This window comes from Enoplosus armatus, chromosome 3 (assembly GCF_043641665.1).
Source record: "Enoplosus armatus isolate fEnoArm2 chromosome 3, fEnoArm2.hap1, whole genome shotgun sequence".
Lineage (NCBI taxonomy): Eukaryota > Metazoa > Chordata > Actinopteri > Centrarchiformes > Enoplosidae > Enoplosus > Enoplosus armatus.
This window is the reverse complement of record NC_092182.1, coordinates 3,721,935-3,863,605: the sequence shown is the minus strand read 5'-3', so window position 1 is coordinate 3,863,605 and position 141,671 is coordinate 3,721,935. Positions and strand designations below refer to the sequence as shown.

Genomic DNA, 141,671 nt, shown 5'->3' with positions numbered 1-141,671 from the left:
TCACCTCTGACTCAGGGCCTGCCTCTGACGCTTCAGCAAAGTAACACCAACCTGAGAGGGGAACAAGAGCACAGCAAATATTTTCAAAGAGTGTCTTCAACTGAGTAGAGCCTCCCCTTGAAAATGCCACGGCAAAAGCATTAACGCACGCTTTCTTTCAGAATGAAAAGAGCCGAGATGACAGCAGCAGCTGCAGCTGGGGACTGTGAATTCCGAAGACGAATGCCCCCCCCAAAAGCAATAACGGCACTAGCGCCAGGACCACACCTTCATTGTGAATTCAGAAAGCTGCAGCTTTTTGATACAACACAATTTCCACAGACATAATTCACCTTGCCGTCAAGGACGTTTTACTTTAATTATAAAGTCCCTCACTGAGCCAGATAATGATCTTCTATTTAAGCAAGACAGGCTCCAGCACTAAGATGACGCTCACCAAAAAGAAATTAATTAGTGGATAAGGCCACGAGTGCCGCCATCGGTACTCACGGCTGTCAACAGTGCGTTCCTTCAGTCACAGAGGTGTTAAACCGCAAAGCTGATAAGAATACTATCACTCGACCATGAGTGGGTATGAATGCTTGCAACGCCCCACTCTGTAGCTATGTATCTGCCTAAAATGTACATCAGGTACAGTAGTATGGAGAATCACGTCATAGTGTTGTCTTTGATTTGTCTAATATATATAAATACATGTTCATTGTGCGGCCCTGTGTTGCAGAATGACAAATATATGTACCTTGAACCTTGATGGACTTTGTTTCATTACGTAGTTTTGTTATGATCAGTTGGAAGATGATGAGTTGGAATTTGATGTCTTCCGCTGCAGGTTGCAGGTGTGGGCGGACTGAACAACAACAACAACAGCTGAAGTGAGAGCGGAGCGCAGCCAGTTCTGTCGGTTTACAGGGGTGTGTACTGTAAGCAGAGACACAGCGCGCTGGAGCAATCGTTTTTCGACATACTGTATCTATACTGTACAGCCAGGAGACGGTTAGCTTAGCTTAAGTTCACTCGTCAACACATTATGTCTTGTTTGTTGACTCCAAACAAAACAGCAAAGTTGTAAAAGTGACAAGTTGAGGTTTTATGGGCTTAATGTGCCAAATTATTTCTAGGCCATGTGCAATAACTTAATAATAACTCTACTATATTATACTATAATATAATAACTCTGCTCATTGTCTGACAGCCTCACCGTGACAACAAGACTTTTGACTTGGATCAAACGAACAACATATAACGTGTTAATAAGTAATTCCTTCGCTTTAGAGGAGCTGGTAGACGGTTTTTGTTTCCTTTGCTTCCCCCTGCTTGCAGTATTTATGCTATAAGCGAAGCTAACCGGCCGCCGGTTGCAGCTTCATATTTAATGGACAGATATGAGAGTAGCATCGACCTTCTCACCGAACCCTGGGCAAGAAATCGTACAACAGTATTTCCTAAAATGTCACCTCCTTTGACCAAACAGACAACAATGTAATAGTAACAATATGTGAGACACATTTGGCACGGAGCAAAGCTTAAATTACAAGCATACTTTGTTTGGCCTCTACATTAAAAAACAACTACAATGTAGAGGCTTTTCTCAAGACCTCTCAGGGCACTATTTGTTTTCCAGGAGCATTCATTAGTCATAGAAACAGGTAGGTTTTCATTTTCACTGTGTCTTCGATGATGATTTAAGGACTGTACTCTTCAATAAAATGGTGCAGATGTATTCTGTTTGCATGGTAAACGAAAGACTTAGGAAGGGAACCTTTTTTGTGTCCGATTGTGTTTGTAGAGCTTGGAAAAGCCGGCATAGTAGATGCAGAGTTTTGAGTAATAATTTATATTCTTTTCTGACAAGCCTCGTTTCACCACTGCAACTGTATATTTGATGCCTTATAAGCCCACGTGGGCTGGGTGCTTTCATGTGCATGATGCAAAAATAAAAAAAATAATAAGAAATCACACTGTGTGCATTACATTGTCATCTATTGAGGAGAAATAGGCTTTTCTGCCTCCCCCGCCGTGGATCTCTCCCTTCACAATGAATGATAAATGATGATGAAGGAAAGTGGTGAACAAAAAAAACGAAGCCTTTGCTTTGCTCTGATTCTGGAGACACAAAAACCTGACGTTCACTGTGAATGACGCAGATGGCTGAAAATGTCCTGCTGTTAAACTCCGTTGTGGAGATGATTTTGTACGTTTCTGGCCCCTTGTTAAAGAAAAAGAAGCGGCCCATCGACCCCCAAAAATACAAGGTACTGGCTCTGTGGATTGGTACTTTTGTGGTCCAGCGTGGATTCTTTTTTACAACCTCTCAGCGGATTCCTCACCAGATGAAAAAGATGCCTCTGACCCTGGAACATGTTCTCCTGTGACCTTTAATAAAAGGAAGGCAAGGCGCATAATGTGTGAACATATCCTCAGTGGGATCTGCTCAACACAGCATATAGGAATAATGCCTGTGTATTAAAGAGCTCCCCAGACAATAATCCAGGACCTTGTATATAATGCAGTCTCTATATGACCCTGGAGGTCTCTCCGGCCCGGCAGCAAATCACATCAACATAATGCACCTGGGGGATGAAGGCGATCATGGATGACGACTGAGGCAGGAACACAACCGGTTCACACCAGTACAGAGAAGAGCCAACCGCCCCTCCCAACCAGGGAAGGTCTTGACATATTGCATGTGGTTAAAGGAGTGTGAAACCCTCCCCCCTCACTCCTCCTCCTCTGCTCTGCTATCACAAACGTCCCATTGCTTACAATCACAGTGATTTGACAGAAACGAAGTCCCCTCCCTGGGGACGAAGTGAAGCGTGGAGTGGTAGGTCCGCCCGGGGGCCTCATTTGGCCCTCGCTGTCTGATCCAGCTGTGCGCTGAGCTATAAGTCGCTACGTCACTTTTCCCTCAGATGTGACTGCCAAGTAAACTCCCTGAGTGGAGTTGACAAACTCCGCTGGGTGTCGTGTTCTGACGGCGAGGGGAGCAAACACTCAGCGTCGCCGCGTCTTTCTGTTTCCAAGTTCGCTTCCAAGCGTCTCCCCTGTGTGCGTTGCAGGTGCGCACTTCTCTTGGCACTTCACTTCTCATTCTGTTCAAGTCAAACAGAAGCTGATGCCCCCCTGCACTTTGCCCTCCGGCCTTTCTGCCAGAAAGCCTATCAAGAAAGTAGTCTTGGTGCCTAAGTAGAAACTACATTCTGCTACCAAAACTGCTTGGTTGGGTTTAGATAAAGATCATGGTTTGCTTTAAAATGATAACACTGACTTTTGATTTCACATGGAACACAAACAGCAGTCTCCTGGGTGCAAGATACTACGTCACCCGACTTCCTAAAGCCTTTCTGGCAGAAAGCCCTAAAGGCAAACTTCTCTCATGAGCATACCCCCCCACCCCCCCCTCACTTAACCATCCATCTGGGCTGCATGACACAATGTATTCATCTACAGTCGTCTGTGTGAATATACCTGTCTCAACAACAAATAATCTGAAAGCAGCTCCGGTCTAACCGTCTCTGTTCCCCCACTGTGGACATTTTTCACTTCTGTTCTGAACACAACCCAAATCGATAATTACTGTTTCTTTGAAGCGGCCGTAAAAGATTTGTGCGATACATGTCAGCCAATAATGAAGAAGCCCTTCAAGGATACACGCACACACGTACACAAAATGGAGAACACAAATCACATAATCCAAAGTTGGATTGCGGTAAATGGGGTCTCTTATTGAGACATCTTCTCATGAAATCAGACTAATTGCCAAATGAATGGAGATTGATGTTATAGAGCGAGGCAGCAGAGCGAATGCATTCATTTCCTGTAACAGGCCATTACCCACAATCGCCTCTGTCAACCCAGTGACCCTCTGCAGAATGCACCTTACAGCGCAGGAATACACTGCATGTTTCCTTTGTTGTTCACCGTGTGCAGTTCCCCGACAACGTCTGCCTTTGATTACTGCCATCAGTAATAATGATTCATCACAAGGAAAAGCACGTTGTCTCCTTGGAGGGTTATGAAACGCCACACTTCTCCAACAAACGTAGCCTTTTCCCTTGTTCCTCTTGCCTCTCTCCCTTTCTCTTCATCCTCATCAGAGCTAGGCTTTAATCTAAGTAAGGCGAGTGGAGGGAGAATGAGACCTGGAGCACGCATGTCTGTGGAAGAGTACTGGCTCTGCTCCTAGATGCAGTTGCCATGGTAACAGCATAGAGTACTCTTTTTTTTTTTTTTTTTTTTTTTCTTTTTCACACCCGATGGTCTCTCTCCTCAGAGGAGTGACACGGGAAACAGAAAGACGAAGCGAACAAGGAGGGAAGATGAGAGGCCGAAAGACGAGGCTCGGCAGAAAGACGAGAGGGATCGAGGATAAACTGGAAAGATAAGAAATGACAAGAGGGAGGAAGTAAGCTGATGTGGCATCGCGGACTCACAGGAAATATCATACAGCCGTCCCCACCCCCCCTCGGTTAGAGTTTTGGAGGAGATGCAGGCCACCACTGCCAACCTCCTTCTACCATCCACCAGTGAACACAACCTGCTCCTCATCTGAGCCCTGACAGCGCACAGTCATCACTACTTGGGGACAATACACACAACTCTAGTATGTTGTACAATCCATGGCTCTGCTCTGTGGTCTCTGTGGACAGTCAGCCAGTCAATCAAACTTTATTTGCTTAGCACCTTTCATACAGGTTAGTGCAGTTCAAAGTGCTTCGCAAGCCAATAATAAGACAGGACGAGTGCAAACCGTAAATAACAACAAATAAGAGGGATAAAAAAATATATATAATAATATTAATAATAATAGGCAGATTTAAAGATTTCAACAGTTCCAGCTAAGATCTGTTCGGAGCATAAAAGCTAAAAGATGCCTCACCAAAGGTTTCAGTCCTGCACTCTGGAACAACTAGCAGACTCGTGGCAGAGCACATGAGGGGCCGGTGCAAGACCATGAAGTGGTCACACAGGTGTAATGTGGTCTCTCCTTCCTGGTCCTGGTCAGCACTCAGGAACCATTAGCACGCACTGAGCCCACAGTGCAGTCGAGTAACGGCAAAGAGAGGGAGACAGAGCACAACAGCAACTACAACGCATCATTAACCTCATGAGCTTGTGAATTATGTTCATACGGGTTCAGTTATTGCTGCAGTACAGTCATGTGATGGAACACACAGGTCTGCAGCTCCAGCCATCATTCACGACGGAGCTGCTTCGTCTTACACACACTCACAAGTGCACCTCATGACTGCTTTTAATACACATCCAAGTGTTGATCTTCTAGGTCAGACGTCAGCGGGGTCGGGTGGAGCCGACGCACCCCGGACAACTGGTTTCAAACGAGGGAAGAGGAATGCGGTCAGAGCGAGACGACATCATCGATGAGTAAAAGTAGGGAGAGTTCACAGCGTTGCCGTTGGAATGGCGAAGATACTGTCGAGTCCGTAGATAAAAGTGATACACAGCACAAGTGACTGATAGTTGGAGCACCTCCAGGGCTTGGATGGATGTGAAACCTCTGGTCCAGTCATCGGTCAAAAGATGAGCAGCTGCAGTAAAAGAATGCCTGCTTGTTTTTCATAATGTGGCGCCTGTGTACATAAAAACACTGGGAGAAAAGTCAAGAGTATTTTGGTGCGAAACATCTGCCCACTAAGCTCAAAATCCTGTTGCGTGCCTAAGCTAACGGTTACTGTTTGTAGAAACCTTACACTCATTCAGTTTGTATCAGCTCAGTTAGAGATTCTGGGTCAATTTTGGAGGAATTCAGAAGCTGTGGTGCCGTGTTTTGTTCCCGATTCCAAGAAACAAATCTGGATTTGCTACTTTTTTTAATTTGCTACAGCTTCAATGTGCGACTGAGATACACGCGACTGGTGACATTTCACTCAAAACCACGGAGCGCAAACTTTGTGGTGGCGCTAGAGGAAAAGTGACAAAGTCAGTCACAAGTCTTCAGATGGAACACCTCGTCGCGTCGCCCTCCGCCCCTAGAAAGCGGCAGCGCTCCGGTCTGGCGTGCCTCGGCCCCAATGATCCGCGGCACACTGCAGTATGTCGGTGGCAGCTCATCCAGTCGCAGTAGTTAAGAGAGGAGGATGGAAAGGCTCAAGGACGCTGCTTTCATTCACCGGCATCACACATACGGCCTGTCATACACGCTGACAAGGCCACTCAGGCATTGCCCAGAGCGCTTTTCTTTCACATAGCACTGTGCCTTAAGAGATGCCGTATTCTTTTCCAAAGACGACCATGCAGCCCGAACACCTCCCCTCGCTGGAAGCGGCCCCCCCACTGCTCTGCTAAGCTTCCTGGGTGAGCATCTGCCAATGGATGATGACAGATGAGGCCCGGGTGGAAAGACTGAGGCTGAAGTGAAGTACAGCCACAACCACAACAACTGCGTGACTCTTCAAGCATTCACATTCCTGCAATACTATGCAGCTGCACAGTAACAATGCTGTGCTCGCCTTCCTCTCAGCAGACTAGATATCTATAGGCATAACGCTGCAAAAAGTCTGGCACTTGACTGTATTAATAGGCACCCGCTCTCGGATGAATATCAACACACACGGTCGCAGATAGAGAGCAGAATTACCAAGAGCCAGCGGCGGGCTCGGTCTAAATTACTGCGGAGGCATCATTCTGTCACAGTGTATCTAATGGAAGCTGACCTTTCTCGTGCTGCGCTGAGGACCACTGGTGCATGCACGAGGAGGGACATCTCACCCGCTGACGGATCTGTCCCCAAAGCGGCCAGACTACAAATGCAAAAGTTTTTGCCCCCCACCCCCCACCCCACCCCCACGCTTCTTCCACCGTCCGCCATCCCGCAGCTGATAAATGGGGAAGCATGGCAGTTTGAGAGCCTGCTAAAGGGAGTTTGAAATGAGGACATGGGTGTGGGAGCACATGGGCGGTCGTGCAGGCATCATCATGAACCTCGGGGGCAGGGAGACACATGGTGGCAAGACAAAGCTTGTCGGCTTGTGAGCACGTTGTCAAAGCAGTGCTGGATCCTTAGGGCCATAAACATGATGCGTCTTAAAGGCATTACCCTTCAAATGCTTGTTTTTTTTTTTGAGATATTACCTTTTGTCTCTTGTGAGCGTTCAGGCTACAATTGTCTCTTCCAAAAACAAGTCTTCCAGCAGTTTTTTGTGTCTTCACACCGCCTACTTCATGTCTGAGTAATTATCATTTCATGGCGAGGGCTCAAATCCTCTCCACCACACTGAAATCATTGGAGGACATGTTTGTACTAATTATGAAAAACACACAGTTTGTTCCACTTGTATCCCTTCAGATGCATGCAGCATGTTGCATGTATATTCAATCTTGAGTTGGACACTTTCAGACGTGTGCCTCCTGTTTTATCATTTCACGGCAAAAAAACAAACAAAAAAAAGGCCCGTCACATTCTCAAAGGCCAGCGTGTAATTGTCTCGGCCTGAAGCCTCCAGCCGTGCGAGACTGTCACAGTGGTTGCACATCCCGAACCAGATTCTCCACCACTATAATCTATGAGAGGGAAAATTATTTCCTGTGTCTTAGAACCACAATTACAGCTGGGGGTGGAGGTTTTTTGGCTTTAGTAAAGTGCTGATGACAAAAAACAACAAACAGGTCAGTGCGGTTTCAATGACGTTGCACCACCTGGAGGAAACTGTACTCGGAAGCACTTCTGCATTTCTACTGTTTAGTGTAGCAGGGTTAAAGGTGGTTTGATCACAAAAAAAAAGGCATTGTTAAACTACAGCAGGCAATACAAAAATAAAATTGAAAAAAATAATTTTGACCATTGCATGTCACCAACAATATTTAATTGAAAGGTTCCTTTAAAAAAATGTCTCTGAATGCCCGCCCCTTTGTATTCACTTCTTTTTTTTTTAAACTGGACCCGATCTAAATCAAACAACCAATCACGGTTAGCTAGCAGTTAACTAGCCAATCACAGCAACTCTGTACAAATAAGGGGGTTTTACGTGTTTTGATTACCCCCTTCCTCACTGCTAGGCTCGGTGGCGCTAACAGCGCTCAGACATAACTAGCCGAGTAGAACAGACAACCTGTGATTGGCTAGTTACGTGCTAGCTAGCCCTGATTGGTTGTTTGATTCACCAGTCTAAATACAAAGGGGTGGGGTGGGAACCCCTTCAATTAAATATTCTTAGTGACATGCAATGGTCAAAATTAGTTATTGCAACCAAAATTATAGTGAAATAATATTGCCTACTGCAGCTTTAAGATGCTGACAATATTAACGCATCGCCTGTACATATTTGTTAGCTTAGCGACTGTCAGCAGGCAGACTGGCAAAGTGTGTTATTTATGAATACATATGTCAGTTAAAGTCCCTTCAATTTCCACCTTAAAGCATTCCTTCTTCTCGGCTCACACGTTCAAACCTATAATACAAAATTCTCCAGAGGCCTAAGACTCCCAGACAAGATGCTGTTTGTTCTCCATCAGATGAGGCGAGCTCGAAGGGGCGGCAGTTCCAAATCAAGCTGCCGATAAATCCACATCTCTCAACAATTTCAAACAGGACTCGTCTGACGACCCAAGCTGCTTGAAGTTTTGCATAAGCACGGCACACACAGTTAGTCTCACCCTCATTTTCCCTATCCCTTTGAAGAAATACACACACACACACACACACACACACACACATCCTCCCACACAGCACACTCTCACTTTCCCTTTGATTTCACTTTCTGCGTTAGGTCTACACTAATTTCTTTTTCTTTTTGTGTATGTATATGTTTCATATTTGTTATAACACTTTCTCACAGTTCATTTGTTGTTTTCTTCAACTGTGATGTGTTTACAAGGCCTCCAGCTTTTCCTCCCACTCCTGCAGTGTTTCGCACTGTTTACTGTACTTTGTCTTTATGTTCATTTTTATGCAGAAACAAATCAACTGCCTTGCAATCAATTTGAAAGCAGACAGTGATTGCAGGAGCATTTGCTGACAACAAAGGCCACCATTTTAGCCCCATGCACCTTGATGTGATGACAAGTTGACATGTTGGCCTCATGTCTGAATAATGTCTGATTCACTTTTCCGTAAAAGTCATGACAGCAATCTTCGTACGACAAAGTAACATTTTCAACACTCACAACACTGCATGAATAATGCTAACTGACACACTGATTATATTGAATAAGCCGGAAAAAACATGCCAGGGTTTACTCTTTACGCGTGTGCTTAACTTAGCCTACGTTAAACTCAAATTAATTGTAATTATTTGTTGGGCAACTTGAGGGAAATGCAACAAGCTGTTAACAAGCTGGAGTTGTGTTTCGGGCCACCCAACAAATCCAAATTCAACATTGACTCTTACTTTTAGTCATTTGATTTGGTCTCCACCAACACCTGAAGGGAGCTATCTGGCTCTTTAGCAGCTAAATTCTGTGCTACGTTCACCAGCTAACTTTGTCTGTCTGTTTTTGGTGCTGGTTCATCTTTAAAAAACAAAAATTCACTGACAAACAGCTGCTTGTTGCTTCCAGATGCTGATTAGAGCTGTAAGAGCGAACCAAACCAGTAAAGCCGTGGGCCACGAAACCAAAACAACGAGCTGAGGGACACTGAAAAGCGCCATAGGCCTGACAGGAACTGCAGAGTTTCTGATGATTCTCTGTGGGTTCGTCACTACAGGCGACCCCTTTCACATTACACATACTGTAATTGTACAGCTTTAATGTGACAGCATTCAATTATTCTCCTTTTTCCTTGCTATCGTTGTTTTCCAGCAGTGAAAGCCAAATATGGAGCAAGCAGTGGCTCTTTCTCTAGGAGTCGTGTTATGTCTGAATAAAGCCATAACAGACATTAACATAAGTCTGCTGAATGACAAAAAAGCCATAACTGTAACAGACTAGATGAAGCTAGTGCAGTTCCATATTCCATGTATGAACAGGAAAAATGTCTCTACCTCCCTTTATTTAAGTTTTGGCAAATATTACCGAGTTGTGAAATACATCCCTGCCGACGGCCTCATGACCCTGTTGTAAGCACTGACACAATACCTGCTTTGTTTCCCACATTGTTTGCCTGGCTGGTGCAAGATTAGCTTTCCTTTTTAGTGGAAAGTGTGCACAGTGCACACAGGGCTTCTTTAAAATGTTCTTTGCTTCAAACCAGAGCCTCATTTCGGTCAATTTCCAGTGAAAAGGTGCGTGTGTGTTTCAGCACAATGTGTTTCTAGGTCTTTTGTGATGTTTTCTTCATGCACTCGTACCGATTGTATTCAAGGTCAATCTATGTTCTGACTTCTTCCACTCAACTCACAAATATTGCTTTTGTTTAGTGATGATTTCGGTGCTGTGTGTGTCCCGCGTCACGATGATGCCTCGTGTCAACCTGCGTATGCATAATGTTGTCCTCATGGTCTTGCTCAACTGTGTGTTTTGCGTGCCCTTGCAACAGAGATCTTCAGAAAAGAGCTGTCCTCTGTGGGAATGAATCCGGAGAAGCCTCGGATATCTACCGTAGGAAGGACACAACTAACTGCCTCTTAACACTGAGCGGCCATTTATGCGCGGCGGTCACCTCGAAGGTGAATTTTTCCAATTTCCTTTCACCCTCAGAAGTCGTAGAGAACGCCATAAATCAACAGGAAAATGGTGGGTGTCAGGGAGCCCTCACAGCTCGGCTCATCTCTTCACGGGCCGACTTGAGTTATAGTCACACTCCTTTACTGTATTTATTTCAGGGTATCAAGATGGATCAACTTGCGACACACAGGAGGAATTGTTGGGATTCTCGTGAGCAAGCCTGGAGCGTTCATAATAAAAAAATAATTAAAATCCCATTGAATCAGCGCTGAATATCTTGGAATTTGTCAAAACTACGCCGTCCCACAGAAGATAAACAAAGACTTTTCACAGAGAAATTGACTTCTTCTGATTGGAACCTTTGGAAACCTCTGAGGAAAATGAATTACGCAGAGAGGTGGTGATTCATAGTGCAGGAAGCAAATGATCTCACCTTTGTTGCATTAAATGGAAAGACAAAAGCTGCTGTCTCACCTTTGGAACATCCAGCATTTCTTTAAACGTTAATGGAAGCAGACGTTAATAGTTCCCAATGGGAACTATTCAGAAAACTTAAGAAGGTTGCTGGACGCATGCTATTTTGGCACAAATGGGCCTCCTGCTAGCTCCCAGAGGCAGCACTCTCTGCCAGCTGAACACTTCCTGCTGCTGCCCGGCTAGCTAGAGCGGCACTCAGCGGCGCTGTTGGCTAATGGACTGCTTAAAGTGAGAGGAGGCCCAGCCACTGTGGGCCTGTGCATCAGCGCGGCTGGCATGCTGCAGGTGCAGGCCGTCGCCGCACAAAGAGGCAGCGTCTGGAGTGCATGAGTCAGTGTGTGAGTGTTTGTTCGCTTGCCTACGTTCCACCGCACCTTTTCTCTACACACACACACACACACACACACACACCCCAGGCCTAAGCTTTTCCTTCCACCATCCAAGGAGAGCGGCGCACACTCCAAAATATTTTGGCCACGGGCCAGTTCACATTCTCCATGCCAGGATGCAGAGAGTGACGCTGTGGCATGGCTATCTAGGGCTCTTCCACATGCGAGCAAAATACTGCAGTGCCACGACAGCGTGAGGGGAGGACACACACAGGAAAGACGGGAGGGGAGGCGACGACCTGTGCGGTGTCTCTGTGACAAATTTGCCCGGACTGATCCACAACCAAGAGAATACTTCACACAAAACACTATGGTAACAGAGCCTGCAGCATTTACCCACTGTGCCTGTCATGGCCCATTTGAAGCTCGCTCCCCAGTGCCCACGGGAGAAGGTGGCACAAGGCCACGCCATATGGCATTCTGTGTGGCGGGCTGCAGCACTCTGCAGGAGAGCCGAGCTGTGAGAGGAAGGATCCTGTCCATTGGACTAATTAAGGTCTCTGTGATCAAGGAGGTTTTTCTTCATATCCCGGGCCGGAGACCCCTCCGCCCGACAGCACCTTTGCCGTGCCGCTCAAACGAGCAAAAAAAAAAGGCATCCCGCTTTACGCTTAAAGCAGACGGCGGCTTGTGATCTTGACTGCAGATGAACCCACAAGGTCTAGAAAGAGGCGTGTTTGAGGCAGTTGCATTTGATCCCTCGCTCTCTCTCTTTCTGTTTCTCCCCCGATGCCCTTCGTGATCTGATAGGCCCGGAATAATAAGCAGTTAGCGTGTTATCTGCTAATAGCTCCATTACAGCGCGCAGATAAAGCTGCATAGATCTCAGCAGGTGCAACCCAGCAGCAGTGCTCCGTAACAACAGTGGAAGCCGCCACGGTGACATGTAATTATCATGTGCTGAATTTGAAGCTGGCTTTGAAAAACCATCAGAGCGCCAGGCCCTAATATTAGCTTCAGCGTGCTCTGCATGCAATGGTAAGGTCGCACTGATGAGGAGGTAGGCGCTCTGTTGTCAGCTGGATGTAGTTTTCTCTCTCACACACACACACACACACACACACACACACACACAGACATGGTAAAGGACATGAACTCAGATCTCAGAACAGTGTGTTTTCTATGTCTCACATTATGTAATAAAACCAACCAGGAATGAAGCTGCTAGGCGTTTCTGTGTTTACTTCGCAAAGAGCAAAGATCACTTTTTGAGGGTTTACAGTGTAGCACCAGGCTACAGGGCTCCTTACATACAGTTACTTTTCAATTAAAAACAAACAGACAAATAAATGAGCATGCAAACGTATCTGTGTTCATTTTGATAATTATGAAATGCGTGAAAGGCACAGATGTGACGCATTTGATATTCTTGTTGCCCCCCCCCCCTCCACAGAAATCTAAATGTCAGCGGACAAAGAGTGAGCGCACCGCAGATGTGACTACGGAGCCGCACGGCAGTCAGCGGGCAATGGCAGCAAATGACACAACACAATACCTGAATACTTCATAAAAGCAAAGAAACAAAAGGGTGCAGGGAGTTGTGGTTTGCATTCATTAACATCAAACCCGAACGCGATGTTCAGTGAACAGTGGAATCACTACCGGCTGTGACTGCAATCTAGAGATAAGACGTTTACAGTTTGGGCTGGGCCGCACTTAACACTGGTGAGGCATCAGCCGTATCAACAACATCTCCACCCTCCACCTGCTCTGAGCGCTCAGCCGTGGTTGCCGTCCCTATCTTGGTTTGTTTATTTAAAGTTATCATGTGGTTGATAATCATCTTATGGACCATTATAATGGTGGCATCATAAATAATGCCCAAAAGACAAAAAAAACTTGCTATAGTTAAATAATATATATATTTTCTTTTTTTTATAATGTATTAAATATTATTTAATATTCAGGCCTATAGCCTAGACCCTGGGTTCCCATCTCCAGACCTCCAGGCACCCCTGCCTGCCCATTTTCCAGTTCTCTACGCTCTAGCACACCTGAACCAGCTGGTGCTCAGGCCCCGATCCAACAGTAGGGGCTGCTAACTACTGTTACCATTATTGATTCATCTTCCACTGCTCAGGTGCCAATAAGCTGATGACGCTGACAGAGGTGTAACTGTACGACAGATGGGCTACCACAGAAAAACAAACACTTGCATGTTATGGATTCACAGTGTATAGAGAATTAGCATTTATAACACAGGCACGGTGCTTGAGCGACAGTCTTCTTGCACTTGTTCGCTAACTACTTTGCTAATTGGCACTCGGTCAGTGTGATGAACATGGTTTCATCAGTGCTCATCACCTCACATGAGTGAACGACCAGCTCCGCCCTGTCATTTTAACATCAGAATGACGTCTGGGCTCGTATATCATCGGCGGTTCCTGTCGAAGAGAGCTTCTGTGGACCAACCACCGTAAAATGTTTTGTTTTCCCACCATTGTATAAATTGCAGGATCCTCATTCTCAAATTTAGCACAGATTGGTAAAATGCTAAGCCGCGTCAAACTGATGCACGTTACATTATAACAATCTCCAGCCGCCTGCTGACAACATTGCAAAACCCACTGAAACAACATTATCTACAAGAGAAACTCAGGCCGAGTCAAAAAGAGAGGCTGAATCTAGACTCTAATCCAATATTATCCAGTACCATGTGGTTCTACAGCAATCTATACATCTCAGCTCTATCCATAGGTACCACCAGATGAAATGATGCACAAATAAACAATGTGCGTCACAAATAGTGAGTACCTGGCTCCCTGTGATGTGACATTTGCCAGAGCACACTCTTTGCTGCCATCGATCTGTCCTCCTCAGAGTGTCCTCTGCCGCCTGTCCTTAAAAAGCAACACGAGAGAGTGGGTTCTGGGTAGCCTGCGGCACTGTTCAACATCTGTGGCACAGTCTGCCGGTGGGGGCTGAGCATTTACGCCACAAGGTTACACAGAAAGACGCTGGAGTCAGAGAATAGGAAGGACCTCCTTCCTTTGGACTTGAACGTGACATGTTGCGCGTTTCAAAGGAAGCAATAGGGCTTGTTAAAGGATGCGGCTATTGGCTGCTAATCCTACTTGAAGGGTGCAAGTGTTATTTCCGAAGACGACTCATAATCTATTTAGTTTTCTGAAGTCAAGACGAGCTGTAAAATCCTCATGTTTGTCAAACAGTCAAGCAGCAAATGTTTGGTCTTTTGCTCGATGAATAACTTAAACACGTAATCGATGAGCAAAAATTTGCCGTTCAATTAATGTTCTGTTGCCACAGGGACGGTGCAGACGCCGCTCTGTTGTGTTTCACGGCTGACTAAAACCTCCGCAATTTTGGGGGGGATTTTCCGAACACGGCCCTCGGAGGTGCGCGGTTCGGCGTCTCATTAAAAGGCTTCCTCGCATCTCTTTTTGCTTCACCACTGAAAAACCAAAACTGAAGATGAGACTGACTCTAAAAACCCATTTATTTTCGTCTGCAAGCGCGCAGCCTGGTTAGAGGAGGACTGAGGCGGTTTTTGTTTCCAGCCTTCTCAAGTCAAAGTAAGGCCACTAGTGCTGCTTCTACTGACTAGATGTATCAGTATCAGAAAGCTGAAGTCTCACTTAAGTTGTAGTTGCCTGAATAAACAGGAAACCTTATTGTGACTAACTTATTTACATCGAGACAAACAGATCATTTGAGGTCTTTTTAAAACTTAATCAAAGGAACATACAGAGGCCTCATATATCAAGACAGTCTGCTTCCACACACCCCTTACAGTTTTCAGCTTGCACATTACAGAGGTATTCATCAGGGCGGTGTAAAATGTGTACGGTACAAGAGACGTGTGGCATATTGGGGGTGGGGGCAAGAAGGCACAACAGTGCCCTTGTTATGACAGTGTTTTTACTCCTTCGCGTCAAACACAAGCGCCCGCAGTTTCTAGATTTGAGATTTTCACATCTCAGCTTGAGATTTGCAACCGCGCTGACCTCGGAGCAGGTTCAGCCTCCCTGCAGCGATCTCCCACTCTGGACACACACACACACACACACACACACACACACACACACACACACTCAGATATTGCAATCAAAACCGTGAATGACTCCAACAGACTTTTTGAGAGATATTTAAAAAAGGTTCAGGCACCAATTTAACCCCTGCAAATGAACCCCAACCCAAATTCAATCGCAGAATCAATGGGACTCAGCGTCTCGGCCGGCACTTGAATTATGACTTATTTTGTTCCGCTTGCAGCCCGGGGCTCCCTTGATTCTGCAAATAAAATAAAAAGTGAGCAAGCGCGAGAGTCATCCTTGGGCGAGCTGCGGGACATTTACTAAGATGAGTGATTCTGCTTTTATTGACTCTCATGGCCTGCCGTGTGAGACTTTCACACAGCGAACTCTACAGCCAGACAAGTTGAGACAGAACAGGCAGAATTCCCCCTAACTCGGATCCCAATCCCTTTACGCGGGATTTCAGAGCCGCCTTAAGTCCCCTTCCCGCATTCGCCGGCGAGTCAGGCACAGCGCGTGTACTTCTGACCGAGCGCCACACAGCTTCTTCCCATAACAATCTATTCAGGCCACATTTCACCCTGCCGTCGCCTTGTGTTATCGCACACATGAAGTGGTGATCTGTCGTCTCACAGTATCAGTAACAAGTGTAAGCCCCGAGAAGTAGTCCATGGGCTGAGGCAGCATGTGAAGAGTTACTCCAGGATTTGAGTTCACACTGGGACACCCAGCGAACTCCTCACTGCCTCTGTGAACATGCATTCCTACTGGGAAATTACACATGGGGGTTTTTCAAGCTCAAGCACAAACACACACACACACACACACACACACACACACACACACACACACACACAAACAGTAAAATATAAACACAGCATTGCCAGTTTCTGAAGCTAAAACAACTTCATTCTGACTTTGTTCACTTGGGAAACACACACACACACACACACACACACACACACACACACACATCAATGAGGACCCACACACTTGGACTGACATGACCTTGTTGCTGCAGATTACACACACACACACACACACACACCTGCTACTGCATTGTGTTTCTATGAAGGCACGAATGCTCATCCAATCTCTGCTATCCTCCCACTAAGTGCATGCCAAGAGCCACTGCGGCACAGGAAACTTACTGCATCAATTTGTGCGTGTGTGTGTGTGTGTTGAACGGGTGGGGTCGGGGGGGGGCGTCTTCCTTCCTGATGTGCTTCATAATGAATGACAAGTCCAGCATGAAAGCCAATAATAAACTACACGCAGACAAAAAACACAGAATATAAAAGGTACATAACACAACATAAAACATGTCCTCGCTGCAGGCTAGGTGTCTGTCACTAGCACACATGGTGCACATCAACCAGACAACTGACGTGGCTTCATTTTGCTGCTTAGCTCACAGAAGCCATGCTAATCGGCTACAGCTGACTGCATTTGCTGGCCACAGTTGTGATAAACATTTCTTGTTAAGACATCGTTAATAATGTAAGGTCTAATTAAATTGAGGCTCTTGCCTCAAATGCAATTTGAATTAAAAAAAATAATAATTAAACGTTCAACCTTACTAATAACATTGACAGTGACAATAGATATTTGTATTCATTTTTTCATGTCTAATGACAATGTGAAAACAACGTGACAACGTGAAAGGGGGTCACTCGTAGTGACGAATCGACAGAGAGTTATCACCTGGATCGGCGGCTCCCCTCGGCTTTCAGGAGCTTTATGGTGAGTTTGGGCTCATTGTTCAGCTGCCCGGCCTGGTTCACTCCCAAAAAAAGCCAGAAACACGACTCCAAATGAATGTTAATGTCGCTCCGTAACTGCTGGACGTGTAAATAAGGAACTACTTGCTAACAACTTAAAAGGTGACGATATGTCAATGATGTGTTCACAGCTTGTTTCTGCTGCCAAAGGCGGCCACAAAAAAATCAATGAACGCAGGTTTAAGGTCCTCAAGCACGGCAACACCTCTAAGCGCCAACGAGTGAAAGACTAGTCGCTGTTGGTCGAATATTGGCTATGGTTTGCACTGTTGCGAGCTCTCATACTGGTAGAAGACGCTGCAACGTGACCAACATCACACACGAAAATCTAATGTTTTTCTTGAGAGAGGGTGAAACGTCTGAGGAAACTTTTCTTTTATCACGCAGCTCGAGGTTTACGTAAAAACAAAGATCTCTCAGCTCTTATGCAACGTTTTTAAACACACACACACACACACACAGAGACACGGCTCTGTTGCAGCTCTGTGAAAAAAAAAGCCAGAGAGACAGAGACACACACACACACACACACACACACACACACACACACATACATTCGGGGCTGGTGCCTACTGAAGCCAAAATCACACTCTGTTCAATTAGGCTAACCTGAAGGTGGGCGCTCTGTGTCTAATTCACCACGAACCTGAGCCTGACATCAGTGTGTGTGTGTGTGTGTGTGTGTGTGTGTGTGTGTGTGTGTGTGTGTGTGTGTTCTTTCCCTGCACTGTTTGCCACCTGAGAGACCCTCTCGGATCGATGGCAGAAAGCATTACACGTAATCTCCTGTTTAATATGCTTGTCCTTAGCCCGGGGTATAATTGGAACCTTTAGTAAAAACCTGCCAGTTATAAAATCTATCAATCTGTGCCAAACAAGGGCTGACCTGGAACCTGAGCGGATGAATAATTGAGGCGGAGAGGAGGGTCTAGCTACGCTACTCATAATCCCTCTCAATCGCCGAACCTTCGAAATTATCTACGAGAACACTCGGCGGCACGAGCAGCTACTTGCCATGTGATGCGACTTGGTCGATGCTCAGGTCCCTCATGTGTGCAGTGATGTTTTATATTCATGCTGATGTTTGCTTCAGTTTATTAGGCGCTATCAGAGGATATTCAGATCAGCAGCTTCTTTGCTGGTTATGATTCCCCTCCTTATTCCCGCACGCGCCTTCTTGAATAATGCATTCCTCTGCTAAAAGGCAACTTCTGTGTCCTCCTTAAGATGTGAACAGCCACCCTGTGACACCTCTGAGGAACGCTGGAAGGGAAGCAAATGCTACTAATGCGAGAGGAAGGGCCACTTTTTGCCCTCTTCTTTAGCTTTTACCAAAACTACGAGAGTGCCTTCGGACAAAGCCATGCTTGAGTCTTTGCTAATTATTTGGGAGGCTGCTGATTTTTATCGTAGGATGCAACCCATTCAGATACATGAACAGATGCACCGATTATACTGACGCATCTTGCACTCACGGAAAGGGTTCCAATATGGGGCTTTGCGGTGGGACGCCCTCATGAGTCACCCATTATAAGGAATTTATAAATGGTTCATAAATCATTTACTCATGCTTCATAGATCATTCATAAGGCATTCGTGATAACAACTTTGGGCTTGCTAGGTTGTGAAAAATCTCTTGCTGTCATTAATAACTGCTCATGTGTGTCATTAATAGTGGGTAATGAACCCAGTAATAAATACTTAATAAATGGGTTGCTGTCCAAATGCTGCTGCAGCACTTTTCCTGAAGGTCATAGGTCAAACAGAGGGGTCTCAGTACATGTACAAACGGGTCCCTATCAACACATTTCGAATGAATCATTATCTTTTAGCGGTGGAGCTCCGCTTTCTGGTGACTGAGAGAGCAGCCGTCAGGTCAGCTGTGATTCACGGTGCATCACTTCCTCGTAAAAACAGCATGTTAAAAGACCACGAGAGCCACAGAAACTATCACATCAAATATCATAATCTGATAGCTGATAAATAACACTACAGGCCGCTGAGCCATCAACCCCATGTGCAGTGCCGGTAGAGGCTAGATTGCTGAATGTTGCGGCCGCACGAATGGTGATGCGTTCACTTACTGACAAACGTGCTCGAGGGCATTTGAGCGGCAATGCCACCACTTAGGAAATAAAGTGAACGAACCGCACTGGAAGTGATCACAAATCTTTAAGCGGAACTGAATGAATCAGCAAAGTGATCTGTGATTATCACCTCCACTGATGAACTAAAGAGATACAGAGCCAAAGCGTCCTGCTGGAACCCAAAACTTGTTCTCAATAATGGCTTAGAACTGATGCGAAAAGGCTTAGTAAATTATTTGTTAGCCATTTATAAAGCCACGTTTTATAAAGGGCAACTTATCAGAAACTGGTATCAGCTCTTGGGCAAGCCAGCAATGACTTCATCACTAAATGGCAGTATGTGCAAGAAACAGAAAGATGGTGAGGACGACAATATTATTGAACTTACTGACGTTAGCACTGCCTGGCATGTCTTTCATCTGAGACATATGGCTCTTGAACTGAGGGGCTTACTGCCATGCGTGCCAAAACCGTCAGCTGTCCATGTTCAGACCTCGCATGTTCACATGCGGGGAATAAACCGAATTTAGAGAATGTGTCAAAGCCAGCTCACAAATTTCACTTTCACATATTGTGGTTCCGTCATCAGGTGATGTTTTTTTTTTGGTTGAAAAACTTACACCTGCAAGGCATTCAGATTACCTGGTAGCCTTGCTAATTTGGAGTTGAGCGTGAAAAGTTTCATTAATATTGCACGACTAGGCGCAAAGTGGTGCATCAAAGTCTGCACGGCTGCACATTCAATATTTAAGACATTTATGTCACATGATGAAAATGTGTCCAACAAGCAGAATAGGAGCAAACTTGTGTGCTACCTGGTGGAGCGCACTTGCTGGCTCAGTTCATGACCTTGCATCGGCGTTCGTCGCCCGTCGGCCACTTTAACACAGTAGCAGGACGCCGGCGGACAAAAGCCGACTGTAAGTCAGCGGGACAGAGTGGAACTCGCAGCGCACCAAAACAAAAACACCTTTCAATGCTCTCCATCCTCCTTTCATGGGGGAGCTGGCAGCCCTGCCGCCTTGAAATAAGAGAGGCCGAATGTGCTGACCCAGCACTCTGTAGGTAAACGGCTTTCTGTCCCATCAGCCTTGTCGGCGGAGGGGATCGAGTGCTAGTGGACGCTCTCGCTCTCTCTTACGCATACACAAAAACACACGCTCCTTCGCAGACAAAACAATGCTCAATACTGGGTCCTTGAGCGTTTGCCATGGATTATTGAGGCTGGCTGAGAGAAATGCAAATGTAATCACCTAAGCGGACATTTTCCCCCAAACCATGTTTTTTGCCAGACCTTTCTGCCGGCACTGTCTGCCACAGTGATGCAAAAGAGTCTAAGCTGCATGACTAGTATATAAATTAGGGTTAGGCCAATACAACAGTGTGCCATTACGACTGGTCTTTTAATTCAAAATGAGATATCAGTTTGTCATGTCGTCTACTAGCAATAAAACCCTCCCTTCCAAATCAATCTTCAGCCTAATCCTCACGCTAATGAACCATTAGCTCATAATTATACCCAAATATGTTGTTATCACAACGGCTTGTATTGCAGATGGCTGACCAGAGGCGTTATTAAAATGTGATGTGAAGGGATTTTAAACCTGGTGAAAGGTCGGCAGTCTGTAAAACATGCAAAGACTCCACAGCTCTGTCTGTCTGCTAGGAGATACCTCAGAAATCAACATGCTCCTTTCCCCAAAGGCGGCATTCACACCAAATCCGGCGCTGCGGCCAAAACGGCAGGCCTCCCGTTCATCTTGAATGAGGGCAGCGCGATCAGGACAAACAAACAAACGGACGAAGGAAACAAAGAATGTCACGCCTCAGCTAGTCTGACGCGCCGGATGTAGGCTGTTGGGATAAGTCTGCGATTGGCCGACTACTTCAGTCGACATTCTCCTCCTCTTCCACTGTCTGTCTGTTAACTGTGAATCATGCAAAGCTGCTCTGGTGGCGTCCCAGAATAAAAATATAGAGCTGGACGTGAGCATTACATTGGACCTTTAAGTCTCGCTTCAAAGTCACGTCCCAAGGCCTCCAGGTGAGTACGTGCAGACTGGAGTAAGTAACCAAGATGTCAGTCAGGCTCTGGACAGAGGACTGCAATACTGTGTGCAAAAATCCAAAGGAGGCAAGGAGCTGAAAACATGAAATCAATAACTGTCCAGCATATCTTCAACTAAATTATAGTCGCTCAAAGCTGGTTGACTGAGGCGAAGTATAGAGTCCCTTACAGAGCCGACAAAGACGGACAATCAACTGGAATATCAAAGGAAAGGTTAGTTGAATCGGTCAAGGAAACTGTTGATCTCCTACTCAACCTATTTATATGGCAGTTTATTCACTCACTTGTTAGCGCAAATGTCAACAACCATGAGCAATGTTATGGTCATAACAGTCAGGACACGGAAAATGCTACAAAAGCACCTTGACTGCACTGAGATGAGTTGATAAACCCTCAACTCCTGTCTAGAAATACCGTCAACACACTTTCCACAAGAATGGAAGTCCTCAGTGGACACTTTTACAGCTTCTGATGCACATCTTGTCAATACTTTTTCCATCAAGAAGACATTAAAGCTCAGACGTGACATTTTATTATTGTGTTTAAAGCAGTACTAATAAGTTCTGATTTGGTTTTCTTTTGCCACTTGGGCAAAATATTGTTATAATATTAAATATTGACTTTTCCACAGGCTGATGGTGGAAAATGCAACAACTCCCGCGATCCCGCCCTAATTCATGACGTCACATAACGCCGTCTTTTGTTATTGTAGTTGATTGAGAGACGCCCTGGCGGCAGAAAATTACATATTGTGCCTCTAACAGATTACAGCCTCATCAAGTTGGCAAATAATCAGCAACACTGAATAATTAATAATCATTATTATAACAATGCCAAGCATCATAGTCATCATCATCATTTTCAATGCCTCGGACGAGACTGGCCTACGTTCGATTCATATTGTAGTAGCCTTTGTTATATTACTTGCATGTACGCGCCACAAACGCACCTCAACAGCAACTCAAAGCCTCTTCCCACGGCTCTGCTAAAGCGTTGGAATATGCAGTACAGTAGTGTAGCAGTTGCCTTTTTTGTAAGCAAACAGTTGCGTCACCTGAAACAGTGAGCTAAAAGACTCCACAGAGCTAAGCTAAGTCACTCCAAGCGACCCCTTTCACATTACACATGGTCATTTGAGCCATTGTTGATATAAGAATATTGATCGATGCTGCTTTAGTAAGTCTGGCGATCACATTACAGCGCGGTGGTTGCCGTTTGCTCGCTCTACGCCAGCTCCGCAGAGCCTCACTGACCTAATTCTGGCTTTCTGGCTCCAACATTTCCCATCAGAAACTTATGTGGGAGATGATGCACGGGATGTCCAAGTACTTCTTGCATCCACGTTGGCCCCTCTATAACCTTTGGAGTCATGGTGGTGCCTGCAGCAATGTCAAATCTGTAATGCGGTCTTTCCTTGTGGAATCACAGAAAAACAGGTTTTTAGACCTTCGGAGTTCCCGCTGTTCAGCTTCAAAATGATGGTATTACTCTCTCATTGCGTCATTCTTGTCATCTTTGTGGCGTGGAAATTGTCAAACTCAGAGACAACGAGAATAAATGTATTAACTTGGCAGCATGTGGGCGTAGTGGTTAGCTTGTTTGAAGGCCCTGGGTTAAAATCGCAGCGCTGCTGTTGTCTGGAGCTGGCATGATTTAGCTGTGTCTGTGTGGGTTTTCCTCTGGCTGCCCTGGTTTCCTCCCACACCAGAAGTCATACATTGTTTGGTATTAAAAATACTCCTCCTGACATTGCTATTGGCTGAATTGCACTCCATCCTCTGGCGCTGGAGAATGGCTGAGCTCCGCTCCTAAGAAGTTAGGGTGGGTCAAATGCAGAGGATGAACACACCCACAGGGGTCAAAAAAGTGTAAGTTAACTTTTTTCTAACTGGCAAATTACATCAGCTACCAGCCTTCAGCTCAGTCTGCCCTTAATAAACAGCTCTGACACAAAAAAGATGGCACCACTGACAATTTGATGCAGTTTTAGATTTTGTCTAGAGGCTTGCACCCCCCCCCCCCCGGCTGTTGAAGAGGCACTGTAATAACCTTGAGAAAATGGTTAAATTGAGATTCCATCAAATAAGTATGAAGCATGACTCAGCGGCAGACACCTGTGATTGATGCGGCGTGATGAAAAAGCCTTGCCCTGAATCTGACATTGATCTCGACTCCTGCCTCCTGCTCTCGACTTCTGTCGAAGTCTGTTCGGCTGGGTAAACAAAAGACATGGCTAATAACCTGTCGCCCTGTTTAATCAATGAATCTGGCAAAGATACCCACGTCACGTCAGTACAAGAGTCAGGGAAGGTTGGAGGGGTGACCGAAGTGCAACACTTGCCCAGAGAGGGAAAGACAGGAGGGAGGGAGGGACGAGCACTGACGAGAGAGACGAAAAGTGGCGAGATGATGAAGCATTCTCCAGACAAATGGAGTGCAACTTGCCTGGCCCCCTTCGAACAGTGTAAGTGTCCTTTGGGTGGTAGCTGAACCCACAGCCTCCACATGACATTTGGCACAAATGTACACATTGGTATTAGTATGTGTACATTTTGTTCGCAGACATGCAGAGAGGCACACAGCAAAGATCGATCTCAGGATTTTAAGCATCCATTTTTTCATCATTCATCTGGGAATCCCAATGAATCGATGAACACTTGGTAATTTAAGGATAATGCAACGTCTTCATGTTTAGACGCTTTCGCCTGACTGTGAGTCTCCCCTCATGCTTTGCACTCCAACGGGCCTAATGCTGTAACAGTGAGTGTGGACAGACAATGTACATACTGTACAGTGTGTTCGGGAGACTCGCAGTCTGTCAGGGTCTGTCAAGTTCAATTTCAGTCAAGTTCCAATTTTTACTTCGTTCTCAAGACCTGGCAGAGATTACATATTGTCAGACAGAATTACTGGTATGAGGTGTTGAAGTGATAAAGAGAAGGGGGAGAAAAAAAGAAGAATTTTGAGGATTTAAGGTCCTGCGAGATAGAAAAATATTATATAAACAGTCACTGCAGCTCTAAAGCACTGCTGCCTTACGAAAACCTCATAACTCAAACTCATTTTCACATTTTCTCACGCTTTTATTTACAGAACTGAAAAGCTCACACAGTCCATTTACTTGCACTTAGGTTTCGGGAAATTAATCTCAAATCAAAGTATATTCTTTAATTTGCCTGTTTATGAATCCGAAATGAAAGTGAGGCTGTTTTACTTCTCCAAAAATTGAAAGAAAAACAATTTTGGGGAACAATTCTCTTTCACAGCACGTACTTGCAGCCACGCACACACACAGTGCGAGTTTATGCAAAACATCTGAAGCAAGCAATTCACAGATATAATTATATGAATTAGCTGAATGGCTCGTCCCTAGTTCTGCACTGAACACCACTAAAAGGCAAAAAAAAACTGAACGAAACAGCGCTAATAGAGTTCTGCGATGTCCCTCGTCCACCAATCATATGAAAGACAGCATTTAACGTGCCGAAGCCATGTACTTTCCATCTCCAGACATTAAACATTCATAAGAACACAACAAACCAAATGAAATATGAAAGACACGACAGCATAATGAGCAGGAATCACGTGAGTGTGGGCACGACGAGCAATGCTGAAGGAATGAATGATGTGCAGGAGCCCACGCAGAGAGAGGTGGACGCCCTGCTGCGCTCATCCATCGTCCTGTGGCCACGGCGAGGCTGCACTGAGGCAAGCGAAACGTCACACGGGGCTGTTCGCCAATCGAGAAACCCAAATGGCAGCTTGTTGCCGTCTCGGCTTCGGCCAGGACTATGTGACAGGTACAGTTAGCTGGCAAATTGTTTTCTACTTACCACAGACAGCAAAAATCAAACACAGATAAGCAATACTTTGTTCCATTTAGGCGAAGACGACGCATTTACTTGAATGTTGTTTGGATAATACACTGTACTACCGAATAAGAAGGTATGATGAGTTGTTCCCAATAAAAAAAAGAAAAGAAAAGTTTAAATTTCCTCCTTTCTTCGTCATTTTATTCATTTCGATGTGGCTATATATTTGGCTAACGTTAGCAGAAGTGGCACACTGAGTTTTTCTTCAAGACAACAATATGGCACAGAGAAAGCAGATATGGGGGGGGGGCGTGATTTAGTATTTTGCATGCATAGACAGCACTAGGGCGGGGCTACATGGGGCTTTTTTCCCCCACCAAGAACTACAAAAGCTCCACCGCAGCCCCTCCAAGAAATCACCAGTCGTTTGACACACAACATCCCATCTGATTTCCTTCATTCGGCTGCTGCCTCTCCAGTTGATCAACTTTATCAGTTCATGCAGGTTTAAGTAAACTGCGGATCAGTTTAGCGGAGTGATAAACGCACTGTTTCCTTACCAGACGACCTCGTCAAGGAGAACCGGGAGAACTGGTGAAAACGAGACCTGCTTGCTGCTCATTCTCTGGAGCAGTGTGTCTATTTCCAGTCTACAGTCCAGTCCGACGACACGATGCGAATACAAAACTGCGGTTACATAAACATTGATCCTTGAAAAGTGGGACTTCCTGATGAAATCCGTCCGTCTAGAATAGAGAATGTAGAATGCAATAACATAACAAAATGTGGATTTCAGGCAGAGTGTTACAGCCATGTGTACGTTGTTATTGTGCTCACGGGCCTGTAGCGGCAGCGAGGGCGTATCGATCCCAGTGAAATGTCAAACGTGTCATTGAAACGGCATTGGAGCTATCTCATTTGCTTTGTTTGTTTATCTATTTGGAAATTCTAATGGCAGCACGCAGCTCATCTTGGCTGAGACGGCGCAGAGGCGGATGGCAGAGCAACTGTATAAAGTCTGCCGATTACTGACTGGATGCCCGTTCTGCAAGAATAAACATTTGCCCATTTAAAGCTTCAAGAGGCAATCAATAAACAAATCTGTCAAAAGAAAGTCTTCATTTCAGTGAAGTGTTTCCAGGTTTCCTGGTTTCCTTTTTATGGGAAAATTGAAAATGCGGATCAGTGGAAGCACACATATCGTCTGAAGGAAAGTGAATATTTCCCAAAATGTCAAACTATTTCTCTAACCTCCAGTGCTCCAGTGAAACACCCACGGTGCCCTTCAGTTTTGAGTCTTAATCCAGACTTATGGCTGGCTGTGTGTACACTACCGGTCAGGCAGGCCTTGAAAATGATCAGTGAAACTCGCAGATGTCCAGAGGCTAAAATACGGGGTGGCGTCAAAAACACACAGTTTGTAAGCGAGATAAAAATCTTGTTGACTAATGGTGAGCAGCGATGACTAAGGCGTAGAGGCAAGAGCCAAGTTTGCTCTCAGGCAAAAAACAGTAAGTGACCAGAGGCACTTACCACGGACTTATCCATCCTTAAACGCAGTCCAGCTCTATCAACAAACAAAGATGCTGTGAACAGGAAGCAGCCAAAGACAGTTAAACACTTGCTTTAGGTCTATCGCTGTTGCATCCCAACCCAGCTCCAATACTTCTGAGTAAACCCGGCCCTGTGGGAGACTTATTCCACATTTTTGGGGGTAAAAAATTCACACACGACTTATTCTATTTACGTACAATTAAAGCTCCGAGTGTGCCGTAAAAAACAAAGAGCCTCTGCCTGCTACCGAGGAACAACAGAAGCATACATAATCCCAGCGATGTTGTGACAGTGCACCATTTCACTCCCACATTTTCCTGTCTGTTACGCAACATGTGCAAACGCAAACCACTTCAATGCGAGAGCTTCCCACTCTCTGCTGAGAGAAATAAACAGGGGGGGGGGGGGGGGCAATAACTTTAGGAACTCCAAGGCTTTTATGGTTCACGGCTTTTCACATTCCTCCAAATTATTTCCTCTCATCTCGTCGTATATTGCCAAGCAAGTACAGAATAAAACACCTGCAAACCTCTACGAACAGCTGAAAAGGAGCTGCTGCTCTCGCCACGCGCAGCTCGTCCCGACACTACTGAGCACAAAGGAGCAGGAAAACGTTTCAAATATGAACAAAGCCATTTTTAGCGTCCGGTGTTGTGATTGTATTTTGTCTCTCTCTCCCTTTCCTGAATGCAACAAAGAGCTGAAAGGGTGGCGTCATTTCCACAAAAGCAACAAATCTGTATCATTACTAAATGACACAGATGCTTTTAGACTTTTGGGCAATCCTTAATGGAGCTTCAATCCATTTCTAAAATGATAGCCGTTCTTAATAGAGCCCTGAAATGTACTTGAGAGGAGTAGATACTTACTGTGGGTGTAAAAGCACTCTGCTGATTATTTCCCAGTGTTAAAAAAAGTATATATATATATATATTCCTTTCTTACAGTCTTGCCTTCCTCCGAGTGTGACAGTCATTGCTCCTAATAGCACTGTTAAAGCTCCAATCCACCATTGGCCCCCGCACGCCAAACCCACATTCTCTGTATTCCACTTGTGGCACACATAGAAGAGCGCCCCTGTCCAATAAACTGTCCGCATTCACTACAATTCTTTTAGAGGATATTTAGACCAGCCGCTGGTGCAGAGAGAGAGCACTGCACACCATAAAAAAAAAAATGTTTTTCAGGTTCTTCTCATGCATCTCCATGTTGTTGGCCTCTTGGTATTAAAAAGGAAATAATGAAAGAAAAGAAAGCATTTTTTATTTACTCACATCCCTCTCTTTTCTCTTTACATCCAACGCTGAGATATGTTTGATGACTCATCCTTGCACTCAGAGACGTGTCTACATACATCTGCCCAATTAAGTAGGATGTGTGTGCGCGTCAGTTGGGGGAAAGCTTTGCGTATATTTCCGAAAGAACATGGTGGTGGTCTAATTTATTCATTGCGCCCTCGTCCTCCGCTGACTTAGGCTGACTCTTAAGCTACAAAAACTACACTGCATATTCCGTTTCATGTGGAAATTTGCGCGGTTTCCATGGAGACGCAGCCGTCGAAGCTTTCGCCGTGCGGACGTGGGCGTGGTTTCGTCTCAAGCTGGTTGGAAAAACAATAGACGGGGGCCGGGCAATGATTACATTCATGCACACTTTCAAATATAACCCCTTTGGACAAATATATATGTATGGAAAACAATCAGAAAATGGTATTTGAGACTTAAATACTTTTTTTTATTTTATAATTACTATTTATATTATAATACTTTTACTTTAAGGGCCTTAATTGTTGCTAAATTGAATGATCAACTTTTACTTTTTAAGACCCCGCAGACACCCTGTCTTCACATACATCATTAAAGAGCTTAAGTTAGACAGGGAAATTGTCAATGTAGAGTGTTACTCCTGTTTTTAACAAGCCTGTTACAACATCAGAAACTATGCTGTTTGACTGCCCCTCATGTCAATTCATTTGGGGGTGAAGATGAGGACTGTATTGTAGTCACTGACGGTCACTGACATATACCTCCTCCCTCTAGCTTATTCACCTGCAGTGATGATGTAAAGGTCACCTTTAGCATACATACCAAGCTTGTGCACTTGTGTGTGTGTGTCTTTTTGGCTTTCATTTTAAGCAAACTATTAGCTTTGCCCAGTCCTGGACCTGTAGGAGTTGCCCCCCCCCCCCCCCCCTTCCGTCCACACCTGAAATGCCCACTGACCAGGTCAACAGAGGAACGGAAGCAGATCAGAGGCGACTGAAACAAGCATTTTCACCCTCAGCACACACAGAAAGAGAAAGAAAGAGAGAGGCAGCGGGCACACATCCAGTCCCCAGCTTCACTCGGCTGTTTGTATAGAGCCATTCATCTCCTTATTAGGATCAGTGCTGGGGCTGAAAGGAAGCTACAGGAGCTCTCTGTGTTCGTGGTGTCAGTGTCAGAGATTATGAAAAGATGCTGAACAAGGAGCTCAATGCTATTTGTTTAAGTATAGACAGGGACAGGCACAGAGAGACTGAGGCTGAAAAGGCACATCGATAGCGCTCAAGAACATTTTAGAGTTGTGTTGTAAACTTCTTCTTGGCAGAATCAGCCATTTGCCAAGCACTACTACTATGTGGACAGCCCGAGTGTGGTTTGCTAAATGGCAGCTGAAAGCCGACACCGAGCATCTTAATCTGCGGACCGGAGTGTTTGGCAGCGCGGCGTGCTGTTGGCGTAAAAGTGTCTGGTGAGATTGCAGCATGAAAACTGCTACCAGAGGGGCATCAATCACGGCATGAATTATAAAGGAGGCTCTCACAATCGCTGCCAACATAAAAACAAAAGAGGACAAAAAAAAAAATCCATGAATGATCAGTGCGTGCAGGGTGAAACGTTTCATGCCGCCCCAGCAAAAACAAAAAAAAGAAAATTAAATAAGAAACTCTAAAAACCGTGGAACAATTAGAGAAAAGCATGCGATTGAAAAAAATAAAAAAAACACGTCGCAGAGGGAGATGCTGATGCCAAAACAAGGAGCGGGCTTCCGTCACTGAGGAGTGGCCTTAAAACTCATTTAGTGAAGGTGGGTGAGGAGAAGTGAGAGTGTTGTGCGGGATGCGGGGACAGATCTGTAATGTCAGAACTTCCCCGCCGCGCATGAACCCACCTTTCTAATCAACCCATCATTCCACCTGCACAACCGCATGATATCTAACCAGGGCTCAAATGATTAGTCAGCTAATCGACCAGAAATGAATCGCCAACAATTATGTTTTCAGCTTTTCAAGTGTGAGGGCTCAGGGTTTTGGATTGCTGGTCAAACTAAATAATTATCAGAAGACATTACCGCGGGCTCTGGGATCCTGTCGTGGGCATTTTTCACTGGTTTTATACACTAAATGGTGACTTCATTGATCGGGAAAATGATCCGCAAATGAATCGAGAATGATAATAACCTTTAGTTGCGGCCCTATACTGCGCCTGTACAAGTTGAATGGAAGCCTAGGGCGGCCTGTGAGATACAGTAGGACATATCCAATAGCCTGAAGCATAGAAGGGGCTGCGTGAGGTGGAAGCGACAGGTACATGCCGGTTCTCTAAAAACAACAGGAAGTTAGTTATTGGAGTTTAGTGTGCTGACTTGGCCGCTTGTCAACACGGCCGGCAGTTGGAGCTGCATCAGCGGCTGCGGCACGCAGCTCATGGAGGCATTTAAGGTGGTTTAAAACCCTTAGCCCCCCCATTTGCGTCAAAAATCGAACTCCTCCTCTGAGAAATCGTCCCGAGGATATCATTCTACAATGTCCATCGTGAATAAAACGTCCATAAATCCACTTGGAAAATCATAGGAAAAAAGATGCTCCTTATCAACTCCAGAACTGAGAATCATCGTGTTTTTCAGTTCTCTTCAGTATCAAGGTGATCCAGTGATAGCTGTCTGTACATCCATGGGTGCAGTGAAAACAGGAACAGCTAATAGCTCATTTGGCATACTTTCAATGGTGCCAGCTTGCTAAAATGGGGGCGTCGTCTCAATTCTGTCTGAGAGCGGTCCCACAGAGACAAATAACATTATGACCTCTGACAAAATACACCACGTACCGAAGATCTGCAGATATCTTTCACAGATGATCGAATAATATGAAGTGTTAATGAGGATTTGAAGGAAGAATGAGTGTGTACACAACGTATGTTTTTGCCACGTATTCCAGATTGGCTGTGTGTATGTGTGTGTGTGTATGTGTGTGTGTGTGTGTGTGTGTGTGTGTGTGTACAGTACAGTTGATCCATCACTAGGCTCCAAACACAGAAACAAGCAAGTTGGTGCAACAAACCGAAATGCATGAACCGCACAGAAAACACACAAGATGTGCGTCACGTGCGTCCACAGATTATGACAGAGAAGTGTAAACACACACACACACACACACCAAGTGTGAGTGTACAAAGAGTGAGGAGTGGAGTAATGACTGCAGCTGTGCCTGGATCTGCCTCCCAACCTGTCTGACCAGTTTAGAAGCCACGCGACAGGCCCAAAGGGACTGGGAGTAGTCTGCGTATCTAGTCCTCCACAGACCATCGCCACAAACCCGGCCAGCACGACCCTCAGCGAATATGTTTCTCCTCCCTGAGAAATATCCAACAAGCAGACAGCCAGCCACCGTCTGCATGCGGACTGCACTCACCTCGTTCGCTGGGCATTTGGTGCGTAATCATCTTTTAGTCTAATTACCGCTGAGCTATAATGCAGAGGTCAGAGTGTACCCATCTTCCTCAGTGGAGCTGCATATCTCGTTAACCAGCGGCTATTTTTTAATCACAATACAGCTGCCGTGGGACCATCATCCTCAGAAGGCAAATTCGGCCTGAGCAACTTCATTATGCTTTACCTGCAACATGCGACTCCATCGAGTTGTAAAAATACATTTGTGCAAATCAACTCTGGGTTTTCCTCAGCAGCAGTAAGCACGGTTGTTGTTGTTGTGAATTTTTACTTTCTTTCTTTTTGCGACTCTAATCTTCCCTAATCCTCTTTGGAGGGTCTTGTTGTATGTATTTATAAAAATAGTTTGCACTAAGATCGACCTCAGTACAGGCTATTTTTCCTCAATTCACCAGCTGCCCACAATGTGCAAACACACAGTCTAATCATCGGGGAGGGGGGGTGTGGACGCAGATCAACAATGGAATTAGCCTTCTGCCACAACTGTTGAATGCAAAGGCTCTAATTAATGATTGCCAAGTGTGAAGTGGCCAAAAGAAAACAATGGCTGCTGCCTTGGTTTGTTGGGAGAGGCCAAAATAGCCGGAGAAAAGTGTTTCCAGGGGGCAGACCACAATAAAGGCAGAATAAACAGCCCCCCCCCAACATGAACCAACTTTGCCTGGAATATGAATTCTGCTTTACTGTGGGGAGGCCAAAAAAAAAGAGCAGCATTATGGGTATTGTTGCACCAGATCAAAGCCAGACAACAACATGATGAGTCTCATCCTTGGGAGGCAGGGGATTTGTTCAAAGAAGGCGGCAGTCGAGAGGGAGCAGGGGAGACGAGTGTAGGTATGCAAAGGAGGGGGTGGGGGGTGGGGGGGAACCTGCTGACTCACTGTAATCGTCAGACTGCTGCTGCTGCTGCTGCTGCTCAGGGTACAGCTCCCCACCTCCCCTTCAGAAGGACAAAGTGATGCTTCCCATCAACTGCGAGGAATCTATGACTGACGGCGGGGAAACAGAATGGCGAAATAAAACTGTCTCATGGCATGAAATAGCTTCTCCTTCTCTCTTCTCTTCCATCTGAGAGCAAACAGGATGATGCAATCTGAGGAAGGCAATAAATCACCCATAGCCCGGTGTGAGCCAAAAACCAAAAGCTAAAAATAAAGTCCTGATCAGACAGACAGCAACAGGATTGGAAGTGGTTTGGCGAGAGACCCTTGACAGGAGGGAGAAAAAAGGGGATTTGCTGCAAATAACTGTGGACATTGTTGCTGGAAACCCGGGACATACCATTAAGAGATCACGCAGTGCAACAATATGATGTGCAAGTCTGCACCATAACGAGATTTTGACAGGACTGCAGTGGATGCAGCATCCTGATGAGGCTTAATTCAATTCCCACAATCAGCATCAGAATCAGAAAGACATTATTGATCCCCGGGAGGGGGGGGGGGGGGGATGATACAAAACTAAAGCGCACAGCCGCTGCGACTACTGTTGCTGGATTCAGCTGCTGGTAGTGCTGCGTTATCCTCTTTTGGTTATTCCAGACAAAGCTGATAAAAGAGCATGGAAAACGGAGATTTGGGTCTTTGTGCACGTTGGGCAAACAAACACAAAGCTAACCCCGGCAGCACTGCAATTACAGCTGTGTCAGATGATGATCAATAGCGCAGTGCTGCTCATCAGTTATCAGGTATTAGTTACAAGGTGTGTAAACAACGTTTGCTTTGCATATCGAGATGTGTAAACATTCATTTGAACACAGAATTCTACATTTAAACGGCCAAGGTAATGTGTAAAGACTCCACGTTCTTCTTCAACGCGTTGTCCCAGACAAAAACCTCTGGCCTCACCTCCGCCCTATCTTGCATTATAAACTGGGGGCATGGAGTTTGAAAGACGAGGGCATTTAGGCAGGCAGGGAAGGTTTGGAAGTCTATTGCATTGTGGGAAATGTAGGATCCAGGGTTTTCGAAGCTTGACTATGGACCAAGTCGAGCTATTAAGCCTTTGCTGCACCAGTTTTGTCCCAAACATTATGGTTTTGTAACAGTAAACCACGAGCTTAGCTTTGGCTGCCCTGTGTTTGCTGGTGGTGACAGCAGGGTGTGTTCAGCACACAAACAGGTATGTTTGTTGACACTGGTTCACTGTGTTGCAATTTCTTTTAAATAATCATGCCGTCCATTATGGTAAATCTGAACTCATGATCGACTTTTGTCTTCTAAAACACGCACGTGCGCCGGCTTTTATCTTCCATATCACGTCTAGTACATGCATACATTGTTTCCTGTGAATCCCTGGTGTCTGGTCCGCAATTTGAATACTGCACGGGAAAGGCAGACTCCGCCATTGCCAGTAGAAACAACGATATAGGGAGGCAATGACAGGATGCCAACACAATGAATGGTTATTGCCATAAATATAAATAATATTAAAACAGGGGCTGATATACTGACAGTCCTAAGGATTGTAACCTGAGGGTTACATCTGGATTGTAGGTTAAGGGTTGGGGTTAGTACACGTACTTATGATGGGGTCGGTTAGGGTTAGGAACTAGGGAATGCATTCATGTGTCCCTGTGTGTGCTTGGATGATTGGTCACTGGTGTTCAGCAGGCAGGAAGAGACGTGACCACACTCACCAAGAACATTCAGCTGTGCTCAGCAATGACAAGTCAAGCGCAGGACACACTAACACACACACACACACACACACACACAGACGCAGACATGCACGCACATACTACCTGTTGCATGCCCTGGCATCATCATTGGTACCATCAAGGTGACCCCACACAAATATGCAGCACTCCATGCCTGTGCCGACAGCGACAGCATATACAAAATAAACTGTGACTCAAGTAAGATGGCCACCTGAAAATCTCCGTTGCTTTGTGATACTGTTTCACACAGAGAAGCCACTGACTGCTCTCTTTTTCTGAGGGAGAAGTCAATGAGAAATGGTCGAGTTAACTCGCAAGTGCAAGGAATGATTGCCTCCAATGAGACACAGAGGAGAGGAGGGCTGCTTCAGCCTCACTGGCTGCCTCATACATGCTCATTTGAATTGCAAATGTCGGCAGGCAGCATGCTGGGCTGCGAAATCCCAGTAGCACCCTCGGGCATCTGAACTCACGCACAAACACCGACACACTAGTGGCTTTGTGCCACTTTGAGCACATGTACTCTACAGTAAAAAAAAAAAAAAAAAAGAAAAGAAAAAAGGTCTACAGAGTCTTTGAGTTTCATTCTGTTCGATGTGTCTGAACTCTGTATGATTACTAATTCATGTGGAAGCACTGGTGAGCAAACAGTGGAGAAACTGGTGCTGTAGCAATATAGCCATAGCTCACTGGCAGTAGGAGGGGGGGGGGGGTGTCAGGTGAGGCTGGCTGGCAGGCTGACTAGGCAAGGCTGACAAAGCAGGAACAGGAGTGTGTCCGATGTTGACGACATGGACGCCGTGTGACAGCAGTGTGTGTGTGGTGTGTGTGTGTGCGGCCTGGAGGAAGAGTGTGACGAAGTATTATAGGCCCACCTGTGTACGGCAACAGGGAGCAGGGCGGAACACTGCAGAGCAACTGAGCCAAAGATGGTCTGACTTGCACAAATGCAAGGACAGGACAAGCCAGTACAAGGAATATAAGGAATATGATAGAATCACTTGTCTTAACAGTCAGTCAAAAGAGCTCTTATGGAGAACACTTCATAGAACTTTCCTGGAAATGTCATTTTGCAATGCTAGTTTATTACAATAGAATTCAAACTGTAAATGACAAGAATACACCAGACAACGGGGACACTAAAGGTAGAAATACAGCACTAGCCGGAGGAGCGCAACCACAGAGAGAAGTCCGAGCATCCTGGAGCCGAAAGCCAACACGTGCAGTGCTGAAATATTCCTCTTCACTACTGTATGTAATTCCACAAAACCGGTAAAAGCCAGGGGGCCAAAGGGGAGGCCATTTCCACACACACGGACCTGCCTGAGCATGCAGGAGCGCTGCTTCCACCACGGCGTTCAGCTGAAGTCTGTGTCTCCCACCATTTACACATCACCGGCAAGTTATTACACCATTACAATTCATTTAAAGTTTCAAAAAGCAAACTCAACCACTTGGTGTGGGATGACGACGACAACAACAACAACAACAACAACAACAACAACAACAACAACAACAACACTGGGTAAGTCCCCAGTCAGTGTGTATGTGCATCTGTCAGTGTGGCGGTTGCATAATTAGTGATGGGTGTGTTGAGGAGAGCACACTGACTAAGCCAACTGCAGATCCAGTTTGTGCCCTGACAAACTGAAACAGCTGATCTCCGAGGCAGCCCAGCACAACTCTGAAGGACGGGGGGGGGGATCCAGAATGAAAAGCAAAGGCCGACTGTAGGTGGGAACATCATGTGTAAATTGGCTGTCCAGGCAGTGGGGCGTGGAGGAGGAGGAGGGGGGGGGGGGGGGGGCACTGGAGGAGTCTCAGGCTGGATGTCAACACTGGATGGGCCAGTGGGCACAAAACAAAACGTTCCCACAATGATACTCATCCAACCCCGGCGGAGGACGGCGAGCAGCAAGCGGGCAAAGTCCACGTTACAAAATGATGGTGTTTGAAAGCAGCTGCGGCTGGGATGAATGCCTCTCACTGCCGCAGATCAACGCACCAAGAGAATATATACCGAAAGCACCGCAATCACGGACGACTTACGCGTTAAAGGGACAAGCAGCCTTCATCCCGGAGACGCTGCAGCCCCGACATTCAACAAATCGTTAAACACAAAACCGAGCCCGAGCTTATAACGACGTGAGCGAACTGGCAGGGGGGAGGGGGGAGGGCAAAAAAAATATGAATACTTCAAAACATACCCTCCTGTCAGACAGACATCCAGGGGACGACCATGGATGGCGCGCACCGGGGGGAAGTCAATCCTGACTGCCGCCGCTCCGCGTTTATTCCCCGGTTTGAGGGGAAGGCAGTGTGTCGGTGTTTTGCCGGTGAAACGCCTAATGAGAGAGGGAGGAGGAGGAGGAGGAGGAGGGGAAAGAAAGAGGGAGGGACGCTGTCAGATGCAGGGGGGCAGGAGGGAGGAGGGAGGAAGATACGCGCACGCACAATGCGTAAAGCCAAAAACGGCGCCTGTGCCTTTCCTGCGAAAATGCCTCCCCCCCACCCCGCCCCCCCGTGTCAACAAGTACTCCCATCGCAATGAACACGCGGAGGTGTGCCAACAAGGTGACATCGTCCCACATTGTTTCGGCGGCTGCATTCGTGCACGTGTCATATTACCACGAACGTGAGCGAAAATGCGTTTGGACTGTTTGTGCGCAAGTCAACGTCTTTCATTTTTATCCAACACCCCCCCCACACACACACACTCCCCCACCCCCTCTCTATCTCGCTTTTAATGAAATATTTAAAGCCCCCAGCACTACATCAGAGGAGTTGCTGTAATTTCTTGCAGTGTCGTCAGGATGGCGCAATCCCTTTGATTTCGTCAGTTAGTCCACTGCTAACAACACACACACACACACACACACACACACACACATATACGCACGCAGCCTTAACTCCGTCACCTTTGCATACAGAGATGATGGAATTTATTAGCACAAAGGGCAGCGCGCCCCCGAGCCGCCCGCCGCCGCAAACAAAAACTAATGGCAAGTCACCCGTGAATAGCAGTAATACGCAGGTATCACCCCCCCCCCCCCCCCCCCCTGGTGAATTCACAAGGCAAGCTGAGTTTGATGTAATTAATCACTGATGAGGGGTTGCTGTTGCTGATTCCCTGCTCTGTGTGATGTAGCTGTAATGTGTTCAGGAGGACAGTATGAATATTACAGCACGACAGTGATGCCACCAGAAGCCCATGTCCTAAACACACAAGGTCACCAAAGCTTCCTGACTATACACTGTAAGCCACTGTAGGACAATAGGATTGCGTTAATATCTAATATCTCCAGGGTTTAGGGATTAACAACTGTGAAGGTAAAGGACAACTGCCCCCAGGGCCCCAGGACCCCAGGGGTCCCAAAAGCTCCAGGCCTAATGTGTGTCGGCTGGTTGGCGAAAAATGTACTTTGGAATGTAAAGCACAGTATCGAGTGGCATGATGACGTCCCTTAAAGAGTATAGGCTGCCCCTCCACTGGTTTACCATCGCGTTCCTGTAACAATGTCGGGCTCCCAGTGGACGGTTGTAGGAAGCAAAAGGATCAAAATCAGCGCAGCCGGTTCCGCACATTACTCCTTGTCCATGCTGGATTCTTTGCCCACGATGCGACTCCACCGCCAGTCGGGTCTGAGATTCAGATGTGTTGTGCCAGTGTCTTGAGGCCCTGTCTTGAGTCAAAATCTAGTTATTTCAGTTTTGTGCTTTGCATATTCCTAAATTCATGTGTCAAAAGCAGGTATAATCAATGTTTATATTAACAACAATGGACCACATGACTACTTGTAAGTCAATTGGGTGGCTTGTTGTGACAAATCCACAGAGAATGATCACCCGACTCTTTAGCTCCCCTCAGCTCTACATAACAGTTTAGTGTCTTTCAGCTGATTGTTTTGCCTTAAAGCCCACAACTTTACCATTTTAACAAACCCACTGTAGCGGAGTCTTGTGATTGGCTCGCTCGCTCCACGTGGAAACGCCTTTCGCCAGATGGACGTAACCCTTTACGCGCGTGTCCCGCCGAGTGGGTGAGATTTATATATCGCGACATCCCCTGTTCAATTACAGTTGGGCACAATAGGTGTTCAGTTATATGATTCATGTCATTTTCATACTCCATCACTCCATTTCGGTGAGCTCTCTTGCTCTGTATGGAAGCATCGGCATCGTTAGGTGCCTCCATCCATTTATTCCGGTTTCCGCCTTTCATTTGTAACCCGTCTCTACATTTCTATTTCTTTTCCCACGGTTGCATCATTAAGACTTTTTCACTGAGAGAGTTGCATGGATGAAGCTGTGTTTGAGCCTAATAGTCCATGAGATATAGAGGTGTCATTGCCGTTTAAAAAAGAGAAACCCAGATTTCAAATCTCAGCATGAGAACATAATGTATATGGCTCGATTCGGAGGTTGTCTGTATTATGGCTGTCAAAGACATGGAGTTTGACACCTATGTCATTTCGGACTCAGGTGTCTTTAAATGGCTATATTCCTGTTTTTGCTCTGGCCAAGAGATCTGCAAGCACAATGCACCTGCTGTGTAAGCCAACAGAGGTGAAAATACCTGAAGTATTTACCCATTGATCTGTGCTTTGAAGCGCTGCATAATACACATAAGATTGTTTAAATAGCGGATGGACGAATCAATCGTAACTGCTTCAGGGCCAGCCTGCTGAATAATGAAGGATCGTCTGCAGTAGCCGTCTTTTCAAACCAGCACAAATGAGCAGCTGGAGGTGTAAAGAGAAGATGACCAGACCTCGACATAGCACATGGACATTAAATAAATGCACAGAGGGCGCATAAAATGCACATCATGCTGCTGTGGGCCTAGACTGCCGGGAGACTTCCCATGATGCACTGAGCTCCTCTCTCCTCCTCTCCCTCTCTGTACACATCCTCATCCCATTAATGCATGTTCCTAACTCGACATCTCCCCCCTCCCGTAGTTGTGTGCTTTCTGCTTCTGGAGCTGTGGAGTCTGGATCTATGCTACGGATCTATTTTATTATTATTATTATTATTATTATTATTATTATTATAACATTACCATTATGATTACTTTACATCTCTATGTGAAACTTAACATAAAGAGTATGAAAAGTTCCCTGAGACAACTTATGTCAGGATTTGGCGCTTAAATAGGACTGAATTGAATTGAATCCAGGGTCAATCAGACATTAAAATGAGCGGATGCTGGGTGCCAGTGCTCTGGTCACAATTGAATTATCCAAACAGGCTGAGTAAGCAGAGACATGACTCAGTGCTGTGGCTTCGTGTGCGGCCAGCAGCTCAAACTCTCTGCGTACGGGATGCATCCCGGTTGCTGTTTGCGATTACACTTTCAGATCACTCGCGCTTTGCTCTGAAGCTCACAATTTAGTACTTACAGATGTATTATGTTTCCCGACTGCATGTTGCACTCCCATGTCTACGTCTTAGCATATAGTGTTAAGCGACAGCACAGAAAACATGCTGAGTCAATGTTTGCTCTGATCTCGTCCCAAGTCACAGCCGTTGTGGGTTTTTATGGGATTGAAATGATTCCATTACATATTTTAAATTACACATGTCCTCTGTGACTGCTTTGAAGCTAATGCCGTCAATGTCGCGTGTAGGATTGCCTATATGTAAAACAAATAAATGGAAGTTCAGTTTAGATTTGTGAACAGCTGCAGAACAAGAGATGGTCCGTTTGTGTACATTGTGCAAACATTGACACATGCACTTACTTACTTAGCTGACATTACGGCGATTTCATTAGAATGAAATGACATAACGTGAATAAACATAACTAATAGTAATGACACTAATACATTTCCTCATCCGTGAATGGCTTAACCTCATAGTTAGTCGTTGTTACATCCAGTAACTACTATTTTCTGCCTGAGTCACGTCAGATAGATTTCCATCGCCACTTCACGACATCATCAAACTACGTCTTTTGTTATTGTTTTAATTGAGAGACCCCCTAGCGGCAGAAATGACATACTCTGCGTTGAAGTTGCTTGTTATGATCAGGACATTTTCATGCCACAAAACACACAAAGATTCTGTGTTTCTGTCATAACTGTACTCTCGTCATTGTGGAAGCATAATTTAGACCGTAATGAAACACTAAAACATCACTGAAACCCACCATAAATTAAATGATTTGGTGATCAACAGTAGGCAGGGAGGCACATCACTCCCATAACTGCATTTTAAGGATGCTGTAGCTTAAACTACTTGTCAGTTTATCACTCCATGGAAGCAGGATTTCTTTGGCTCTGGGTAAACATCCACTTGGCAGGACAGCAGAAGCACTGCGGACAACAAAACAGCTGAAACCACATAAATGCCGGTTACACATCATCTCCCTTTAATCCATCTCCCTCAGAACAGCTCCAGGGCGGCTCGGGCCAGTGCTCCCCCAAAATGAGAGCTGATAGATAATCTATGGGAGATCCTTCAGACAGGCTTTTACAGTTCTACTGGCACCTGCTATGAGCTGCAGGCTGCTAATCAAAGACAGGATAAATACTCGACGTGAAGCTGTGATGTTGCGTGCTTTCTGGGACGCGCTGCTTCCGATTATGTTTTTAAATGGGACAGAACGTCATCATTATTTCATTCACTTCTTCTCCCCTCTCACCTGCGCAGTTTTCGATCCCTGAGTGGAAGGCAACACAAGTAGGTAATGATGACTCTGAAGAGACAGATGCTGCCATTCATACTGATGGGCTCTTGTCTTCTTAAATACTGTCTAAACTTGAAATTAACTTTGAAGTGCCGGCAAACTATGGCGGCCTATACCTTCGCGTTATAGGATGATGATACAGCCTTTTTTCCATTTTCGTCAAGCAAGCAGTGTAGAGAAGGCCACAGCTATAGCTCGGTTAGCTGTGATCTTTAAGTCCTCTGGGTTAGGATCAATAAATGTGGCTCATACATTTGAGGAAAGTATGAAAAAAAAAACTTCCTCACAGACGGGGGGCGAGTCCAAAACATATGGCTGTGGGTGACCATGGTAACGCCAGCATCTTAGGCAATTCTCATCTACTCCTAAAAAACGGTTTTGCCAATATGCCACTGGTCAGATGGAGCCAGTGAAGTACATAGTAGCCCATGCATGGTGCATATTGATGAAGACCGATAGCCAAGACATTTCTGAGATTTGTGAGTCCAGTTTCTCTTCCCATTGCGCCATAATGTATTCTAAGGAAGGAAATGCAGCTCCATACATTGTCTCACATAAAATAAATGCTACACCCTCTTGCAATGGATCAATGTTCATGCATTCTTCTATACAGTTGTTCAGCCTTTTCGGTCAGCGTCACTTTATATCCTCTGTGAGCCCAACATTTTTTGTTATAACAGATATACTTTAAATCAATCCAACAGCAGCCAGTCAATGTTGCACGAGCAGGGCCAGAAGGCAGACAACAGATGACACTTTGCATTATCACATCTGGGTGTAAAGGACTATGCTATGGTCACTAAAAAAATGGAACATGCAAAACTTCCAGCTCAGAAATAGGTACCATACAACACAACAAGGCACCCCTGCTCAGTTTGTTTTTAAATGTTATAAAATGTATTTGCAAGTATGAAAAAGCTTTTTAAAAAGCATGTGTTACTTCTGTAAATTTACTACTTAATATTACTCTAAACTACTTTAAAATGATAAAATGGCATTCAAATTGCAAGAGTCAAAACTCAAAGTTAGGGACTTGCCGGTCTAACGGCCTAGCTAACCTCTTTAGCTTTAGCTAGACACAGACATTTAGTTACTGTGTCAGTGAACAGTGTACAGCAGCAGCTTCTTGTCGGTTGATTCAGAATGACTTTGGCATTGTTGTTGCTCTAGCTAACAAGAGCTAACTGTTAACTAGCTAACTGGCTAAATCTGGTAGCAGTTATCAAGCTATGGCCATGTGATTGGCTAAAGCTGAGAGGACAGCAACTCCACTGTCATGAAAAGTGACATTATGAAATAAAAGTTGACATGAATTTAAAGTGTCATTGGAAAAAAAATGCCATAATGACATAAAAACAGACTTCTGTCTATAATGATAATTTAATAATTTGTTCAAATATTTCACAAATTGTTGGTTCATTTGTGTATTTTGCACATTTCTTTCATATGATTATTTATTTCATGATGTCTTTTCTTCTTCTTTTTTTTAATTTTGAACACTTTGGGATTCCATACACCTCTGGACCCTAGTGAAGCCAGCCTGGGATCTTAGTAACTTCCTCCTCAGTCTTTCCTGTCTGTTTTTTAATGATGCTATTTGATGAGGTCAAAATAAAATGAAATAGAATAAAATAAAAGTTGATAAGCTTTCAAGTTTTGCCGTCTCATGTAGTCACGACAAACTTTATTCACTTTTTATCAGGTGTCCGCACAGGCCAGGAATCAAATCTGGGTCCTACCAGCCGTGCACCTACCTACTGAGCCACCATGCCTCCTTCATCTCTACAGCATGTTGACTCAATTTGAACGGTATGTATTTAGTTATGCAGAAGACCGATTTAAAAAGAGCTGTGTTTTGCACAGCACCTTGGGAAAAAAAATCCCATTTTTCTATTATTCTCGCTGCTACCATTTAGCGCTTCGTCAATCTGTTTATGTAAAACAGTCACATCCCATACAATTTTCCTCCCTATGTGACAACGTCTGGCGTGAAATGATAAAGTGGCCCATCCAAGTGATTTACAGTGTTTTTGAGAAGACTCAGAGGAGAGCTGCAGCATCCTGTCTCTTCCCCGTCTGATCCTTTTTTCCCCCGCTGCCCCCTCCTGCTATCTGTTGGCCTGTACACGGCTATTTCCTTCTCTTCATTTGTTCCACCAACACATGACCTTTTCTGTGGCGGTACGGTGGCTAAAACGGAAACTCAAAAGGTTACATTTCAAGTGCAGTCTCTGGCGGAGGAAAATGAAAAACAAACAAGCCATTAAGTGTCGACAAATTGTTCTGATTTGTCAATAATAATTATCGGGTGGAAGCTTTTATGCGTGCGAAGGTTTGAAGGGTTTCAAATAGCCAACAAAAGAAGGTGACTCCCATGCTTAGATAGACAAAATGATTGATGGCATAACATTAAAACTAATGACGTTTTTTTAGCCTTTGAAAGGAAGCCCTTGGCTGATAAGAATGATAACACTACACTGAAGAGCCTCTGTATTTTATAGATTAGAAAGCATGACCTTCAAGACGTTTTTTAAACAGACCTTTTGAAATTCAATGTCATTTTTCAGGATATTAACATTTAACCATGTCATGGATTGACTAAAACTCTGCCACTGGAGTTTCCCATCTTTGCTCATTTAAACAGACTACACTGAGAGGCCCAAGTGTTGATTTCCTATTTGGTTTTGGGGCTAAACCTGCTGCTATTCTTGCGCCATCTGTAGCCCCACCCTACACGTATCTGTGCAGCATTGGGGGGGTCAGAGGTGAACCCACCCGTTACGCTCCACCACGCACGTGTGTCTGGACAGTTTCGATGATTGTAGACGGCAGCACAGCTCCCTCGCAGCTGCACAGGAAACCAGTCGTGGCATCCTGAACCTCGTGACCCTGCCGGCGCCACATGTGGTCATCACAACAATAATAACAACAGCCTGCTGACGCTGACGCCCAACGACATCTTCCCTCTCCAGGGACGTCACGAGGCACCAAAAAAACAAGACTCTCCACAATATGTTAGATTTATCAGCGGTAGCGTGGTTTGAAAGAAAAGCAGGCCAACCAGAACCAGAGCTGAGTGCTTTGGTTCGGTTTGGTTTTATTCTGTTATAAATCAAGCTACATATAATACGCTTTCCCACATATTCACCAGAACAAAAAGACACAGATTTCTATCCGACATAAAACATGGATATGCGGAAACATAAAACGAACAAAATAAGACAAGCTAGGATAAAAGACTACTGTGTCTCAGCTACATTACAGAGTAAAAGTTGTAAAAGACACGCCGCCGGTTTAATTGCGGTAGATACAGGATCACTCGTCACACATTTTCACTCAAACACTAAAAACATTCACCTATCTCTACTCTTTCCATTTCATTGAATAAAAAAAAGCTTTCGCGCCTGTTTCACACAAGGTATCATCTGGTAAGCTGTTCCAAATTTGCTCCCTCACACATTCAAAGGATTTAGCTCCAAAAGTTCTGTATCTGTTGTCTGTCTGTCTATGTTGGAATTTAAAATGTTCTACATTTAAGTGGGTTATTTTATTATAATGTAATATATAGGGTATCAGCGTATTATATAACAATCTGTAAGTGGGCCTGTTGTTGTAAAGTCCATGTTAATAGAACATGCATGGTCAGTTCTCGATTGTATCATAGCCATGCATAACATTTTCTTGCAACTAACATTAAAAAACTTTTAGACAGGCATTAGACTTCTGGACACTTTCGAACCATGGCGCTACGATATAAGTTCTTATCTAGTAACCCACCTAGGTAGATTATTGAAGTGTGGCCTGTTATCGTACCGCCCTTGCAGGTCACACTAAGAAATCTAGTTTGAGTTGACTTTTTGAGGCATCTCGATACTTTACTAACAAAGCCGATTTGTCAGAATACAGACAAAAACCACAATCAAATGCAGATTTCATATCATTTACACGAAATGACGGGAAGAGTGAGGGAAGAGTGAAGGTTGATCCCTGTGGAACGCCACACGTTACCACTCCTGGATCTGATAAGCTGCCAATAATATCTACATACATAAACTAGCTACAAGGTTATCACACCCAAATAGCCTCCGATTTATTGCATACAATTTTAATTAATAACATCTGAAACCATTTACCTAGTACATCTGTAATTGGTTATTTGTAGTACAACTAAAATGTAACATCAATAAAAGTCCTCCGCTCCTTACGACAATTGCACAATCCCACATTTCAAACAAATTATTTATATTTTAGTCTGTCATTGTAGTTTTTCTCAAAATATACATTTGAACAAAGAAGAAAAATATTGTATAATGTGAACAATACAGTGACTCTATGCTGAGAAACTGTCTATATTCATGGGTAAACCCCTTTCTGCTCTGTCGATGAGTGCACTGAGTGGCTAATGGATAAATATAAGTGCAAAACCTCAAATGCAGCTCTATCCAAGTACACACACACACACTAGGAAGAATTATAGTTGAATTTCTGCAGCACAAAAGCTTAAATGAACTGCATGTCCTTCTGAGTATTCTCTGTGTTTGCTGCCGCAGAGACTGGCTCATATGAAGAACTCAGTGGTAATGTTGTATGTAATAAATGTCTTAATTATCCTCAGATTTATAGTTTATTAGTGGCTTTCTCATTTGAATCTTAGTCAGGCGTAGACGGGTTTAATCTGAACTGAGGTGGGAAAGGCATTTCATTACCTGAGAAACAATTTTATTGGCTTCCCAGTAGCATTCGTATGCTACACGCGTCAGCTCCATTTTTTACTTTCACCATCCAAAATACTTTCTGCTGACAATATGGTCATTTTGCTGTTACCCTGTACTAATTTTTATTTTTTTTTTACCTCTTTTAAATGCACTCCTACAACATTGTAGGAGTCACGATGGACACTTTCAACAATCCTTTTTATTCATGGTCAAAACATGGCGCCTACATTACCCACAGTGCAACTCGACCGCTGATGGTTCAGTCAGACATTCAGGTGTGTCGTGCCAGAGTTGACTTGAAACACTTGACTCACTTGAGGCATGAAACAAGCCAAAAACACATCTGACATGTTATCACTTAATACAGTTGTTATGGTGAACATTTAGAGTCATGTTTTTTGGCCACCTGGAAAATGGTAAATCCATCATTCACTCTCTTTTTCACTCTGTTTTGGTTTCCAACTCCGGAGGGGAAATATCTGCAAGCTGCAAAAGTTGAGTGACAATTCTCTGTGGATTCATCCCTATGAGCGACATTTGATCCGTCATTTATCTAAAAAAGAAAATGAGAGTGAGTACACAGCATTTATATCAGCCTTACAAATATGCCTCTTTACACCACTGAACACATCTTTTTTTCATCAGCTTCTCAGTGATGAGGTGCACACAAGCCACAGTATCCTGTAACATAGGGACTAAATACCACTACATCTCCGGAGCACCCCTTTTAGGGCTTGATAAAGTCAATTGTTAGTTTTTACTGGGATAGACCTTTTGTTTACATCTGTGTGGGTGTCTTTTAAAAGGTTTCCACCCCGTTGCCCTACCACAGCAGACAAATAGGGTACAGCAGAGAATCTAACATCAAAGATCAAACGCCATGCTGTACATGTCTTAGAGTGGACTGAAGAGGCCTCATTGTGTGTGCTATGGGGCATGAAGCCCTGTGGTCACAAGAAAGGCCCCACTCTGCCTCCCATTCTGCAAAAAAAAAAAACACAAAAAAACACAAACAGTTGTCAGGGATCACTGAACTTTCAAACACATGATAAACGGACGAAACGACTGTAAAAACCCTGCATACAGAAATCTGTCTCCCTCCTGCTCACATAGCAGCCTTTTGCAGAAACAAAGAGCAGTGAGTCGAGTTCCTGAGCCGACACGTCACATTTTGCTCTCTATACTCTGCTCACTCCTCTCAAAAATCCACCTATAACACCTCACATAATAACGACTTAGAACACCTTCCCCCACATTTTGAAATGACGTGTAACATTGCAGCGCAGCAGCGGATGGATTCCCAGTGCACTCCTCCATGGAAATAATTTTACAGCTTGCAGTGTTTTGGCCATAGAGGGAGGCCTAACAGTGTATGGAGCAGAGGGCATGGATGAGCGCCCGGGTCCCACAGCTGCATGGCACCGGGGCACAGACAGCCCTTCTCTCTGGGGCACATTGCTCCTTTTATGCCCAACACACTGAGCCATTGATCTGAGGCACCCCTCATCTCCGCCGCGCCAGCACAGCTCAGGTTCGGCACAGACTCCTTTGCGGGGCTCGGTGAGCACAATATCCGACGACATCTCATCGCATGCATGCAACATTCATTTGCCTGTCGAGGCAGGAGATATTGGGGAAGTGAAAGTTTAAAAAGGTTAGCGCGGTAACTTCCGAGACTTCACAAACTTCAAGAGGTGTTTTAGCAGCCGTGCAGACACATTAAGGGAGCATTCAGAGAGTTTTGTTATCATACAAAAATATGAAATCTTTGATCAACTCTGCCAAATGCAATGAGATTTCTGCATAGATAAATCAATTCTGCCTGTTGGGTTTGCACGCCTCCGAATGGGATGTTTTAAGTCCATTATTAAGGGGTAAACAGACATCTCTCAAGGTGTGTTCAGACGTGTGTGACAGCTCAGACGTCAAAGCTGCTAACATCAATATTTTTACATCAACAGTGTATCGCATGACCACTTGTATGTGAAGATAATTATCACCCGACTCGGCAATTGCCCTCAGCTCCACTCAGCTTCTTCGCTAACTGTCTGTTTTGGTTTTACAACTTCACTCTTTGGCTCAGTCTCATCGCTCTAATCAACTATGTGTCCAGCAACAACAACAACAACAACAACAACAAAAAAAAGAAGTGCTTAATAAAATGTAGTGGAGCATTTAACAGCCAAAAATTAGCTTGAGGGAGAGTCAATATTGGACTTCTTCAGCAGGTGGCTAATGTTGCTCCGTATCTGCTGGATGTGTAAATAAGCAGCAGTTTGAACGGCTGGCTGGTTTAAATGAGATGCAAGATATGTATATTTTTTGTCAAGTGGATATTTCAGACGTAGCGTAGTCATACGGCCTCAGGGTACGCGCAAATGAGTTGCTTAAGTTTCAACATTTTCTCCACGTGCTGTTGCATCTGCACTTCCATGCCGCCGTGCCAGGGCGAACCGCCTATTTGCACCGACTTGTGTGCCTTTGCATTGGCTTCATATGCAATCACGCCACCTCTAAAATGTGCTTTGCGCTCAGTCTGAGCACAATTCAAAGTCACGACGTGTAGAATGAGACAACAGTGTTCGTTTTCACTGTGATTGTCTCATTTTAATATGAACAAAGTCTTGTGCCATCAGAAAATACATGAATCAATAAATAGTGGCCTTAGCTAACACGATCATGCTATGACAAAAAAAAAAAGTGTATTTCCTTTTGGATTTCATCACAAATATATATTACTACTGTACTACAAGCAGACCCAGTAAACAGGAAGAAGCTACCTAAAGAACAAAAAAACATTAGCTAACCTTAGTCACCACAAGCTATTGGTCATACCAGACCAAGCAGAAGCTCTGAGTGTAAGGAGAATAATGTATTATTCTTTCAAAAGATACATAGTCTCACTGTATACATATCACCGGGCCTAATGTGTTGCATACGTCTTCACAGATGCAGCTCCTGCTGAGCTGAACGCTCCCTGGGATAAATGATCAAAAACAGACTGGGGGAACATAATGTGGAGCCTTGTAAAATACGAATATTATTATGTAACAGTTGTCTAGAAAATCCACGTTAATGGATGTGTGCATGATTCCATGTATTAGCTGTAAAACTTTACATGGCAAACTACCAAACTTGAAAGTGGGTCAATTCTCCACAGGGCAGGGTTATTAAGTATTTCCGATTAAAAAAAAAAAGAAATCAATCTACCACCCACCAGCCTCTCTGTCTTCATGTGTCTCTTTCTCTCTGTGGTCAACTCTCACTCTGCCGGCCCAGAGTTGCCTGCTGATTGGTATTCACTGTACTTCTCCGCCGGCTAATGCACTGGCCAGTTTACGACCTCAGTGGGAGGAAGGCCTGTCAATGCGAGGCTGAGGCCCTTTTATGACTTTGGAAGGCAACTTTTCTAATCCCACTCTTTGCCGTCCCTGCTTTGTCCTTCGCTACTGTCTGGGCGTGTGGAATTAGCAAGTCTCCATTTAGCCCATCAACAATTGAAATCTCCCTTTGTTCACACAGTGTGTCACAATGTTTTAAAGTGACGAGGCTGGGATCTGCTCACATCTAGTTCATCCTTAATTAGAACCACTGCCACCGAGAGAAAGACATGCACGGGGAATTTGTGTTAGCTTCATGGTAATATGACACCACAACAAATACAGTAAGTGATCAAATATTTAGCGATCTACATGGTTCAAGAGCATATTAAAGACAGAGCAACATGCATTCAAAATACATAATTCACTCTCACATGTGCATTACAAAAGATGCACCACATTCTGCACTAAAAGAGAATGGCAATGTGGGTCTCGTTTGGTTCCGCCACGTTGGTCCAGACTGAAACATCTCTGCAACTATTGGATGGATTGGCAAGAAATCCAAGAAATAACTGCCAGAGCTGAACTTTAGTGCTAATTTGCAAATGGTGGCATGCTAACACACTAAACTATGATGGTGGTACATGGGAAACATTATACCGGCTAAACATTGGCATCTTGACCTAATCATTGTGATGTGCATGTTTATGTGCAATACATATATATAGTCATACACTTCAGTGCAATACATACATACATATACGTTGTTGTTGTATATATTTTTTACCTCATTGTTCACTTAAATACTGTAAATGTGTATATTTTTTATTTTCTATTTCTTATTTTTATATTTTGTACATACTTTTAGTTCTAAATTATGCTACTTTCTACTCTTGAATGGGAGCACCGGTACCGTACAATTTCCCCCCCGGGGATCAATAAAGTATTTTCTGATTCTGATTCTGATTCTGTGAGAGTGTTAGCATGCCGACGTCAGAATTTGTAGACTCTCGGCCTTGTTATGAAAGAGCACACTGGTTTTATCCGGCTTCTTCGTGAATTGGGGCTGCAGGAGGGGAAAACTCTTCGACGCAAACAGGAAATGAAGATTTGAAAGGTGAAACATCGAGCCAAACTGTCTCCTGCGCAGCAGCGAGCAGACGTTTGGTGAGAGAAAGCCATGCTGTGTGCGTTTTACTGTACCATGTCAGGATACAGTTTAAATCAATTCTCATTGCCATCTCGTGTCAGAGCTTACCAAGTGTTTGCCCTTGAGATGTTGGACAACTCACACGACTAATTAAGCAGAGCAATTAAACGAAATCACATCAGCTAGTTAGTTTCAAATGCGGAACTGCTGCTAAGTGAATCTTACTGAACGACACATCACACATGTTATACCAGAAAAGTTCTGTGTTTGACTGTGCCAGTGAATATGACAGCGGTCATACGCTCAAACACTAACTGGTGAGCTGACGCAGTTTCCATCCATTTAAGTCGGAATATTTTAATGATTTTATGTGAATTTGCAGCCTGGACTGACTCTGTGTTGCTACTTGTGTTTGGAGAAGAAATCAACGTTTTCTGTTTGCTGTTTTGAAAGTGGTAGGAATGTCCTTGAGGCTCTTCCATCCTCAAGGAGAGAGTAATGAATTTGCCTGCTGTGTGACCACAGGGTGCTTAGGCCATCTGTGTCATCCCCATTACTTGACTGCCAGAGCATTTACAAAGCGTCGTGCCCTTGGTTTACTTTCAGGATACATGAAAGGGTGGGTGACACGACGTACGAAAAAGTGCAAAATATTTTTATTCCATGCAGACGGCTCATTTAAAGCGTGCCAAAGGAGGATAAATCCCACAAGACATTTGCTGCTGATTTGGCAGCACACTGCAGCAAATCTCAAACAGGCAAAAAAAAAAAAAAGAAATTCTCCACACTCCACTCTGGAGAAAATGTTGGGTTTTTAATCATTTTTCAAGGTCTGCATTTTTGTTTTCCTGTTGGTATATGTCAATATTTGATCTGGGTATCTGAGTTTTGCATCCAGTCTCTGCTCAGCCCTATATTATATATAGGACTCTATACCGTATGAGTATGGAAACATTCATCACTCACTGGGACCATAAAACAGCTCCTTTAATTGTGCGTGCTCAGCAGCTCTAGATTCAACACTTTGATGATATCACGTTTGAGTATTGGACCTGCTCTTTGGAAAATTCAAACGTTTGCTTTTTCATTACATATAACACGATTATTGTTCCGTCTGTAAATTTTCCGTTGAGTTCTGAGTTTTGTGCTTTTAATGTTTTAAAGCTATTGTTGAGTTTGTGTTCTGTACTGTCTCCTGTGTGTCTGTTGTTGAGTTTTATGTATTTTAAAGGCCCACCTAGGGACGGGCGTTGCAAATTAGCTTAGGCTAATTTAGGTTTATGCTACATACTTGTCTCTATACAAATAAACACATTATCATTATTACCTTGAAGGTCTTCCTGGAAGAGCTTCTGAAAAGACAGTTAAGAGATTAAACAAATCATCATGTTGGATCAAGTGTTCAAAATTGAATAAATGAATAAGACATTCTGAAATAAAGAATCACATTAATAAATACAGACAAAATATACAATAATAATTAAAAAAAAATTTAATTATCCAATAAACTGTATTATTATGAGATGATATTTCATCATCAATAACAGAGTATTGTATTGCAGCTAATTTTTTTTTGTCTCATTCTAGCCGTTTTGATTTCAAACTGTCCTCCTTTTCCAAAGTCTGTTTATTCCACAACACCATTTTATCCCAGTGACGTATGTCATGGAGCCACTTTTCATCATAAAGTCTTTCTCAATCACGACAAACAAGGCAGAGCTGCTGTGGTCTAAGTCTTCATTTAATTGATTACTTTGGGACTCCATACAAGTTAAGTGACGCCCCAGACATGTTGCAACACATAGAGAGACTTCTCTCTGCATGCCCCCAATCTGACCAAAATACCATTCCCGTGTGAGTTTCCACTCCATTTGTGCAGCCCCTTTACTGGTTTCAGCCCAGAAATGTGTACTCATAATGCTGAGGAATGAGAAACACTTCATTGGCAAACACTAATGTCATTTTGGAGGAGAAAAAAAAAGAAGTTGAAAAGCACTCATTGCGAGGGTTATCAAAATGAAAAGGATCTTTGTTTTAGGAACAGTGTGGAGGCCCCTGAGGGACATGAAACCAAAATGTTAGCGGGGATTTCCTCGGCAGATCCAAGAAAAACAGGCAGCAGTTGCGATTGCTTTTTCCTAGTAACACACTGTATTAAACCAGTGCGATATTAAAGGGTCCTTCCTCTGCTGAACCAAGCAGAGTGGTGCTGCGATCCAAGCAAGTTTGATGTCCCGAATTTGCATCCTCAATGTGGTGCCATACGGCCTTCGGCCTCAAGGGGGCAGGAGTGCACCACTGGCCATGTATATGAAAAACAGCATAGATTCAGGAGGAACATCACATTGATCCCCACTCATGGCATTAAGATGTAAAAACCCCACGACAGCAGCAGCTTGTAGATCCACATGCTGTGAATAATTCAGCATAGTTTATAAAAATGTACTGCACACAGGACATACATTTAAAACCTTTTTTTTTTTTTTATTTGATTCGTTTGTGAAAAATGCATTTAAAAAGTCAGACTGCAATACCAACGTTGAATTTCAATGACCGCAAACATTCAGAACCCATGACCAAAACTCAGCTGTCGGCCTGTATACAAACCTCACAGTCTGTCTGTTCTTCACAGTGCCGGCGTGCAAGGCAGACAGGATTAGTTAAACTCACTGGTGAAGACAAAAAGGTAAAAGGCTCTCTGTTGTAGGTCTGAGTGTGAACAGCCTGGAGGAAGGAGAAGAGGGGGGGGGGGGGGGGGGGGCACGACGATGTACTGAACTCTGTGTGAACTCAAACTACACAGCAGAGCATCTTCAGCCTCTGTGTCTCTGTGAATTAACTGACCTGCTTCTCTTCGTTCGAGTCGGTTTCTCGATGATATTTCTGCATGTAAGGGTACAAATATAAGCACAAAATGGCACATATTGTTTACAACTCACTATAATGTAGTTGTAAGCAGATACGTGCACATTTTAAGTGCTTATTAATCTACAGTATTTGTAGATTAATAGTAGTAATGTGTTTCACTATATTGTCATGTATATTGTATTGTAAAAGTAACAACCGGTTGCAGCAGTCAAGCCAGCAAATTCATCCCGTTTCTTTTCATCTTAAAGTATCTCATGTACTCTCACACACAGTGTCTCATTATATCAAAGTATTGATCCCCACTGTCTGGTTATCATCAGAGATGCGCTTGAAAAGATCAGGAAAAGCCTTCAGTGGGCGGGTCCTCAAACGATGTGCTCACTAGCACCAGTGTTCACAATGAACATGAGATTCATGAAGGATCCCAACCGCCCGGATAACGGCTTTGTCTCCCTTCTGCGTCAGTCAGGAAGAAGGTTCCACATACACAAAGCCAGCACTGAGATCCTCAGGGAAAAACTCTACCCTCAGGCCACACATATTATTATTATTATTATTATTATTATTCTCTTTAAACTCTTTTTGAAGGAACTGGTGGGATTGCATTTCACTGTTATTGTACCTTATATAATTGCACAAGACAAATGAATGGATTAATTGATTGAAAACCAAAAAACCCCCAACAAATAATATCACGAGAGGAAGCTCATAGAGCAGATTTAAATAACAGCAACAGTTGATAGTCGTTCAGCCAGCATTCACTCGACTCACCCATTAATCTTTGATACAGTAAAGTGTTCGTGTTCTTAACATTACAGTTACTTGATATTCAAAACGGTACAGCAACTAGTCCTCCTCAAATTGCTGGTTTATCTTTAATTAAAGGACGTGATAAATGAGATAAATCACCCCGAAAGTGGAGTGTTCTTGCGTCAAGGTTTGGAAATGCAGCCATTAATACTTTTTGAAGAGCCTCTCTGTGGCTATGCTCGGTTTTCAATTTGATTAGAAAAGTCACTGATCAAGACTCGCATAACGATATCACTCAGAGCCCCCGCTGCTTTGAAGCCACGAGGCCAGACGGCAGCAGCACTTACTTCCATTAAACTACATTCATCCAGGATGGCTACATGCTAACAATGCTCACTGATAATCCGAGCTACTTGCCCTAATTCTGCTCAGAGGTCATACATGATACCAGACAGTCTGTCGACCCCTCAGTCAGTAACTTTAGCCCTTCAGGGTCAAACGGTTGCCTTTTTATATCCAGTTTAAATAAAAATGGACGTGATGAAATTTAAGAGATAAAGCCACATGTATGTAGTGGGTATTTCACATCATTTTAGCCCCCGGCAATAAAACCTCCCAATAATTCTTCATGAATGAAAGATTACTTACTGCGCTACACGACGCAGCTTGAAAAACAACTAGTGGAAAAAAAAACATTATAATGACGTCAAGTCTAGTTTATCACGTATGTAAGACAAAGAGCATGATTTTATTTTCCGTTTCCACTTTGCTTTGTGTGTTATGGCGGCAAACAGTGAAAGGAAAAGAATAAAGCACTGTGGAAGACCATGTGGCTCTGCCGCACATTTAAACAGTGACTGAAGCAGAGGAGGAGGATAAACACACAGTTTAGAGCTTCTGCTTCCTTTTTCATGATCACGTTTCTTTGCTGATGCTAACTTTGGCTGAGGTGTCATCGTGCAGGTTTAGCAACACTGACTGGGGATCTGCCTGCCACTGTCAAACCGGTTTGTTCCTTTAAAAAGTTGCATTTTTCCCATTATTTGTGCTCAGTTCCTCATGCGAAATTCACATGGAGGAACTCGAAAGCAAGTGCTGTCTGTTTTTTATGCAAACACTCAGATAAGGACGCTGTTAGTTTTCGGTGATTTCGAAGACATTACAAGAGAAGATGTGTCAAATACCAACTGTTGCTTTATCTGGGACAGTTCACTTCCTGATTCAGTAAGTGAATTAGATGACACGTGCCTCCCTTCCTCTTTCACTCTGCCTTGTTGGTAGTCACACCAACACGTCAGAAACTGTCTGTCCGGTCCTGACAATCTGCTGCTTCAGGTAAGAGTGGGTGCATGTTCGCTGTGTGGGGGTCAAATTTACAAATCTGTTCTGAGGATGTTCTCGGGTTTGTTCTCAAAGCTTCTTCCGTACAATGACGGCCCGAATATTTACCTTATTAACCTCAATGCGTGAAGGAACCTTGAATTGTAGTACGTGAAAATGCTCTGAACAGATTCCAGCAGGGATGAACTGTTGATTGGGATTATGTTTGGATGTTATCTGACTTGAATAGTTTCAGTTTGTGTACAATGAAAGTGCAAAGATATTAGATACATTTACTCCTTTTTGACAAGATGGTCCCAGGCAGGAGATTCCCTCATGATTGTTGGTGGGAAGCAAAAAATTTAGACTATTACATGTGTTAAGAGGCTGCAACACAGAGAGATGTACCTAACGTTTTGTGCAGTGTTGCTAGCGGTTTTGTGGGGGGTGCATTGAGATTAAATATCACTACTTTGGGAGGAATGAAGTGCTGATGTCTTGGTGTGTAAAGATGATGAAGTGTTTTTGGTTTCCAGTAGCAATTATGGTTTCTCTTTGATAAGCCATTTTTGGCCTGGGTGCATCTAAATACAGAAAATAACATACTCACTTAGAAAGTTCCACTGGTGGTCACATGTCTTAGATTTAGTCAGTTCAGTAGGCGTGCTGTTCAGCGTGTTCTTAAATCTGTAATTCAAACGACTAACAATCTGGAGTTCAGGCGACATCATCAGCACAAAAAGCACAAGACACAATTGGTTTGATTTTATTTTTTTTTTCATTCCTGGACGACTGATGGAGCTCTTGCGTGCAACGGCCACAGCATTAGCTGACGCCGAAATATTGCCATTGTGTCTTGAAATGCGGTGACTTGAACGTTCCAAAGCAAAGTTCCGAAAACTCTCGAAGATGTCCACCCCGATTCAAACATCCACGTTCAAAATGGATGAAAATGGCGGACAGAGCGTTTAATCTCAGCCTAATTCAATCAAAGCTTGCCTGCTGACTTATCGGGGGTCATGTGGTCTCTTCTGCCGCACTGACAGTCGGCTCTTTCACAGGCGATCACTTACTGAAGTAGGAGTGGTGCAGTAGTACGGGAGAGTAGTAAATGCTGACAAGAGTTGAAAAAGAAGGGGCTTAAGATGGGATCTTCATATATGAAAGGGATGTATCGCCAAAGAAAACACTTGATTGGTTTATTGTGTTATCTCCCAGCAGTCGACATGTTCCCGTGCTGTTGGCTGGCTCTGGTGGCTTTACTCCCCATGACCTTCGGCACCAGTCCGGGGGTAAAGGTCAAACTGACAGAAAAAGGCCTTGAATATGGTAAGGTTACCGAGGTTTCCTCTTTCAGCTGAAAAGCACCCATCTCTCCAGAGTTCCATCATCAGACTTTCTTTGCCTTTCGCCAGGCCGACAACTGGGGATGGCTTCGATCCAGCAGAGACTCAAAACCATAAAGGTCCCAGATATTTCAGGGACACAGAAGGTGTCGCCCATTGGCAAGGTCCACTACAGCCTGTCAAAGTGAGTCCCCCCCGTTTATCCAACAGTCCTGTGAATTCTGCTGGTTGACACTGAAGGTGGTGGTTTTCTCCCAAGTGCCTTTACAAACCAGCGTGTTGTTTCTTCCAGTATGCAGATAGTGGACGTGGGATTACCAAAATCTGCGGTGGATCTGGTGCCAGGGACGGGGGTCAGACTGTCCATTGGTAACGCCTTCATCAGTCTGCGCGGAAACTGGAGGGTCAAGTACCTCCGAATAATGTGAGTTCTTCCTTACACAGTGCAGTGAAATCCGTCCCGTGACGTCTCTGCCGCAGCAGTGACCCCTCTCTCTTTGCAGAAAGGACAGCGGCTCTTTCGACCTGAACGTGAACGGGCTCGCCATCACCACAAGCCTTGCCGTCAGGAGTGACGAGACGGGCCGGCCCGCGGTCAGCAGCGCGGGCTGTGCGGCCTCCATCGGCGGCGCATCCATCAAGTTTCACGGTGGAGCCAGGTAGCAGAAACCCCCCCCCCCCCGGATGGAATGTGAAGTTTCTGTTGTACTATACCACACACTCACAGTTCCTGGGGTTGCTTTTTGTTTCAGCTGGCTGTACAATCTCTTCAAAAACTTTGTTGATAAGGCTTTACGAAATGCACTGCAGAAACAGGTGAGGACGAGCCGGCCTTACACCCACTGTTTCTCATGGTCACACTTCCTCTCTGGGATTCACAAAGTATCTTATGTTACCGCAAGGAAGGCTCCTGAATGCCCCCCTTCTTCTCTGAGAAGAAATTTTACTGAAGGAACTGAGAGTAAGCCGTAGAAGTAGTACTCACATCCTCTACTTTAGTAAAATACCTATACCACCATGTCAAATCTACTACTACTCAACTACTTCATTCGGATCCATACTTGAAGCAAGAGTACACACACAAGTATTATCAGCTAAACGCACTTAAAGTGTTTCAGCGTGTGCGCGGCGTCTTGCTGTTGTAGCTGGTCGAGGCGGAGCAGGTTTGCGCTACTTTGCATTCGGCCGGGCCCCATATGAAACATGTGACAAGGAGCCCCAACTACAGACTAGAGTTTTATATGAAGGGCTCACGGGTTTCATCTCTAACAACATGTTGTATTTCATAAGCTTACCGAGTGTGTGTTTTTCATGTTGAGTGTTGTAAAGTAACTAGTGACTAAAGCTGTCAGATAAATGCAGTGGAGTAAAACGTACAACATTTGCTGGACTAGAAGTATAAAGTAGCAGAAAATGGGAACACTGAAGTAAAGTACAACTACTTCACAGTTGTGCTTCAGTAAATTCAATTGGTGAGCTGACTGGATCCCTTGTTAACTTCACTCGTTAGGGTTAGGGTTAGGGGGGGGGGCTTTTAAGAACAGAAATCACTGTGTGACACCAAGCCTCTTTTGGAGTCTGGGAATGGATTATTTTTTTCCCCCTTGCTCTTTCTCGTTGCAGATCTGCCCTCTGGTGGCTGACGCAGTATCTGACTTGAACCCTCAGTTGAAAACTCTCAACGGTAAAACCATCATCTTTCTGTCAAATATTTGGATGCTTTCATTGATGCTGGACATATGAAAGACTTTCTACCTTCCTGCAGTTGTTGCCCAAGTGGACAAGTATGCCGAGATTGAATATTCCATGGTGTCCTCGCCCACCGTTTCTAAATCTTCCATAGACTTCAGCTTAAAGGTAAAAGAATTGTATACCGTCACACCGTATATATATCTGAAGCCACAGTTTGGTTATAAAGACAGACAGTCGTGGCCATGTCACAGCCCGTCTGTCTCTGCCGTTTCTTTGTCGTTCAGGGCGAATTCTACAACATCGGGAGGCATCAGGAGCCTCCATTCTCCCCCGCCGCCTTCTCCCTGCCGCCCCAGATCAACAACATGCTGTACATCGGCGTGTCCGCCTTCACCGCCAACTCCGCAGCCTTCGTCTACAACCGAGCTGGAGCCCTCAGTCTGTACATCACCGACGACATGGTGAGCCACATCCTCCCCCGATCCCCATCGCGGGTATACTCTCGGGACGTCACACTGACCTGCGACCTCTCTGCTTCAACAGATCCCACAGGGCTCTCCCGTCCGACTCAACACCAGGACGTTCGGAGCCTTCATCCCGCAGGTGTCGTCAGCGTTCCACCGATTCTACGAGAAGCGCAAACTTCTTTTGCACTTTTGTCAGAGAGTTTGTTTTGTTTTGTTGTTTTTTTTTTTTACAGATTGCCAAACGCTTCCCGGGTCTGATGATGAAGCTGCTGGTGAAGACAGTGAAAAACCCCGCCATCACTTTCGAACCCAACAACGTGACAGTCCAGGCCACGGGCACGGTGACGGCCTACGCCATCCAACCAAACACCACACTCACCCCTCTCTTTGTTCTAAACTTGGTGGGTGGTGTGATGAAAAGGCATTTGCGTGGTTTGGGGAGAAAAAAAAAGAAAAAAGAAGCACCTAAAAACTTTTTTTGCCATATTGTCTTAACAGGAGACCAGTGTCAGCGCCCGAGTGTTTGTCAGTGGAGTAAGGTTGGCTGGAGCTGTCACCCTAAACAAGTGAGTCTCTTAAAAAAAAAAAAAAAACCCACACTACTTAGTACTCTCCGAAAAGAGAAAAATGGGGCCAAAAGGTCCTCGTGAAGATGAACGCCACGGTCTAATTTTGCCTAATTTGCTCAGGATGGAGCTGACCCTGGGGACAAGTTATGTGGGAGAGTTTCAGGTGAGAGCCGCATTCCACTTCAACACCAGCCACAGCCTGGACCTGCCAGCGCCAAAACCTGCCAAACTAACCCCAACTCTAACCCGCAGGTCAGGTCCCTCGACAGCATCCTGCAAATGGTCCTCAAAGTGGTAGTGATGCCCAAACTCAACGGTGGGTTTTTGCATTTTTCACTTCGCGCTCTACGCGAGCTCCGTGCCACATCACGCGGAGTCATTTGGGGTCATTTCAAATGCAACATCAGCAGCGTTACCAAAATGGCATTAGCATAAAAGTGACATTTCAACTGCTCATGATGCAGAAAAGCTAAATCATGCCTTCGTTTCAAGCAGGCCACACGGTGCCAGTGGCCCCCCCGACCTTTTTTTATCTTCATCTTTGTTCTTTCTGTTTTGGTGACGTTTGCATGAAAGCGCATTACAATCACCACAGACCTCATCGTTCACCGGGTGCCCCGAAACACGGCTCCACATGAATGATACATATTTATTTGACCTCCTTGCACATTGCTAGTGTCCATATTTTACTGTCACTTAATATCACTATTTTTATTTTTTCCATTTTCATTGTAATCAGATTGCACCGGCTCTAAACTCATTTGTCTTCTTACCTTAAAGTTTATATAGACTTGTGTTGTTCCCGCCGTATTTCTTTCCATATTAATCCATTTTATTATGATCTTTTTCTGTAAAGCACTTTGAGCGATATAATGCTATATAAAACCCCTGCTAATAATACCAAACTGTCTACATTTCTGCACTTTGCTTCGCAGATCAACTGGCAAAGGGATACCCACTCCCTACACTTGGACAGATGAAGCTTGTGAACACCGAGGTGCAGGTCCTGAAGGTCAGAGACTGGGTGTTTTCTATAAAAGTGCATGTTGTGTTCATTATATGGCAGGGACTTTAAAAAAAAAAAGCATCTTTAAAATCTAGCTGATCAGCAGAACTCCTGATATCTGAGCTGCCATTAACTGCCGCCGCTGCTGCTGCTGTGCCGTTTGTCTCCAGGACTACATGCTGATTGGGACAGATGTTCAGTTCACGGGTTGAAAAGGCATTTCTGGAAAGTCCCAGGATTCATTTCTGCACTGGGGCACGCCGCCATACAAGACACCAGCCAGAGCACAACTACCCGACAGAGACATTTCAAAGATCTCCAGTTTGAATTGTTGAAATTTGTCTGTTTTTTTTTGTTTTTTTTTAATACTGTTTATGCTTCAGACCAGGTTCTCTACATATAAAATGTAGATGCGGGCAGTGAACTTGTCACAACAGGACGCCGTCTGCAGGACAGGGTTTGTCGTTTGTCACCGCGATCATCTTTCTTTTGAAATAACACGCTCCTTCCAAAGCAGATCGCAGCACTTTTCCTGCTGCTGACTTTACGCAAATTCTCTCTCAGACTTTCTGACTTTGTGGCTCACAGAGCGATTCTGCAAATGTGCTGATGCGTGACATTTTTACTGCAGTTTGGAGAGTCCCATAAAAGAAAATAAATAAATAAAAAAATGCCACGACATCAATCAGGCGCCACAGATTCTGAGGGATTATGTATTAAACAAACTGTACAATTTACATCATCCGGACAGGTTTCAGTCTCCTCAGCAGCTCAATACGTTACATAGAAACTGTATAAATAACACACTGCAGTGTTCGTAGCTCAGCACAGCGGTCCACTGTGACTGTGAGATGATCAAGTCAATCGAGGCCATGCGTCAACCACACGTTTGTCCAGCTGGCGGCCGGGCAGAGTCTCACAGTGCTTCACGGCGCCTCTCAGGGAGCTGTGACTGAGGGCCCGGCCTCTCAGGCTCTGGGAGGTGGCCGACAAGATCTACATCGCAGACACAGAGCATCAAAGAATCAGTGAGGGAACGACGGGATCTCTGAAAAGTAGCAGATGATGCCTTGCGGTTCTCGACCATGATGATGAGGATTGTTGAAATGACCACTGACTGGTGCCACGATCTTTTACCCGGCCCCTTTTTCTTTTTTTGAGATGGCTGCTGAGTTTTACATGATTTCATTAGAAGGTGTTCCTACATCTGAACACGATGAGTATAGAGACACTTCCAAACCTGAGAGACATGGGTTTTTTTATTAATCTTAAACTGAAATGTAAATAAATGTACCAAATATTTGAAGTACAGCCTGACTTTTGAAGGCTTTTTGAGAAAGAAAGAAAACTTTGGCAGAAAATAGTGCATCCATGGATTATCCCAAAATACCTAAACACCTCTGTGGCATTTCTGTAATTTCATGTTATATGCGGCGATACCAGTATATCTGCAATAAACTAATATCTCCCAACACTATTGTCCGTGTCAGTCTTTTGAAGAAATGTAAAAACGTGTTGACCCATTGAATATGAACCAAACCCTACCTTCACCAGTACGTAGTCTCCGGCGCTGACCCGCGTAGTGTTGGACTCTGCAGGCTGCACAGCAACGTCCTCTTTGGGGAAAATCACTTTCATGTTGCCATCAGTTCTCCCACACAGGTCCTCCGCAGATCTTTTACTTTCCTGCGTGAAAATGGAAACAGAGAGATGAGCAGCGTTGCCTGGTAACAGGTTAGGACTTCTGTCCGTGGTGTGCAATGTACTCATTACCAATTCAATTTCTTTATTTCTATGGGAGCCAATCAATCTTCTTCCCTCACAATGAGGTTTAAGCATCAACAAGACTGAGGCTACTTTGAGCTAAATGCTAATGTCACCACACTAACATGATGATGCTAATCAGGTGTAACGTTTCCCCACGATCACTCTCTTAGTTTAGCATGTTAGCATGCCACCATACACTAATTGGCACAGAACACAAAGTGCAGCCAGATAGGTAGGCTGGCAGGAATGCCAGAAAGAAAGCACTGGACACAGTGAAACTTTGACCAGATGATGGCGCTAGATGAGAAGTGAAGGGGTCCCCGCATTTATTACACTTCATCCTGAGAGGGACATGAATGTCTGTGCCAAGTTTCATGGGAATCCACCTAATAGTTGTTGAGATATTTCAGTCTGAAACCAAAGTGGTGGACCGACAGACTATGAGAGTTTTGAGAGGAAAGTCAATAAAACGTGTGTTTGAGCAAACTTGCTGTACTCATGTTTATGGTAATAAACTTGGGTATAACACCCATTTATGCCATTTTCTACGCCACATATGCTTCGAGGGCTGTGCCAGCCGCGTGCGCGGTACTCACTCCCTCCACCAGGACAAGCTGCGTGCTGCCGACGAGAGCGGCGTTGACCCTCGCAGCTTCCTCTCTGAACACACCGATGCACTCCTCCAGCCTCCGCTGCTTCACCTCCGCCGCCACGTCGTCCTGTAGCCGATGGGAGGCGTGGGTTTTCTGAGTGAGACAGTCACAGGGCTATCATTTCATTTTATTTAATAAGACACAATTTATTAATTCTTTTTGTGGTGTGACTCAAATCCGCTCACCTTTCTCATGCTGTAGGCAAACAGGAACCCCACATTGTAGCCCACCTCTCTGATGAGGGACAGAGTCTGATGGTGGTCGTCCTCCGTTTCGCCACAGAAGCCCGAGATGAAGTCACTGCTGAGACTCACCTCTTGACACGCAGACATGTCATGGACGTTAAAACAGAGACCAAAACACTACCATCAGGTTGTATTATCAGCTGGGTTTTCCACACTGTAAGGTTCCTAACTGGGGTGCAAGTTAGCGTTAATCATAAACTCCTGATCATACGCGTAACCTACAAGCAGGTGACACTTGAACGAGGTAAACTAGGGGGGGGGAGGTACCTCAGTGTAGGTAAAACAAGGTCGCAGCTCGCTTCATGAAAAGAAATATGTTGTTGGTTTGGACATAAGGGCTTGCTTGCACACACACACTTTTAAAAAAAAAGACCTACTGACCTACTTTTTTTTAACTTTCATCTGAGTACATTTCTACAAAAGTAATATTCTAGTACTAAAAACAAATCCGACCTCATTTTTTGGAGCCTACCTGGGATAATTCTCTTGACGTTGTTCACTAGATCGAGGTAGGCCTCTCGCGTGTAGCTGTGTAGTTTTTTAAAATGAGAAGAATACATGTTACTAGAACGATATTTTAAAAGAGATTGCACAAACAGTGGGGGGGGGGGGGGGGGAGCAGAGCGGTCTCTTACCCGCGGCGCATTGCTTTCAGGACCCTGCTGCTCCCACTCTGAGCTGGAAGGTGGATCTGCTGACAAACGTTCCCTCGCTCTGCGATCAGATGCAAAACCTATAAAAAACGCGAATTAAAAAAAAATAAAAAATCAACACTGTGATGAGACTTAGTGCTTTTGAGAATGTGCATCTCCAGCGAGTGTGTTCTGCACCTCATCGGGGAAATCCTTGGGATGAGGGGAAGTGAACCTGATCCGCATGTCGGGATCGATGAGCGACACTCGGTCCAGCAGGTCGGAGAAGCGCAGACCCCCCTGTTTTGTTCTGTAGACGGTCTTGAAGCCCCGGCTGAGCTTGGTCGGGTCTGAGCCGCAGAACTGTTCCTCTGAAGTGTCTCTGTAGCTGTTCACGTTCTGACCCAGCAAGGTCACCTCCTTCACGCCCTGAGAGGAAAAAAATTTTCAAAAATCCAGCACACAGTCAGGGAGAGATGGAGATACTTACTCATTCATTTTCAGTGCTGAGCTTCAACTACTGATGGTGAAGATCCATCTCTTCTAATTAGCCTTTGAAAAGCCATCATGACGACGCGACTGGTCGCAGTGTTTTATGGCTTATTCGTTCTCCTGTTTTATGGTTTTAATAATGATAATAATATAATAATAATAATGTTGATTCTTATGATTCTTGATTTTCGTAAGCGTGTTTGAGCGAGTTTTCTCTGTGAGAAAGCTACATACATGCCACATCTTAAAGGTTGTACTGAAGTTAGAAGTCATGTGAAGACAGTTAAGAGTCTTTTTTACGACTTCACGTATTGACTCATTTCATGTGGCACTTGTGTTTTCCCTAATTAGACCAGTATGTTTGCGTAGTGGCTGACTTTAGTTTAACTTGCCTGGTCAGAGAGCATGCGAACTTCCTCAAGCACGGAGCTGACGGGTCGACTCCGCTCCCTCCCGCGGGTGAAGGGAACAATGCAGTAGCTGCACATGTTGTCGCAGCCTCGCATGATGGACCTGCCCGCACGGGGGGACGCACACAAAAGTCATCAGACGTTGCGATGCAACGGCTACATCGGCTACGGGAGTGTGGAGAGCCCACAGTTGCTGGGTACTCACACAAAGGCGCTGTATCCGTGGGGAGCGCGGTGGACGGGCATGACGTCGGCGTAGGTCTCCTCCAACGACAGCAGCACGTTGCTCGCCTGGCGACCTCCGTCAGCTACAGTCAAGAGGCGGGGGAGGTCCCGGTAGGCGTCCGGACCAGCAAGGACGTCCACCAGCTTCTCCCGCTCCAGAAGCTCCGTCTTTAGCCTCTCTGCCATGCACCCTGGACAAACGCAAGCAATCAGTCGATACTTACCGTGGCCGCTGCAAGACAGTCATGTGTGCGCGACAGTGCACGAAATGTACCTAAAATCCCAATTTTCATTGGCGCGCGGGTCTTCAGTCGTCTCCTCTTCATAGCCGTCAGCTGTTGGAGTCTATTCCAAATTGTTTGTTCAGCTTTTTCTCTGTTGAGAGAAGAGTTGATTTATCGTCAGCCAAAACAGCTGTTTTGTTCCCCCCGGTGTTTCGGTTTAAAGCGTGACCCTGTTAACTTGGCGACTTTCCGCCGTCTGTTGTTGTTGTTGCTTTCTTCCTGTTTTCAGCAAGTTCCGTTAAAACAAGCAACGTTCAAAATGCGACTGAGTGTTAGTACGCGACACGTGTCTTCAAACGAGGACTATGTGTGTTTTTATTTAAAAACTAAACAAAGAGGCGCTTGCGAGGACAGCTAACAACACAGTTCAACAGCTGCCGTAACTACGACAACAACTGGCGCACTCGACTGAAAGTCGCCAGTTAACGGGGTCACTCGTTAAACCGAAACACCGGTTATTCCTTAGAATGTCACATTATCTTACCTTATGGAGCATGTCACCAGAAGGACAACGTCTGCCTGTAAGCACAACGGTTGTTGTTGTTGTTTTTTAGCTAACCGCCTTGACATAAATGTTAATTTTGTATAAAGACGGAGCTCTCCCGTACCTCGCTCAAGTCAGCCGTGCGCTGATACCCCTTCCTCCGTAGTATGGACCAGGCTATCTCTGTGTCGCTCACGTTCATCTGGCATCCGTAGGTTTCAAAATACACTGTAATGTTAACGCGACACGCCAGTTTGGCATGTGTCCCAAACAATCCAATTGAACTTGATTGGCTTTCAGTGATGCAGACTGACCTTTTCGCGAGTTCCCCATCTCCAAGTCCTGGGAAAGATAGCTGTGTTTGTCAGAGTCCTCTCCATCGGCAGCGTACGTCTTGTTAACTGAAACTCCTTTGATGAAATCCTGAAGACCGGGGCCAGAGGACACCTGACACTTAAACCTGTCCACAGTTGTCCTCCTCTCTCTTGAAGTAACACTGGTGTTAGCTAATTTGGAACAATATCTGGGTTGGATGCACCTGATGGGTATCAAGTGTTGGGGAATGCTAAACAGGGGTTTTAAAGTCCTGAGGCACTCCATGCTTAGCTAGCTAGCTACAAGAGCAAAGGCTTTTATAGCAAACTGTCGGATTAGCTCTAACTGAGAGACCATATACTGTACATAGCTACTTTTAGCGCGATTTAGCTAACATTTTGTCCCTTTTTATCCTACTTTACTGTGTGAGTGCTAGCTACGACGGGTAAATGTCATTCAGGCACTCGTGTCATGTGTAGCCAAAGATGTCTTAAAATCAAGAGGAGCATCTCCCCATTCCAAAGTAACGTTATAGAAACCCGGAAAAAGCGTTGAGTCGTCTAATAATAGTTTTGGGCACGGCGCAAGGAAACTAAACTACCCTTTAGTTTACTTGGGGCGGTGGCGGAAATTCTACCTTTATAGCAGCTACCATGAAGAACATTTGTGTTTGACATTAGTCCGAATTCAGTAGTAATGTCAGTAATTTAGAGACACGGCGTAGTGTCAGGAGCCATTTCATTATGTCCCTTGGACGTTTTTATGATTACACGGCTAATCTGAAGGCCGTAACGGAGAAAAAAAAGGATGGTTAAGTACCTAACGGAGCCCTGCTCAGCGAAGATGGGAGTAGACGACAGGGAATCCTCTTGCGTCCCGACAGTCCGTTAGAAAAATATGTTCCCCACCCCGGTACGTTCAACTTCACGGTCCGTCTCAACACCTTCTTTAAAACAGGGTTCCGGGCGACGGCGATGAACTTCCAGGCGACCTTTTAATAAATCACCAAAATATCTCTTAAAAGCTGAAGCACTTATTGGTGAGGGGGACAGTTCACACTTGTTTTTCACGCCCCAAACTCGGGCCTAAGGATGAGGGGTGGGGGTGTAGGGGAGGAGTGGGGGTAGCGTCAAAATACAATCTGTTCAATTTTATTGTTAATATTATTGCTTCTCCTCATTGAAATTAACCCGGGGACAGAATGTACTAATGTCTGTTTATCAGAAGAGACACTGTCTATATCTGTAGCACCTACAGTTAAATGCAAGGTGTGCACAACATAAACCATAAACAAAGCAGTCTATAGGCCAGCAGTAAATAATAGCTAATGAAACATAATGTCACATCTTTTTTCTTTTCTTTTTTTAAATGTGTCAGAGAGCTGGTTATTCAAATATATTCTAGTTTGTGTGTTTTTGATCATGCCCAATAACATAGACGCTTTAAAAGGTGTTTCTGTCTTTGTGTGTGTGTGTTTCCTCCATCAGGTCCCATTGGACAAACTCCTTTGAAATGAAGGGCGATAGAAGCATTTGCAATTTGACAATTTTATTTATGTATCATTTTAGGTGACAGTTTGCATAATGGATGTGTAAGATGGAGATGGTAATGGAATGGATCTCAACATGACCATTACATTTATTTTTCTGAACTACAATCCAAATCTCCTCCTATCATATACATTCCCTTATTTTCTATTTGCTTGCAATTATTTGTTTATGAGCTTTCATTATAGCACATTATGTGGTAATGTGCATATTATTTGTTATCATTTTTTCCCCACACATTCTGAATTATAAAACTTATATTTTAAGCCTTATACAACACTCGTTTGGCATCTATTTAATAACGGTCGTTCCATCAAAGCAAACTTGAATTTGAGAACGCGAGAGAAGGACACAAAGAAAGAGAGAGCATGCAGAGAGAGAGAGAGAGAGAGAGAGAGAGAGATATCGTGTGTGGTGTGGGAGTGACTGGGAGCTCCAGGTTCAGTATAAACTGACCATGGACAGTACTGTTCCAGTGTTTCTTCTGTCCAGTCTTTGAGACGATGAGAGCTGAGAGCGGAGGGCACCAAACAAAGAGGAACTGCAGGGACGCTCAGAATTCACACAACACATCCAGGTAACCCTTCCTCCACATGTGTGAATGTAATGTGCATTTAATGTCTGTGCTTTTATTTCAACATTTTAAATGAAATGTGAATGTTTCCCCATCACAGTGTGCATCTCTGCCTGCTGCAACTTCAGCGCCTTGTGCAGAGCGTTGAGGCTGGTCGGGGGGGGGGGGGGGGGGGGGGGGGGGCTGTGGTTTCAGCATTTTTTTTTTTTTTTCTAATGTAATTTCTCCTCCTGTCATTTATTCCAGCTGTCCATTCTTCTCCACGAGCTGCGAGGATGGAGAAAGCTGCACTGCTGCTGTTTTGTTGCCTGGTCGGGTCTTTATCGGGCTCCCCGCTCTACCCATCCATTAGGTGAGTCCTGGCACATTTACTGAAATTCAGATTTTTTTGTGTGTGTGTGTGTGTGAGTGTGTTTTTAAAGTTATTCAAATTCTTCATGACCGGTCAACTCGGCTGTTCAGATCTGTGGACGCCCGTGGATGGCAGCAGAAGTGCTGAAAAAGTGAAGAATTATTATTAATGGAAATACAAGATTTAAAAAAAAAATAATTTAATTCTGACAAATGACACAAAATGCACTTCATACATTCTCTGTGTCAGTAAATGTATGCTGCTGAGCTTCAGGGAAGCGCTGACATGGTTGGAAATCTAAGAGAAACGGACAACATGAAGCCGTCTTAACATTTACAAGCAGAAAATGAGCAAGTGTTGCAAGACAGACACAAACGTAAGACTGATTTGAGCTCGAGGTTGACGGACGGCGACTTGGTCCCAGTGCCTGGGCTAAAAGAAACAGTTGTATCCGCGCGTGGAGCGTGCGATGTTGTCGACCCGCCAGTGGTTACTTTGCATGTCGTAGCTGTGCCCTCTCCTCTTGTTATGCTAAAATGGGTCAAGATGCCTGGATTAGTCACCATGCTGCATTTACACAGCACCTTAATCACAGTGTCCTGCGCCAAAAGCAGCAGAATGCATCATTTTTACAAGAGCTGGAGCGTTTTGCAGTAAGATTGAGGATATTTTTCTTGGTCTAAAAAAGCTCTGTGTAATAATTTCTGCTCTGGGCCGGAAATTTGAATACATTCAAACACCCGTCTAATGTGTGTGTGTGTTTGTGTGGAGATATTTGAATACAATGTTCTACACTCGTTTCTCAGGTTCGGCCGGAGGGACATGTCCATCCTGATGACGTCTTCTATAAAGGATCCAGCTGAGCAGCTGGAGGGGGACAGGGGTCCTCCCAGGGAACAAGCAGAGTCACGGTCAGTCTGTTAATGTGGGCCGAGTGGCTGATCTAACATATGGCTTAAAGGCTCAGTTTAACCCAAACTACCTCCAGCGGTGTCTACCAATGCAGACAGATTTAGATTGGAATTAGATTTTTTTGCCTCCATCCCAATGCAACAGAGAGCTGAATGGAACTGCTTTTGCGGTGCTCACAGCAGTGAGAATTTACATCTGAATAAACTCAACGTCAGCGTGTCCTTTCAGGAGAAGTGCACCAGACAGTTATTCGAGAATGCCGTTATGTAATAACTGGACTGATGCAAGTTGTCCACTCTCTGATTTCAGCTCGGGACGCCACGCTGATGCCATCTTTACAAACAGTTACAGGAAAGTCCTGGGCCAAATCTCTGCCCGGAAGTTCCTCCAGACAATCATGGGCAAACGGCTGGGGTGGGTAGCACTTCAAATCTGCGCAGATCCAACAGCAGCAGCAGAAATACACGATGAAACGTGTTGTTTTTTTCCCTCCCCCCCTGCAGAGATGAAACCGAGAGCTACATGAAACGTCAGTCAGATATCTACGAAGGGACGTACAAGGAAGACCTGACGTCCATCCAGAGCAATCAGAGATACAGAGGAGCGCATGGGAATGCCATGAGGCCCAGGTAAACAAACACCATGAAAACATTCAGAGACGCTCGTCTGACTTTTCAAGCATGATGACATTTTAGTCTCCCGCTAACCCGAGTCTTTTCCTCTTCACAGACTGCTGAGTTGAGACCTGCCGGCGCTCCTGGCCGCTCTGCTTTTTTGGGAACCATCCCCGCTCGTTTTCATATTGAACATGATATTGTCATTTTTTTTTTTTAAATTCCCAATAAAGCTGTGAAGAAAACCTACAGCTCCGCTCAGCTCATGACTGTGGAGAAGAGAAAAGCACCGTGGATCTTTCGGTTTCAGCAGTCTTGCTTTAACACAAATACTGGGATGGAAGTCTCGTTTGAGTGGCTACTGAAGGAGTAATGGTATTAATGAAAAATCTTGAACAACAGTGTCGTTTTTGAGAGCCAGCAGTTACCTCAAAGTCAGTGTTTCCACCCCATGCTCCTTTATACTTCTACTTCACCACATGTCAGAGAAAAATACTGCACTTTTTTTTACACGTATTTGACAGCTATAGTTACTAGTTACTTGGCAGATCTTCTATACTAAACATGCAGAGCTGGAAGAGATCAAATGAGCTGCACTGTGTCCAATTAGTCACACAGCCTTGAAAAGATATGATCAGCTTATAAAGCACAATGTATTTACATAATGCATATGCTTTTACTTAAAGGATAGGTTGCCCCTGAAAACCTGGCTTCAGAAGTATTTCTTTATACCATCATATATATATATTTTTTTTTTTATTAAAAAAGGTACTATTAGGTACTATCCATTAAGAGTTTGATGCTCAAAAACTCTGCTAATCTGCTTCACCGGGACTGTGTGGGCGTGGTTTGACAAGATTCACTAGTTGCTTTGACATTGTGACTCAACTTATGCCCATGTTTCAGTAGTCGACGTTATCCTGTAATTGTCACTCGTGGCCACAGTGGCCGTTGTAATTCTCTGCACAGCTCCACACCACTTCAACTTCTAAGAACTAACTAACTAACCTAACTTCTAGAGTGTGTCTTAGTACTTGTACGTACACGTATGCACAAGCTTTACTGGTCGCTTCATGCCTCTCCATGCTGGCCATAAAGAGATTCCTTCCTAATGCGAATAAGAAAAAGGGACACACACAGTCCTTGTTCTGCAAGCTGAAGTTCCTGTGGGGGTTTCAGCAGTCTGGGTTAACCAGGTCAAGTGGCTGTTTCAAAGTTATGGTCTTTTGAGGATGATATATACCCTCCAGAGCAGCTCAGCAAGGAAACACAAAGCGGGAATTTCATAAACAAAAACGTTTCCTTTCAAATATTAAAAACACGTTTGGTTAACATGAGTGGTCGTGTAGATGAAGCACCGGATTGTGTTGAAAATATCAAGCGTTTTTTTTCAAGGAGTATATTTGAATTCAAGCATATTCCTGACCTTGAAAACATTAAAATTGAGCATTTTCCCAAAACTTTCAAGACAAGGATTAAGTGACGCTACTGTTATTTTACATGAGAATCTGAATACTACTTCCTCTACAGGGTCAGCAGTTGGATTGCAGCAGATTCTCACTGTTTCAATCCCTTTGAAAGGAATACTTCAGATGTAATCAAGAAACACAAAGAAACTTCGATTCACCTCAGATTCTTTATTTCCTCTTCTTCATTACAAAAACATCATATCCTCAAATTGCTCATATTTCATTTTTAACATTTTTTTTCTGGGGGGTGCCAACTCTATCAAATGGGAGACTACCGCTCCTCCTACACACCGGCATAGTTAGTGATGATCAAGGTGTCGGCGCTACAGCCAATGTGTTTGTTTTTTTTACCAGCTGAAACGTGTTGACTGACAACTTCTGTCTCGAGGTGAAACGGGGGGGGGGGACTGAGCGACGACAGAGAGGAATGTACAAAAAAAATAAAAAAATAACCCAAAACCCGTCAAGAAAACCACAAATGAAAATCCCAGCTCACTTCGAAAACCACTGGCAAGTTGGACAATACGAAAAAACAAATCTCACAGGACGATGAAGTGCAATGATCAGTAGCTTTACAGTATCTGTCAGTGAGCGCTTGTCCTCGGAGACGCTGCGATGTCCCCCTTTCTTCCATTTGGCAATGCGGACAAGACTGCATGTTTAAAACTGTCGATTGGATTCTTGAACTGCCACGCCGCGTTTAAAGTCTGATTTGATGCATCGTTGAGTGACTCCTCGGAAAACAAAAAAAAAATGATCAGTGTCTTCTTTTAATTTTCTCGCCCTTATTTTTTCTCAATTCTGTGGAAGAGAGAGAGAGAGAAAAGCAAACATTAGTTATTACAAACGTGACATGAACGAAAAACCTTCTGTGGCTTTATTCAACACCTGCTCTTTGACAAGTCATGTAAATGGCCGATCATGCATTTCTTTTTTAATGTGCACCCTTCCACAACAAACAATGTATGTTTGGCTCATGACAAATGTCAGAGATCTGAATGCAGAATGCATAGCACGGCTCATGGACACAGAAGACATGTCACCCAAACGTAATGGCACCACCAGGACCACGGGTGTTAGACCACAGAGGAGGGACGACCACAGTGCCGCAATGGCTATGGTTATGGTAATGATCATGGCGGGATGAATGAGAGGCAAACCGGGGGGGGGGGGGGGGGGGTGAACACTCTGGAGTTAGAATGAGCGAGCACCACACAGCCATGCACGCTGTCAGCCATTATGGGAAAGCACACTGTGGATGCAGTCTACGAGGAAGCCCTTACTTCAGCCTGGAAGCACGACCGACTCATTTGTTACAAATGGGGGTTTTATCGTAGGCTCCTATACTTTGCCAACCTACTACTTTGCTCTGCGGCAATCCTGAAAAAAGGAGTAAAAGAGACAGCGAGGTGTGGATAGAGGGGTTAAACAGACACAGTCACCAGCTGCAGGACAGAGACTAGCAGGAAAGAAGAAAAAAAAAAAAAAAAAAAACAAAAGTCCTCACTGGGTGAAAAACCACATGAGTGAAATCATTAATTGCAATGCTCAACTTGAAATGGTTCGATTGGCTGCCGTAAGAGCACGAAGTAAAAGTGAACAATTACAGAGTGACGTCAGTGACACAGGCTACAAATTGCTCACTCTGGCGCTTTGAGGGCTCTACATGCTGATGGTGAAGAAATTGCCCACTTAGATCATCACTCTTGCAGATCTTGCTGCCGCGCTTCTCTCCTAGTCCGAGTAGACGCGAGCTCTCCTCCTTGGCAGAGAGCCTGGCATTGAAATCAGCCTCCGGGGACCAACTGAGAGGCTACAGATACGGAATGGGCACTTTTGCTTGGGTTTAAGGCTAAGAACCACCGAGAGGCCTCAAAGCGCCCATGTCCTTGCCGTCGCGGAGACAAAAGCTTTCTTCTCCGGGTTTAAGGACTCTCTAGGAACCAATTGTGCCAGGCACCATCAGGAGACGTACCTCTTCACTGCTTTCTGGGCGAGCATGCGGTTCCCGGCGAGGAAAGTTACGCCGCCGATAATCGCCAGGTACTTCAGGGTCTGGAACATGTCCAGGTGGGTCCAATAGACGTACATCAGGCCCAGCATGGCTGAAATGAAACAACCAAGTAGGCTTGAACATGAACATCCAAACAAAACAGCTGCTGGTTAACACAGTTTTGATATGCTATTTAACATAACATACGAACCGTCAGCGGTTCCCCGAGTGGGTGGGGTGCTTTAAGGACAGGCTAAGCGTGCCGTAAAATGTATTCATTTATTTCTCAAATCATACACTAATAATGCATCACCCTATATAAAAAAAACTGAAAAAAAATTGAGAGACTGCGTGTGGAATTTCATGAATAATGCATCGTTGAAATTAATTATGAGGACGCACAACGTCACACACAGTCATTACTGCGATTCACTCATCACATGAACAACAGCACATGAATAGCAGATGAAGAGGTTGTGTAACGCCCGTTGTCCGCGATGAACATTGCATTTCAAAGATTGGGACCAACCTGCGTGTCCCACGTGGAACAGAATGGTGCTGGGAGAGAAGCTGAAGTTGGAGATGTTGGCTCCGAGCTTAAACCACTACAGACGAGAGGGGGAATAAAAGACAATGTGATTTCCATCCCCTGCAAGAGCCGCGAACAAAAGGGCTGAAACATTGTTTACCACCTGACACACAATGCACGGTTCCACCGCAACAATAACTATTACTCAGTACTGCAAATGCCAGGGGGAAAAAATAAACACACCATAGCTTTTGTGATGTCAAATTAAAACAAGCATTATATTCATGCAGTACTGGAGCCTCATCCACTGTGTATGAAGAGCTTTTTCTGAAGAAACAGACCACTGTGCATTCAACAATAATAACAAAGCTGAATGTTCTATCAAAAAAAGCTTTTGATTAATCATAGAAGTAGGTTTGTTATTAGGTGTGCCTTTAAATAAGATAAACGGTCTCTAAATAATGTCCGTACCCACGTTGTGCTCTACAGTTCGGCTGACCACGTAAATAAAAACAGAGCGAAAGGAAACATGTTGCACAAAGTTGGCCATCTCACCAGGACGAGCAGAAGCAGGAAGGGAGAAAGGATGAGCGCAGTGAAGGTATTGGAAACCACCGTGGGGGGCTTCTTCTCTGGTTCCCTGAATAAGTGCTGCAGAGACAAGAAGAGATGTTAAAACTGCTGGACTGATCGCTACTGTGTGCTGCTGGATTTCCCCAGAATCACGCGGTAAACATGATAGGAGCACATAAGTATTACCTGGATCTCTGGTTTGGGTACGTAAAGAGTCTTGGGCTGAATGGTGGCTGGGGCCTCCTCATCCACAAACTTCAGAACAACATCGGCCTTTTTGAGAGATCACAACTCAACTTTAGAGCTCAATATCAACTTCTCACTAGCACCTCATCGGTCAAGTGATCCTCATTACCAACGCCAAGTCCGAGCAGATACTCACCACATTCCACAAGATGGGATTCTCCAAGGTAGCGTCCCCGACGATAAGGTAGAGGGAATAGGTGCCGGAGATGGAGTCAAACTCGGATTTCCGCTCTGCTGTGTCCAACTCAAACTTGTACAGGTTTTTGCTGTCGGGCTCAGCCACAAACACAACCTCTTGACCGGTTTTCTGATTGTGCAGCCGGACAAAAGTCTGCGACAGAGGAAATAAGTAGGTCTCAGTTTGTCCTAACTGGTCACAGCGGTTGGCTGATTGTTTTGGCCAACCAGATGTGTACCACCCTGATTACATACCTGGTGAGGGGTGAGCTCCACTCCAGTGTTGACGTCGACCAGCTGGAAGGACATGGCAAAGTTTTGGTGGCTGTCTGCTGTGAAGGAGCTCTTGGCTTTGGAGGGATAGTCCACCCTGGGTCATTTAAAAAGAGAAAAGCATTCAGCGTTCTATTGTCATGCTAATTGGGGTCAGAGAAAAGGGGCTTCGCTTATCAAACTTGTTTCCTAACCTGGTGGTTTTTGTGCCGATGCTCTGGTCCTTATCCACCACGGAGAGGTCCATGTTAGTGACAGCCACCTCGGTGGACACCTTCACTTTAAGCTGCGGGTGGACAGAGTCACCTCAAATAAGGACATGACAGTAGCAAACAAATCCCCAAACAAAGAGACTGAGTCACCGGCCGCCACCTCACCTCAACATGATTGGCAACCAGCCGGCTATCCCCTTTCACTGCAATGGTAAACTGGTAATATCCGCTGGCTGGCTGGTTGGACATGAAGTTCAGTTCAAAGGTGCCACTGAAAAACAGGGGAAAAAAAAGAATTATACAGTGTATGTTCTACCAAAACCAGGCAGTACTGATGAAGAAATGTTATCTAAAAAACACCTCAGAAAAATAAAGTAAAGAGATGTTATTATTTGCGTTATCATTCAATCTGTGTTCCTGGGAACAGTGAAAGTTTTGTGGGCTGAGCAACGAGGTAATGAGAGGTTGAATACATTTATTTTCGGCTGTATATGCAGCTTTTGGGATCATTGAGTAAAGCTAACACTTGTCTAATGATACGTACTCATTGAGTGTGAACGGGGCTTGGCTGAGTATGATGCTCTTGGAGGCCACAGCGTACGCAGATTCGACCAGCACATCGGCTGAGGCCAGAGGTTGAGACATGACATCAGTAACAAGGAGCTGTGAATCGGACAGAGAAACGACATCACTATGAGGTGATTAAAAACCAAGCAGCAACGGCTGCAGCCTGGTCGAGATGCAACCTCTGTACCTGCAGGGTGGGCTGGCTGTGGGACACTGTGGCTGGGCCCTGAGCGCTGACGACGACCGGCACGTGGAAGCGGTTGTTGGAGAGGGCAGCGGCAGCACTTGCCACGCTGAAGGCCTCGGCCAGAGAATCCCAGGATTTCTTGCTGAAGATAGAGTTCACCAGCTGGATGACCTGGTCCTGTGGGGAGAACACATCCCCAAATCAGTCTCAGAGAGAAAAACACAAAGACAGACACCTGACAGACAGAAATCATACCTCCTTCAGGGGGGGCTCCATGTCCACGTGATCTGACAGGCAATAAGCAGCAGTCACAAACATGGCAGTCGCCTCAAGGCCCTCTTCAAACTGGAGGTAGATGCCACCGAGATCATCCAAACGAGCTGTCAGATCCTGAGAGGAAAGAAAACGTGTTAAAACTTAATTCTGCTCAAAATAAAAAATGTGCATAATTAAGAGTCCGATGTGTCTCACGGCGACACAGCACCACCTGGTGGACGTTAAAGAGCTCACCTCAATTTCTTCCAGTATTCCTCCAAGTTCGGCCTGCTGGGACAGGCGGGCTGCTGTTTGCAGGGCTGAAGTGATGCTGTCCAAAGAGAACACACATTTGGCGTTAATCAAATTGCTCGAATAACTTGCCGATGATGAGCACTGCAGGGCCGTCCACACTACCGCACTCCCCCACCAACACAACGAACACTTACGCCACAACGTTGTCCTCCTTGTTGATGCGAGACGTCAAGGCCCCTACGACCTCCTGGGAGGCCAGAGGAAGCCCCAGAGAGCTGAGCGCGCTCACGGCCCGGTGAATCTGAGTCATGGTCGAATCTTCACTCACTGCTGCCAGGAGGATGTCACGGGTTTCATTGGACACAGGGATCTACGAAGTGAACGAGAACGTCATGTAATCAGTTTGGCACCGCTGTGGTTCTTATTATAGTACAGCGTCGTCCAATTTGCCATGTCAGTATTCAGGTGGAGCTAATTATCTTATATAGCTATTCTACTGTCGTTGTAATAATAATAATAAAATGATTTTTCTAATATCTTGACCATGAAGCAAGTAAGTGGAGTTCAAATTCCCAAACTAATGTGCTTTCTTACGAGTATGTCTTCTCTTATGTTTTTTTTCCTATATTGTCCAGCCCAACTACACACTCCAAAGATGCTTTTTGAATATAAAAGATGGCAGTAGGACAGACAAGAAGGTCAAGGCAGGAAATATATTGTCATACTTCACATCCTGAAATGGCTTGACTGGTCTCAGCGGCAAAGAAGAGAGAGTCAACGCTGGTGGGATCAAGCTGGGATTTGAGGAACTGACATACTTCCTACAAACAAAAACACATTTTAAAGCCAACATTTCACAGAATATAACAAATATAATACATTTAGATAATTTAATTGTGGCTCTACGCTTATTTCAAGAGTCAATTCTTCTGTATCAGAATCACTAACCGCACAATGGAGTGATTTTCGTACCTGGTGATCTGGAACAGTTGCTCCAAGCTTGGTCAGGCCGACAACAGAGTAATACGCGGACTCCAGGTCGGTGAACTGCTGGCTGAGGAGGCTCTGCAGCCGGCCCACATCAGACAGGGAGAGGTAGTGCGCCGGTGTGAGCGCCTGAGCTCCAGAAAGAGCCAAGCCGAGGAGGAACAACCCGAGCAGCCCTGTGGACACAGAGCGGAGTTAGCCTGCCGGCTGGCCGAAATGTGTATTTATCTACTACCCCCGAGGACGGGAAATGATCATTATTTTGAATAAATCTTGTGGCGATATGTATTCATTCATTGGGACAACGCTCGCTCGTTTATTGCACGTTTAGCTAGTTACGAGGCGAGCTAGCCACCGTCAGGAAGCAACACACTGCATTCACCGTTTGCTGTTTTTTATTCACTAATTCTAAAAACTGGCAATTACATAGTAACGTATATACAACGAATATAAATAACACTAGGAACATACATATCTAACATTGCATTCACAATTTCTGAGGTAATTCACTTACGAGACCGGTCCATGTCTTGCAGTCTAATGCAGCGTCACCAAAACCGATTATTACTTCCGGTGTCTCATAGAGCGATCTGTCACCGGAGGTATAACATCCGGTTATACGTTTGAAATTTCAAAATAAAAGCCAATCACGATTGATTTATTATTTTAAATAGAAAAAGTTCAGGCTGTCATGTTCGTTACAATTGCATTACCAATCTATTGCCACAATTATGATGTTGATTAGTTTTAATTAGTGTTTTATTTATGACACTGGTGCATTTATAATACAAGTGTAGGACGTTTGCAACACTGTAGGCCCCAGTTTGTGATATGTATATAAATAAATGCTTGTAATAGAAGGTTCTGAACATTTACTTGTAGCAAGTTGAGCCTGATATTTAAAATAAACTCAAGTGGGCTACAGGTGGCTATGAAATTCTAAAACATAACCTTCCATGTGAAGGTATTCTCTTGTCCTTTGACTCTTTCCAATTTTCTAGTTTCTACCATTCGCTACGATGAAATGTGAAACACTATTCTCTAACACAGACAATCCCATTAGCTCTCACATCATTTCATTTAGCAGTTTTAAACAGGAATCCAGTTGAACTGAACCTGTTGTAAGTCCACAACTAGTCCGATGTGAAATGACAGGTTTACATTAGATGCGGGAGGAGAATGTGTCTTGGACATGTTATTGGTGTTTTATTACATTTCTTAACAAAATGTTGTAAGATAAAGTAAAAACATACAACACTAAATATTTACAAACAGTGCCAAATAACACAACACCCTTGCCATCAACGCAGGTACAGCTTCCATACCTCCATTACATTTCAGCTACTTGGCTACTACGTATATATATAAAAAAAAAAAAGAAAATCTTTCCCCAAGTATATTCATCACTTTGCTGGATCTCAAAAAGCAGTAAGCCACCATTACTGATGTGTGCTGCAGCAGGTGTCTAATATCCCCCTGTGTGAGGTCCTCACTTTTAATGTGTGTATTGAGCTGTATATTATGAATCTAGACACACGCTAAACAGGTCTTACAACAAGACAATGTTCACCTAACATTTTCAGCGTGGATCATCTCTAAATGCATTACTGATCAACCTGGCTGAATTCACTCCATTTTCAAGTTATACAACAGAACCCTGGATGTTGAGGTGCCACCTGAGTGTTTGTACTCTTCACAACTTTAAAAAACTGTTTAATTACAGGCACATTATGCAATGTAAAACCATGTCTCTTCAGTGATAGCAAAAGTATATAGCCGTGATTTTTCAACTTTACATTCATTGTTCTTTTCGAACACGTTTAAGCGACAACAATTCAATGAAATAAGTCTGATTCTGAAATGTGATTAACTTAATTTTCCAAGCGTTGCACAAGGCTGTTGGAATGAGACTCTCTCAAATTATTGATAGGGCTGTATATATAGTCAGTGTTTTGGTTGTCCATCACAAATTACAATAGCAAAAAGTAACGGAAAACAGCAACATTAAGCTCTGAGTGTGTGACATGGTGGTGTAACGATGACATTAGTCTCAGGACAGAATCAGAGCCCGGTTGGGAGCGTAGGATTTTAGTGAGCGAAGGTAGCGTCTTGCTTTCTCCGTCATTATGAGCTGGTCTTTAGTTTGTCCACAAACAACCGTCTCCCATTCTTTTGACATCTGAAGAGAGAGGGGGGGGGGGGGGGGGGGAAATCACAGTTGCATTGGATCAAAGTAGAAAAGCTGCGTTGAAATACTTTTCCATTGATGAGAATATTCATTCCTCGTAAAAAGGTTAAAAAGGTGGAACTTACCGGGACTGGGTGCACCGTGCTGGGAAATATGGCGCTGTCACTAGGTCCCAGAAGGAAGCCCTGATCCAAAATGTTTTCATGCCGCTTACTGCAAAATGACGAGGAGTTGAGAGAAGCCATCACTGGTTCTTCCTGTGGCCAAAAGAGGAGGACAAAAAAATAATTAGGACGGGCCAAATTTACAGACTATACAGATCTACAATAACACATTTCTACACTTTTTACCTTGATGCTGTGTTTTGCTTCAGTTTTTAGGGATTTGCGTTTGGATGTGGCCGTCACCTGGCAGTCCATGACATCTAGGGCCAATGATTTCCGCACTTTCTTCATAGGAGGCCGATGCTGGGAATAAATCAAAAAGTTACAAAAAAAACTCTTTGTAAATAGCTCCTGTGCAGCTGCCTGCTGACCAACAGTGGAATGCTGTCATTGTAATGCGCAACTAAAAAAAAGGTGTGAATTTGCAAACATGGAGCCATGTGGGGCTGAAAAACACAGAGTACTCAACGTTCCCAACATTTCCCAGATTAGCCTTCTAGAGTATTAGTTTAACAGCCATACGGCTGCAACAAACTATAATATAAACGTTTGAGGACACGCTTTCCCTGCTCCTCATCATTTTGTATGCCAAGGCCAGCTTGCTCTATACAATGAAATGACGCTGTGCTAAAGCATAAGCATGCAATATTATAGAAAGCCGAACCTTGACTTCACCTCTGGGATAGCTGCTGTTATGCTAGCTTCTGTAATTCAATACAACGTCTCAGTCAGGGTCAAATGTCAATGTGACTTTGACTTTGGCTCTATTTGATCGAGTACTAATATGAATAAATGTTGTGGTGTACCTTAAAGGGTTAAAAAAAAAAGAAGGCGTAAAGTATTAAAGTTGACTCATAGTTACCATCGTTTTGCGTCTTTGCTCAGGTGGAGTCGAACGCATTACGACCAAGTCAATCCCAGAGTCTCTTAGGATGACCTCGTTTATGTCGTCTTCAAGGTTGGGGGTCTGAGGCTAAGATTACGCGGCAGAAAAGCAGCGTTAATGCAGTGTTGATAAAAACCATAAACATTCCCATTCACGGACAGTCACAGGTGCTCACCAGAGGCTGCAGAGGGCCGTACTTCTCCATGGCATTTTTGAATGGCGTCGGAGTTCGCGGGGTCGTGCAGAGGTCGGACTTGTGGTTGGGTGTGACAAATCTACACGAAAAGAAAATGTGAACACTGAGAATGAAACCCAGTATCGAATCAGAATCCTTTTTTAATCACTTTTCATTGCTCTTTCCTAATAAAAAAAGGGGTTGGAGACAGGAGGTTTGACGAAAGACGTGTTAGTATCGAAGCGAAACGAATCAAGCCGACCGGATACCAGCTGTCGGACACCCATCACTAGTTAGAGACCACTCACACTGAGTTCTCCTTCTGAATGAGGGGGGTCTTGTCACGCTGCAGCGGTGTGGTAACAATGGCTTTCTGGCTGCACACTGGTGTGGACGTGAGGGACGGGTTCTCCAGGTCGTGAGTGTCCTGCTTGGTCCACATGTTGAGGAACTGGAACGACACGTGTTAAGTTAGTGGACCATCTCATGTGACATTACGAGTGGCAACCGAAGTCGGTGCTACGGGATTACACGACTTACCTGAGACGGAGAAAAGGGCAAGATTTTGACGGGGGTGCTCTTGGGAGTCATGGAATTATTGCCGTCGGGAGACAAGGCGATGCGTCTCCGGCTCCGGCGATTCAGTATGGAGGGGGGCGTGACGGGAGAGATGGGGATGAGCTCCCCCTTGCTGCCTTTGCTCAGCTCCTGCAAGGCGCTGCCCTCCAGACGAAACTGGTGGCGCTCTGGGCTCGGACTGTCCTCGGGCAGGTCAAAGGCTGCAAGGTTGCACCAGCCATCGAGGTCCTGATAGAAGAAGAGGCGTTTTACTTGTCAGTTGGACATCTACTCTGAAACATTACAATCAGCCGCGCTTTTTAACGCTTTGTCTGTGCTTGGTTGAATGTAGGAGTAAAAAAAGGTTATAAAAGTTAACTTAATAAAACATACTAGTCATAAGAAGCTTATATCTTTTACAGTACAATAACAACAATATATTAAAGCTATTGTTTTATTCTCATTCAACAGAACTATTTGTTATTGGTAGGTGGTTTCAGTGAAGTGGCCAAGATGAGAGTATCAGCTATTGGGGACACGTACCCCGTCCACCATATCCAGCACTTCCTTCAGGGCCGGCCCGGTAGGGGAGAGAAAGCCGGAGCCGTCCACCACCCAGCTGGAGCAGCTCATTTCTCCTGTGGCGTCTGCGTCAGTCTTGGGGCTTAAACTGTCCTTTGGAGAGGACGCTGCCTTCGATGGCCCTACTTCGCCGGGGGCAGCTTTAGCGGAGGCTGAGACGGGCGCGTCCTGCAAACGGCGGGAAAAGAAGTAGATTAAAAACACGATTACTGTTGTGTAATACAGATGTTCTTTCCGTCCACTGACAGATTAAATCATTCGAAGCCGCCCTGTATTTAAATTTTGACATTTTTCTAATTGACTGCTCACTCACTGAAGGATGCGTTTTCTGCTCTGGGTCCTTGTCTGCACCATCTTGTGAGCAACCGGGCATCTGTGTAATCAGAAAACAGAATTCTCAGCCCTGTTCGTACACTTCAATACTGCATCCATCCTGGAGAAGAACGCCATGGAGAGATAGCCCACCTGCACATCTTTATTGACGCGGGCCAACAGCTCTTCAAGTTCATTTGGCCTGAACACCTCCCCAGCATAGAAGCCCATCTCCAGCTTGCGTTTGATGGTCGAATTCCAGTGATTCTTCACTGCATTGTCTGTCCTGTGAATACATATACACATGTAACGTGAGTCCCTTGGAGAAGGCAAGGCTTTATTTCTACACGCAAAACCACATCAATGATGTCAAACTCCTCCTCTGAGCGCTGACGTGAGAGTGTTTACCTTCCGGGGAGCAGCTTGGCAATCTCGGCCCAGCGGTTTCCGAGCAGGCAGTGGGCCTTGTAGATGATGAGGTCCTCCTCGGCAGTCCACGAGGACTTCTTCACATTAGGATTGAGGTGGTTGTGCCAGCGCTCTCTGCACTGCTTCCCGAGCCTGCCCTTCAGGTGCTTGGCTACCATAGCCCACTGTTTGTTGCCGTAGAGATTCACGAGCTCAATGACCTGAGGGAGGACGGGTTTGCATCGAAAATTACAACTCAGCGTGACTAATCACACTGGATCTACTGTTCTTAGTGAGTCCTATTTTAAACCCCTGCTGACAGGACACCTACCTTCTCATCCTCCTCCTTGGTCCAAGGACCTTTAACCAATTCTGGATCCAAGACCTTAAACCAGCGGTGCTGACACTGGTGTTCAGTGTGACTCTAAGCGAAACAAAACAGGCGCAAGAAGCTTCAAAACACGGCTGGAGATTTGTTCTGACATGAAATAGACAGGGAAGACATAAAGCTTACTATAAACAACAAACAAAAAGTGAATCAGACTCACTGGTATGAAGCTGGCAATGTATTTCCAATCAGTTGGTCCCAGTTTTTGAACCAGCGCCTTGAGCTTGTCGTCCTGTAAACATAAACAACAAAGCATGTTTACATTGTCTGTCCTGTGGAGCCACCATGCCACTTTGACAGGGTCAGGAGACAGCGAGGCAACCCGCTAATCACTGGGACAAGTCAAGACAATCACCTCCTCTTGAGTCCATTTCACCTTCACTTTCCCTCCGTCTCTCTGCTCTGCCACGTCAGAGTCGGTGTCTTGATGCATGGCCTCCTCTCCATCCTCACTGCGAGACAAATCACAGCCGCTACAGTGTGCGCACGAATACAGCTGACGGTGAGAGCAGAAACTAGCCGCCGGCCCGCCCTTGTGGCGAGGCGAGGAAAACTTGACAATCAGGTTTAATCCCTAGCTGCGACTTGGCACCAACTATTGTTTGGTGAGGTTACACGGTCAGTACAGTGTTAAGACGGATTTGCGTGACTGCTACGAGTTAATATGAATGAGTGTCAGGCGTTAAATTAAACACTGAACCCTGCGTAGCTTTACCGTCTCTCCGGAAAACGGCGCCACAGGCGAGTCCGTGAACTCATCAGAAGTTACAAGATTAGGTCGAAAAGCAATCCTTTCACCTCAGCCAACTAAATGACATGAATACTGTAGCGTTAAATAGTACCGTTAAACCCGCATGTGACTAAATGAGTACTGCTACTTTTACTTCAGGTAACAAAGATCAACATCTTACCCGCGCGGCCACCAAGACATTTCCCTCTGTTTCTGTTGTTTACGGTCAGACGGTGGTTTGTCCTGCTGCCGTTGCACGTCATGTGCAGTATATTCGGTATTATATCGTTCTATTCCGCGCGTATGTTGTCTTCACGGAGCGGCCAGCGGCGGTGGTTGGAGGCTCGGTGCTGTTGTGTTGAACGGCTAATGTTTGCAGCTTGTAACCAGCTGGAGCGGGGCGCCCTGCTTGTCCGCGCTCCTGGATTTCTATCTCGCGCCCTTCTCTATCGTGTAACCCGGACAGTGACGTAGATGCGCGTTAGACGTGCGCGTAGGGTCAAGCGGCGAGGTGGCGAAACTTCCGGTGGGACCTTCAAAATAAGTGCGGATCCAACAAAAATGTTCAAATACCAAACCAGGTTATGTTCTCATTTTACCTCCTCTATGAAATGCGGTTGAATATACTTTTAAAATATAGGGACAAACCAATCGTGTACATTGTCCCTTATTATATTGAAATTAGGGAATATTTCTAAAATTCTCTGGTTCCAACTTGAAAAATGTGAAGATTGGCTGGTTTTTCTTTTATTTCTTCATTTGTTATGGGCTCTGGGAAATTGTGATGGGCATTTTGACTATTTCATTTCATTTACAAACAAATTAAAAAATTAATTGGAAAAAAAATGTAAATAATTGTTAGATGGAGCCCTAGTTTTAATGATTGGTCCACAAGGAAGTGCGTAGGAAATAACAAGTCACTTTTTTTCTAAACTTTTCTTTTTTAGAACAGAAACAATTAAAAAGAACATATTACGTGACAAAAATAACCTTTTTTTTGTATTTTTAATGAACAAAATATTTGAGGAACAGAAAGTGATCACGACTATAATGTGTCTGTATGCTCCCCCACCTCCGCCACATTGATGACCTGCTCAGCCTGCAGCTGGGCCACAGCTGGGTCAATTAACAAGCAGCTTCAACAGTTTAAAACCCACCTGGAGCTCAGTGGATACTCTTTGGCCCCAGGGAAACAATGGAGAAATCTTTTGTCATTAAAGGTAATTAAACTGGTTTTAATTCTCGATATAGATTTATTCATTTAAGTCTGATCGGATAATCTGATTCCAAGCGGTATCTAACATCTTACCTCCTAGATAAGAAAAGCTTTGAGTGTTCATCTCCGTTGGAGCTCGACAGGAAGTTTTTTGGGGAAAAGAGTTTGCTGTCTGCTTTGTCACTGGAACAACTGTCCACATCAAGAGGGTCAAATGAAGCTGCGGCTGATGGATCTGACGCCAGGCTGTCCATCCTGGCTTCTCTCTGCCTGTCATCAGACCCCATTTCTCCCTCTCAGGCCTTTTCAATGAACAGCTTAAACGCCCAAGAGACTGACAACTGTCACCTGGCTGTGCCTTCCCAGGGAAAGTCCTCCACTCCCCACATGCTCCTTCAAAAGCAAAAAAAGGCTGCTTGTTTTGACCAGTCGTACAGTGATCTCACCGCCTCTCAAATGTCATGGGATGTGTCTCTGATAAAACCAGAGAGCAACAGCCCCAGACCCTGCATGGAGTCCAGCGCTGTGGAGCAGGCATGGAGTCCAAAACCCCAACCTACACAACATTCACTAGCTGAAGTTTCTCCCTGATGCGGTCACAAGCTTAATACGGAGCCATACGTGATTGTGTCTGCCTCTGCACCCACCGTGACTCAAAGTGGATTTTAAAATGTTGGATGTAAATGTGAGGGTAAGAGGCTTAGTTTAGTGACCATTTCAATATTCATCAGTGTATGCTCTCGCAAAATCTGAAAATCCATGTTCTAGTTCTTTGTTTTGTTTTACAGGATCCATGTGAGGATTCCTGCAGAGAGCTCAATATGCCTTTTTTTTTTTGTTTCTAAAGATTTGAATATTTAAATAAAATATCAATGACTTTATTTGCTTATGTGTTTATTTTTTCACAATAAAATACAATAGAAAGGTATAAAAAAGATTCAAAGGTTTCATGTAAAGTCCAACTATTGTAACAGTTTCTTTTGTTTTTACTAAAGACTATACTCTGATCTGCATGGTCATAGTTCAGTATCTTGAACATGTTTCGTGAATCCAATTACAATGGAGTGAATCGTGTCTCTGTGTCGACATCATGCTCCTGCAAAGGAAATTAATTTATTTTAGACCAGGCCTTCAATGTATAATAACTTGCAGGAGGTTGGATTTTTTTTATTTTCAAAAGTGTCTCTCACCTGATTAAGTTTCTTGAACTCTACAACCTGGAAGAAAATGTGTTCCAAGATGTGCTTGGCGTCCCTCTGATCTTTATCCAACTTTGGCGTCACCCCCAGAATTTCTCCACATTTCCGCACGTAGAATTCAAGATCATCGTCTGTACCTGTGAACAGAACCGGTTTAAAAAGACTACAGATATAAGTACCTTTCTATTAACAGTCCAATCCTAACACATCATTCTGTTTAGTGAAGTAGTAAACTTGCATTTATTGGTGAGCTGTGCAAGGCGCACTTTCTCAGAAGAGAATGTTTCATCTAGATCGAACAGGTCCAGCATGGGTGGAGGTAAATCGCTTAAGGCAGGTGGAAAGACCTAAAAAGACGAGATGACAAAGCAAAATGTTTACTCCCTCTAACATTTCGGTTGCACCATGACTCTAGAAATAAATTCTACAGTATGTATGGAAAAACACTGGCAGGGCTGAAACTTACAGCAGGTTGAAGCTGAGGCAGAGGGGTCTCAAACTGTGGGGTGATCAGCTGAAGTGGCTCATCTTTGACATTAAGCTGCTTGTAAGCGCTGCACAAAACATTTTTTTTTAGCTATTAAGAGTAACAACAGTGATTTTTTTTTGGGGGGGGGGGGCATTTTCAGGCGTATTTAGCATTCTCACCTGATGACTTGGGGTAACGTGTCGGTTGACAAATTAAACAAAGACATGTCAAAGAGAGAGGTGAAGTCCTTGGGGTTTTCGTCACCCTCTTGCAAACAAACTCTGAGCTGTTCTGACAAGCACCCTGCGTCTGGCAACATGGTGTAATCTGTGATCTAGGGGTCAAAAAGGACAAGATGGATATCAGCATTCTTTAAAGGATTATTAGTGATTCTCACGTCGAGCGCGCTTCCTCACCTCTGGGTCTTCCGCATCAATCTGATTCAGCTGAATGTTATCAGTCATGAGCCACTGGAGCACAACGTCCTGAAATGAAAAGAACGGCAGGCTGTAGTGCACAAAAACTGACGCTTAACAAATTCCACAGGAGAGCAGAAAGCTCTTCTACCCTTCTGACGCGTTAGTTGACAAAAAGAAAGATCTATAAATGTCAGCTGGACTCACCATGATTTTACTGTTCTCCTCTTTGTCTATGTATTGGTCACTGAACATGTGGCAGGAACCCAACACTACCAGTTTGCCAGCCTCCTTCACAGGACATAAAAACATCTTTCAACATCCTATCACACATATACATTCCTTTAGTATCATATGGTCTGGGGAATGAAGGCTACATTGTGCCTCTGACCTTTCCTTGATGGAAGGCCAGGACAGGCCTGTTGAGGGGGAAGCAGACTGAGCCAGTTGAAAGGACAGCCACAGCAGGCTTCATCACACTCAGCGTGGCGCCATATGGGTACACAAATGTGAGAGCCCTACACAAATAAAGGCAAAGAAACATGCATTCAAAACCCCTCTAAAGCACTAAACTTAATGTAGAAGATAGAAATATAAAAGTTAATCATTTACTGTGCATTGTTTCCAACATTTTCCTCTTCGATGATTCCTGTGACCACTTTGCCAGCAGCCCGACTAATCTCTCTACGCAAGAAAGAGGCAGAAAATTGTGACATTGATGTCAGCTCACAAACTTATTGGGACATACTGGAATACACAGTATAAAATAGGTGTGTTTGCGTGAGAAAAACGAAACGACAAACCTGTTCAATACACCATTGGACACGAGCGCCTCCTTAGGATGGAAGTATTTGTAATACACATTCCTCACAACAGCATCTGCAGCAGCGATGGGAGGGAAAAAAAAGACACGCCACAGAATTCAATACAATTCTAACAGAAACACCAAGAACTGCATGGACGATGGCGTCAACTGTCATTTCGACAAGCGTCAATATGCACCATTGTTGACCATTATTCCAAACTCCTCCAGGAGAAAGTTGATATTGGTGTCATACTTCATTTCTCCTCCTTCACCAAGCATGACCAGGACATTTCCTGCTCCGTCCAGGTAGTGCTTCAGCACCTCCAGCTGAAAGAAAGACAGTGTGGAAAGCTGAGTGCAGAATTTAAGCAGCACAGTTAAAGATGCAGCTGGTAAGCTTGCCCTTTCTATCACCCCGACGCCAAGAGCTGCTGTTGTTTTCCTCTTTTGATACCTCAGATGCTGTGAACTTCTCCCTTGGGCCTGCAGTTATCCACAACTTGACACCCTTCAGCTTCTCCACAGACAGCTCATCCTTCATACTAGGAAAGACAAGCATTCGTTTTGCAACTGAGAGTCTTCTCAAAATGACAGCAAAACGACAGCAAAACTACGGAAAATGTAGCGGTTTCAAGGCAAAGCAAGCAGCCCGTAGACAGCAGAGACGTCGACACCTTACCTTTGGATTTTCCACTGAGCTCTTAGTCTTTTCTGCATGGATTTGTATCCATTGTTCGTAGTAAACAGCTCTCTTTTCGAACAATTGAAGACGACGGTGTTGTGCTGTTCCTTGTCCATTCTTTAGTAAAGTCGCTCACCAAAGTCGGCTCTTATTTGCCTCCATACACCTAGAAACGGGTTGTAACTCCGAGTTAGATCCCATGTAATTCGCTATGAACTGCCCTTAATACGTTATTAACGTAACTATCTTAGCTAACTATGAATTGATACTATAGTTGACATGCCCGTGAATAATTAGCCAATATCAACATTGCAAACGTTGGACTAGTTTGCCACTGAAGTAACGGGTTAAGCTAGCATACTGTTAGCAAACATAGCTGCGCAGCTAGCTTACCTTACGTTAGCGTTCGATGCTTTCCAGAAATTATTCTCTTTTCTACTCCGTTGATTAAAGAAAGAGCCACGGTAGCTAAATGTTCACCTATAGCATTAATTTCCACGCTTTGTTGTCATATATTAACAGGTTGGCGTTGCCGAAGTTACCTCACAAGCTCTCCTAGCAGTGATGCATGATGGGAGGTGGTAACCAAGGGCGCTAATCACATAACAACCAAGTAGTTAGCCAGTGCAGCAGTGTGACAAAATGAGTAGGGTGGGTGAATAAATCGATTCACGTAAGACTCTCGATTCTTATATTCTACTATTCTGAATCGATGCCAAAAATCAACTTTTGTGGTGACGTTAGTTAATAACGGAACGAAATGGCCGGAACTCTACCGCGAGGGCATAGTTGAGCACCCGGACGGTGCACTACGCGCACGCACTAGAGTAAACAATAAAAGGCAATAGCTCACAATTAACTTTACAGACAAAGGTGAAGTATTTTCTAACTACTTCGTACCCCCACCACCTGCAGACTAAACAACAGCAACAGGGCCGTTTCTAGCTTGTTGGCTGCCCATATTTTGTGAACTATTTTGCTCACAAGACACAGCTCCCCCATCCACTGCAGCATCTTAATAATAACGTTTAATAACTCAGACTAGTCTAATTAAGCCAGTCTGTTGCATAAATATTAAGACTGACCTAATTCGACATAGGAAAGTTAGCCACCTCTCCCCCTTGGCTGAACCTGCGGTGAGAGCTTTGTTGCTATGGTAACAACCTGTTGCAGACACAAAGACTTTTCTTTTCACTAATTTCATGCATTTACTGTGCAATGTTTGACTTTTTATGATTCAACGGACTATATATTTTATGTTAGTGCCTACATCTTAAGATGCAGAGAACTTGCTACTAAGCTGACATCATGGCTTCCAGTGAATTCAACCAAAGGGCAAAGGTCACACACACACACACACTTTGACATGGCCTAACGGGTCAGACGGTCATCTTCACCCTCATTAGATTCGAACTCAGGCTGCAGTGGACTCTTTCAAATGAAAACAGCAAGCACTTTGCTCATGATGACTTCAAATTGAATACACTGTGGCTTCACGTCTTACATTTTCTTTAATCACTGTTAGTCATGGGATTTTAACACACATCTCGTTCACTGTATAAAAGCTTAACCTGCCATCAGGTGGAATGGACTTGAATCTCAGGTCTACTAGATGGCTGTGGACATTATCCTTTTGTACAATAATGACTACCACAAAGTGAACTTGGCAGCACTTTTTCTGAACAGAGTTTAAGGTATTATTACATCTTCATACTGTCCTGCTCCACACTCATTTCACTTTTTTTAAGTCTCTCCTTGTGGATCGGGCTGTACATTTTCTTTTGCACTTATTTACTTTTCCATTGCTGGATCAGGTTGTTCCTTGACTGTCCTACTCCACAATAATTTCCCTTTTTCACTCTCTGCTGGTGGATCACGCAGCGTCTTTTAACAGGCAGATCTTTACTTCCACGAATAAAACCCATGGGACTGCTGCTGGTAGTTGCATGTGCTAGACAGACATACAAATGTTGTGCCATCTAAGTTTCTACTATGTGGAACTTTAATATATTTAACATTTTTGGTCACCTCTTTTCAGAACTAAGCTCACTGGCCGGCAGGTTGTCCACTCATTAGCCGGCTGATGATGTCAATGTCCTCACATTTGTGTGATGCCTTTGCAAGTGTGATCAAACAAAATCCCATGCTTTGTATTTCAGAACTGTGGCACATCAAACATCACAGCGGAGTATTTGCAGTACATCCTGGTCTTGATGTTGAATTTCACATACAGGCATGAATGAATATGCAAAGTAGTGGAATCACTGTTTGCATTAGAACCTTTTCATTCTTTATAACCATTCTATAACTTATTAAATTATAAATACACTATGATGTTAACAATTGTATGTCTAAAAATAAAATAAAATGCATATGATTATAAATAAAACAAAGAAAATCTTGGGAATGTGCTCATAGTTTGCTGGGCTCTGTGACTGGTTTCACTCTCAGGACACCCTCCTGGGAACACGAGGCAGCCAGCACCCCGTCTCTTCTCCACAGTCGGCCTTGGACCAGTCCCCTGCTGCCCCCTGGGGGACAACACAAACGACATGTTGTGCTTGGAGCAGGAATGCAGAAAATTGTCATTTGTGTCCAAGCTTTTGACAGGGACAACTGAAATGGGTGATAAACGAAAAGCCGCAATAGTAGCATACAAAACAATACATAATATTCAGAAATACACAGAGATCAGTCCATATCAAGCAAACACAAGTCAAGAGGCAAAATATGTTTGAAAGGAAGTGGTTCAGTTGTACAATTGGTTGTAACCCACTTGCAAACCAATTTGTAAATGGGAAGCAATATCTTTAAAAGATGCTTTTCTATTTTCATTAATATTTCTTCATCAACTAACAACTGAATCGGTAAGGCTCTTCTGTTCATTTGATGACACTGACATTTTAAAGTCATCCCATGTAAATAAATATCTAGACTTTCTCCATTGTCGTCTGCCCCACAACTAAAACTGCACTTGGCACATTTGCTTTACCAAGCAGAGCATACAATGTTGACGTTCTGCTGGGGAAACAAAGCAGCCTTACAGGTTCATATAGGTTCAGGTTGTAAGAATCACCAGGTTATGGGTCTTTAAGTCCCTGTGACAGAACAAATGAAGTACAGCGCACAGGGAGTGAACAACGCACTGACCTGCCCATGGGCTCTCACACTCGTACAACATCCACTCATCGCTGCGGAAAGTGCTGTGGAACCACATGGCGTGGTCCAGGGAGGCTGAGAACTTGGCCCTGTAGTTGGGATAAGGCAGCAAAGCTGTGCCTAGGAATGCAAAGTCTGATACATAAGCAGCAACACAGCAATGCAGCTTCATGTTGCCTTCACCTACATGAACACACAAATAAAATGCATAAACAAACACCCAGTTTGCGGTTTCATTTCATAGAATGTTTACGAATGTTCTTTTTTGAGAATACAGTGGTGTGCAAAAATGGCATACCCTCATCAAAATGCTTTTCAATATGGATATTTAAATGAACAGAGGTTAACCTGCAATAGACACTTTGTCAGTAGCAATAAGAGAAGTTGGGTGTACCTCATAATCAACCATGAAGTAGCCAGGAAAGACAGAGGAAGGTTTTGGCCACCACAGTCCCCAGACTTGAATAATGCTGGAAATCTGTGGAGAGATCTTAAACATGCCCTGCATGCAAGAAGGCCGAAGAATATTTCTGAGCTAGAGATGTTCTGCCAGGAAGAATGGGAAAAAAGTCCAAAAGCAAGAACTGAAAGTCTCTCGCAAGCTGTTTTAGTGGCCTGAGGTGGAGTTACAAAGTACTAACTGGGTTCCCAAACGTTTGCACAGGGCCTATTTCTTTTATTTATTACTTTGAAACCAACAAATTAAAATAAAGGGTAATCTTGCTTTAAAATCTCAGGAAATGTGTCATGTTTAACTTAACCAAGGCCAGGTTGGCTCCTGTTCAGGCATTTTGATTAGGGATGCCCACATTTGTGCACACCACTGTACATGCTATTGAACATTTGTAATGTATGCGATGCAAATGTGCAGTTGTTTACCAATATATCCTCGTGCTCGCACCCAGAACAGCTTCTTGGGCTCCGTTGCAGCAAGTCTGTAAAAGTGTGGTGGGTTGACTGGCTTTATCTCAATGGGGACCTCATTAGCCAGCAGTTTGTTAAGGCCTTGTTTTGCGTTTTCTGCGAGGTCCGGTTTACTGTAAAACAATATGAAGGGGAGACAGATCACGACTCAGGAATGGATTGAATGGGATCGCAGACTACGACATAGGTCAACATGGATGCTGTTGGTGGAACTGCTTCAGAGGCAGAGCAGCATCGCTTTTAAAAATCACATAGTACACACTTCTGCAATTGACTATACTTTTGTGTGTATTCAAGTACCTTGTTCATGTTGTTTTTGTCAATAATAAAATAAATGGTTATTCTACCTGAGATTAGGGCTGCAACTAACATTTGTTTTGATCAATTCATCATTTAATCTATAAAATATTTTAAAAAAAATAGTGAAAGGTGCCTGCTATAATTTCCCAAAGCCCAAGATGATGTATTCAGTTTGCTTGTTTTATTTTGACCAACAGTCCAAAACCCAAAAATACCATAAACATTTGAGAAGCTTTAACCAGCAAATGGAATTTTTGCTTGAAAATGACTAAAATAATGAATTGACTATCAAAATAGTTTGATGCATTTTCTGTTGATCGACTAACCCATCAATCGTGGCAGCTTTACCTGAGATAAAGATGAATAAGCTCCTCCACAGTGAGGAGGTCTTCAGGCGGGGGGACCGCCGGCATGGTGAACTGGTGCTGCAGGGGACTCGGCTGTAGCAATTGGAAGGACGCCTGGCAGATAAGTATAGGCTGTCCGTGCTGGATGGCCTTGACAGAGCGGACTGTGAAACTGTGACCGTCTCTTGTGCGGTCCACCTGGTACAGCACTGGAACCTTAGGGTCCCCTGAAAAACACCCAAAAGACAGCTGTGGGGAAACAGTACAGTAACTGGGACTGACTGGGGCCAATTTACCAGATCATTCCATTGATTATGACAGGATTATTATTGGTATTTCGATTTGATTCCATCAAAGATCATTTGCATTAACTACGAGCCCCCTTTTTAATATTTGGCCAGCACCTTTAAAATGATGTTACATCCTACCTGCTCGTACAAAGTAGCAGTGGAGGGAATGTGCGTAGAGATTATCGCTGACAGATTTGGCAGCAGCTACGAGGGCCTGGCCGATTATTTGACCCCCGAACAAACGCTGACTGCGGGGCACCCAGTGGTGTGTCCCTCTGGGGATGAATAGAGAAACAATTGAAATATATGACTTATGATCAAAAAGTAGCACGTCAACAACTTTGCTAACACAGCCAAACATCAAGCAAGCCAGCCAATTTAAGTTACTAGTCCAACAGCAAGAGGGCCGGCTCGCCGTCTGCCTTGCAGCCTTTTATTTTGCGAAGCTCTTGCCAACGACTAAAAGCCAGTCGGAGATTTACTCTTGTCCGGCCTCTTGCTCGGTCACTCTCTTATCTTCCTCCATCAACGTCCTCTTCGGTCTCTTCGCCTCTGCCATGATGTCTGTACTGAGAATACCGAGCTACACCCGTGTGTGACGTGGTGCAGTACATCCTGGTGGTCGGGGCGCAGAGTGGGAATGAAAGAGGCGCCATTCTCCCTATTACAAGTCAGTGTACTATCGAAATGATGTTGAGGCTGTTATTTCAAGGTAAGATAGTTGCATAATGTTGCTTTAAGTAGATTTTATTTAGCATTTTTTAATTTGTGGTGACTTTCCCTTTAAATTTCTCCAACACTGTCAAGGCAAAATTACTTTAAATTCTACATGGTCATGGATGGGTTCATTCTGAACGGGATTCCATTGGAAATTTAAGCAAACCTCTTAAGGAAAAGTTGTTGTTTTTTTATGAGTTCAAATATACCAAATGTCAAATGGTTTCAGAGTTTGAAACGCTGTGGTCAACGTCACTCTTCCCATGACTCCCATGTTAACGACCTGCGAGCGGTAACGTCATCAAGACAGATATTACTGTGCTTTGACAACGCAACACCGTACCCGTTAAATGTGGGTTTAATTACATTACGTTATTACACGGTATTTGGCTCTTGTGAGGCATCCATATTTGTTTGGTTTTCCTCTTTGCAAGAGGGAAACTCGTACAGGACAAGAATGCGACATTTCTGAACTGTCGCCATATGCAAAGTGACAAACTCCGGCCAGCTACCTGTACAGGTCTACGTCGAGCTTTTCTAGGTTTAAAACGCTGGTGACCAGGACGCTTTTGAGGTCCTGGTCATACTGAGTTGCAGGACTCTCCGGGCTGTCATCGTCAGCTGATTTCGGTGACACAGTGGCCCCTGGAGTTGACCCGCTAGCGCCAGGGATGGAGTCCACTTCTCTTTCCGCCATGTTTGTTTGGAAACTTCTTCTGTCTTCGTCCAAAGCGCGTAGCTTATCAAATGCTGATGCTCATTACCGCCACCTACTGTTGGGACAAAATACATAAAATCAAAATAAAAGTGGCATCTTCTCTCCTTTTTTTTGAACCTCTTCAGTTTTAGTTTAAGTTTCCAGTAATTAATGCATTCATTCTACACGATGACATAGTCACACACTTTTTCACACCTTTTTCCAAAGACAGGTATCCATGTTGTATCAGTCAGTTAACGTTTCAAAGCCAAGATGACATTTTCTTTGTTACGATCTAGTCCATGATTCCATACATTCTTTATGTAACATTGCATGATTTCTTTATGTTTAAATGTTCATGATCTGGATTGAATTTGAAGTAATGTAATGGGTGTTCAACCAGTCGTTGGCCACTCATTATGTCTGCGTGAAAACAAACCGTGGGACATACAGATAATGGCAGTAAGTAGTTCAAGTAGTTGAATTGCTTCATAATTGTTGTTTTACTTGGCCCAGGTTTTTAAATATCGGTTTCTGAAATGCCTGCCTCCATCCCAATACATCAGAGGTGAATGGAAATTCATTTGTGATGCTCACAGCTGTGAAAAAAATGACATTAACAAAATATAACAGCAACATGTCTATCCAGAAACAGTATCCCTTTCACTCTGGAGAATTCAAGGGTTTTCATAGGAACTATTTCTTCTGTAGACAGTGGTTCCAGTTGGTTTGGTGTGCTAAAGGTTGTGCATTAGAGGGAGTGCATAATTCAGTATACACAGCAGTATACTACCAGTATACACACACGAGGCCTTGGAGGTCAATCTCTCCTTTGAGCGCCATGTCAATCATAACGCCAGAACTGCCTTTTTCCATTTAAAAAACATAGCTCGTCTCCGCCCATCACTCTCTTTCTCTGCTGCTGAAGCTTTGATGATGATGATGAGCTTTGTGCATTCATCACATCCAGTACTGAACAGACAGCATTCTTTATGGCACATCATCCAAAGTCCTAAATAAACGCCAGTATATCCAAAACTCTGCTGCTCGCCTGCTCACCCGCTCCAGCTCCCGTGACCACATCACCCCTGTCCTCCAGGACCTCCACTGGCTGCCGGTCCGACTAACGGATCCAATTCAAAGTCCTTCTCCTCACACATAAAGCCCTCCATAACCAGGCCCCCTCCTACCTCTCTGATCCGCTCCACCACCACACTCCTTCCCGCCGCCTCTGCTCCTCTGACGCCGACCTCCTATCTCCGCCTCTCAGGACCAAGCACCGGACCTGGGGGCGACAGAGCCTTCTCCATAGCTGCCCCCTCCCTGTGGAACTCTCACCCCAAACACATGACTGCATCGAACTGCCCGTGTTCAAATCATTAATCAAAACTCACCTCTTCGAAACTGCTTTTAATGTGTGATTCACGTGTTAAGTGTCTTTGAGCACCATTTTATACCATTTTCATATTATTATCATTATTATTAGGATGATGTTGGATCTCTGATGTTCAAACAGCAGCAGGTGGTTCGGCAGATGCTGTTGTAATGATACTTTTTGACAATTATTTGTAGACCTACTGAATCATTGTTTATGCAGCCATCATTCAGGTCAGTCTTTGGACAGCTTACAAGGGTGGGCAAAGTCAAAATGCGTGTGCCATTTCCTATACCCATTCCACTGTATAGTACTGTACTGTAATGGTTTTGGGGCACACCCCTGTATTTTGTGTCTCAAGACACAGTACAGACTGGTACTTTACAGTAATATCACTGTCACTTCATAATGTGCATTTTCTTTAGACTGTAAGACACATCATGTCATCAAAGAGGAGATGGCCTTGTTTGAGAAATGGACCATTTTCTCCCCTGACGTTTTGGGGGCTAAGATGTAAAGGGTAGTATCAAAATTATTGCTATATATAAAAGGTCAAACGAATTGAGTTAAGCTCAACATAAAAGGAAGGGTCAGTTCACTTTTCCAACAGCATGGTAAATGAAGGGTTGGCCAACTGTAATACAGTTTACTGTAATATCTTAATATATGCTTTTCTATTAGGTGTTTAGTACATGTTTTGGTGATGCTTCGCTGGAAGGGGTATACGTAAGGCATTCATGACACCTGCATAAGCGCTGAAAACTGACATAAACAGACATGGCCATTCGTAAATGTTTGTTCCACCTGTGTGTCATTGACATTACCCTTTATGTCAAATGACAGTTGTCAGTTGGCATATACTGTCACACCAACATCTTATGACACTTTCAGCATCAAAATGACATATGGCAAAATCTGGTAGATCTTAGGCACTGGCGTATAAGACTTATAAATGAATAAAAAACAAGGCACTCTTCTTTTAATCCAAAATTTTAATTGATTTATTAAAATAAGGGACCAAAAAGGAAGTTTAAAACGGTTAGCTCGGTGGAGCCAGGGAAGCAGGAGACCGCTGCGGCTCGGAAACAGCCGACTGTTGCCGCACAGGAACTGGGGGAGTGCAACAACTCAGGAGCGGCTCGAGGATGACAGGTCTGGAGATGGAGCAAAGTACATGGCCTGGGAGAAGTGAGCATGGGGCTGAAGACAGGGACCGATGGAGAGGGTGCGGCTGCAGGAAGGGTCTTGGAAGCAAACTGTGACACCTTGTGACACCTTGTGACGTGGTCCAGACCTCGTGCGCTCATCACCAGGTGTCTCATCGTCACCACAGTAAAATCGTTGGACATTTTTTTGTTCTTACAAACACCTCCGAGATACCACAGCTCTCTCACACAAATGTAGAAACTCAGCACCTGTTTTATGCTTGTGTCCTTGCATGATTGGCTGAGCTCCAAATCCATAAATACAGATTTATTTTCTTTCAAAACCATCCAGCTAGAAGTTATCTTGAAGAACAAATTTTTTTTATTTCTAGTTAATTATATCATCATGACAAAATACTACATGCATGTAAGGATATAATTATCATATATAAGTGACTGAGGTTTAATTGTGCCCTATGGATAAGTTAAAAACATCCTTCTGAGGAGGTGAGAGTCTCTTTTGAACAGGAAACCTTGTTTGAATTGTGCAGCACTGAGTTTGTCACTGTACTATCCTTCTTGATGTTACAAATAAAGTTGCTTTAAAAACTATAGCTCTCACGGGAAGTTTGCCAACAGAAATAAACAATAAACTTGCAATCTTTTGCTTGCTTTTATTTTTTAATATTTTATCACCTTTGTGTCCATATTAAAAATAATTAATTTTATGAAATATTGTTCCATCTCTCTCTCTCTTTCTCTCCCCTTGTCCCTCATGAGGGTATGAGGGTAAAAAACACTGATCTCAGACCTGTTGTTGTCATATAGTGCGTTCATGTTTTAACCAACAGATGTCGCTGGTGGGCTTTTTATCTGTTTCTAACCAAGCCTCCCCACTGTAACTCAAGTTAGGCCCTTGCAATACACCAGCAGAAACCCTGGCAGAAGTTGCCACCACCACATCTTTCATAGGAAACTAATGAAGGGGGGGGGGGGGCGTGAAGAGAAGCTGGCTGATGTATTCAGAGAAAAACATTAGCCTTGACTGCTTTTGCTGCAAGCTCCTCTCCCAGAAAAATGATAAACGCGTCGCCACAGGACTTGACAACTGGAAAAAAAAACGCAGGATCACAGTCCAAAACATGCTACACACACGCCACCATGGCAGGAATTGGAGCTTTGGCTTCAAAAAGGATCAAACAACTGACAAATTAGAAATGGCACTTATAGAGGCTGAGAGGATGACATGGCGTGTCGTCTTGACCAGGTTGCTGGCTATTATTCAGGCCTTGGCAGAAAGAAATACTGCTTTAAAAGGGGGACAACCGACACACTACAAAAGCAAGGCAATGGCAACTTTCTAAAAGAAGTGGAGCTCGTGGCCATGGTTGACCCGGTTGCGAGAGATCGTGTTGCTGAGGTGGAGGGAGGAGCGGACCACACTTCATAGCTGGGAAGAAGTGGTGAGATAAGGGAGCTCATGGTTGCAGAAATTCAAAAAAAATGACACATTATTCAATCATTTTGGATTGCACCCCTGATATTTGCCACACCGAACAATTGCCAGTCATGATACGCACAGTCACAATGGGCGACACACCACAGATAAGAGATCACTTTACGGGGTTCCTTGAGGCAGAGGAGTCAACAGGAGAGAGCCATCGCTGATATTACAAAAAGCTTCAGGCCCTTGATTTCTCCTTTGAAGACTGCAGAGGGCAGTCCTGTGATAGCGGTGCTAATATGAAAAGGACAAGAAGAACCCAAAGAAGAATCCAAGCCTGGCTGCTTGAAATAAACCTAAGGGCTTTGTTTGTGCCATGTGGCGCTCTCATTCTTTCAACCTGTTGGCAGCTGCAGATGCAGCAAAACGCCCCCCAGAAGCCACCGGCTACTACTGGCCACCTACAGAAACTGCTTTCAGCCTCCACAAACGAATCTTGAGAGCCATGCTAATATCACATTTATATCATGGCCCGCGGCAGGATATCAGAGTGCCAGCAGGCCTGGGACCAGCTGACCAGCTGCCCCCTTGAAGGAATGTGGGTTCAGCAACGCGATGAATGTATACAAACGTAATGGAGTAAAAGTAATGATTTTTCTCTGGAAATCTACTCAAGTAAGAGTATTCAGACCATTTAAACTTCCCCGAAAAGTTACTCAGAAAAGTTACGGAAGTAACTTTTACAACTCTTCCTCATGGAGAAACTGAGGGGGGGGTTCACACTAACCTGTGGCTGGCCCTCAGGATTGTTTGAAGCGTTTCAATGCTTAAGTTAACAAGAACTTACCTGAGGCCTGTGATGACGTCACATTTAAAGACGACTGACTCGTGCTTTGCCCCCTCCTGTGGACGTGGACGTAACAGAGTGAACGGTTAAAAGGTGCATTCACGTGTGACCTCATATTTATATCGGATGCTGCTATTTTACTATTTATATTTTTCAGTTTTTGTGTGCAATATTTGTAAATATTTGACTGCAGTCAAATTATTATTTTGTTGTTTTTATTAGGCAAATTGCTATATCTTTATTGCGTGTTTTCTTATGTGCAATACTTTTAGATATAGAGCGGAATACTGAGCGCTGGTTGTTTTTTACAGTGGCTTTTGTGCATTGTTTTCCCATTATAGTAATTTAAAAAATGTGCAGCTGTAAACAAGTTCTGTCATTTCTGATCGTAGGCCTACATGCTTTATTCCATAAACGTAATGTAGACTGTCGATTCTGTCCAGCAGGAAAATGTAATTAAGAAAGTCCCTATTTTCTACCGATCTGGAGCGCAAGTGAATCCGACGCTGCCTTCACGGGCTGTAGGACATATGGGATTTAAAAGTTGGCCTCGCATATGGGCCGCCAAAGCGCGAAATTGCGCCCGCTGCGTACACCCACAGTGGCACAGTACATTTTTTTTGTTGATATTGAAGTGAGCCATTGCTGGGTCCATCTCTCTGTGGACAGAACACTTTTAATTTGAATGAATATTTCCCCTTGACAGTGAGTGATTGTCGCGGTATGAGCCCGTGTTTGTCGTCTCTGTAATTGCAAATCTAATAAACTGGTGGGATGTGTCAATAACAACTTTCGGGAAATGATTCAAAAGTAGGTTTGCGTCACACAGACGTTGTGAATCCGAAGCTCCTCTGCATTGCCGGGCCAACTTCAGCTCAAAGGAAACCGTCAAGCCGAATTGGCGTGCTTAAATCGGGGGTTTACGAGCAGCACTTGAAAGAGGCATGATGCTGCGCGCGTTATGGATTTCCCCCAGCACTGCTTCTCGGGGAGCAGGAGCTGCAGCTGCAGCAGTCCGGCCACGTTGAATCTGCTCCACCACTTGATGCCGGTGACCTTGGCCGACGGTGATCACGCCTTCCAGACTCGCGCTGTGCTTTCTTTTCTGTTCGCCATGGCATCATCGGACGGGCTGGACGAGGATTGCGTGTTGCAGCGGGGGAGATCTCAGAGTGACCCGAGCAGCATCACCGAGGTCCGCTTGGGTGAAGCGCACAGAGCAGGTAAGAGGAGAAGGGGGGCGGAGGAGGGGGGGTGGGGGGGGGGGGGGTTATGTTGGACATCTGTCATCTTGCTCATTAGGTTGTGCTTTTGGCAGGTGGGTGGATGGGAAGCACATCACGACGTCGGGGCTCGCCCCGCAGCCTCCGATCACATCCGCGGTGAATCTATGTGTGCAACAAAACGCAGGTCATGTTGTAAACGTGCGTCATTTACCCCCCACCCCCCACCCCCCCTCCTCCCCCCCATGCACCCGCTGCTTCGCTGTGCTGTGGGCCTTATATGAGAAACTGCTGTAATTATAATGTCATCCAATGACACCACTGACACGATGATCCAGGAAGACGTGTGCCATGCGACGCAGGCCACGGGACACTGTCCAACTGGTGTCATACCAGTTCAGCCTCCTTTTCAGCTGCGCATTCATCCCATCACCAGGCTGTGATTGGCAACCCAAACAGGGGTGTTGTAGGTTGCTTGACGATGCCATCAGTGCAATAACAACCAGGACGTCCTCTTTCTATTGTTATGATCTATTCTTCAGTGAAACAGTTGTGTCTTTTCTGCAGCATGGGAAGGTAGAAGGTACAACTTGCCGTTACAGATGGACTGCAGTATGCTGCTGAGTTGACGCTGATGACAGCGAGCGCTGGTTGTGTATTTGGCTGTTTCCATGGTGATCCGAATGGCAGAAGGCAGCACTTAGCTCTCCAACTGTGAGCCGACGTGGTGCATGTCTGCTCCACTTACTGGGTCGGTTTCCCCCCCCCCCCCCCCCCCCACCCCAACCCCCCAGCACACTCGGTGATGTACAGCGGCCGAGCCATTCAAAGCGAAATGCCACTTCGACGGTGAATCCTGTTTATTTGTGGGATGGGGTTCACATTTCCACATGGGGAGGGAGGGAGGGAGGGAGGGGGCGGCCGGGCAGCCATTCACTGTTGCTCAACAGTGACCGAGTAAAAGAAAAAAAAACCAAGAACACAAAAAAGGTATTGAACGATGTGAAAACACGACAAGTCGCTCATTTTGAGCTCCGCAGGGCCTGGACGTCGCTGTGAGGTCGCCCACGCACTGTGGACTCCGGCGGCAGAGCAAGTGATGGGCCGGGCGGAGAAGTTGATACTGTGCAGCCGCCGTATCCGCACAAACAAGGGGCTCAGTTACTGAATCACAGTCTGGCGTGTGTGTGGGGGGGCTGCAGTGTCACGTATGAGACAGGATTCCTGGCCTCACATCAACGCATGTATTTTTTTTAAATGTTTTTTTTTTTACTGGCGTGTGATTCTTGCGGCCTGTCCGAAGGTCAGGGGGCCAGCTGTCTTTAGATGGGGGCGGGGGGGGCACGGCAGCGCTGCAGGGAGGATCTTCGGACACTGCTGTGCTCATGCCCTCCGCTTCAAACCCAGTGCTTGTCACGTTGTCGTGGTTGTTATGGTTACGTAACAGCGTTGGTGTATGTGCAGCAACTCTGAGACAGCACTGGCAGGGCTGCCCCGCGATATATACCGCTCATTACTGAGACCACCCCCCCCCCAAAAAAAAAACACCAGGGCAGACTTCACCCACGTCTCCTGTGCAGACAGGGCTTGGGCAATGCAGCAGTGCAGACCCAACTGCCACCGCCCCCCCCCCCCCCCCCCTCTGCTTGGTGCTAACCCTTCTTTCGCAGAGCCCCTGGCAACCCCTACTGCGGCTTTGATCCTGGCACTTGAAGATGCGTCCCATTTAAAGGGGAGAAAAAGAGGGGAGTGACAGATCTCTGGGGGTGGCATCATCATGGCACCCAGCCTGGGCGATGTCACAGCACTGGCCTCCTCTTCCACCGTGATGCTTTGACCGAAACACAAACATCAGTGTGTGCCGAGAGTGAGGACTCGCTTAATGCTTTGAAATCAGATTCTCACGCTGCTCATTTCGATGCCATGTAAAGCACACAGAGCACCGAGGCCTCTGTTTTAACCTGAATACCTGTTCTGCAAGAACCATGGCAATGCTTCGCTCTACCAGCTAGAGACGGAGAAGTGTGATGGATTCGGATCTCTTTGTGGACCTCGGGAGATAGTAGATAAGCAGCCACCTTGTTCTGGCGCACACAGGTTACATCACGAGCTCCGTTGGAGGCGATGCAGTACAGTAAGTGCAGCCAAAACACTGTAGCCCAAAGGTGGAACTCATGCTGCATTCAAATGTTGGCAGATGTAGTAGCCGGCAAAACCAAAGATTCATTACTTTCATGGGGAGGGCAATGTCAGACTTTTACATGCCTGCAAACAGAACTTGGCAGCGTGATTTTTGAAAAATAGAGCCAAGTGTGTGTATATCCACATTGGTTGTTTCAGCAAGCAATAACTAACAAAATATACCCAGTTAATGGCTTTGGGTTGATAGTTATAATCAGTATCTAAAATGTAATATGTCAGCAGAGAGTAATCTTGGATCTGCTCTGAGTTTAACTGGAAACTGCAAGTAATCAGTACAGCAAAGAATACGATCACTGCCTGTAATGTGAGAGGGGTAGCTCGCGGTGATGATCAGACCAACTCACGCTGTTTGGTTTTGTGGCCCACAGCCTTGCAGGCTTCATCCAGTCTCACCAGTCTCATTAGTATCACCACAGCAAGCAGCTGATTTCAGTGACAAAGCTCCCACTACGCCACCTGCCCAGCGACGAACAGCCACGAACTCCCCTTCCGCTGCGTGGCCAAGATGGCGGCCACTGAGGGTGAGAAGTCCAGCGTCCACTCATCGTGCACTGCATCTCGCCACAGTTGTCAGCGCGAATGCACTTAATATGCACTCAAAATAGCAAGTGTAAGTACGGAAGAACGCAAATTGACATACAGCACGAGACTAATCAGTTGTAATTAACTGGCGTCTCCCTTTAAATACAATGAAATATTCTAAATGAATAGCACACAGAAATAGGCCTCTATAGTACAGTTGTGACTGACGTCCTGGTGACGCTGGAGTGTTGTGGCCTCAGTTCAGGCCTCAGCATCAGACTGTGGCTATCTTTTCTGTTGCACATCAACAGGAATGATGGAGGTGCCCTGTCAGTCCCTGGTGCCTCTCTGGCCTGCAGGGGTCTCTTCTCTCGCTCCCCTCATCTCCCCATTTCACCTGGTGCTGTTGCACTCATCTGACATGCTGCTCTAACATGAAAGCCTCTCTCCCTGGACTCCTCCGCCTCAGCCCCCACCTCTCAGCTACCGGTAGGCCTCAGTTTAGTCACTCATTCAGTCAGAGGAGGCAGATGGGGCCTGATGAGGAGGACTCCTCATATTTGAATCAAGGGTGCCTCATGTTTTATTAATGGGGGAGCCTATACATAAGCCAGTTTGTCTCCATTCCATATTCTGAGCCGTGATTGAAGGAGAGCGAATAGCGAAGGCAGCTCACTCCTACATGCATGTTAAGCTCAGCATGGAGCGTGTGCTAAATCTCCTCACAGCCACATGAGTCATTTCACAAGAACTGCAGTTAGAGACGAGATGGGATGAAAAGTGTGCATGGCTGGTAATAGAAACACAAGCAAACAATGTCACTTCCACTGTGGAAATGTCAGCTGTAAAGCGTTTGGTTTAGTACCAGTAGCCATGGCATAGGAATATCACATCAGAATCTGTTTCCTGCTTTTACAGGACTAACATAAATGTCAGCTTCTCCACCAGACTAACATCACCTGCGCTTGGATTTGTTCAGGTCATTTAGAATAGTATTTCTCTTGCACCTAACACACTAAAAAAGAAAGTATATTTAGAGATGAGACTGGAGAGTCGCTGAAAGGCATCTTAAACACCTGCGTGGTGTGAAAAATGCTGCAAAGTGGGGCCAAGAGCAGTTGAAAGTGAATCAGTGGGCGAAACTGCCACAGGAGGGCTCTGCTTGGCAGATAGATATGGATGTTGCACAAATGAGGTAAGCTGTCACTGTCACAAGGACTCCGGCACTGCAGTCGCCTGACCTCTCGCGAAGAATAGGGATAAATGGTTTGTCCCAAGGTCGCGCTGCATATAGAGTGGGAATGGACGGACGACTTCCTCGGGATTACTCAGCACTATACGGCAAGGTTTAAGATGGGTGTGAATGAGACTTCAGTGAGATGTGCTTTAAATGAGTGTTCACTTTATGCCAAATCAACCCCTCAGACTGAGAGACAGGGATGAACGCTGTGCAGGCGGCAACGGGAGAAGCTTTGAAATCTTTTGAAATTCAGTCGGAGGACGTTAAGACGGAAAACTCCACGCGGAAAACCAAACTTTGCTCAACTTCACGCCCCTCTGTGGGTATTTTTAGAGCGGAGAGCGACTCCTGCTCCTGTTTTTTTTGGATCTCGTGTCTATTTCAAAAGTGGAACATCTGAAAGCAGTGATCAAGGACTTAGCATGGACAGCACGGTGACGGTTAATGTGGAGCATCGCAGGAGTGATGTGACGCTAATCTCGGACTAGAAATGAAAACGCGACTTTGCTGAGACGGTAATAGGTTGTTCCATCGGGGAGTTTTACCCTTGAGTCTTTGATGCAGCATTGATTCTTTTTTATGAGCCGGCCAAGGCACAGCGGTACAGTGGCTAATTCAAAAGCACCTATTTCTTTTTTTGTTTTTTTTTGTGCCAACTCATCTCTAATGCCATTATGCGCTATGCAGAGATGTCCCCGGGTCCCACTGACTACAGGGCCCCGGGGAGCAGCACAGACGCAGGACAAAACATGACATCACCACCAATACAATGAAAGGACATAAACGCCCCCGTGTAGGGCACTCTCATACTGTAGATACAGGGCTGGTAGCAAGAATTTTAGAAATACTGAGGTCACGAGTCCAAATTCTCCCAACAGAACCCCATCGACTGAAAAAAAAAGAACTACTAAAGGGGAACTGCACTGGTTTTGCTCATCAAAGTCTGTTTTCAAGTCTTGGGAAGCACCACTGGATATGTGATATAAAGCCTTTTGTGTCTCCAGAGGGAGCCGCACAAAGCCTGCTAAATTGCCTCAAGTGATGTCACTTGAGTCAGCGTCGGCCGGGGGTTGAAAATGACAGAAAATCTGGGGGTGTGGAGCTAGAAAGAAGCGAGACTACCAGACCTCTGTAGCCCCCCGCTTCTCATCTCTTCTTGAGGCGAGTGGCTCACAGGGACATTAGCCGCTGCCAGCATAACACACACAACTGAGCTGTCGAGTTGCATTGTGGGTAATGTAGACGTAAAGTGTTCATCAAAAAAAATGAAAAAGTGCCATTTTGCAAGATATCGTGTAGCAATAATGAGTTATGATAATCATGATACAGATCACAAGTGCGGGCAGGTGCGTTCCATTTAAATACCCCCGCTCTTCCTCCTCCCCCACTTTACCTCTGCCCTCCAAGTGGCCTCCATGCGAGGAGGGGAAGTGGAACCACTAATGAAACACAGTGCAACAGTAATGTAGGTGCGCAATGCTGAATCGGAGGACTTTTATTTTTTAATTTTTATAGGCATATATGCCTTTATTGGATAGTGAGAGCTGCAGAGAGAGAGAGAGACAGAGGGAAAGGAGGGGGGGGGGGTGACAAGCAGCAAAGGGCCTGGGCTGGAGTAAGGACCCAGCCTATATGGTGCACACTCCACCAAGTGAGCTGCCAGATGTAAAAAAGAATCCAACATATGTGATGTTTATCATATGTTGTGCCCAGTTCATGCTTTGCATACTTACGTGGAGAGAACAAGGGCCAGTTGTTGCCCATCATCAAAACAAAACCTTTCTCACTGGATACTGGGTGCTACCACACTGGCCTACTCCAGCTCGGGTCTTCAGGCCCCAGCTGGGTTGTGGACACATTCTACCAGGGGTCTTGCAACCTCTTGGGCCCTGTTTGGAGGCGTCTCTCTATCCAGGATATCAGCTAGCTGGTCATCGGCCCTCACATTTGCGAGGGTTTTACAAGTTGGATGTCACATGTCCGAGCCTTGCTGTCCTGAGCGTGGGCTCCTCTGTGGACCTGCTTCATCCACACACTTCTGCGTGTGTGTGTGTGTGTGGGGGGGGGGCAGTTGTTGAGATAAGCTTGTCTAGCAGTAGAGTGCTGCAGGAATGAGTCCTAAAGCATGAGACATTGAAACGAATGCTATGAAAGAGAACTGTAGGCTACTTTTTGTAACCCCAGTTCTCTGAGTGGCATGAGTGAAATGTCTCACCAGACCGCCCTTCTTGCTGCTGGGGTGAAGCGAGAAGAGGTGTGCTTGTTTTGAATGACACGCTGTCCTGATGACGCAAATGAGCTCTTTTTTGAGCATAAACTTTTTGGAACTTGGTTGCTTGGTGTACTCATGAATAGTTAACGTCAGAGAGAAGTACTTTAAAGAGAGACGCATTGAAAAACAGAAACAAAGGAATGGTTTTTTATTATTATTATTATTTAGAGTTTGAAGCTGAAATCTTGAGAAAACTGAGAGAATTTTTCACATTTCAAAGTAGCCAGCCAGCTGCTAGACTGCTGCCAAAGCGTCCTCAAAATGGGTTGCCATCATACATTTTTGGCTTTGGAGTGATTTGGGGGGGGGATTTGGCCGTCTGCATGAAACAAGGGTGAATTGTCTGATATCATGGGGTGTTATTAAATATCAAAGGAGTAACGTGTCGTAATGTGCTAATTCTGTTCCAAGGCGGTCTTCCCTTTCAGAGAACAGATAGATAGTCTTTGTCTCCATGTACAGACTTGATTGAACGGCAGCACAAACAGAAACGGCGAACTGTACTCCCCCCCCCCGCTACACATAAACAAACACACTCCCCTCCCCCAACAACGAAACAATCTGGGGCGTCTAAACAACAAGGGTGCCACACATTACAGTAGGACTCATAAATCGCTCCCCTGGTGTGTTCAAGTTCCCAACAATACAGACAAAATGAAGAAGAGCGCGGTGGTGAAGCCACGGCCAAAGAGATGAATGGCTTGTGGATCGTGTGTCTCTGCATGTTATCCACAGCCAACTGATTTGTTTTCCCTCCCCGACAGAGCTTTGCTTTTATGCTCCATTGTGCTCTTCTATGTCCATGATTTGCACTTTGATCAACACATGCCTTCATGGATTGAAATGGACGTTGCTCCGCATGTGCGCCCCTTTTGCGTCTCGTGTCCTGGTGGGGTTTAAAATGCCGTAATTGCGGTCACGTGCGTGGTAGTAACAGTGCATGCTCCTGAGGGTGGATGTGCACATGTGCCATAATATGCTTAATTTTAAGAGAGGAAGACTTAGTTAACTATGTGTGTATCAGAGGCAGAGATCTACCCAGCAACCCGGGCTAGGCATGTTGGGGGGGGGGGGGGGGGGGGGGGGGGGGCTACTTGACTTAAGCTGTCAGCCATTTACACGTAATGTATCTTTTATGAATGTTTCATGTGCTGACCTAATTCCTTTCAGAGCCGAGTAAAAGCAATATGTTGCACATGAGAACACAGCAGAGCGTCCAGCTGATCCTTTTGACGTCCTCATCCCACAACAAGGAGGGGGGGGGGGGGGGGGGCTGTGATATGACCACTTGGACGCCCTGGGAAGGCGAGAGCAGCAGAGGCTCCAGACCTAGACCAACGGAGTTATTGACAGTCATTTGTTTTCACAAAATCTACACTGCATCCCGCAGAGACGGAGAGTGGAAACAGCCTAGCGAGAGCTTCGCCACGAAAAGAGACACTTTGCTCTCGGTGGCAGATGTAATTAAAGCAAATGCTTAAGCCCAGAGTCGAAAAGGGGAGACTAATCACTCTGACAGACTTGAATCTCTCAGCAGTGTCGAATAAGGAAGAGGAGGAGCAGGAGGAGGAGGAGGAGGAGGAGGAGGGGCGGGGGCAGCAGCTGCAACAATCTGTCTGCTGAAACTGCTTGCCGGATTTGAAGCCCGAAAAAGTAAAAATGGAAGCTACTAATCAGCAGCGGACTGCTGCCCCGATGTGACTCGAGCTAACCCCAAGAAATACATGCAATTAAAAAGTATGGCCCCCACCACACCAAAACATAGACACGGGCCTGCTTTGTTTCATGAGCTAAAACGATTAGTCGATAAATAGATTAGTCAATTGACAGAAAGTAAGACAAAGTGACAGCATTTGTTGTTTGTTCAATATTACGATCTACGTTCCTGATAGCTAGGACCTCTGGCTGCCACGTGAATTATGACTCTATGTGGTCAGTGACAAAGGTGGAGGTAGCAAAACCTTGCAGGGAGGGTGTTGGGGTGGACTACCTATATAGTCGTTTATAAAGTGAGGATCGACTTCCTTCCTCTGTTTTTATATGATGGTAAACCGAGTCTGTTTGGGTTTCGTGCTGTTGTCACCTTGACACTGGGAAATTGCTTCTTTTTTTTTTTTACCCAATTTTCTGGCATTTCCATAAACCAAAAGATAAATTGAATCCAAAACGTGGACGTAGTCTGCTCCTGCTAAGCCCAGGCAGCACCGAGTCCAACCTGGCCTCCTTCCAACCTTGAAACATCCCCATCAGAGGAATCCCAGAGACTGTTTGGTTTGCAGCTCACACGCTCTGCAGGCGAGGCTTGTGTGTCTCCCAGCCCCCCCCCCGTCTGTCACTGTGATGCTGCATTGGCTCGTAGGCTACAGGGGCTGTGGCTGTACCTGATGAATGATTCAGCAGATTAAAAGGGGAGCGGTGCTGGAGTGCAGCGGCAGCAGCGGCAGCAGCAGCAGCAACAGGGTTTTTATGAACGTGCAATTTCAAACACGTCATGAGTGCGCACGCAGCGAGTCTCCCACTTACAGCCTGTGGAGCAGCCTTACATGACACCCTGGGTCCCAGCTTTAATGCAACCATGTGGCACGTGTTTAAATCATTGGAAATCTTGCCATGAAGTAATTAACAGACATTCAACTCATTCACACATGCTGCCTTTGAGGACCGATACCGGGTTATGGTACTGATATTGCTCTTTGAGAGTTCAACTTTTTAAAAAAAAAATTTATTGAACTTATTCTTTATTTAATAGTGTTTTGGGCCTTTTTTTTTTTTTTTTTCCAGAGTTGAAAAATAAACGTGTCAGCGCTCTCTGGTGGACACACTACGTCACACACGCTGACTCCGACATCTATCTGCAGTGAGCTGATCGTTTATCCGGGATCGTGTGAATCAGTGCCTTGCAGGAGGACCGCTAAAAGCCGCTTGTCCAATGATATGCGAGTATTTGCATCGTCTGGCTCCATCAGCTTCTCAGAGGTGAAGGATGTGCTGCCTGTCCTCGCCCTGTGTGCGTGCTTTGACACTGTTGGTCGGTTAAACGTGGACTACTTATAAAGATGTCGCCTTGGGCTTTACTGCATTTTCTTTTACTGCTTTCATTTTAGAGTCCAGACGGCGAAGCAAACATCGAGAAGGTTATATGGCAATAATGGAAAGGTGCGGCCCTGAAGGGGTGTTTTTAATATTTTGTCCACCCCCATTTTATATCCTGCACATGCAAAACAATTCAGAGGCACTTACAAGCCACAAACTGCCGCCTCAGAGACGACCATGAGCTGGAATCAACGTTTTCATAGATTTCAAGATGAGATTTGATAATCACGCAACAAGAAATCCCGCCACTTCCTTCAATGTGTGCGTTAACAGAGGGAGGAACCCGCCGTAGCCGACTGTGGCACTTTGTTTTGCAGAGGAGGGGGCGTGTGTGCCGGTTTATCTGCCCTCCTCCTCCCGTCCAGAGGGGCGGGGTCCACATGGCACAACAACACCGTAGCGGCCAGCCGCAGACGTAAACCCGCCCGCTCGCACTTTGTTTCCGCCTGCTTGTCCCCCCCCCCACCCCCCACCCCCCCTCCCCCCCGTTCACACCGGTTTACTGGTTGCACCGAGCGTTCCCTTTTCCTCCGTTTATTCCGCAGAACGCACCGCGGCCGCCAGGCTCCGGTCAGCCTGTCTCGGGGAGCGAATGATGTGAGTACCGAGAGCCGGAGGAGGAGGACCGGACAGCTGCGCATCCTGTGGCATGTGAGTGATACTCTCAAACGTTCGCTACGCTGACCTACAGTCAGTTTGCGGCGAAGCATCCCGTGTGTTTCCCCTAAACATCGTGTTGTTCGTGCAGTGTGCCCACTGGGACTTGTAAGTGTTTGACTTTATGACCATATGGTACTTAGGGGCGCTATTTCCAGCCATGATATCGTTAATGTTTTAGCGTTTTGAATGAAGAGTAATACTTCCTCTCAGCTGTGACATCACTGTGATAAACCTTGAATATTCCCACGGGGGACCTTTATCGCGGCTGTTATCATTTCCTTAAAACATGATTTTTCTTCCTGGTGATTCCAACTTGTTTTTATTTTATCCCAAAAATGGACTCAAGAACTTGCAGGAGGACATTGGGACATTTCCAGGTGGCTCCGTGTTTGGCATCCTCTGCAGGCTCAGCATCTGCAGTAGCAGACCCTTTGCTTCAGGCTACAGCACACTGTACAGTATCTGACTTGGACTGTTTTTTTTTTCTTTTTCTCCTGCTGGAAAAGATGATTCTTTATCCTGCATTTGCAAAAAAAAAAAAAAAAAGAAAGACATTTTCGCTCAACGCCCAGCCACGTGAATAAATATTTCAACATAACTTGCAAATTAAAGATACAGCAGCGGCTTACATTATGCATCGTTACCCGCTGGGCCGTGATTGGCTGCAGCTCTCCGCCTCTCTGTGTGGCAACAGCCTCCCATCCACCCAGCAACTCCCTGTTCCTCATGCCCTGGTGATTCTCGTCCTCCAAGGGCCTTTTCTGCAGCATCCAGCGTGGTAACCATGGCAACGGCTGCCTGACCCTGGGTGTGCTGCTTCAGTTACTACAGGCTTGACCTGAATTCCTCACTGCATCTAAGGCAGGCACACACACACACACACACACACTCACACACACACACACCACTCGGGCAACTGACCTGCTTGCCGTGTTGGCGATCAAGCAGCTTTGGGTGTCGGTGAAAGCCGAGGCACCGGTGCGCTGCCGCCCACGGATCAATACGTTGTCAGTTATGATTGGCCTTGTGCTGGCGGTGGACATCTGCATGTTTGCACCGCTGTCTCCGGCACAACGCAATTTGAAAATGATTGGTGAGAGTAAGCTGCGGCCTCTGATGAAACAGAGTCCCTGGTCTCTAGCTTCTGTGTTTTGCAAGCAGAAATGGCAGAGATGCTCCGGTCGTAGCTTCTCCAGTGTGCGGGACTTGCTGCTTTGCGTCGTCTTACGTGCCGGTGAATTGTCTCTGGGTTTCAGGCTGTGTGTTGGATAAAAAAAAAGGACACCTGAAAACGTCACTTTGGGCATTTTCGAGACTAAAGGCTTAATCGAATCACCGAGAAAATACATGTCAGATTGATTGGTAATGGAAATGAGCAGATGTTGTGAATTTAGACGCTGCTTGTCGGAAGATGGAGCGCTCCCTGCGCAGCCCACGGCTCAGCTGTAGGCTCCCGAGGTGTCAGCTTGTTGTCGGAGCCAGACTGTGTAGGAGTGCCTATTTCTGTCCTTTCTCCAGGGAACGTTCTCTCTCTCTCTCTCTCTCTCTCTCTCTCTCTCTCTGTCTCTCTGCCACTGGATGCAGAAGTCAGCTCAGCCGGGCCTCTGTGCTTCTTCTGCCTGTCTTGTCTGTCACCGTGATCCCTCCTCCGCAGCTCATCCTGCAGACTTAAGAGTGCTTCGAGAAGTCCGGGTCACCGGCCAAGAGGTCGAGCCCTTGGTTGACGGTCAAGGCCTCCGCTAAGGAAGAGCGTAATGCGTCCACAGCTCTGTTTGTCTCTGAATTAACGAGATCATTATCTCAGAATTATGAGAAAAGTTTTCATGGTGCTTGTTTTTCTGAATGACTTTCTCCTCATTCTCAGATAATTAGCGTGCACGCGATTAGTCGAGTAAATGACGAGTCATTTTTAGAGCAACAGTGCCAGACATTCTCTGGTTCCTGATTTTTTGTTTTTGTTTGCCTCTTTTGTCTCGTATGATAGCAAACTGAATACGTTTGAGTTTTAGACAAGACAAGCTAGTGGGACTACCTGGTGGACATAGTGGAGCAGCTAAAAAGTCAGATGTTTCCCCCAGGAGTTGACCAAACTCAGAGCTAAGAGAGAGAGAATATTGGACTTACCTTCATCAGGTAATGAATGATAGAGTTCCTCCGTAACTGCTGGACGTGTACATAAGTCAGTGTTCGCTGACAGGTTCACCATGTCAACTTTAAAAAGTCCATGGTGACACCTTCAAATCCCTTTCGTTGTCCGACTAACGATCTCATTATTCCATTTGCAATGTTATGAAAGAGAGAGAGTAAACCCGATGTAACCCAAGACTGTTCCGCGTGTTTCGTTGCACTAATCAAAGACTGACTGATCAATTAGTTGATCACAAAATAATTCCAGAAAATGGAATTGGTCCCACCTCCTGAAATGTGAATATTTCCTGTGATAGGAAGTGAATTTATTTAGGTTCAGCACATTTAAATATTCAGTGTAGATAATAGATAATAATAGATAGTTGATAATAATAGTAAAACTTTGTTTTAGCATACAGCACCCGCCGTCCCCAAACAAACTGCCCCAAAAACCTCAGGAAGAGCAACGGGGGGGGGGGGGGGGGTCCCTCCCCCAGGATGGACAGACATGCAATAGTTGTTGTTTGTACAGAATAGATTCCCAACAGAAAATCACAGTATATCAACATAAGAGAGGAGGATGGATCCAGGAGGACGGCTGAGCAGCTTCAGGTGTCGCCCGCTAAGTAGGATCTGAGCCAGAGACCCCCCCTCCTCTCCACCACAGAGGCCACACAGACACAGAGAGGGAGAGAGAGAGAGAGAGAGAGAGAGAGAGAGCCATGATAACATGCAAACTAGGGAGAGAGGGAGGGAGGGAAGCGGAGAGGCTGAATCCCCCCCGGAGGGACGTAAGATCCAGACTGCATGAGACAGCCAGGAGAGAGATGCTCCAGTACAGAGAAGCCTGAAATATTGTCCTCATATATTATATTATACAAATATTATCAAGCATGATGTGAAAACGTTAAAAAAAAAAAATAACTGCAAGACACCATCCTCACAAAAACAGGCCTCCCAGAACACAATCAGTTCTTCTCAGTGCCCGAAAATAGTGACAAATACAACAAAAACAAACAATGGGGACATGGAGACGCTGCCGGTCTGTGAGGAGCAGCGTGTGAGATCTTCCTGTGTGCGTCACCAGGATAAGTGAACCGAGATGTGCCTGAAACAGTGTCAAGTCAGTGGGGGCTGCAGATGTCTGCCCTGACCTTACACTCCTTCTCCGTGTGTCTTTCAAGATGCCTTTTTTAAAAGCCTCCTATTGTCTGTGTGTGTGTGTGTGTGTGTGTGTGTTCGGGGGCCGGGAAGGTCCGGCTGCCCTGAAACCATGTGAGTCACACGCAAACAATGCAATTCTCTGTCTTCTCCCCAACCGCGCGCTTCTCCTCACAAATTAGACCGGAATCAATATGTCATCTACAGCTGGTGACCCACATTTGCCGCTCTCACATGACGCCGGGGTGTCAGTAGATCAGCCAATTGTGTTAGTGGAGTGATTTGAGAAATCCCTTCCCGCCGCCGCCGCCGCCGCCTGTGTCCGGGGTTGGATTTTGTCGCCTGCAGCCCGCGTTGAGGCAGCTCTTGTTTTGTTTTGTGCTGCAGACGTGATGGACCAGCAGAGGGCGCTGCATTCGGGCTGCTTGGTCTCGGGGGTTCGCACGCCTCCCGTCCGGCGCAACAGCAAGCTGGCCAGCCTAGGGCGCATCTTCAAGCCCTGGAAATGGAGGAAAAAGAAAAACGAGAAGCTGAAGCCCTCAGCAAGTGAGTGTGACGTAAGACTCTGGAGCTGGCCGCCTTGGGGGTCCCTCAGGGGACCCTGGAATATATATATATACAGGGCTGGCTGTGTCCACAAACAGAGCAGGATGCTTCACATGTTGTCATTTTGTGTGCAATCAGTGGACCGGCTTCATAAACGTTTGTGTTGTTTAGTGGTGGAGAAGAAGGCAGCTGTGCGACAGAAGAGAGACGACCTCGTCAGGAGGAACCCCAGGGAGGCCGAGACAGGTGCAGACACACACACACACACACACACACACACACACACACACACACACTGATCAGCCTGGAGTCATATGTGTTTGGATCACTTGTTCAGCCACATGATGCCCAGCTGCTATGCAGACTCACTCCCGTCCTCTTCCGCCGTATGCAGAGTCAGATCTGGCTTGCGGGGGTAATGGCGAAGATCCGGACACCCCGACTCACTCTGATGCCGAGGACCGAGATGAGGAGCCCGTGGCGCCTCTGGCCAGCACCAGCGAAGACCTGGGCAGCGACTTGGAAGCCTCAACAGGTATTCAGAAAATTCAGAGGCTTACAAAGCACAGCACGTCTTGACGTCTGTTTATGTTTAGGGTTAAAGCTACACCAGGCGGTCACACATGCAGACAGCACCAAGACGTAGAAAAGAGTAACTTTTAAACTTAAAGCTGCTCTAATCAACACTGATATGTAAACGGCGGATCAGAATGACTGTGTAATGTCAAAGGTGTCGCTCAGAGTGACTAACCTTGTCACTCTGCAGCTCCTCTCCGCTCTACGGCGCATTTTCAGCATATTTCATCTCATTGTTTTGGCTTTTGGGGCCCGCGACTGGACTGTTTTGGTTCACTCTCGCAGCTCTCATCAACATATGTATTCCAGCCGCAACAGCCGGGCTGTTTTGATTGAAAAAGCACCAAAGTTAGCGAAGGTGAGGTGATGAAGAGGTTCAGACGTTGTTGTTAAGTCCAGATTTCCTGTCAGTGACCATTTCCAGTGCTAGCATTTCTACCATTTTATCTATTCAGTTTTTCTTGTATGTACATTATTTATTGTATGTTCACACACCAAACTCAGTCAAAGGAACAATTTCTTTTTCTTTTAAAGGATTTACAAATAAGTAAAATAAAAATGTATGTGAAGTAAATCTAAGTAAAGCAATGAAGTGTTTAAATAAAAACAAAAACAAAGACAAAACAGATAAATACATTAGAAAGTTACTGGTTACTTTATATTTTAGAGGACATATTGTTCTTCTGCATGCTTTTATTTTTCAGGCAGTCCGTGAATAAACCCTTTTGACAAATACCAGTTTTAATAGTTTTGTATACTCTTCTTTATTGTAATTCTTGTTTGAGATTCAAGCTGATGAAATGATTGATTATTAGCAATAAAACGGGTGAATCTGGTTGATTTAAAATGGCTAAACTTTTACTTGGAAAATCTTCCCTGGTGCAGATATAATGGGGGCAGCTCGCAGTTTGCGTCTCTGCTTGTCCACTGGGTGGAGACAGAGACCTCCTAAACAAACCGAACCTTTGCCTCACACATTGCTGATGTTCTTGTTTCAGTGCAAGATGTGACCGAAGATTCAAAGACAGTCGGAGATCCCAGTCAGAGTGAAGACGGAGGAGATGAGAGCGCCTCGCTGAGCGACCCCAGCGACGAGCAGCCGGCGGGGAAGGCGGAGGCCGTCGAAGGGAAACAGGAGGTGACGACGGCCCAGCCTCGGAGACGAGCCAGCGTCTCTCCCCCGCCCAACCTGCCGGTCAAACTGCTCACCAGACTGGGCAGCCTGGATGGTGAGTTTTTAAACCGGAGACCCAGGATGTGAAGCCCCACTGGTTTTGCAGCGGAGTCTGACGGTGATGATTTTCCTTCCCCAGGTGGTCCTCCAGTGCCAGTTAAGAAATCCCCAGCCACCTTACCCAGGAACTTCACACTTCCCAAAGAAACTCATGGCTCCCTGTTGAGAGGCAGGATCTCCACACCTACTGGGTCCCCCCACCTCGGGGCACTACACCCACAGCTGCCCCCTAGCTGCATCATTGAGGAGCTGCACCGCGCCCTGGCCACCAAACACAGACAGGACAGGTCAGATTTTGGTGCAAGATGTTCACTGTTTCTAATACATGTACTTGAAATACTAAGTTGACTTTGTTCATATAGTTTCTAGTTTGTAGGTGTTACTTTTGCATACATTCTAATTCATTTTTTTTTTACAAAATAAAGAACAAATCCAGTAACAAATGATGAATGAATTAGCCCCATTAGACTATTAAAAGGCCACGTTCGCTGAATAATCCAATCCCACGACCCACATTTGTGCATATCACACACACACACATACAAAATATTGACAAAAATATGTATAATATAGACCAAAACAGCAAAAATGCCTATAAAACTTCACATTTACCATTTTTAATAGGACTAATCAATTCAGTGTATAATGCTTTCTTAGTTTGTGAATTTTCAAATTATGCAAGTGTGAAAGATCCATTTGCAATCATGAAAAATTCAAAAGAGAAGACACGTAATTCCCCATTTGTTCAACCCCACCTGTAATTTGCATTGGATGTGCACGTGTTTAAACCAAACTCAAGGCAAGTGTTGTAGATTGCGTTCACTTACATGTGCAATATGGATTTGATGTCTGCGTGTGCTTTGTGTGGGTTGCATCAAGTTTGCTAAGACGAGGAAACAACAACTGCAGTAGGACTGTTGATGCAGAAGTTGCATTTATTGTTGAGGACTGAAGAGAAGGACCTCTAGACTCGTGTCAAGGGAGTCGCACCAGGGCTTGTATTTATGTTGTATTTATCTTGTACTATCTTTATTTAAGGTCTTTGCTGCTTTCCAATAATCAGTCGGTCATCTTTAACAACAATCTAATAATATTTTTAGAATAAAGAAATGAGATGAAAATCATAGGAAATTGGCTGTAATTGAAACATAAAGAAATTCTAGCGGAAACTCTGTCCACTATTAACTGGACTTGGTCTTAAATCGCTGTTGTTTTTGGGGGATAATGACCTCTTCTGAGGTCAGCTAACATTACCTTAATTAGAATGATTCACTCTCTGTTTTTGGCTCAACAGTGAGCTATTTTAGCCACTTTAGCCAACTCTCTGAAAGTCAGCAGCTCTTCATCTCAGTCATTGTCCAAAGCCTTTACATAGAGGATAATAAAGTTGTATGTTCCATGATTGCAATGGGTGACGTGTGTCGGGCTGGTTTTGCTCAAATACATTACAGTCATGAAACGCACGAAATCACATTTGCATCTTATTTTTCACTTGTTTTGGGTGGTGACACAAATAACCCTGGCACCAAGCGCTTAGGCTAGGCCTCACTGTCAAACAGGAACGTCTTAGTATGCTGTCTGGTCACTCAAACTGAGTCCGTACCTTCCGACCAGTCGGGAGTGAGAGCTCTCAGTGGCCATGGTATGATAACGTTGTAATGGACGGGCCTGCCTTGTGATGTGTGATCTCAGTTTCCATATGAAGGAGGGGCACTCATCTCTAAAGCGTCGGCTGGACGGCCGCCTGTCCCGCACGTCCAGTACGGAGAGGGAGCCCGCCGGGGAGTCGGAGAGCAAGAAGGAGTCCGATGAGAACAAAGAGAACTGGCGCCTGGACGAATACTTGAGCGACCAGGACAGCTGGAACGAGTCCGTTATCTCTGGTAGGTTTCCGCCGACACCGGTTGCAGTATTTCCTCTGCTGCCATCTGCCTCTTAATGCACAAAGCCAGCGAACTCTGGGCACGCTGTCGGTGGACGATGAAGCAGCATAATCTCTGCAGATGTTTGTTTACAGTGAGAGCATGACAGGGAGATTTACAGCGATGACGAAGAGCAGACCTGCTGGTGTTAAGTTCCAGCTGCCCGTCAACATCTGCTCTGGTGGCCTAATTCTTGGCCATTCATGTGGGTTATTGGAGCACATGTCTGTGACTCTTGGGGGAGGGGGGCGTGTATTAAAAGGGTAGACTTTGGAGTTATGATAGACGTGATCCAAATATGTGACGACTGCAGAGACAGTAATGCAAAAAAAGAAAGAAAAGAGAATAGATTTAAAATACTTTTCAGTTATGCTATGCTAGCAATGCTAATTTAGCTCCTCCTACTTTTAGTGACCTTCTATCTTCATCTCATCAGTTGCTAGCTAGGCCTTTATCACACAAAAATGTATTGTACACAAAACTGGCTTTCAGTTGCCAAAGTTTGAGCAAGTCGATCAAATGGAAGAGGCCGTTTTACATTTGAAATGAGGTTAAAAAATGCATTTAAAATGTTTGTCAAAGCCGTAAGAATGCACACGGTGCCTTTTGAGATAGACGTTGAATGTAAATGTGTATACGTACATAACTATGCTATAGAAGCGCATGTACTAAATACTACAATACCCATGAGCCTCTGCCACTACGGAGTGGAATCAGCTCATGTGACAGAATTTTAAGGTCGGTGGATGGATGTCAACAACGGTGTTGATGCCCTGGAGAGAGAGTACTCAAGGCTGTGCCTGCTGACAAAGGGGACTCTACTAAATACTGACTGGAGTAGTGTGTATTCAGTTTTCAGCTTTTTTCAGCATATTTGTGTTTTCCATATCCATTTGTAGAGTTTGTTTTTGTGTTCATCAGCAACAAAAACTTGAATTAATTCATGATCAAAGTCCACATACTGAACTTTAAATGCATTATGTAAGTAAGCTACAAATATAACACTAAGTGCTTTCCTTAACATCTCGAAAAAGGTATGCAGCACATGTATTAGGCCTTCTGAGAAAGCACAGAAGAACGCTGCCGGGGTGATTAGCATCAGTTCAGCGGGTTTAGCTGGTCCAGCCCAGCAAACATTTGTTGACCTTAATTTGTGCTGAACCAGGGACCCTCCCGCGCAGGATGAGGAAGGAGCTGCTGGCCGTGAAGCTTCGGAACCGGCCCAGCAAGCAGGAGCTGGAGGACCGCAACATCTTCCCCGTCCGCAGCGACCAGGAGCGGCAGGAAATCCGGCAGCAGATAGAGATGAAGCTGGCCAAGTGAGTCGCCCCCCCACCCTCCTCTCTGTATGTCTGTTTCATCATTCAACATCACAGTTGTGTACACTTTGGCTGCTTGTCAGTTTCCCTTCCACCATCCCCTGACAAATGCCCAGTCTTTAAAACATGTCACAATGGCTTCGGGATGTTCACTTGAAATATACTTTGACGTGCAGAGATGCCGCCGAGGGTAAACTCTCTTTACTGACCATTTTATACAGAGTTTCGCAGCAAAGACGATTTTTTTTTGACAGGCAACCATCCGCGTAGTGCTTCTGTGTGGCATTTGTGGTTACAGCGCTGGTTTCTAGATGCGGTCGGTGAGCGCAGGTTTGGGTTTTGCTCTCTGTGCAGGCGCAACGGTACCAAACCTGCCGGGATGAATTTGGTAGGACAGTGACCCAAGTCTGGATTTTCAGACCCTGCACTTGTTCAAAACACCTCACTTAGAATTAGGAGAAATGTATTTTTCACGGCCTCCGCCCAGTTACAGTACCTAGTAGTCCTTTTTATGCATGGGTTAAACACCCAAGCATACAAAGCTTTTAATTTGGATGGAGCCGGGCTAGCTGACCCACATAGGTACACCTAGGTAAATCCAGTGTCACCAGCCCTGCAATTAAAGGTTCCCTGTGGAGTTTTTGACCTGACCCAATGCACGTTCCTGCCAGTGGTTTCACACTATTCCACTGCGGGCCGAGGCAATGTGCCAAGACATTGCTGCAGCGTGCCAACAAAGACAGGAAGGAAGAGGACTGCAAGCTAGCAAACATGGGGCGCAAACAACGCGGGCGTCGAGCTTTTAAGAAAAATCGTTTTATGACGAAGTAAAATGAACTCGATGCGTTTTGGGGAACATAAATATTAACTTTTGTCTGGTTACAAGAAAGCTCCACAGGGCACCTTTAATCCTGCCTTCATGAAGTTCAGTTTTGGTTGAGACTTTGAAGAGGTTGTTGATTCAGGCTGTATTCTGTGGTGCTGTTGAAACGTGTGGCATTATATTTGCGAAGGTGAAATATTAGCACAGCTATTGGTCGCTGTGCAGTACATTGCAGTAAGCAGTCAGAAATGATGGTAAGTTACGTGAGGATAAGAAAACAGAGCAGGAACAGAACGTCTGCTGGTCATTACTCCCACTACTTCACCAGTGTCGGCGGAGCGGCGTCAGTCTCTCACGGTGCATCATGTCATCTTTAAACCCTCCGTGCGTGATGTGTTGCTTTCAGCCTCTAGTAATTAATGATAAATTGCAGAAAAAGTTATCATGAATCAGTTTGGCGTAAATAGTCAGTTATTGTTGCTCTTGGATGTAGCTTTTCTGGGTCAAGCGGTCTGAGTGTGGAACAGGATTTTCTGAAAGGCAGAGGAGGAATGCAACTCAGAACATAATCGTATTTGTCGTGTTATGTAAAAGGCCACGGGGCTGTTGTTATGGTGACTTTAATAGGATTAGCAGTCAAATCAGGTTTGTTTTTGGTGAATAATACAGTGGCAGGGTGTGCTGGTGGGCTTTAGCGCGGTGGTGCTCAGAGTGGGAAGAGGGCTCACTCCTCTCTGAAAAAGCAGTCACAGCACCAAATGCGCCGTTTGGGCATATAGTAACTTTATGCTAAAGCAATATTGCTGCCGTCAGATGTATGTTGAGGGTGGGCTCCGGGCAGTAAAAACAGCAGCTCTCTTGACAAAGAATGACCATTTTACCTTTTGGAGTCACAGAGCGTTGAAGCTGCTTTTGAAGCTGTTGGCAGGTTCCCCTCTGTGGACTACTTGAACGCCTTCAGCTGTTTTTATGCCTCCGCGTTGGTGATACCGTCACATTCTCGCGAACGCGATATCTCAGGAACGCCTTGAGAGAATTTCTTCAGATTTGGCACAAACGTTCACTCGGACACAAAAAGATGAACTGATTCGAATTTGGTTGTCGAAGGTCAAAGGTCACTGCGACCTCACAAAACATGTTTTTCGGGCCATAACTCAAGAATTGATGTTATTATTATTATTTTTAATGATGACACAATTTCAGCACTTTATTTGGCCATTATTCAACGGCGTAACTCAGGAACAGACGGGGGTGACACTTTTGACTCAAAGGTCAAAGGTCATTGTGACGTCAAAATAGGTTTGTAGCCATAATTTAAGAATGAATAGGGGTGATAATTAGCAGTTAAGCATATAACTAGATAACAGTACAGGCTTTCACTACCTGCCTCGTTCTGAACTTCTGAGCGTCATCGGGAATCACGTGACTGCAAACAGCGCGTTGGTGCGCGCCGAGCTAATCGTGATCCTGTGAGTGAATGAGTTTCACCCACAGCTCATAGGCATCATAGAGAGGCCTCGCATCTAAAAACGCCAGCAGAAAACAAAAGCACCACATTTTCCAAGCATTCACGACATATATTTTATGAGTCTGGACAGACATGGATGTAAACTGCAACTTGGCTAGTTTGCGGAGGCATACAACTGTGGGCCGGTGATTCTGGTTTTATTTATTTGTTTATTTTCATTCTCTTTCAATGTGTTGATTGATTATAATTAAACACCCTAAAAACTATGATTACTCCAGTGGCACATCCCAAGCTCTAAAGCATCTTCATTCATCTCTACAGCTGCCGTCTTTGCCTTTTCTTTAGTAGAATTTTTTCAGAATGAGAGGATGAGAGTCTGATACAGGGAAACTGAATTTATGGATGTAAACTGGAAACAGTTTTGACGCTAGCTACAGCAACAGCTGGTTTTTGATATCTCAAATAATATTCCTGTAGAAATAGTTGTTACACAGTGTAATCGTCATTACATCATTTTTTTGCTGCATAAAGGTCACCGCTGGGAGTCGGCGAGCTCCAGGGAGGTTGGACCCCTGTGTGTCCTGGGTGTGGTTTCATTACACCCCCCAGCACCATCACAGGTCAAAGCACCTAATTAGAGAGATGAAGACTTTGAGAGAGAGAGAGAGAGAGAGGGTTTCCGCTGCTGTCCGACCGCACTGAGCCCAGTTCGTTTACAGCCAGGCCTTTTTGCTCCCCGCTTTGCAACTGAACTGCGAGAGATGAGTGAGGCATGGTGAAAATGCAGACAGGCCAAATAATGCTGCCCATGAGCTTCTTTGAGCCTGGCGTCATGCCTCTCTGTGCCCCCCCCCCCCCCCCCCCGCTCCCCGCTCCCCTCATCCGAGGCATTTCACAACTGCGTGTCAGTTTTGGACAGTCGGAGTGGTTATCATAAACCAAACACGCCTCGTTCCACGTGAGCGCGGTGAAGCTCACGTGGAACGAGGCGTGTTTGGTTGGAACGACAAATTCCAGCGGGCAATTGCAGAATAGCAAAAAAGGCATTATGCAGCATGAACTTAATTACTGAACTTTGTGTACATGCCAGAGAGGATGCTGGGAGCACTTTGGCCCGCAGTCTGCAGGGGCCATTATAGTGAGACAAAGCCACATCCCAAACACCACAAACTGCTTATGTAAACGGAGCCCCTGTTTACTCTTGCATAATAAAAACAGGAAGTGATCAATTATGTGTCATGAGGGGGAAGTGTGACAGTGGGATGCTGGGCTAAGGACTCTATGTACACAGCGCTGGTCGAGGACAGAGGTCAGATCAGCAGGTCTGTTATGTTCCCTGCCGGTCGTACAGTTCAGTCAATGTGTTACATTACTGCAGTGATTGACTCTCTGAGTAGAGCATCTCTGTCAAACTGCACTTCAATAATGAGAGATCAATTAGAAATGTATGGCGTTATTTATTGAGACCGGCATTATGTGTTATGTTACACTGGCTGACATGATCCTTCGCCCCTCGAGGCAAATTGTGTTTTTTGACAATGGGATATACAAACAAAGTTGACTTATTTTGACTCAATCCCACATACACCGTCCCTGCTGCTGTAAATACTCACTAGAGCACCAAATGGGTGTTAATCCGCTGCTGAAAATAGTCCCTAACAAATGTGCTAAAAACTACAGTGCCTGGCAGTTTTAGGACATCACAGAGCCTGTTTTTTTTTTAACAGAATATCAGAAATGATCAGAGGAATACAGGCAAAATGATCCTCCTTATGGGCCTTTTTCACAGCAGACATTTAGAGCTGTCAGAGGTGGAAAAGCACATGTGTAACTGGTAACTTTATTAACAATGGTTCAGTTCTATGTCAGTGTCCCAGTAAGCCATGACAGTGTGACAGTGTGCAAGATGGTGGCAACAAAATACTACTTCAAAGCTGCAGTGTAGGGATTGTTTTTGTGTGAAACGGGCAGGCTCGAGTCAGACGTTACACTGTGAGGTTACACAACAGAAAGACACAGCAGATTTTTCCAGAAAGGTATTTCCAGGTTTTGCTTTCACTTGAGGGAAATGGTCTTAAGTTTTAAGATGCGCACCGCTCTGTTCAACAAGTGTCCCAACAAGGGCCCCAGGTCCTGAGCCAGACGGCCTGGCTCCGCTATCTCAGGGTGCTGCAAGCGCTCAGCTCCGGCTGTGACTGACGGCAGGACTGGCCGGTCAACAACGGGGAGTCGCCGGCGTGAACTGAGTCAGAGCCGCGGACAGCTGAGGCGCGCCATTGTTTGGGGTGACGGCACCATGTGCTCGTCTGCCAGCGTTTCTCTGTCCTGCTGACCACATGAGGTCTGCCAGGAGACATGACGAGCCCCCTCCTGGCAGCTCGCACAAAAGCTGAAGGGACCCTCTCTAAACTCCGCTCTCTAAACATCCACCCTGGACCCAGCGATTGTGCCCGCACTGTATGAATCATACTGATTCTGTCGCATTGACCGGGTCGTGCTGAATGGAACAGAGCGGCGTTTGTGGAGGTGGCTAGCACGCCGTGTCCTGTCTGAAGCACGAGAGGCAGCGTGTGAGTGCTGCAAAGGGCCTTGGGCAGCGCAGCTGTTTGTACAGCGTCAGGAACAGGACGGCCTTTGTCGCGGACTGGGAACAATCGGTAGTTTTCACCTTGACTCCTGCAGCAGCAAACATGTGGTGGTGCAGAGGCATTCACCTGTGTTCCCCCCCGTGTGGCGTCAACATGGGGTGAAAATGAATGGATGCATTATGATTTCTGTGTTTCACTCTCAAGCGCCGCCGCCATTACTGCAGAACACATTCACACTGCCAGCGAAAGGAGCGACGGTTGTGTTAGATCACGGTCGGCACTGTGTTATTGTATAAGTTGTTCGCACTGGTCTGAAGTTAATTATGACACGAAAATAACATCTAGCTTCTGTCCGACCTCCGCAGTCTGGATGTGAACGAGCTGTGCGGAGTAATGTTAGCTAATCCCAGCAGGAATGGCTCGTTGGTTTACGATTAGAAATCACCAAACTCCATCATTTTATGTGTAGAGATCAGAGGAAATACATCATTTTATTAAAAATTGGAAACAGGTAGGCAAATCCCTCAGTATGTTCTCTGCGAGCTGCTTGGAATGCAATCGAAACATGAGGATTTATGGTTTCCACTTTGCGTTTTTGAGCGTTTGTTGTTGGAGCAGCACAGAACAGGACTGCTGTCTGTTGAAAGTGGACTGAATTGCTTTTGAAAAGTTTGTGTTTTGTAGGTTGTAACCTACATTTTAATGGTGTTTGATGACTGTATGTTCAACATGGATCTGCAGGACAGACATTACAGTACAGTGTTAATGCGCAGGTTTTCAAGTGAGGGGACACGACTTCAACCTAAAGCTTGGATTCCTCTGTTCTCCTGCTTTTATAATTTTTTTTTAAAAGAATACAGTAGAGGAAATCTAATCTAAACATAAGGTTATTGAAGGATTTCGAATTGCTATCAAAGTGTCATGATCATAACTTGCAGAAGTCCCCCCACTGAGCCTCAATGAGTGCAAATGTCCGCATTGCCGCACTGCAGTGACGTTCTTTGGATTATCTGGGACGCGAACACTGTAAAATAATGCATTCAATCGTCGCGCACAAATCATACATTTAGAAAACGACAACGGGTGTACAGAAGAGACGTAACACCGTTGTGTAATTTCAGCGTACAGTTTTCTGTAAATAAATATTAAAGATAAGAATAAGAACATATTTTAAAATTGCCCCCAGTGGCTTATTTGATTCTCACAAAACATGGTTGTGCAGCGCTCTTCTCATTTGTTCTGTGATGCAACACGTCCACTGATGTATATTGAAGAGCACATGGCATGTTGCATTGATTTCCAGTACTGAGCACTCAGAATGCAGAGCAGTGGGCCGGCCCGGGAAGGCAGAAGGGAACCCTCTGCTTCTAAATTTAGCTCTCACCGCTGAAATGCTGCTGCAGCGCGCTGCCATAATCAATGGTGCACCTACGTCACAACAGCCCCGCTCCCCTCTGATTGAACCGTCCACCCCCACCCCCCCCCTGCAGGGCTCTTCTGGAGAGCAGGACACCGTTTACTGCAATGATCTACATCTCTCTGGTGAGGACACCGTGACATAAAAATGACACCGTGAAGAGCTTCCTTTATGACGCTGCTGAGATTGTGCTGCAGCCCGCCTGAGGTTCGTGATGATGTGTCTAACGACTTCATAGAAATCCCTGGAGCATCAACGCCCTGAATTCCCTATAGAAACGCGTGGCCTCTGTTTTTAGACTCAACTCTTTCCATCCATTGTTACCTGCCGTGTGGCCGTGCAGGAGGGGCTGGAGAGAAGGAGCCAAAGACCTAAAGCACAAATGATACCAACTGCAGCCAACTTTCAGACACGCACATGAATGTGATTTATTTGCGATTTTACATGTTTGGTCTCATGTCTGAATAAGTCCCTTTTTACCTAAAGGTTATGACAGCAGTCTGACTAGACTGGACCAAGTAAGATTACACTTTGGGGGCATTCAGGCCCGCTGCTGGCCATTTGAGACTCACAAAAATTTGGGGGGCAAAAACATTTCTGATGACATGTCAAAGATGAATATTTGATGATATTTTAACTTTTGAGCTCCCTTTGTTAACTTAAAAACAGTACAGTAGATTAATTTCAAATTCTATTATGATTGGATTTCATATAATGTCGTTTTTACTTGGTATACCAAATGTGATGCATTATTGCTGAAATGAGGGTCTTTCTTAGTCCTTTTTGGCCGCCCCAAGCACCCGTACTGTAACACTGCAATTAAGACGCGCATCAAAAATCCAACTCTGAGGATGAAGACAGCTCTGGGGATAAAGACAGCATCAAAGATGAGCAAGATGCCGTAAATGGAACGTTCGGGTAGCGCACGCGTAGTCTACACGACTTGTTTCCATATGGGGGTCCAACACAACAAAAAACCACTATCTAACAGAAATCCCAGCCGTGTTGGTGGTTCCGTTTGTGAAAGGGGTTTAACCGGATTAACTTGTCTGACCTTCCAAGTTCAGTCTAGACATGTAGCATGAAGCTACCAACACAAGCTATGTACAGTGGCCGACTGACGCAACCAGATTATGAAAACCATGTCTGTGGATTCACGAATTAGACTCACATCACTGCCGTGATTATGTGTTATTTACATTTCTACCACGGCTCTTTGCCATTCAAGCGTGCTGTTAGTGAATGGTTTTTTTTTTAGCGAGAAACCTCTTTGGCCAAGCTCGTTAACTCAACTAACAAGATTATTCCTGCCACCAGGTCTGCCTCAGCGAAGCGCCCGCACAGTTGAAAACTCCCGTCAGCAGGTGTGGGGCGTCGCGTGGCAGCTAGTGGCAGGAACAATGGTAAAGGAAGAGGAAGGAAGACCCGCAGCAGTGATGGCGATGATGATGATGATGATGATGATGATGACAGGAGCCCACACAGTCGGCTGAGCCATGGGGGGGGGGGGCAATAATTAGATATTTGTGGCACACGGACCAATTTCTGCTGACGCCGCAACTTTGCCCGGTGTGAGAGCAGGACAGGGCGGCTAACCACAGCTGCTGTCCAGGGCCGCTATAAATGACTCTGACTATTGCACGAGCCACACAGCAGCTGACTGCAAGACAGCAACATTTAGAAATCTCAGGGCTTGGAGTACATGGGCGATAGATAGATAGATAGATAGATAGATAGATAGATAGATAGATAGATGGCATGATCTTTAATCCCCTTTTCATTTCATATCACTTTCCCGTTAAAAAGATATTTCTATGAAGGGTATTCAACGCGATGGCAGTCTCCAGGCAACCAAGGCCGTCAGATGGCAGGCTGGCCGCTTCCTCCTCGCGGAACTGCAGAGAATATTTTCAGATTCATAATCCCTTTCACCCGAGATGAAATATGAATGCACGCTCCGTTCTGCCCCCGACCCCCCCCCCCCCCCCTCCTGTGGACATGAAAACTCATCTAGGAAAGTGATCACTTTCGCGAAATCTAGTGCTCAGCTTTCACAATGGTGAAAAAGTCACAGTCATGTCTGATACAGCAAAGACTTGGCCTACTCGGGTCATGAAATTGAATTGATTTAAGAGGATACACAGTGTGGCTGCTTCAGAAACTAGGCCCAGCGGTGCCACCAGCGGTTTCAGACCAGCAGCCCAAACTGCGCCACCTATGGGCAAGAAAGGGAAATGTATATACATATTTTCTTTTATACAATATTTGTGCATGTTTTGAGCGGTAAGCGGCAGAGAGTGTCATGGAGTGTCCTCTGGTTAGAGAGGGAAGCTGTTAACCTACAGAAGCAGACTGCTGCCTCTCTGACAAAAGAAAATGTTCAGTTTCTTGTTATAACTATAAATGTTCTTTTTTTCTTTCACATTACGATGACATGTTTTTCTTGTTAATACATACAAAGTGATTCGGTTTAAAAATCACTTTATCTTGTCATATCACAAATACTTTCTTGTTATTACACAAAATCAAAGAAACTTTTCTCATTATAATGTCATTTGTGGTTACAACATGATCAGCTGGTATGTTGTCATAACCAGAAAAACACAAGATCCAGTCAGAGCCTAAAGAGAGGACACTGTAGCCTACGTTTCATGATATAATAAGATAAAGTGATGTGCTTTCATGACAAGAAAAGTGTTCTTTGTTAAGACAGAATCATTTGGTGTGCAATAAAAAAAAGATGACTAAGCAAGGCTGTGGCAGCAAAAGTGTATTGAATCGAGCAAGGATGTGTTTTATTGCTTATGATTCACATTTTTTTTATTTTTTTTCGGAAGAAATATTGTTATTTGTTCTATTATTAATTCATAGTCTCACTTCAAGTTTTCGTTAAAAATACGATATTTATTTTATAGTTTACAAAAGCAAACCACCATCCAAATATTTGTAGTTGATGATTTAATTTGAGTTAAGTTTGTCACATTGATTAGTCTTATTCTTATCCTTTGTATTTATTATTATTATTATTAAATTTTTATTGTTACATTTTTATTATATTTTAGCTAACAGGTGGCACAAGTATTGTATGTAAAACCTCAAACACACAAAACAGCAGCATAAAAAAGGTGAACAAAAAATAAACTGCGGCTGTAATACTCATTGCCTGAAGGTGGCGCAACTGTCACAGTTGCAGCAGGGATTGGAAGCATGTCTCTTCCTTGCCTGCAGGTGGCAACATCAACAAGTCTACATCTGCAATCTGCAATCTACTTCTGTATCTTAGTTTGATAGACGTGGAACTGATCTGACTCACCTGTTAAATGTGAATCAGTGTGTTTGTGAGTGAGTCACAAGCCATGTTAGATGTTTTATCAGTTTTGCCTGCGAGGGTGCAAAGACTATATTGCAGCAATGCTCATGACAGTGGGATGCTGTTCTCGGTTACCAATTTTAACTTTAAGTCACTTTTTTCTATTTTTGTAACATAATATATTAATATTGCTGAATTATAGTATGTTGGAAACCCTCTGAGCCCCCCACCCCCACATGCCTGTAGTCAGCTGAGGTTTAAAATAATGAAGACAGTGTGTAGTTTTTTTGTCTCCGTGGTTTCACACGAGGAACGTTTCTCTCAGGATGTGCCTCTTTTGTGCCTTTTTATAGAGAGCAGCATCACAGCCGGGCATCAATCCAATTACGAGACTGGAGTTGGCAGATACTGTGAAGCAGTTGGAGAGACATAAGCACTGGATGCCACCGCCTGCGCATATATGGCGCCAAGTGAAATCCTCAAATTACATGTTGTCACCACTGTAGACCTCCCCTGTCCCACATGCAGTAATTAACGTTATGCAAATGCTTTTAGTTTTTTCTAGGGATCTAGCTGCGAGTACCCTCTAATTGAAATGTCAAACGTCTCAGAGCCTCTGCGCCCACTCGCCAAACACTGGTTGCCTCTCTCCCCCTCCTAACCTCGTGCCGAATCAGGGTTAGATCACCAGTGATCAGAGATGTGACCCGTGACACGTGTGGCTAATTTTGTTTGCTCGCTTGTCACCCGCTGCTACATTTCTCAGGCTATAAATAAACACATACAGTAGGGTGTAACATTTCTATTCTCCCAGTCTGGCCATTGTCCATCTCCAGCATTGATTCTGGCCTCTCAGTTGACCGTAAGAATGTTCATTATGCAAACGCAATCAGAAATTGATTTTTAGATAGGTTTGTGCATCTGCTGCGTTGGCTCCATTGTTTCAGGACATCAGTGTTTGTTCAGTTGTTTCTTGACAGTTAGTGCTCTTTGACGGGATAAGGCAACTCAGACTGTGACTTTTAGCAAAGTTGGCCTATCGGTCCGTGCGTCCGTCCGTCCATCTGTCCGTTGGCCGACAACTAAATAGCTACACATGCCTCTAGGGTAGGTGTAAATCATGGTGCGTAAAATGCATGATTTTTTCAGTAACTGCATGCCAATTTATTTGGCATTAGCTTTTATTGTTACTTAGCCATCTACTGGGTCAAAATCACCATAAAGCGCCTTTTGAGACTTCACAATTTCCCGAAAGAAAAAGCGGAGATTCTTTTTCCATTTGGAGACGCGTCGTCCATCTTTACACCCAGTCTGTGGTGGACCACTTATTACACTAGTTGAAGTGAGCAGCCAAAACCACGTACACCCAAATCAAAGTAGAAAATGGTAAAAAAAAAAAAAAAAGAAAAATTAGGAGAACACCTTTTCAAGAGACTTATCATTTGTGTGTAAATGTTTGTTTATAATAAAACCTCCGAATTTCCTTATTTTGCATTATGTTCAATGTTCAGGATGACTGAGTTACTCTGATGAGGACACCAAAGGCACACAAAACGGCAGTGTAATGTTAATACAAGATGTCGTTCCTCTGTATTGGGCTTTCTCCTCCTCCTCCTCCGTTTTCACTCCTTGCACACCTGAAGGCTTCGACCTCTTCACTGTGAAATAAAATGTGAGAATAGATATCTGCCTCTTGACATTAGTCCATCAGTCAGTCAGTCTAGCGATCTCTGGCACTTCTTCCCGTCCCGGACTTGGGCTGTCTGTGATGCGCATCAAACCACTTTCAGTGAATTGTGAGGAACACGGATGAAAAGTGTGTTTCTTTCTTTTATTTATTTGTTACCTCATGGCGGAAAAATGAGGAAAGGCGACGAGCGCCCTCCAGAAGGTGGCGTTCTATGCGACCGCCTATATGGCCTTTGCCTTTAGCCGGCCCTGCCCGCCTCCAGGGTGTGCTCCCAGCGGGGTTGTTGAAGAGCCAGACATGATCCCCCACTTGATCTGTGGACCTGTGCTAAAGGGCAAAGCCTCGGAGACAAACAACTGGCCAGATAGAGGATTGATTCTTGGTTTCATGTCTGAGTCTTTGAATGTGTCCCATTCATCTCGCATCAATAGCACAGCGAGCCTTTGAACAGAGGGAGTTTTAAAAGGTAGTTGGAAGGCTCCTGAGTGTTCACTGAGCTTTTTCATAACCTGAAATGTAGTAATGGGTGCAGCAGAGGATATATAGATGGAAATACATATCCTCAAAGCCACAGTCCTTCATATTCATACGACCTATTAACAGCGGGAGACATCCAGGTCACCACTTAAACACAACCAAGTTACATAAACGCAGAGCTTCTGGTAAGCTACGATTAAAGAGGGTTCCTTTAATTATTCCTGGCAACCCCCCCCCCCCACAAACACAACTGCCCACCTGCACCCCCCCCCGTCCCCCGGGCTGCCCTGGGCTCACTCAGACTCCACATCTGACTGTGGCACTCCTGTTCTCGGGCGCACTGAGGGGAAGGAGCGAGGGATTAGGACACACCTCAGTGGGCAGTAGCAGGCCGCCGCCCGGCCCGCGGCGCCTGACTCATCCCATTCTCCTCCACTCTTCATGGGCTGACATTCCCATCAGCCCCTGCTCTTACGGGCAGCTCATTGCTTTGACATGCTGGCGAGCTCTCCGACAAACGAGGAACTTTTACCTCTGACCAAGCAGAGTGGGTGAAGCGCAAACCGCTGCGGGGGGGGGGCCGTGACTAAAGGCCCAATAGGATTGTTTTACCAAAATATAAACAGGTTGACTCACTCCAGCTTTTATGGTGTTTGGATTTTGTTTTTGTGTTAAATCCACAGCACCTACATTTTCTAATGTAAAATACATCTGATGCGTCTTCTCTGGGATAAAGAGTGTGGCTGCAGATTTGGTTCACTCTGTGAACTGAGGCAAATGCTATTGACCCGAAATGTTTTCCCGCTGCAGACCACACATCCTACGATAGCTCTGCTCCATTTAGCACATCGACTCCCCTCAGCATCCGATATTGCCATGTCTGTGGTCCGGTTTTGTAAGCCCTCAGTGGTCCCAGTTGCAGCTGAAGCTGTCAAAGGATAGAAAGCTTATTTTAGATCTGCACTCTAGGTGCCCTCCACCCTGTCGTTATTTTTCAGGGCTGTGGACAAAAGTGTGTGGGCTTATGAAAGGTTTTCCATTAGTTTGTCTTTGTCGTGGTGTGATTTGGAGTCAAATACAAGTTGATGTGTCTGTCCGCAAAATCATGTATGTAGTCGTCAGAACAGCTGTCTTTTAAATGCTTTTAAAAAGTGGCAAGTGTAATGAATGAAAGCCAGCCCAGTATCTCTATGAATCACATTTATATTGGACAGTTCTGCACCTCATATGTCCAATGCCAACATCTGACTTTCATGCAGGAGGCCAGTGTCCCCCTCCTGTTACAGACCTGCAATTAAAGGTAGCCTGCTGAGTTTCTGGCCACTAGTAGCAGGGATGTCCTGATCAAGTCCAGTGGTTCCCATACATAGGCTGGGCTTGGGCGGCCCGTCCAGGTAAATAAAATCTGAATTCAGTTCCAATAAAGACGCGTAATTGTCATTTCATAATGCACACAGACCAGCGGAACTTCTGCCAAAATAGTTTATTTATCTCGACTACTCACGAGGCGTGGAACAGAGATTCTAGAGCGCGGGTTTTACCCGGGAATGTTTCGGCGGCGCACCAGTTGTAGTCTTATCAGCTGTAGCATGCTAGTCGGCTCAGACATTCAGATCCACTGTGTGGGAACATTGCGGAAAAATGGACAACGATTCGTGTCAAACTGTGTGCCGGCATCGTTCAGCTGAAGTCAGGGTCTGTCCGTGGAAACACTTAATAATAAAGGGCTAGTATAAAGTGAAGGACTTTTCTTTTGAACTGTGAATCATGCAAAGCTACTCGAGCGGAGTCCCAGAATAAAAATATGAGAGCTGGAAATGAGAATGATATGGGGCCTTTAAATTATTGATGTGATATGAATGAAAGTTTAACTGGCAGAATCTGTTGGAGTCGTTGAAACTCCAAAAACACTCTGTCGACTCACGAATGTTCAAAGGGGGGGGGGGGGGGTTTACAGGGTGCAATATCTTCCCTTACAAGTGATCTTTGGGCAAGTGCAGACGCTCAAACCTGACAACAGTTTCGTTCAATTTTGGGGCCGTCATCCAGCGACTCACAAAACGAACGTTAACTAGTGACGGCTGATATTGAGGTTGAGAAGCCGGTAGCTGGATGTTTGGCATAAGAATGTGATAAGACATGGCAAATAGTCAAAAAGAAGATGCTCAAGTGCGTCTGTGTTCAAAAGATTATACTTAATTATCAAGCCAACGCAAAATCATTCTAAAGCGTAGATGCCTGGATGGAAAAACTCCCCCTCACATTTATTCTAACCAGACTAGACTCTGGGAAGAGCAATTGCAGGGGGACAGTAAGTACTTCAGGGGTCATTTTGGACAATTTAAAAATGATGCCCTGCTGTGAACCCAGACTTAAAAAAAACTGTCCGTCCACCTCAATAATTTCGAGAAAGGGGAGTTTGTCCCGCTCCGAAAAAGACACGGTGTTCCCAGTAAATGTAATGTCCCTTCCTCGGGCCGGCACTTCAAGCTCCTCTGCTGGTCAGAACAACATCTGATCCCATCCTCTGCCAGCCCGGCCTGCTGCACATTGTCCCCGCTGCCGGTGTGAATCAGAAGTTTCATCTCCCGACAGTTGAGTGTGTGAATACACTGTGGTCCGGTGGATCATAAAAGTGGATTTCAAAAGTGGAGCTCGCACCTTTTTTCTCAAGCGAGTCGTGACCGGTTTATCCTCTTAGTTTTATTCAGGGATTCTGTGCACTCATGCTGTGTTCAGCAACACTTTGCATCACATTAGCGCATGGTTACATCTGGGGGCTGCCCAGTCTTAAAGCCTTCATTTTATGCCTTTTTAAGCTGATTATTTTACCCCAAAAATAATAGTAATAGAACACATAGAACCAGTAATTAAAAACTGTTGATACTGCACTCATTTTATAGTAAAACTAAACTACTGCGTTGTGGCTTTATAGGGCAGAATTGTCAAGTGTCTTACTCGGGGGTTTGCATTATTCTGCCTGCTCATGTTGTCCTACTTGGTCCAGGGACTACAACATTCTGAGTCATCACAATCACTTTTTTAATCGTCCATATCACCCGTAGAACTCGAGGATCAAGGGAGGGACTTTTGTTTTCATGAAATACATGAAAACCAAAATCATGTTCAATGTATGTTTCCTATGAGGCTATATAAGAGGTTTGTTTTTTGGAATTCAGTGCTGCCTTGACAGCTGTGTGGCAAATTTAGTGGCAGTGAGTGTGTCAGGGGTGTGGGGTGGGGTGGTGTGGGGTGGGGTGGGGCGGAGATTCATCTTTGAAAGTCCTGCGCGGCTAAATGTGGTTGTGCCAAAACCACCGTATCCTGTTAAACATGTCGAATGCACACAACTGTGTCGGAAGAAGGGAGGGGGGGGGGGGGGCATTGGCCCCCCTTCTGGCCCACATTCGTTTTAGGTTGCGGACCACTGTAAATGGTCGTTGTTAATGGATGTTTGCGCAAAATACCGTGTTAGTGTGTGGGTGTGGCCCGACCCAGGAGTAAGACTGCTGAGTAGGCCTACTCGTGTGATAATGTAGTAAAGACAAATGAGTGCTCATGGGTTGGAACGCCACACCATAACAGAAGTTATCTCAGGGCACTTTTCCCACACAGCAGCTCTAGACTGAACTCTTTATATTATTTAGCATGTCAACATGTTGGTGTGATCTCATTGTTTTCTTGTAAACCACCTTCAGTTTACTACAACACACTATCATCATACTGTGTCACATACGACACCATGTGTTTGCATGTATCTACCATCTTAAAGTGCCATTTCCTGCAACGTGGAGCCTTCGATCGTGGCCAGTAGAGCTGCTCTTTCACTATAAAGCTCAGGTTTTTATTGCGCTATACATTCAAATATTAGTTTGCCACTGTGTCCTGTACTCTCAGCAGCGAGTGACAGATAAACTGTTGTCTCAGAGTGTACGTGATGCGTACATTTCATAGTTTGTCAAGACAAATAGCAAAGCTAAGTAACTCATCTGGGCTTTTTTGGGATCAAAACCACATATTTGTGTGTTGCGTTTGGGGCCTGATTCTACCTCACGTACATTTCACTTTCCAATCTACAGAAAACCTTTTTTCGATCTTCTTTCGAATAGGCCTTTGTCATTCATTTCAATAGGCCACACTGAGAAAGAGAAAGAAAGACAGGTATATCATGTATAGGAATTTTAGTGTGTGACATGTAATTGTGGGGCAAAAACATGATCCAAGTCTGTGTCTGGATTTGTTATGTTATCCTCCACTTTTGAGCTGACTGACAAGTCTATTGTACCTTAAGGGAGAGCAACACGCGAGTGAATCCACTCAACCTGTTTGAATATATAAGTCACAGATCCTGCAAGTGGCCTGAATTCATGTAAGAAAAAAAAACCAGTGACCAGGGGAAATATTACGCCAAACTCCCTATTCCTAACGTGTCCGTAAAAGCACATAACTCTAAAAAAAGATGAAGGACCTCATATGTCAACAGTCTTCTTAGAAATTCGGCATCAACCCGGCCAGCCTCCGTTGGCAAGCCGCGCTGCTTTACGGGGAGAAAGCCGTGGGAACGAGAGGCGAGGATTTCAGGATTTCTCACCGGAGTACGTGCTGCTTGGCGGAGCAGATGCGCGCCGAATTAAACGCCGACGCACAACACTGCGAATTCACCGTCTGTCGTGTGCGAGTGTGGCGGCATGTGAGGGGCTTTTTCGGCCGTTAGCGAAAGTAACTAACCGGTTTGCTGCCTGCTGTTCGGCGGTGGAGAGAGCGCATCGTACCTGCCGACGATATTCAACTAACCTCATGAGAACAGCTCGGACTGATGATGATGATGATGATGATGATGTGTTTGTTTGTTTGTTTGGATGTATTTATTTTTGCCGCGGCGAAGTTGTGGGCTATTATCAAAAAAGTGGAGATGCAAAGGCACACGTTTGCTCCCCCAAGTCTAATGGAAGGGGGGGGGGGGGGGGGGCTAGGGGGGCAGCTGCTCTGCTTGCTCCATTGCTCAGGCGCCTGGGGTATGTGTGCGCGTGTGCGCGCACGGGGGGCTCTCCTCCTCGGTCCCACCCCCTCGCATTAGTATTGTGCATGTGGTTAAAAAAAAAAAGGAGGCAGGCTTCTGCTGCACCACTCAGTCCACTCAGAGCTCCGAGCGCTCAGCATCCTCCTCACCGGGACCGCTCCTGGAACAGTGAAACCAAGCGGCTCTCTAAGGGGAAGTCTCCCTTCTTCTTCTTCTTCTTCTTCTTCGCCGAGCTGGCTCTGACGCGTGATATTAAACGCGCAGCCTGACTATTTTTTTCTTCCCCGATGTGGAGCCTTAAATGTTATAATACCAAACTAAGCCGCTTTTTGGACTCGAGGTGGGACGCGGTGTTTGCTCTCTGGATGTGCGGATCCTGGCGCTCTGCGCACCGGCTCATGCATCCAAAGTGCCAGTTAGTAGCCTAGTTGGAAAGACTTGAGAGGGCTGCGTGTGCCAAGGGGGGGTGGGTTGGAAGAAAGAAACCCCCAGCCCTGCTGGAGTGAAGATGGTCCAGAACGTAATTCTGGTGTTTTTCCGCAGGAGACTGAGCCAGAGGCCCGCCGTGGAGGAGCTGGAGAGTCGGAACATCCTGAAGCGTGAGTGGGTTTAAATCTCCAAATCCACAGTGATTCTCTCTGATTCATCTCTGTAGATAAATCCCACTGTATGACCGTCTGTGTTTTATTCATGTCCAGGATATCCATTTCATTTGAACAACAAAAGTTAAAAATCACAATATTTTGACTGTAATTCGTATAATCTTCCTTGTGCCTTTTAAAAACATTTCTAAAGTGTATCTTTAATATTTCTATAGGCTATTGTGATAATGGCCAAGTGGGTATTCTCACATTTTTATCTTCATATTGTTGTTATAATTTTAACTGATGATTGTTGTTGTTGTTGTTGAGAAAATGATCAGCTATATTAATAATCAGTTACTTTATCGTTTGAGCCATTTTGTCGCGCAAAAACTCCAAATGTTCACTGTTTCCAACGTCTCAGATGTGAGGACTTCCTGCTCTTTGCTTTACACTACATTATTGAGGAGTCTGCGATGAACAAAATAGCGTTTTCTGACGTTATGAATCAAGTGAGAAAAGAATCCGCAGATGATTATTATCGTCAGCAAAAAAATAATGTTTCAGCGCTACTTTTATTTGTTACATAGTAGTGGGAACAGTATTCAAATATAGACGTCATGGACAAATGACACCCCTGACGACAAATCCTCATTATAGTACATTATGCTATTCCTCCACTGTCTCAGTCATACTAAGTAGTCAGTTGACTGTAGTCCTAGTCCTGGTGGGACTGACATATGACACTGTTTTATGCAGGTGAGTAGCTTCACCGGGTGAAGGCGTCAGATTGTAGCACTTCAGACTGTGAAACCAGTTGCGCTGTCCTGGCAATGCAGAGCAATTATGGAACGGTCATGCTAAGTCCTGCATTTGTAGTGAACTGTCTCCCGGTTGAGGCCGGGGCCACCTGTGAGCTCTGAGCAGCTGTCTGTTTCATCACTGCCCCCCCCCTTGTCTCCCCCTCTGCACGTGGACATGTGTTGACGCTAAACACAGCGCTTTGCAGTCAGGCTGCACAGGACACCACATAGGACACCACATAGGACACCACATAGGACACCACATAGGACACTACATAGGACACCACACTACAACAAATTCATTGACCCAATCTCACGACCACAAACTACAAGGCTTTTGTAAAAATGAATGCTCCTGTTGCGCTGCGCTCACTCAAAGAGTCAAATATAGTCAGACGGTGACAGGTGCCGGCCTCGCTTTAAGCTGCCAAATAGCTCCACTTTTTAAAAGAGAGATTAAAAATGAATGAAGTGACTTTTAGTGATCTTTCTGCGATTTGACGATAAATCCTAGTGGCGCTCTAATCGCCCTAAACTCCCATTCAGCAGTTGATCCGGAGTTGAAGTCAGTCCACGAGTCCCGTGGACTGACGCAGCTGCGAACCAGATCACTTAGCAGGAGTATTGATTATGAGGAGGATCAGCCATATTGGCTCTGTAGATCACAGACTTCATCAACCATCCAGTCCCCTTGAAGCGACAGTGTATTTACTTCCTGATTTAAAGTCATTCCCATTTGATCTCCATCGTAATGGAAATACGGTCGATGTAACTGAATTATTTTGACTTTCTTTTTGGTTATAATATGTGTCTTTTGTGTGTGTGTGTGTCAACAGAAAGAAATGACCAGACAGAGCAGGAGGAGAGGAGGGAAATCAAACAGCGGCTGAACAGAAAGGTAAAAATCTCATCCGTTTAATTCCACATTTTGGCGACGCACCAGGCCAGGGACTGTCCAAACAGAACCTTAATACCCACCACCTGTCGGTGCATTGACAATGCTGATGAGCTCACGGTCACCTGTATTTTCCAGCTGAACCAGCGGCCGACAGTGGACGAGCTGCGGGACAGAAAGATCCTCATTCGTTTCAGCGACTATGTGGAAGTGGCCAAAGCTCAGGACTACGACAGGCGAGCTGACAAGCCCTGGACCAGACTGTCAGCTGCTGACAAGGTAGCTAAAAAAATAAATAAAAAAAAAACGCCTCTGTGTGTGTGTTTTTAGGACGGTCCAGCATCAGCAACACTGGCCTTTTATATTTTCAAATAATGGCGACAATTTGATTCCGTGGCCGTCTCCTGGCATCTGTTGTGAAGTAGACCTGTGTCAGCTTCCCTCAGGCTTTCTGCAGGTCCTCAAGGGTCTATAGAAGTGTTGAATTCAGTCTCCTCAAAAAAAAAAAAAAAAGGCCTAAAATGAAATTTACAAATATCTAAAATGTTTTTGTGTGTACGACTGCATGCCTTAAGGAAACGTTGAGACAGTGGAATGTGCTGGAGGAGGCTGATCAGTCCTTCAATCCTCCTGTCACTGCTGCAGCCACGCTGGCCAGGAAGCTCGTCGTCTCATCCGTTCGTCCGTTTTTTTAGCTTTAGTTGATGAATTTACAGTATATGAATTGATTGCATCACTAGGAGTTATTGTTGTATACTGTTGAGAAGTGCTGCATAATAATGATAAACTGTTACAGGCCATATTGTCCCTTAAGGCATGTCGTCATACTCTGGCTGGAATGACCATGAACCAGGTATTAAATTGCGTTCTATGTGGTATTATGAGCCCTGTCTCTCACAATTAATATTTCCAGTCGAACCTGGTTGATTGTGGGGTTAAAGTTCACAGTGCTTGAAATCATCATCGCAGCCGCCTTCTCTCTGACAAAAAAAACCCAAAACCCAGTCGAGCTTACATGATCCGCGCCTCAACGACAGATGCTTCTCCTGTTTTCACAACACCCTCGCTTCGTGCGACATCGCCGCATGAAGGGGACGAACCCCCGGGCTCCCGCCTGATGTTGCTTTTGTTTTCCCGCAGGCGGCGATACGGAAGGAGCTGAACGAGTTCAAAAGCAATGAGATGGAAGTTCATTCCTCGAGCAAGCACCTGACAAGGTCAGTTTCGGCGCCTATTGCCGTCCGCATTTTGCTCTTCTTGTCTGCTTCGTGCTGCTGAGAGGGTCGGTGTGACATTGTGCAGAGACTCAAAGGTGCGTTATCCAACAGTTTCACATCAATGAGTGCACACCCTGCAGAGTAGGGCTTAAATTTAGCTGCAACCAGGCCCCCTGAGATGAGAAAGTTGCACCACCTCTCCGCTATAATGAATGTCTGCATATATTTAGCTTATGTTTTTGCCTATGTCAAGGCTGTCTGGAGCTAAAAAAAGACCTGAATTAGTCGGGGTTGTGCTTACGCAAGGAGAGGCCATGGGCTGCTTTTAGGAGCACTGTCCATTGGGCTAATATATATATATATATATATATATATACATGTATGTGAATATTTTATCCCACGCTCACCCTCTTTTCCCTCCTTCCAGGTTCCACCGGCCTTAGCAAGGTTTCTTCTGTGAAGAGTTGCTGATATCTGGTTCTGTCAGTGAAGACCTTGCACGGAGTCTTCCGAGCGCCCTGCCCCACAGTCAGTGGGCGTCCTGGTATTGGGTACCAGCGAACCGTGGAGGCTATGTCTCTAGAAATGGATCTGCCAGTAGGCGTGGACGCATGCGGCGAGCTCCACTTCGGCCCAGAGGCACATGACCGTAAGCCCTCGCTTCGCCTTGTCAGGGGAGCGGGAAGAAGCAAGGTCATGTACTCGCCAGGCAGATACCTTTTTTTTTTTTGTAAACAGACTCTTTTGAATGACGTCCTTTTTTTGATGGACGGGGGGGGGGGGGGGGGGGGCGTGCATGTGACAGAATCGACCAGTCCCAGTCTAGTATCAGTAGTCACATCCCCAAGCTGTGTCTGATTCTGATTCAGATGATGACGCGTTTCATATCAACAGTGTAAACAGAAACCTTGTCTGTGTAAAAGACAAAAAAAAAATCCCTTTGTAAGCACTATTTATTGTATGCACAATACAGGTTTTCAATTTGTAACAAACTTTGTCTTGTGTGTAGCCTGATTTTGGTTGTGTTTTTCAAATCATATGATAGCTTAACAGAAATGTGTGATATTCTAAAAACCTGATTTTCCTCCCAAAGGTCGGAATTAGGGTGATAATTGCTGACTACCATAAATGGGTTGTAATCCCTCCAGACTTATCTCACGGCGTTTGTGCTTTAGCAAGCAGATAATAAAAAGTTCACCTTGTTGCATCAGATCAAGCGGCAGTTCGTTCACTAATTCTCTGGCAAAATGGGGACAGGCGTCATTTGTGGGGCCTTAAGGAGGTTAGCTGGGTTAAACCCCCTCACGAAAACAAGTTCACCTGACTGCATTTGGCCAATTTGGAGCGAGTTGTTGACCCAATAACTGTGCCGCCAAGTCACACTGGCAGAGGGAGACTGCGTCTGACTTACTGCGATGTTCCCAGACAAACATTAAAGTGAGAGGGACTGCAGGTGCACGTGAGGTCATTGCAAAGGTAGATATTAAATTGGGTAAAAAAAAAAAACAGATGAAACCCTGGTATGCTAGCATCTCATGTCAGGCACAGATTGGCATGTGCAGCTTTTAGCTTCTTTTCTGACACGTTGACATGCATGTTATGTGAGTCACATTCTCCGCCCTGGCACTGGTGGAGGAACAGATG

At 45.1% G+C, this 141,671-nt stretch overlaps 8 protein-coding genes across 9 annotated transcripts; 3 read left to right on the top strand and 5 right to left on the bottom strand.

The window, feature by feature from the left end:
• Positions 1 to 56,135: 56,135 nt before the first annotated feature.
• LOC139282331 (bactericidal permeability-increasing protein) lies at positions 56,136 to 60,325 on the top strand. Its single transcript, XM_070901962.1, has 15 exons — positions 56,136 to 56,238; positions 56,325 to 56,439; positions 56,548 to 56,679; positions 56,759 to 56,914; positions 57,008 to 57,071; positions 57,879 to 57,939; positions 58,021 to 58,112; positions 58,232 to 58,408; positions 58,491 to 58,550; positions 58,648 to 58,815; positions 58,913 to 58,980; positions 59,104 to 59,146; positions 59,236 to 59,299; positions 59,919 to 59,995; positions 60,160 to 60,325. The coding sequence occupies exons 1-15, from the start codon at positions 56,136 to 56,138 to the stop codon at positions 60,199 to 60,201; spliced, it is 1,422 nt and encodes a 473-aa protein (XP_070758063.1). The 3' UTR covers positions 60,202 to 60,325.
• A 363-nt stretch (positions 60,326 to 60,688) lies between these two features.
• On the bottom strand, positions 60,689 to 65,818 carry cdk5rap1 (CDK5 regulatory subunit associated protein 1). The gene is made up of 13 exons (XM_070901961.1): positions 65,496 to 65,818; positions 65,306 to 65,409; positions 65,182 to 65,216; positions 64,688 to 64,788; positions 64,394 to 64,604; positions 64,171 to 64,291; positions 63,485 to 63,715; positions 63,290 to 63,387; positions 63,127 to 63,182; positions 62,595 to 62,725; positions 62,353 to 62,502; positions 61,535 to 61,675; positions 60,689 to 60,985 (listed from the first exon to the last, which is right to left on the bottom strand). The coding sequence occupies exons 1-13, from the start codon at positions 65,779 to 65,781 to the stop codon at positions 60,845 to 60,847; spliced, it is 1,806 nt and encodes a 601-aa protein (XP_070758062.1). The 5' UTR covers positions 65,782 to 65,818; the 3' UTR covers positions 60,689 to 60,844.
• Positions 65,819 to 67,553: 1,735 nt separating this feature from the next.
• On the top strand, positions 67,554 to 69,741 carry ghrh (growth hormone releasing hormone). Its single transcript, XM_070903302.1, has 6 exons — positions 67,554 to 67,620; positions 67,864 to 67,969; positions 68,776 to 68,880; positions 69,191 to 69,295; positions 69,385 to 69,510; positions 69,611 to 69,741. The coding sequence occupies exons 2-6, from the start codon at positions 67,893 to 67,895 to the stop codon at positions 69,621 to 69,623; spliced, it is 426 nt and encodes a 141-aa protein (XP_070759403.1). The 5' UTR covers positions 67,554 to 67,620; positions 67,864 to 67,892; the 3' UTR covers positions 69,624 to 69,741.
• Positions 69,742 to 72,292: 2,551 nt separating this feature from the next.
• rpn2 (ribophorin II) lies at positions 72,293 to 77,758 on the bottom strand. 2 transcript variants are annotated; one of them, XM_070902313.1, is made up of 17 exons: positions 77,733 to 77,758; positions 77,204 to 77,394; positions 76,957 to 77,052; positions 76,426 to 76,601; positions 76,232 to 76,307; positions 75,977 to 76,111; positions 75,722 to 75,898; positions 75,512 to 75,630; positions 75,133 to 75,238; positions 74,950 to 75,041; positions 74,738 to 74,852; positions 74,442 to 74,636; positions 74,246 to 74,332; positions 74,042 to 74,137; positions 73,487 to 73,562; positions 72,940 to 73,069; positions 72,293 to 72,344 (listed from the first exon to the last, which is right to left on the bottom strand). In XM_070902313.1, exons 1-17 carry the CDS (start codon positions 77,743 to 77,745, stop codon positions 72,293 to 72,295), a joined length of 1,932 nt encoding a protein of 643 aa, XP_070758414.1. In that variant the 5' UTR covers positions 77,746 to 77,758. The 2 variants fall into 2 exon arrangements, with proteins under 2 accessions (XP_070758414.1, XP_070758415.1); XM_070902314.1 differs by lacking the exon at positions 72,293 to 72,344 and having other exon boundaries at positions 72,927 to 73,069.
• Positions 77,759 to 78,476: 718 nt separating this feature from the next.
• Positions 78,477 to 83,869, bottom strand: mybl2b (v-myb avian myeloblastosis viral oncogene homolog-like 2b). The gene is made up of 15 exons (XM_070902935.1): positions 83,791 to 83,869; positions 83,235 to 83,331; positions 83,040 to 83,111; positions 82,823 to 82,915; positions 82,492 to 82,712; positions 82,237 to 82,369; positions 82,085 to 82,144; positions 81,733 to 81,939; positions 81,172 to 81,438; positions 80,940 to 81,082; positions 80,632 to 80,731; positions 80,433 to 80,543; positions 79,757 to 79,873; positions 79,532 to 79,663; positions 78,477 to 79,397 (listed from the first exon to the last, which is right to left on the bottom strand). The coding sequence occupies exons 1-15, from the start codon at positions 83,808 to 83,810 to the stop codon at positions 79,269 to 79,271; spliced, it is 1,902 nt and encodes a 633-aa protein (XP_070759036.1). The 5' UTR covers positions 83,811 to 83,869; the 3' UTR covers positions 78,477 to 79,268.
• A 1,880-nt stretch (positions 83,870 to 85,749) lies between these two features.
• On the bottom strand, positions 85,750 to 88,907 carry ift52 (intraflagellar transport 52 homolog (Chlamydomonas)). Its single transcript, XM_070903071.1, has 14 exons — positions 88,790 to 88,907; positions 88,394 to 88,562; positions 88,169 to 88,256; positions 87,912 to 88,041; positions 87,713 to 87,788; positions 87,522 to 87,593; positions 87,301 to 87,427; positions 87,117 to 87,200; positions 86,910 to 86,978; positions 86,673 to 86,827; positions 86,491 to 86,578; positions 86,263 to 86,371; positions 86,016 to 86,161; positions 85,750 to 85,921 (listed from the first exon to the last, which is right to left on the bottom strand). Exons 2-14 carry the CDS (start codon positions 88,510 to 88,512, stop codon positions 85,880 to 85,882), a joined length of 1,305 nt encoding a protein of 434 aa, XP_070759172.1. The 5' UTR covers positions 88,513 to 88,562; positions 88,790 to 88,907; the 3' UTR covers positions 85,750 to 85,879.
• A 981-nt stretch (positions 88,908 to 89,888) lies between these two features.
• On the bottom strand, positions 89,889 to 94,830 carry acot8 (acyl-CoA thioesterase 8). The gene is made up of 6 exons (XM_070902868.1): positions 94,646 to 94,830; positions 93,555 to 93,691; positions 93,128 to 93,353; positions 92,435 to 92,592; positions 91,547 to 91,738; positions 89,889 to 90,927 (listed from the first exon to the last, which is right to left on the bottom strand). Exons 1-6 carry the CDS (start codon positions 94,828 to 94,830, stop codon positions 90,809 to 90,811), a joined length of 1,017 nt encoding a protein of 338 aa, XP_070758969.1. The 3' UTR covers positions 89,889 to 90,808.
• A 5,925-nt stretch (positions 94,831 to 100,755) lies between these two features.
• phactr3b (phosphatase and actin regulator 3b) lies at positions 100,756 to 140,088 on the top strand. Its single transcript, XM_070902848.1, has 12 exons — positions 100,756 to 100,864; positions 114,529 to 114,687; positions 114,859 to 114,933; positions 115,082 to 115,222; positions 116,262 to 116,492; positions 116,577 to 116,784; positions 118,190 to 118,380; positions 119,585 to 119,738; positions 137,075 to 137,130; positions 138,752 to 138,813; positions 138,949 to 139,089; positions 139,951 to 140,088. Exons 1-12 carry the CDS (start codon positions 100,756 to 100,758, stop codon positions 140,086 to 140,088), a joined length of 1,665 nt encoding a protein of 554 aa, XP_070758949.1.
• The last annotated feature ends 1,583 nt before the right edge of the window (positions 140,089 to 141,671 follow it).

What these genes read in the sequence shown, in the direction of transcription:
- LOC139282331 (XM_070901962.1), top strand. Translation starts at nt 56,136, where the DNA reads ATGTTCCCGTGCTGTTGGCTGGCTCTGGTGGCTTTACTCCCCATGACC. An exon ending in GTCCACTACAGCCTGTCAAA is followed by an intron (nt 56,440 to 56,547) that starts GTGAGTCCCCCC and finishes TGTTTCTTCCAG; the next exon opens with TATGCAGATAGTGGACGTGG. An exon ending in CCGAGGTGCAGGTCCTGAAG is followed by an intron (nt 59,996 to 60,159) that starts GTCAGAGACTGG and finishes GTTTGTCTCCAG; the next exon opens with GACTACATGCTGATTGGGAC.
- cdk5rap1 (XM_070901961.1), bottom strand. Translation starts at nt 65,781, where the DNA reads ATGGAGTGCCTCAGGACTTTAAAACCCCTGTTTAGCATTCCCCAACAC. An exon ending in CACGGATACAGCGCCTTTGT is followed by an intron (nt 64,292 to 64,393) that starts GTGAGTACCCAG and finishes CCGTGCGGGCAG; the next exon opens with GTCCATCATGCGAGGCTGCG. An exon ending in CTGAAAGCAATGCGCCGCGG is followed by an intron (nt 63,183 to 63,289) that starts GTAAGAGACCGC and finishes AAAACTACACAG; the next exon opens with CTACACGCGAGAGGCCTACC.
- ghrh (XM_070903302.1), top strand. Translation starts at nt 67,893, where the DNA reads ATGGAGAAAGCTGCACTGCTGCTGTTTTGTTGCCTGGTCGGGTCTTTA. An exon ending in CCGCTCTACCCATCCATTAG is followed by an intron (nt 67,970 to 68,775) that starts GTGAGTCCTGGC and finishes CTCGTTTCTCAG; the next exon opens with GTTCGGCCGGAGGGACATGT. An exon ending in AGGGAACAAGCAGAGTCACG is followed by an intron (nt 68,881 to 69,190) that starts GTCAGTCTGTTA and finishes CTCTGATTTCAG; the next exon opens with CTCGGGACGCCACGCTGATG.
- rpn2 (XM_070902313.1), bottom strand. An exon ending in TGGAGCCCCCCCTGAAGGAG is followed by an intron (nt 75,899 to 75,976) that starts GTATGATTTCTG and finishes TTCTCCCCACAG; the next exon opens with GACCAGGTCATCCAGCTGGT. An exon ending in ATCGGCACAAAAACCACCAG is followed by an intron (nt 74,853 to 74,949) that starts GTTAGGAAACAA and finishes TAAATGACCCAG; the next exon opens with GGTGGACTATCCCTCCAAAG.
- mybl2b (XM_070902935.1), bottom strand. Translation starts at nt 83,810, where the DNA reads ATGTCTTGGTGGCCGCGCGG. An exon ending in ATGTCTTGGTGGCCGCGCGG is followed by an intron (nt 83,332 to 83,790) that starts GTAAGATGTTGA and finishes TTTGTCTCGCAG; the next exon opens with TGAGGATGGAGAGGAGGCCA. An exon ending in GCCAAGCTGCTCCCCGGAAG is followed by an intron (nt 82,370 to 82,491) that starts GTAAACACTCTC and finishes ATGTATTCACAG; the next exon opens with GACAGACAATGCAGTGAAGA.
- ift52 (XM_070903071.1), bottom strand. Translation starts at nt 88,512, where the DNA reads ATGGACAAGGAACAGCACAACACCGTCGTCTTCAATTGTTCGAAAAGA. An exon ending in AGAAGTTCACAGCATCTGAG is followed by an intron (nt 88,042 to 88,168) that starts GTATCAAAAGAG and finishes TCTTTCTTTCAG; the next exon opens with CTGGAGGTGCTGAAGCACTA. An exon ending in TGGCCTTCCATCAAGGAAAG is followed by an intron (nt 87,201 to 87,300) that starts GTCAGAGGCACA and finishes TGTCCTGTGAAG; the next exon opens with GAGGCTGGCAAACTGGTAGT.
- acot8 (XM_070902868.1), bottom strand. Translation starts at nt 94,830, where the DNA reads ATGGCGGAAAGAGAAGTGGACTCCATCCCTGGCGCTAGCGGGTCAACT. An exon ending in CTCGACGTAGACCTGTACAG is followed by an intron (nt 93,692 to 94,645) that starts GTAGCTGGCCGG and finishes ATTCATCCCCAG; the next exon opens with AGGGACACACCACTGGGTGC. An exon ending in GTGTGAGAGCCCATGGGCAG is followed by an intron (nt 90,928 to 91,546) that starts GTCAGTGCGTTG and finishes GTTGTCCCCCAG; the next exon opens with GGGGCAGCAGGGGACTGGTC.
- phactr3b (XM_070902848.1), top strand. Translation starts at nt 100,756, where the DNA reads ATGGCATCATCGGACGGGCTGGACGAGGATTGCGTGTTGCAGCGGGGG. An exon ending in CCCCAGGGAGGCCGAGACAG is followed by an intron (nt 114,934 to 115,081) that starts GTGCAGACACAC and finishes CGCCGTATGCAG; the next exon opens with AGTCAGATCTGGCTTGCGGG. An exon ending in ACCAAACACAGACAGGACAG is followed by an intron (nt 116,785 to 118,189) that starts GTCAGATTTTGG and finishes GTGTGATCTCAG; the next exon opens with TTTCCATATGAAGGAGGGGC.